Below are 144,179 nucleotides of genomic sequence, written 5' to 3'. Positions count from 1 at the left end.
CCCTTCATCTCGCCTGCGCCGTCGCCCACAAATCTGGCAATCACATCATCGGGATTTCAGTCCACACTGAAGTTAGGAATATGTACATATGAGTCACACTCTGATTTTTACACTTACTGGTATGAGCATGATGCAGTCATCTGCTCGGCACAGCTTGGTGACGCAGTGCAAAAACACAGTCGACATCTTCTGGTGTCTGTGTTTAACAAAACGGAAAACCTCGAAGGAAAAACGTCCCATCTGACTCTTCCCATTCTCGAAAACTGTCGTCTGTGGGTCTTTGTAGCAGCTGTCTCAAACACACAGATACACACATATGTACGTGCAGATTTGATGACTAGATGTAAGCTTAAAGACTCATTTATAAGAGGGAGGAGGGGGTAGTATTCATTTGGGATAAGCCGCTTGAAGAGCCTGAATAGATAATGACTCCCTTTTGTCGTTTATCAAGTCATCATCTTGAGGCAGTAAAAAAAAAGCTTGATTACCCAAAGAAAAGGTCATAGCGGAGTTCATCATTAGGATTCCCTGAGGGGGTTGTGTAACAGTAGTCCATCAAGATGTTCCACCTGCAGAGGGACAAAACTTTTAGAGGGGATGGTGGATAGGGATCTAACTGCACATGGGAAAGTGAGTCTTTATCTGCTGCAGTCTGGCGCCTTCACGTGCATAATAACATAATGGTGTAATGAATGCAGGCAAGTCATAGAAAAAAGGACTAAATCTGTAAAAAAAAAAATAATAATGGTGGGAAAGATGATGTGATTGTCACAAATGTCATGTCATGTAATGGCAAAATGTCTAGGCTAGGTGAGTAATATTTCTGCAACGATATATCACGTCTGAAAATCAATCTTCAGGAGTGAATAATTGGATGTTATCCGGTACCGTTTGTCTAAGTTTGTGGCTTTCACTGCGGCGAATACTCTGGTTTTCAGAGCCAGTCCAGCCATTGGAATAGAGAGAGGTTGGTTGTACGTTGAATCCTGTATAAGAAGTGGAGAGAAAAAGTTTTCCAATCAAAATATGAAGCTGGAAAACATAATGCTGGAGATATTCTATATTTTTGTTATTGTCAATAAATCCCTCGACAGGACCAACAGTGTGTCTAACCTTGCCAGCCTTTGTGGCTCAGTAGAATAGTGCATTTCTTTGTTGGGGACTATTTTCAGCGACAGATTAATACACATTTGGCGCTCTAGTGAGCGTTATTGTTGTGGTATTGAGTCCTTGTAATGAAATCGTCACCTTGCGATGGGGTTTGTTGACATTAAGAAAAAATATGAAATATCACAGGACATATGAGGATAAAATCTGGTGATGTTTCACTTAGCCTCTCCTCGCTGACTTTTAAAAACTTTTCATTACAAAATATCTGACACCTCACAGTTCAAAGGCTTAAGAGTTCATGCGTTGCAATAGAAATTATTGTATATATTAAATTGAACGCGGCTGTGTACTCACATTGTACAGGAACATACTCAACGTGCTCACAAATGTACCGTTGCTGTCCTTGACAGATACAGCCGCAGAGGAGCTGTGAAGGGATGCAACACATTTATTTCACTGCTATTTACTCATCTTTTGTGGGTGTCTACTTAATAAACACATTTTTCAAAGCTATGTTTTTATGTAGCACAATTAAGCTATAATGCATTGTTTATTTATGTGACAGTTTAGAGGAATGTATGCAGGCCAATTAGCCTCCAAGAAAATATGCATATTCTTAAATAAATGGTTCTCAGACTACCATAAGACACAAGCGCACTCAGGCTTTTAAATGAGGCACATAATTGTCGTCACAGAACAATAAACAAATCTTAATTAACTCTTAATTAAATGAATAAATCTTCTCAACAAACCCACGGAGAAACTCTTGAAAGGTCATGGTTTCTTTTCAACAGAGAGAGAATTTTTTTTTGGCAGCAACTTACGACGCCAGCTGTGAGTTATTGACCAGGTACTCCAGCGGATAGCTGCAGCTGAATTTATACAGCAAACCAGGCAGGTAGCTGATTATAGTCGGTGGGTCAGGGGTGTCGATATAGCCCGAGACATTCCCAATTTGTACCAGAGACATGTTCCCATAGGCATTGGCCCCGTAGGCTGTGCTGACCTGCAGAGAGAAACATCTCAGCCTTGTCACTTTGCTTTCCCCTCGAGTCAATAAACAACACGATGAAGTTGCTTATTGACGATATTAAAACCATGTTCCTGTGTTGGTGCATTCTTTACCACCAGGCTGTTACCGCAGGCCTCCAGAGTGCTGAGACTGATGCTGAACAGGACCGCGGTGGGGAAGGTGTTATTGTTGATGAAGCCCCTGCACTGAGCATCACTGTGGTGACCATTGAGGGCCAAATCTGCGTCGGTGTATCCGGAAAAGAGCACTGGGCAGAAGTTGATCTTTAAGGTGATGGTCTGAACACCACAGTACACACTGATGTCACGCTCGCCTGGTGAAACAGAGAGGAAGGGAAGGTTAAGAACAGCTTTTACACTTGGTGGGCTACAATCACAGGGCTTGTTTCACAAAAGCACAATTGTTTCTGTCACTCATTTCAAATATATATTCAGAAACCTAAATGGCTCATGCCTAGTCCACAAGTATATAGTGTTGGTTTTGATTGGTGAAACATGTCAAAATGAATGTGAAAAGAAATATATTAAATTTGAAATGTAACTGTAAAATGTTGCAAATCACAGATGAAATTCTGGTGAAACCGGCCCCTTGTCCTTGACACTCAGAGCACTGCATCCCACCAGTATTTATCTGACATCTCAGGTGTAAAATAGTCCCTATTATGCAATACTCTTGCATCATGAAGACCAGGATTTAAAAAAAACAAACAAACAAAAAAACTTAGATATTGTGGTTTCAAAAAAGTTAATTGTAAACGCTGCTGCAAAGGTGAGATATCAAAAAAGAGGTCTTTCACTTTCAAATGTGAATTTTCAAATCAATATCAGACGACTAACAGAGCTCAGAGCTGAAATCACACAAATTACAGAAGCGTCAATAAAACAGTTTTCAATCACATTTTATTTTATGGCTCACAGTACGTGACATAGTTACTTCAAAGTTTTCTCCATAATGAGTTCATGCTGTTTTACTGATTGCATATCAGACACATAAGCAGAATTTTAGGTACCAAAAATAAAGTGTCTAGGTATTTCAATTACTTTACTTTTTTCTTTTTTTTACATTTTATATTTAATGTTTTATTCTTTCCAATTTCTCATAAAATAATCAGTAAATTTCCAAACATGAAGTTTGTTTTAAATCTACTTTTCATGTTGCAACGAATGAGTTCACAGAAAATAGACTTAGAAGACTTGGACTGTTCTGGTAGTGTATACTATACTATATATTTATTTTGAAAGTACTTCAGGAAAACTTTCCATTTCCATTATCTTACTATACTGATAATTTTTTTTTTTTTTTTTTAGCAATTAACACATTATAATTATTAAAAAGCATTAAAGCATTAAAAGCAGATATAAAAACGTTTTTAACATTTATTAAATTACTACTCTCCCTTTAAAACTCCTCATATGAATCCATAACTGGTGTATAAACATGAATACTTGCAGTATAACATAGCAGTAATCATACATAATAAATGAAGTAGTTATACACCTGTTGGGTCATAGAGGAGATACAATTGTTGACATATTGAAAATGTCATTATATTGCGTTATAAAGCATGTATTAAAGTTGTGCCTGTACCTGTAGGCAGAATAACAGAAGCATGTGTGAGCTGTAAACATGTTAGGTGGAGTATTCTCACCAGGAAACCTGCTGTGGTAACTGGCGTCACAGTTGTACCCATTGAACTGCGTGGAGACTGAAACGGCGTTACTGATCAGCAGCAAGATGAAGCACATTCGTGTCATTTCAGCACTCGAGAAAGGTTTGCCCGCTGTCATCTTCAGAAGGTCAACATTGCATTAACCACATTCCTCAGGTACGTGTTAAAAAACAACACTTATCTCAAAATTAGATGTTCAAAAAACAATGCTCGTCTGCCTCGGGTTGTTTCCTCGACTGTTGCACGCTCTGACCTCTATCACAGTAGTACAACCTTCTCTCCCCAGGTCCCCTAATCCGTCTTATCCTGCTCCCTCTGCCCTCTTTTACTTCAGATGCTCATGTTGGCCCAAAACCTCTATTACCCAACCCCTTTTAAACTGAGGTCACCCCTCTTTCTAGCTCATTTCATCCCACTCCCTTCTGTCTACCCCCACTTCTCTTTTTTCTACACCTGTTTACCTGTTTTCTGTCTCTTTCAAAGTAATTGGTTGGGACCCCTCATCCCCTGGTTGGTGACAAGAGAAAACTGTGGCATATAGTTTTGGGTGGCATCAAGGACCTAAACTAAACACAGCTTTTACGTGTATCTGTTGTGTGTGCACAGATGAAAAAGATAGAGTGGCTCATTATCCGAACACTTCAACAAAAAACCTCGCTGCAATGCAGAACATGGGAAATTCCGTCTGATCTGAATGGCCTGGACAAATCTTTTCACAGCGCCCAGAAACCTGAGCGTCCTCGAAGGGTTCCCACTCGTCTCTCCTCAGTCTGATCTTCGTCTGTCAGCTCACACAAACGGTGGGCCTCAGCAGGGGAGGCTCATCCAGGGAATTAAGCTGTCATCGGCTGCTACTGCGGCCCACATTCACATGAACATAAAAGTCAACTCACGGTCTGATGCAGGGCTGTGTGTGGGTAATTGTGATGCACAAGGCATCACTTAGAGTAAAGGCATTCAGTGGTGTGTACAGCTCCAGCGCGGTGTGCTCGGAGTTGCAGAGTGAAAAGTGGAATCTGTTTTTACGCTTTGTTTCTCTGCCTCGAGATAACCCGCTCACCTTAGGTTTTACTGCAGACCATGTAACAAAACAATATTAACATGTCGACTGTGTAGAAGAAAGACTTTCTTCTGTTCTTTGACCTTTAAACTGATATATAAAAAGCTAAACAGGTAGAATTTCTCCTACTGTCAAATAATACCAAAACCAACCGGTCACAGTGCAAACCTAACATAAATCTTTAAAAACAACCCACAAATATTAAGTTTAATTTTTTAAAGGGCTCAAACTTTTCTTGAAACAGCTGGACACTGTAGTTTTTTTGCAAACAGGAGTAAATTATATAAGGAGTACGGTTTAGACCTCCTTGTCTCTACAGTATGTGCCCTGTGATAAGCTGGCAACTTGTCCAGGGTGTACCAAGCCTTTCGCCCAAAGTCAACTGGGATAGACTCCAACCCCACCGTGACCCTGATGAGGATAATGGGTGGATGGATGGTTTAGACCTCCTTTATATGGAAAGTGTCATGAGATAACTTCTGTTATGGTTTGGCACTTTGTGGTAGTTACTTAAAATAAACTACAGTGCTCATCTTAATGAAGGAACATTTCACCCAGTGCAATAAAAACTGAGCTCAATGGCGGTGGCAAGAGGTATAATCCATACCAGGAGAGTAAATTCATTGTAGGTTTTTCAAGAAATTTGAAAATGGTCATAAAAAGCACTTAGAATAAATCCAGCCTTAACCTTTAAAATACCACTTTTGATTAAAATGTTGTATGTTATAAAAGAATGAGAAGATTAAAAGCAAAGCACCAAGAAGACTGAAAATGAATCCAATCTTCTGACTCATCTGATTGGTGGTTTCAATCAATGAAAGTCTAGTTTGTGGCTGTTTGATTGACGATATAACCAACATTTTCTCGTTTCTTTCTTTCTTTCTTGTTATTTTTTTCTTTGCTTCAACAGAAAGACAGAATACTCATGAGCAAATAGTTTCACTGCTTGTTTGCATTGGGTGCACTCTTGCATGTACAATCTGTCTTCATGGTCACAAGGTTCATTTATTTAGCTTTTCTGGATCTTTCAATCATATCATGCAATCTTCCTCAGCAGATGGAGTTTGCCCAGTTGTTATGGAGTTGTAGACGTTCCAAGTTCCTTTTTTCTTCACACTTCTGTCTTCATGTATTTCTCTGAGAAATCTGCATCATGATGCATCAGACACATCTGCAAGACTGGATCAGCAACCAGGCAGAGTAGGCATCTTGTCCAGAGGGCTCAGGTTGACCTGGATCATTACTTTTAATTACAAATCTTTATATGTAAAACACAACAAAAACTGAAAAAGTAACCTCAGTTTACTTCAGTCTTGATGCCCTGTCTTATAGGGAGGCTCTCTGTCAAAATGTAGCACTGTTACCTTTAATATTTAAGTTTATATTATGGTTAGGGAAGCATTTCACCAGACAAGAACATCAATATTGGACAATTCTGCAAAACATACTCTGATTAGTTCAGAGTAAATACAACAAATGTTGAATGGATTGCCATTTGGTGCAATCAGTCATTGTGTTTGTGAACTTTCAACCAGTCAAAATGTGTTTAATACTAGTTATAATAATTACTGTTTTCCAGCATAACTAAAAAAACAAAACAAACCAAAAAAAACAGCAGAAGATCTGGGGCTGAGTAACTTTTAACTGAAGACACGTTGACATGTCACAGGATGAGGAAAGCAGGCTGACTCACTGTCACTAAGTGCGTTTCCATCCACCTGTTCCTGGGAAACAAATAAAAATGTGCATCACTGAAGTTTCCACTTAGGAGACAAAAATATCAGATCTGTGTGGAGCGATGAGGACACGGTAACCTTCCTCATAATAATGCACAAAACCAACAGATATGTCATATTTACTTCTGGTTTGCCACATTGTTTTTCATTGTTTGAGATCTGAGAAGAGGAAGTTCAACTTCTAATCCAGTCGTTCAAAATGTTTGTTCTTTCACTGATTTTCAGCATTTTTGTTTAAAGGTTGGGTTCAGTTTGGATGGAAACTTCTGTTATGACCAAGTGTTGGGTTCAGTTTGGATGGAAACTTCTGTTATGACCAAGTGGCAATCTCTGTGGCCGTGGAAGTGAAGTACCAAAAACTGCAGTTTCTCAAACGTCCACTTGAGGCTGGCTACAGAACGAGTCAGTCTCCATAAGCCCCCATGTTCAAATGTCCAACTTCACAGCAGATATAAACATGTTTACAGCCTGGTACAAAAAACAGTTTTGGTCTCTGTATCTCATTTCCCCATTTATGCCAACTGTACTGAGGGTGAATGTTTATACAACTCACCTGTTCAAGTTATATTATGGCTTAAAGTTATGTAGAATTAACAACATGGCCACTTTGATTGGCAGGTTGGTGCCATTACAGATGGGTTTTTTTTAGCACCCAAGTGTCATTCAGCCCACCTGAGGTCGACTGACGATCCATGTTGGTGATTACAGGAGAGGCGGCAGAGACAGGACTGCCAAGATGCCAAGAAACCTTTGGGTGACAGATATGACGTCCTTACTGTCCATGGTCAGGACTTACTTGGACACTTGAATAGAACCGAACAATCCTAAATAGTATTTCATACTGTCAAATTGTCTGTTGTGAAAAAGGTCTATTATTTCATTCGAGAAATATTGGTTGGTTTCTGCAGTTCTGAGCAAAACAGGTTGCTCCTTTTTATTAACTAATTTTTGCCCTGAGGCCCCCCAGTGGGTTGATCTGGCCTTGTGCTGTTCAGTCTCAATATTTCAAAGCTTAAAAGTCTTTCAAGTAACTTGCAATGCATGTTTTTTAAAAATCTGTGTATGTTCAATAAGTAAAAACAATTTGAGGAAATGTTTTCAGCTAAATTCACGTCATGTTTCAGGAGTAGATAGATGGATAGATAGATACTTTATTGATCCCAAAGGAAATTCAAGAGTATATGAGCACATGGGAACATTATACGTTTAGATGTTTGTTCCCTTCTCACACATAATACAGTTGCTTTGAGCTAACACCTGACCTGTGCGTCACTCATTCGTTTAGACTCATTCAGGCCTCACGTGTCAGACTCAGATCCGGATTTGAAGCCACACAGGCACTCACTACTCCAGCAGAGCCCATAGAAACACAGCTGGCTGTAGGTGTTTGCTATTCACTACTGCTCACCTGCCCCCTCTGATGAGGTAGGGCTGAAATCAAATATGAAACACTTACAAGGAGACAAGTGCCTTTTAGAGCAAACAGGATCAGATGGCTGCATATGCGTGAAATGAATACATATAGTGAACCATCCTGCTTATTTTACAAATCCCACCCAGCAAATGACCCATTTAGCCCCTGTATTCTACCTGTGCTTTAGTCACGCGACATTCTTTAAGATATAAAGTAAGATCTGTGAAAAAAACGTGTGCCCACACAGCCAAAACAATGCTCAGTGTCTTGTGTATCATATTAATGGATTTCAACATATCTTACCTGCAATAATAGCCATTAAAACCACAGTAATACCCATGAGAAGTTTACTTATTTCATCCTATGACTACATCTAAAAGCCATAATATTGTTTTTTATCGCACACCATAACACTTCAAGTCCCAGCTCTCCTGAGCTTTGCGAATGTTTCCTGCAGGTCGTGGTGCTCGGAGACTTTTAATGGCTCAGGACCAACCGCCACACTTAGATCTGACCTGATAGAGCCGTCTCTATCTGATCAACTTGAAACATCCAGACTCAACAAACAGACGTCTAAATCACACAATCTAGCCTGCATCACACAAAACCCGTGAGAGTGCGGCTGTAATCTGACGCTCCAGTTTTAACACAGACAGGAAAGTGAAGCTCTCATCAAAGGCTGTGCTGTGATTTGATCCCCAGTGAGTAATGTTTCCAAAAGCTAGAAACCTCCTTTTTCTTCCTCAACAGAAGGGTAATTGTGGAAAGTTCCTGGGTAAAAAAAGAGTGTAAATTTGTTGCCATAGATAATATTTGTAGCACTGACTAAAAATGATGCAAATACACATGAAAAAAGGTCAAAATATAATACGAATAATTTCATTTTAATGATGCAGAATATTAAAAAAAGAACAGTGTTTGCTTCTCGAGATGATTATGTGCTGAAACTGAAAATAAATATACTAGCTTCATTTCTACGTGAGAAGGTTTTTCTAGAGGCATCTGACTGTATCTTTTGTTTTGGCTGGAAACCTGCACAAAAAAATTCCCAGGTGAGAGGAGAAAACAACAGGCTTCACTTATTGTTTATGTACGAAATCCAACCCCTGTATTAAGAGACCAACATGTGAGGAGCACTGCTTTCTTTCTTTTAACATGACCTTGTCTAAGAGGATACTGTAGCTATGTTAGTCTCTCATGCAGTTCAAGTATCCACACACCCTGGCTGAGGAATTCAAGATTAGGTGCAGATTTCTTTGTTTATGGTGGAAGGAAAAATATAAACAAACACATCTGAGGCTCAAGAAACACGCTAAGATCTGATGTACTGTTCTCTAAAACCACAAATACACTGAATGAGTTATTGGAAAACTGAAATAAATCTTAAAGCATAAAAAATAAAGCCTAAAGTTGATTGCACAGTGAAAAATCAAAGGCAGAAATGGATGATTTAAGCTAAAAGGTAAGTCTAAGTGGTGATTTTGAACTTGAAGTGTCAGTCTTATTAAAACATGAAGTCAGTTTGGCTCCATAATCAGTGAGCAACATGGTGGGCTTGATGTTTGATGGCACTGTGCTGCCCCTCTGTGTTCACTGTGTTACACTGCACGAGCCTCTACTGAGTGACTCAGTATATTTACTCAAGTACTCTATTTAAGTACAATTTGAGGTACTTGTATTCGAGTAATTCCATTTTATGCTTCTGTACACTTCAATTCATGCTGCAGGTTTTCACTCCGCTGTATTTATCTGACAGCTTTAGTTAGTATGCACTTTGGAGATTAAAATTATGAATACAAAATATGATCCACTCATAAATTTTGGTGTATTATTATAGAATTAACTCCCCAGCAGTATATAAGGTAGACACACATTTACTTCAGGAACCTTACACATCATTGCATCCATAGTGATAATACAGTAATATCATATAGATGATTGTGATAGGTCATTCTGCGTATGAATACTTTGATGCTCATACTCTGATCTGTGTACTTCTTCCACCTTTGATTTCCTGTAAAATGACATTTCATGGAGGAAGTTTGAATCTGAATTTTAAATATTTAACATCATAACCTGCTGAAATCAGAAAGCTTTTTAGACATTCAGCCCTCATTACACTGAAGTCATAGCAATTCAGAAGTAACACATCTCCAGATCAGGTCAGGTATTATTATTAATCAGGTAACTGTGAATGATATTAATGTCTGATTTTTGATTTAGTTGTTTCCACACATTAGGTTTTGTGAAATCAGAGTCAGAATCAACTTTATTGGCCAAGTTTCAATGTTACACAGTTTAATATGACAGAAACAGACATATATTTATACGAATATTTAAAAAAACAACAATGATATATACATGGCAAATCAATTTCCTTTAATATTTGTATATATTGAATGATAGTTAGATATATACAGTAAATAGGTGGATAAACAGCATGCTTACATCTGTTCTTAATGATATGTACATGTTAAAGATCTTCTAGGATGTTTTATGACACTTTATGACTGATTGAACTGTTGCTACTTAGTAATACCACAAGTAAAAGTCCTGTATTACTGCTGCGTGGCTTAATCAATAAAAATATATCATAATTTATTGGTTGATTTTTGAATTAATAAACTGAATGTGCAAACTACACTTGTACCAGCAGATTCTGTTGCCATAAACATGCCAAATTTCTGTTTTAGATACATTTTTAATGTTTTGTCTTTATTTATAATTATAAAAAAATGTCATAATTTGTCATGACACAATACAATGTCCACATTCTGACTTTACTGCAGTATAACAACAGTGATTTTAAATGATATAAAGTACTGCGGTTCATTCCTCCACTCAGTCAGGCCTGTTGCAGCCTCTTCTTGTGTCCACTCCTCAATCAATACAGGCTTCATCCTCTCATCCAGGCCTCTCCTGTGATTGAGCATTTGTGCATTCCTCCACCACCTCCACCTCCAAACTCCAAACTCTCAGCTCAGAAAGCTCCAGCTGGACTGCGGTCAGCCGGTGTGCACCTGCACCACGGTGCCGATCGGTGTCAGATCTGATCCGGGGTCTGCAGGGCGGTGTGTTGAGCACAGAGCAAAAAAAAAAAAAAAAAAAAAAAAGCACGGCCCGCCATTTCCCCTCTCTCCCTCTCAGTGGTCTATCCAGCGGCAGCAGGAGGAGGAGGAGGAGGAGGAGGAGAGACGCAGGGATCCGGTGTGCCACATCGGGATGAGAGCGAGACAGAGACCCGGGTCGGATGAGTCAGCGAGTGGACCCCATAATCACGGCATCCCTGAGATCTGAATGAAACCGGACGGAGGCGACGAGAAATAAACATTTATTTTTTTTATTTTTATTTTTATTGTTGTTGAGATTGGAGCTCCTTTTGCCTCTTCTTCTTCTTCTTCTTCCTCCTCTTTTAGTCCGCCCTCCCCTTGGTCCTGCTCTGCCATACATAGCCTAGTTTTTTTTTTTTTTATTTTTAATTTTCTACATCCACCAAAAAAAAAAAAAAAAGGTGGAGAAATAAAACATTTTTTTAAAAAAAGGGGGGCGGGGGGGTCCGGTAAAGGTTTTTCGGAGGAGGTGGAGCGTTTTATTTTTTTATTTATTATATATATATTTTATATAAATCTCAAACCTGAAGACAGACGCTTTTTTTTTTTTATCTTTCTTCTTTTTTTATACACAAAACAAAATCTTTTTGTTGTTGTTGTTGTTGTTGTTGTTGCGTTGGGGGGCTGACTCGCAGTTGAAGATGTCGGGGCAGAGCATCACGGACCGGATCACCGCTGCCCAGCACAGTGTAACGGGATCCGCCGTGTCCAAAACAGTATGCAAGGCCACCACTCACGAAGTAATGGGTCCGAAAAAGAAACATTTGGATTGTGAGTATCTGTTTTATATATTTTTATTTTTAAAAATAAAGTTAAATCACCGCAGAGGATGGAGGAGCTACTGCTACTAGGCCGCAAAGCCTCGGGTTAGCGTTAATGCTAACGCCCGCTCATGTCAGCGATAAAGGGGGGGAGGGGGATTATATTGTTTTAGCCGTGTTTGAGAAGGTGTTAGACATCCAAACAAAGGTTTAGAAGCTGATAATTATAATTAACCATTAAAAAAACGTCTCTAATGTATTTAAACTAGCCTCAGCTAGCTGTCTGGTTTTGTTCACCCCCTCTTGTCATATTTCATCTTCAGCCTCCTATAATGAGCGTTTAGAGTCTGGCTGCCATCTAACAGCTAAACCTTTTATTATTTTTTAATAATAATGATTTAAATGTGAGCTATATAGGTTGGAAAGGGGAGGAAAGGGGGGCTTCCCTGCTCACACAGGCCGTGATTTAACATTCACAGGAATGCTTCATCTCCCATCTTGGTGCACCTGCAGCAGGGGACAAGTGTTTGTGAAGCTACATGGGTGGGGGGGGGTTTGAAGTAACGTGACACCTGCTCAGGCACAATGAGGTGACACAAATCACAGTTTGTGACTGTGAAAAGGATTAGTTTATCCTCCCTCCCTCCCCCTTTTTTTTTTTTTACTGACTCTTCCTGCATGCATGTATGAGCTTAAATTGCAGTCTGATGCACACAGACAGAGTCACTGCCCTCGTCTTGTACTTACGAGATGCAGTGGGAGATATTGTGCACATCGATCTGCGTTTGCAAAATGCATGACGGCACAGTAATGAAAGTGGTTTTTATGGAGGCTCTGCGTCATCAGTTCATGAGAAAGGTGTGTGTGCGTCTACAAGTCTCTCTGTCGTCGAGTCACATGTAGTAAATCCTAAATGGCTGTCCCCGGTTAGTTTGTGGTGAATATTTTTGGTTTTGACGTGTTAAAAGTTGCAGGTTCCACACCTGTTGTTGCCCGCTCAGGCTCAGGCGGGTCGACTCTCCCTCCCTCGAGGTGAGATGAGTGAAAGTTTGGCAGAGTGATGCTCTGTTGGCTCATCGTGACTGACGTGTCTCTCATGTACGTGGATAATAACACGGTGTCCTCTTGTCTCTCCCCCAGTGAAACATAAAGGAGTGATGACAGCCGGGATGACTTTAACACGGCAGCTTAAGTCAGCTTAGTGTTATTTATGGGTGTTTTTAACGAACTTCATTTCATGATTTACCTTTTTTTTTTTTTGAGATTAGAGAGAGGTGTTGGAAATACAGGAGCGCACAGCTATGGCTGAATGTGGCTGGAAATGTTTTGACATGTATGAGTTTCTGGTCTTTTTATATTGCCTTACTGCGTGAAATACAAACTTGAACACCTTTCACGCTTCTCAAATGTTAAATGTGGTCTACAAAATTATACAAGAAGTTCTAGCTGTAGCTAAAATGGTTAAAAACTTGATTTTAAATCAAGAAAAGCAATATAGACAGATCAGTAAGGCTCATAACCAGGCATGAAACTGAACATATGGTTGCCCTGTTCACTCTATGTTTGAGTGATAGATAGATAGATAGATAGATAGATAGATAGATAGATAGATATGCTACAGTCTGTACAAAGCCTCACATAAATACATAGCCATTAAACGTAAACATTCAGCACATTTCTCCACCCGTTTATAGTTAAAATGTGACCTAAAAGATTTAAAAACTTTATTAGTTTGTGTTTTATTTAATAGAGTTTCTGTCTGCACTGTTATTAGTTAACCACACTCAGTATTAAACACCAGAAGTGCAGCTGTTACGTAATGTTCTGCACAGATCCCTCAACAATTAATCAAACACGAATAAATGCACCATTGCATGTGCAACGTTCCGACTCCAACAGTAATATTTAAACATCTCTGATGCGACAAATACTTAAAAAAAGAAATCATTTATTTCGGGGAGCGTGTTTTGTTGTTTGCTGTTGATGGCAACCAAAGGCCAAAAATTGGTTGCCAGTTTCTCAAAATGGTTTCTCTTGGCAACCCGTTACTGTGGAGCCCTGCAGACACACACTGTGTTTATATATATATATATGTATGTATGTATGTACGCATCTCAAATGTCAGTATCGGTCGGGCTATACTTGACAGTTTTCACTACTCGCTTGACATATTTTGGTCGTCACCAACAGTGCTGAAGTGGAGAAGAGCTGAGGAGTAACTCAGCTGTTTGTTAAAGAAACAGCAAACACAGCTAACGTCATTGTTGAATAATCCACTACATACATTCTCGATCAATTAATAATCATTAATTTTAGATCTCAGAAAATGGTGAGAAAATGTCAGTTTACTGTCACATAAGACAAAGAAAAGCAACAAACCCTCAGATTTGAGAAGCTGGAATAAAGACGTCAACGTGTTTGTCAGAAAATGACTCAGATGATCAACAGATTATTTGTGCCAGAGTTTTGGCACTAGTATGAAACCAATATTTGTTTGTTACTTTGAGAAAGCTCTAAACACATTTTGTCCGTCTACAAGCAGTCCTCCAATAATTTGAAAAGAATCGAGTTGATTTTTTTATTTCAGCGTTGTTTGCATCGGTTGTCTTCTTCTTCACAGCCTTTGCTGGTTTATTGCCGCATATCTCAGCGTGTGATCGCCACCTGTCGATCAGTAGAGTAATGTCAAAAACTTCACAGGGAACCGTTCATAAAATAAGGATTATTTTTGATCATCCGTGCTGCAAATTATGAACATTTTTGGTTAGAAACAAAACAGTGTTGATGTGTGATACCCAGCCTTATGCATATCAGTATTATAGTATTTGCTATTATAAACTATCAACTTTTAGTACGGTTATGCCTGCAGCTAACCATTTTATCCATCACCAATTAATCTGTTGATCATTTTCTTGATTAAACAGTTAGTTTGTGTCCATGAAATGTCAGAAACTGGTGAAAAATGTTGATCAACTTCATCAACTTTCTTAAGTTTTATCTTTGGTCTTGTCCACAACTTAAATATATCCAGTTTACTGTCATAGAGGACTTAAAGAAACCGAGAAAACATTCACATCTGTGAAGCTGAAATCAGAGACATTTCTTCATAAAAAAACGACTGAAAACAATCAATTACCAAAATATTTGGTGACTAATCGACGCCGCTCTACCTACAGTATGACACTGTGATCAAACTACAGTGCGGCATTTCACAAATCAGTCATTTTAAGCAGATTTAAGACTAACAAACACAGTTCATTACTTTAGCTTCGCATAAAATACACCTAACGACGCCCTGAATTGATTAATTGTGATTTATATCATATTGATCTCATGCACTCCACCCTTAAACGTTTTGCAGCCTGCTGTTTAGCACCATCATGCACCGTCATGACTGTCACACGAACACATTTGTGTCCCATGAATTAATTAGACTAGAATGCATTAATGTCAGCCACAGTGAATATCTAGCAGGCTGATTGTAACATGACAGTGCTGTCAGCGCGTAGCCTCCTCCCCCATATTCCTCCACCTCCTCCTCCTCCTCCTCCTCCCTGCTCCTCTCCGTCATCTTCTTCTCTGGGCAGTTCAGCCAGCCATGCTAACTGCTGCTGCTTCTCTGGAAGGTTATCCTGTCCTACTTAAAGTCCCCTGCCTTTTAAAAAGTCAAATATAGGACAGAAAGGGAGGCCCAATTACCCCGTCAGTCTGATCACTGCTGTGAATGGCAGGGTCATTAGCTCTGCTTTGACTAACAGCATTCAACCAGCACACAGATGTGAACATATGTGGGACAGAACATGTATGGTTAACATCTTAATGCCCTGCGCTTTGTGTCGGTCTGAATGTTTTAGTCCCATTAACAACTATAAATGAACTCACCTCTGCTGCAGTGATTTGTGATTGTATCGACACTATAGGAGGATTTATGTTGAGCAGGCTTGTTTAACATTTTACTGGCAGTATTTTGAGTAGAAGTGTGGTCATATCTGCTGTAATAGTTTGAATTCGGCTGACTTTATAATCCAGACTAACATTTTACATTAGTAATAGTCAGCATTTCCTTTTTGTCAGTTCACAGACACGCTGGAAATGTCTCTGAATGATTTTAAAGAGGATTGAACGTGCAGATATATTATTTTTATATCATATGTTGTCTCTATAACAATATAATTGTTAAAAAACTTAAAGTACTGATGTGTAAAATGTGAGACAAACTCAGATAACTTCAACAAAAGTGTGAGCTGCTCCCGGGTCTTTACTGAATGTCATTTTTTGAAAACACGTTGTCAGCTTCTGTTTAAGTATTTGAAGCTTTTAATGACATCAGACTAAAAAATAGTGTGATAGGCCTATGTGGTGATTAACCAGTGTCACAAAGGCTCAGCCACACCGGGTGTTTCTGTCACGTATAGTCAGTGAAGTAGCGTTGAGTTAAAAGGTTGATCTTTCGGTGCATAAACCAACACGAGCAAAGCAGGAAAAGGAGCATTTAGAAATTTAACTCATCAACACATAATATTACCTGCATAAGAGATTTATGCATTTATAGATTTATTATTTACTAAAATAAATAAAATGTTCACATTATTTTGTACGTTTGTAGTGTTATAATTAATAAGTTATGCGTTGTTGTAGTCCTCGAACTAAATCCTCAATTTAAATTAAGTAATTTATCAAATTAAATTGATCTGTTTTCTTTAAGTAAAGGCCGAATGAGAAGGATTTGTTGCTGTTTAAACACAAGATTCAAAGTTGGAGTTGGAGAGCGATCTAGAGAGTGAATGAAGAGAGGGAGCAAAGAGAGATTCAGAACTGAAGTTACTTTTTGATTCGTTCACGATGAAAACCCGGTGAGGAGGAGCCACGTTACTGTATTTGATGCAGCCAAAGCTCGGTCCCATCTCTGTCAGCTCAGAGACGAGTGGAGAGAAATGAGGCAATATCCTGATGGCTACGATTTATGGAGTCCTGACGTCACACTCTGTGCTGAATAGTGAATACAGAAGCAAAAAAAAAAAAAGTGCTTTTCAGTACAACCTCACAGAATATCCCTCTCAGAAATACTGTGGGAACGGGGATGCTCTGTTCTGCACCTGTCATTTTATCAGATCTGCTAAATTTCAGGTGCAGAGCGAGCAGTGAAAATGATTTAAACTACGTGGATGATTTCAGCTCGATCTATATTCTAACATGATTTTCGCAGCCTTGGAAGCATCCTTAATAGTTTTTGTGTTGTTTATTTTGCAGCTTGTCGAGCACTCGCCAATCACCTTCCTCTTTTTTTGTTTTCAGATTTGATCCATTGCACCAACGAGATGAACGTGAACATTCCCCAACTGGCCGACTCGCTGTTCGAGAGGACCACCAACACCAGCTGGGTGGTTGTGTTCAAGTCACTTATCACCACACACCACCTCATGGTCTATGGGAACGAGGTGAGACACGTCAGCAAAAACTAGACTAAGCTTACAGCTGATTATTTGAGCGTTAATTTGTATTAACTAAAAGTGTGTTTAACCATTTCCTCCTCTCTCAGCGTTTTGTCCAGTATCTGGCTTCAAGGAATACACTATTCAACCTCAGTAATTTTTTGGACAAAAGTGGTTTACAAGGTAACGTCTTTGGAAAAACATCTTTTGGATTTCTGCAACGTTTAAAAAAAAAAAATGATTTATTGTTTTTAAATCTGCTGCTGCGGTTTCACCTTCCAGGTTACGACATGTCCACGTTTATCAGGAGGTATAGTCGATACCTGAACGAGAAAGCTGTTTCGTACAGACAGGTGGCCTTTGACTTCACGAAAGTTAAACGCGGGTAAGAACTCAGAGCAGCAGTATTAAACCTGTAAACATCTTGTGTGAAAAATCAGCGCTTACATTGAGGTCTAGAACAAAGAGTTCATTATTGATTCATATTTTTGTAACTCGTCCAAAATCTCATCCGAATCTATTGATGCCTTCAAATAAAATGGTAAATGTAACATACTTATATAACTCCTCTTTAGTCTTCCGACTACTCAAGTTGCTTTTACACTACATATCTTATTCACCCATTCACACATGCATTCATCAGGCCAACTGCTCATCAGTTTTTGGGAGCTAAGGACAAGCACAACCACCGATTAACTGATGAGTGACGATTAGACGATTGGTTATATTAATAGAAAACATAGAAAAGCAGTAAATGCTTTTAAACATTTTGAGAAGGCTTAGACAAAAATGTTTCTTATTTTTTTAAAATAAAAACTGCCTTGTTTGTACTTTTTTAAATAATATTCTCGGGCAAAAATAAGTCTGAATATTCAAACACAGACAAACCAAATCCTTATAATCAAGATTTAAATCCAAAAGAAAATCAGTCAGTCGATTTAGAGCCGCAATGATAAGTCATTTATCGATTAATCAATGTATTATATGTTTTATTTTTAGACAGAAAATTACTGTTTGTTACAGATTTGCAACAATTATGACACAATCAGCAAACATGTCTCTGGTTGTTTGGACTGTCGGTCGGACCTTGAGTTTTTTTTTTTTTTTTAACACCATACTATTATTCAAAACGATCAAACTGATCACTAATAAAAGAAATTGTTGCAGTCCTACAATCTGTGTCAGTAAAAAAAAAAGGAGTGAGTCTGTTATCAGCTTTCGGAGCTCCACTGCTTTGCTCATCCATCTCTCCCTCTCTCCCCTCACCTGCTCCGACCCTCCACGCGTCTGCACAGAGTGGACGGCGTAATGAGGACCATGAATACAGAGAAGTTGCTCAAGACGATCCCCATTATTCAGAACCAGATGGACGCCCTCCTCGATTTCAATGTGAGTCTGAGGTGAAGCCTCCTGCAGCTCTGGCACGCGCAGATTGCGCTGAGGCTGCTGCAGACGAAGTCGCGATGCGTTATCTCGGTTCACGGGCGTTGTTTTTCTGTGTCAACAAATCGCTGTGAAGTAGCCCGAAGATAAATGTGTTGGCTGATTGCTTCCCCTCAGGTCAATGCCAATGAGCTGACTAATGGAGTCATCAATGCAGCCTTCATGCTCCTCTTCAAAGACTCCATCAGGCTCTTTGCTGCTTATAACGAGGGAATCATCAACCTGCTTGGTAAGACAACTTCCACTTCGAACCTTCTCTTTGTCGTCAGTCCATGTCATGGTCGGGTCATTTCAATGTTTTCACCCAACAGAGAAATACTTTGACATGAAGAAGACCCAGTGTAAAGAAGGCTTGGACATTTACAAGAAGTTTCTCACCCGAATGACTCGGATATCAGAGTTCCTCAAAGTAGCAGAGGTACGCTCATTTCTTCACAGAGAAACGAGCTGTCGCGAAGCTGAAAACGCACGATTGTGACTTTGGTTTTTCTCTTTCTCGTTTACACAGCAGGTGGGCATTGATCGAGGAGACATTCCCGACCTTTCACAGGTAAGAAATCTGCAAGCACAGGTTTTTTTTTTCTTTGCTCTTAATAGGAAGTCTTTCTTTGCTTTCTCCCTCTATTTCCAGCTCTAACTGCTCTTTTTTTCATCAGCTTTGTCTTTGTCCGACTAGAGTACAGTCCACCCGACACAAATGTGTTTTTTAAAATAAGGCACTCTGCATGATTTCCTTCTCAAAAGCATGTTTGCAAGAGGAGGTGGTCTTCTTCTCCTGTTTCTTGTCCTTTTTCTTCCTCCTCCTCCCTCTTCTTCTTCTCCTCCTTCTTTCTACAGTAAATAAAGGTGATTTTTTTTTTGAAGTAAGAACTATAAACCACAGCCTACTCAGGAAACCTGCGCCGTGACAGTTAGATGTTTCCTAATTTAAAATACACTGCACATACTTGTTGTGCCGCGCTGTGGAGACCAATTTTACATAAATATTTTAGCCCCTGGAGAACTGCAGCTACAATGCATTCCCCTCTGACTGTCACCACCTTTATATTCTGTATTTTCCCCCCTTATCTTTCCACTTCAGTTCACAGTTTGTGTAAGTACTATCATTTCACTCTTCTTCTATGTCTGTGACTTGCCTCAGTGTTGTCCTTTTTGCATGCCTCTGCTCTGACTCTGTCTCCTACGTTCATCGTGGTGGAAAAAAAAAAAAAGAAGGAAAAAACGCTCGCTGTGGTAAATTCTGTTCACTTTGGTCACGTTATTTAAAAGGTGTGAACCAGTGTAGCTCATCTACTGTAACATGGCTGGCTCCCCCCTCCCTGTTGTGCTTAGACACGGCCAATTCAACAACGGCCAGGTTGTTGAAAGTGCCGTGGTGCAGTACGTCATCCCACACAGGTGTTATCTCATCCAAATAGCTTTTTGGCTGGAATGCAGTCATGGATCAGTGGTGGGTAACTAATAGCTCAAAGTGGATAAAATGTAACCTCCAAATCAGAGACATGAATTGGCTGTGTACGCCTGTTTATTGCTTTGTCTATCTTGGTTGTCCACCACTGTCCCTGTTTTGGTTTCGCTGTGCATACAGGCTACATTTTTCTGCCTCTCAGGAACTTGCTGACTGTGTGTTTTCTGTCACAACAGGCTCCTAGTAGCCTTCTCGAAGCTCTGGAGCAGCACTTGGCCTCTTTAGAGGGCAAGAAGGTCAAAGACTCCACTGCAGCCAGCAGGTACGTTAATCCTCTCATCACTGTTTCTGAATTCCTCTTCATCTTTTTCTTGAATCTCCGAGACTGCCTTTTTCCGTAACTCAATCCAAAGGGCTTTGCAGATGAGTGACAAGCTGACACTGAGGAAGTACAAATGCACACAAGAGATATAAAAATGATGAAAATGTAGTGATAAAACTAATAAAATAGATCAATCCAATGCCGATTTGTGTGTTTCTCGCAGGGCCAGCACCCTGTCAAACGCAGTCTCATCGTTGGCCAGCACGGGGATGTCGTTCACTAAAGTGGACGAGCGGGAGAAGCAGGCAGCTCTCGAGGAGGAACAGGCTCGACTCAAAGCTCTGAAGGTGGGTTTGCTGTTTTCTTTTATAAAAAAAAACATGTTTGTCTCTGTTGCCCGTTTGTTTGAATTAACTTGCCTCGCTCACTCAGGAACAGAGGCTCAAAGAGCTCTCCAAGAGGCCCTCCTTCGCCACAACTGATACGTCGCCGATCTCCACCACCGGGGGCACTATCAGCACAGCACCAGCCATCGACCTCTTCTCTACACCCAGCTGCTCTAATGGGTACTGCTTAGATCTATAGGATGTCCTCTCTTTAGTCTGGAAACATGTATAATTTGAAACCATTTGATATTTCCACTTCAGTGGCTTTAAACCTGCAATATCTTCGTTTGTTTTGGCCACTTGGTGACAGCAGAAGCAAGTTGTGAGCACAGCATAGACATCGCCACTTTAAGTCGATATGGTCAACGTTGGCAAACCAGAGCAGAGCAACATCACTGTTCATTTGAGGTCGTGTTTCTGACCGCCTGATGGATCCAAGTCTCAGTTTTTGATCTCCACCAAGTCCAAATATCTGGACCTGGTTGTTCACTCTGTCTTGCTAACAGTTGAAGCTGAGAAGAGCTACAGATTCAGGAGATAATTCCCCTTTTACATTGTTTATAGTAAAGATACTGATTATTTCTCAAAGCACTGATCTTGTTTCGTCTTCACAACCCAAAGATATTCAGTTTACTGTCATAAAGGACTGAAGAAAACAAAAAATATTCACATTTGAAAAGCTGAATTTAAAGAATTCGGACATTTCCCCCCCTAGAAAATGATTTAAGCTGATTTAATCAATTATCAAAATAGTTCCCAGATAATTTAATAATGTACTACTGATCGATTAATCGACTAATTGTTGCAGATCTAGTGTCACACACAGGTTCTGTATTGGCTCGGCTGATTGAAAACTAGCACCGTTAACCAACATTTATTTTCATTATCAGTTGATTTGTCAATTATTTATCTCTTCTTTACTTTGTGACTCCATCTGTGTCGACATTTTATAATTACCGAAACTGTGAAAACTTATTTTTATAAGAGAATTACAACTGCTAAAAATATATATCTGTAAAAATCTAAGTTCTCAGCATGTTTATGTTTGTAAATACAGTTTTTAGACCTGAATCAGGACTGTAATCATGTATTTTATATTTTATTTATGTTTGTTTGTAGGCTCATGAACAAAAAAGAGTTGCTTGTAACCCTGTAAAAACATCTTTTGTTGTCTTCTTTCCCGTCTGCAGTGCAGTGAAGATGGAGAGCGACCTCTTTGACCTGCAGTCAACTTTCCAGCCGGGTTCCACGGGGCTTCCAGTGGCGACAGCGTGGGCAGGTAAAGAGCCGCCGCCGCCGCCTTCTCCGACATCTCCAACCAAACATCTGTGTTTCTGGACTTTGCATGCTCTCCTTCTCTTGTTGTTGACTCTGATGCCCACCTCTTCCTCTCCACTTTTTTTTTTTTTTTTTTTCTTTCTGTCTTTTTCTTTGTCTCTGTCTCTCTTTCCTCTGCCTGCCCAGATCCTTTCACCTCTGCTGAAGCTGGAGATGATTCCATGCCAAACCTTAACCCTTTCCTCTCAAAAATCGTTGTCGATGCCACTCACTTACCTGTCGTGTCTTCAGACGGTGTTAGCTTTCCCTCTAGGACATCTGGTCATGAAATGTTTGGTGGTAACGACTCATTTTGTTTCTCCTTGTCGCTCTTGTTCATTTCTCTGTAGTCACTTACGAGCATGATCGGTTTTGCATGTTTACCGTGCCGCTGTAGTTTTCAATGTTGATTTGTGCAAATGTCTAAATTCTTTTCTCTGTTTCTCTGCAATGCAATTCATACCAAGCTCAAATTGTGTTATTTTTTTTATTTTTTTTAAAGAGAACGCCTCTTTATCTATCAACCAGGACCTTCCATGCCCCACTACAGAGTCCATACACCCATTTTTGCTTCCCAGTTACCTTCCATCATCTCTTTTACTGAACAGTTTGGTGTCTCATTGTCATACAAACATGCCGTACAGCTCTAAGTTAAAAACCTGTTCTTCTTTCACCAACACTATTTCTGATTCTCCAGATCGTTACAATCCCTTTATTGACACAAACTCATCTGTTTCAACCAATTACAAACGCACAGTGCGGATAGAACACTCCATCTCAGGTACTATGATGGCTCACCATCTCAGCCTATGTTTCCTGAGCCCTGGCAAACATAGGGTCCTAATGCAATTCCCTCCCTCCCCCCCTAAGGGCTCTTATTTTGATATTCATGTTAGAAATGTGGACATAAACTAATATTAAAGGAAATGTTTGACATTTTCGGAAATATATTTATTTGCTTTTACGCCTCGAGTTGGAGAGAAGATCGATAACGCTCCTATCTGCTATCTTAATCACATATCCTACGATTAAACAAACTATATATTTATATGTGTTAGGGCAAATGAATTTAAAATGATGTGCAGTTTGTTTGACTGAGGCTGAGACGCACCATTGGGCCACACAGCCACATAAATCGATCTATCTATCTAAAGCTGTCTCATCTGCGATGGCATTTTTACGAGCTTTCTGGCGAGGACCCCCGCTGGAGCTGATTGAGCTGTACAGTATAGCAGTCAAATGACGCTTGACGTCGCTCAGTTCATCCGCGGTTCATCTGCTGGCCTCGCTCGGGTGGCCGAGCCTGGCAGTCCCCAGATTTGTTGTAGTTGTAGAGCGAGGTAGCTGCTTTAGCTGCCCCGTAATGTGTTAATTAAGCAGTTTAAAGATGGAGCCAGGCCAGCTGTTCCCGTCTGTAGAGCTGAGCGTATTGACTTTCTCATCTAACAGGAAAAAAAACAATCAGCATATTTGCCAAAATGTCAAACTATTTCCTTCAATCCCTCCCTCTTAGTTGCTACAATACTGTTCTGCACTATTTTATCTTTCTACAACTTAAATTTGACCCCAAACTTTGACTACAACAATTCAACATGTTAGCTGTCTTCTTCTTCCTGCCTGTATTGCTGTCATTTCCCACCTGTCTCTTTGGCCTGGCCTTGAAATGCCTTTTTTTTCCTTTTGCTCTCTTTCCTCCTCTCTCTCTCTTTCTCTCTCTGTCTCTTTCTTCTTTGTCTTCCTGCTTCCTGTGGCGTGTCAGACTCCTTCTGTGGTCCAGTGTCCATTGCCCAGCACCTCCCACACCAGGCTCCTTACCCCACTGAGCCCTCTACTGTAGCAGGTCTATTCAGAGGTAGAGTACTGAAGGCTCTCTACGGCACATTCGGCTAGTTTTCTCTCCTGCGGAGAAAGCTGAGGCGTTGGAAGTAGGAAGTGATTGATATACGGACACTTAGACGGGCCAGTGGTCAGTTTTCAGAGTCATTTCTCTTCCTGTAACTCTTGTGATGACAGCCGGCTTCTTTCTCATCTCTCATGAAGGATACTCAACGCCACAGGCTCCTCCACAGCAGTCAGCAGGGGGACTCCAAGTGGACTTTGAGTCAGTTTTTGGAGCCAAAGCCACCGGCAGCAACAGCCTCAATTCTGATGGTGAGGAGCATTTGCATATAAGTGAGTGTGCTGTACTTGTGGAGTTTGGTTTCTGTTTGTTAGTGAGGTAGTCGTGCTTAATTTAAGTCTGCAGATGATGAATTAAAGGCCAGTCTGGCCTGAAAGAAAGAAGAAAAGGCATCGTACAGAATGAAGTCAGGCTGGTTAGAAACGACCCGTAAGGTGTTGTTTATATGGCCCACTGACTGTTTCTTTCAGTCTCTTATATTGTGTTTCTCAAAGAACACCACAACAGGTCAACCTGAGCTATAGTCAACTCTGGTTCTGACGTCAGATACTGCTGAAACACCTGCAACACTCGGCCCTGTTTTGCAACTCGCCAGTGAAAGTACAGACCGTTGTCTTCTCTGCACTATTTTTACCACCTCTCCGTTAGTGACTGCAAGCAGCTCGAAAACAGCAGAATGACACTATGAATGGGTAAACCTGAAACTTGGTATTAAACAAGCCCCAGACTTAAAATTATTAAACGCCGTAGTACCAATAAGCTTTGACGTGATCGCCTCTGCTGTCGACATTAGAGAAATCAAGATATTCGTCAATTATGTAAAGTCGATGTGGACGTGTAGAAACATGAGCGATATTTCCAAACATCTAGTGAAAGTACGTCACACACAGACGGAGAAATGCACCGTTTTCAACTGCCTAGCTCATCTTCCATTGCCCCATCCACCTCAGGAGTGTTATGCATGCTACTGTAGCAGCCCACACAGAGTTAATTATACAAACACGGGTTAATGATTAAAAGTTATACAGCTATAATTATGGGCGTGTACGTCAGTTAAATCTGAAATGCTCAGAGCATCATCTGGACACTCAGATGCAGAGGTCACATCAACATTTGTTGCTCAATAAGTGTATATTAAAGAGTGCCGACCATGTTTGGAAACACCCGGAGACCTTTGTTTCATTTCCTGTCGTCATTTCTTTACAATCAGCTGCTTAATAAAGGCATAAAATGAAACTTGCTCTGGTTTACTGACAATATTTGACTGTGTACACACAATAAAACATATCAGACAAACAGGTTTATTATATCCGTATCTGTCTTGTCAGATATTGCCGGGGGCATCCTGAAGCCAACTCTCGCCGGCTCCAGCCAGCTGCCCGGTCAGCAGCCGGAGAAGCTGGTGTCAGATGACCTTGACTCCTCCCTGGCCAACCTTGTCGGCAGTGAGTGTGTCGCTTTGCTTTTCAGCTGCACTAATTTAAAGCACAAGTTCATTAAAATGATTAGAGATAATATTCGCAGATGGATATCTAATACCTCCCCTCCGATTAATTTCCTCTTTTAGACCTTGGCATCGGGAACGGCACGGTGAAAAAGTAAGTGATGGATCAACAACAACAACAGCAACAACAACAGCAGCTTTGTGCTTTCAGGGCAGTTACGAGCTGGTGCTAACATCAAGTGTCTTAATCTGCAGTGACATCCACTGGAGTCAGCCGGGGGAGAAGAGGATGACCGGCGGCACCAACTGGCAGCCCAAAGCGGCGCCGACCACGACCTGGAACCCCGTCTCCATGGTGACACACACACACTGTAGATTTCACGTGCCACATGTAGCGTCTTATTTCACTGCCAAATAACTGCGCTGGCCGTTGTTATAGTGTTATACTGTTTTTGTTAAAGTCTTGACATGTGCTGTGTCTGTTTGTGTCTCCTCAGCCATCGTCAATCATGGCCTTCCCTGCCACCACGCCCACAGGCATGATGGGATATGGCATGGTCAGTATAATGGCAAATATACAGTATGTTTAGCTTCGGTTCAGTCCTTCTGAAGTGGACACGTACACGTACCACCTCAGAAAATATTAATGCAGTAGCGTAGGCCGATCCTGTTCAACTACAGACAATTAACGCAGTAGGCAGATTTATTTACTGTTGACTGTTGAAGCCTGAACAGAGCCAGAGTTTATTTTGTACTCCTACTAAACTGCATCTTCTTCCTAATATTTCCTGTTTTGGAACTGCAGTCATCTTTGAAACGTTAATTTTACCTCCACTCACTGTCTCAAGTCACATTTGAGTTCATAACTTATCACGGATGTATGCGCACACTACGTGAACGTGACAACACAGCAGGCTGATGTTTAAACAAAATATTTGAATCAGTAACATTCCAGTCGATATGTTAGTGTGATTTTATTCAAACTAACTTTAATTTAAAAGAAATATTTCCTCAAAGTTCCACTGTATGTCACGTACCGCTGGTGGTCCTCGTACCACAGTTTGAGAAACAGTGCGTTATAAAACTTTAACCTTCTTATTCGAGAGAATTGATAAAAAACACTTAAACTGGCTCAAGTGAACTGTTGTTTTGAAGGATGGAGTTTTTTTGAGGACACTGAGCTTATAAATATTTAAATGTACTGGCAGGCACCAGGTTGTTTTTTTTTATATTTTTTTTTTTTTATTTATTTTATAAAAATAAACTTCTCTGCACAAAACAGTGGAAGGTACACAGAATATCTAGCACAGATCTTGACATGCGTGACTCACAGTGTAACTTCTAACAGTCACATGAGTTAATGAAATCATGTTGAATGAAAGCCAGTGTGTGTGTAGAGCGGCGCCCCCTGGTGGTTTTATCAAAATGAACAGAAGCTGAAATATTTTATTTAAAAATGCCAAATTTTTTACTGCTTTCATCTTCTAAAATGTGGCTGTTGTTCTTAATATTCTCTGATAATAATACACTGAATATGAACTTAAATATGTTGTCTTTGATTTAAGACCAAATTAAAAAGCATTACATCGAAACCAAATCAGAAAATTTACCAATGATGACCGTATTCTTTCGTTGTTGACATCATTTCACAAATGACTGAAATTCACCGTTGCTGAAATACTTTCTGTCCTCTCTGTGCTGCAGCCTCCACAAATGGGCTCTATGGGGATGATGAATCCGCCCACCATGATGTACTCCCAGCCTGTGATGAGGCCACCCAACCCCTTCGGCTCTGTGTCTAGTGCTCAGGTGGGTGCAGTCCGGCAGTCCGACGGCAGCTCCGCCGAGCTCACGCGCGATGAAGTCAGTATCTGTTTGTGCAGTTATCAGGTTGAGTAAATAGGTGTATCCATCGTGCGGTGACGTGTAATCGTAGTTAGTCACTGTGTAAATCCTCAGTGTGAATACAGCTGGAGATGATGGCAGTTTTAATAACGGAGGCGCCGCTCTCTGAAAAAACTGTGAATCATCTCCCTTGTTTTGACTCCCTGTTTCTCCTCAACAACTCCTTTTTTTTTTTTCTTTTTTGTTTATTAACCCGTCTGTCATACATCACAGCTTCTCCTGAACTAATCTCATCCCTCCTTCAGTGTCTGTACTGACTCTCTGACTTCTCCTCTGGTCCTCCTGCTCCCTGTATTTCTTCCTGAAATAGCCCTCCGCAGCCTCTAGTCCTTCCAGCCAGAGTCCTCTCCGAGCCCCTGGACAGGACCCGTTTGCACACCTCTCTCTCAAGGATTTCTTGTAGAGCATCTCTTTAGGTACAGCATGCTCTTTGCTTGCGGGTGCCACCCGCATGCGTCACATGCCCAACCGTTTGTTTCTTGTTGTATCTTTGCATACTTGATGTGCTCTTCTGATTTAGATGCTACGTGTATTTTTCTCATTTATTCTGTTTTATCTTCACCTTTGTTGCTTGGTTTTCTTGCTTGTTTTGACACATTAGTGCCGCCTTTAGAGCCAGACTCACTCCGACCTCTTTGTGTTTCCACTGTCACATATTGCTCACACCTGTTTGCTCTGAACATTGGCTCCATTGTTGGATTTGACTGACTCTTTGCCAAGCTCTGTCCCCCCCTAAGTTACTGTTGCTACTCCTGTCAAGCTTTCCATACTCACGTGGCACATTACAAAGATAAAGAACGAGGTTTTACGTTTGAAATTCATAGTAACTTTTACAACAATAGGACTCAGATCTAGACAGAAGGCAGATTTTCACAGTAGTAGCTGAATATTTAATGTTTCCAACTGACTTAGACGAGACAAAAAGAGTCTTGAATATGCATTTGGCTGTATGATAGAGCTGCAGTGATTAGTTTGTTAATCATCTAGGCTAGGTCACAACTAATAAATTAATTGGCAACTATTTTCATAGTTAATTAATGGTTTGGAGTCATTTTTTCAGAAAAAATGTCAAATTTCTTTGATTTCAGCTTCTCAAATGTGAATATTTCCTTTTTTCTTGTATCCCCTGTGACAGTAAACAAAATATCTTTTGGGTTGTGGACAAAAAAAAAACTTTATAATAAATATACTTTATTACTTTTAAGCAAATTGATGAATCAAGAAAAGGATATACAGATTAATTGATGAAAATGATGAATGGAAATAATTGTTAGTTGCGCCCCAACTATGATATCAGGCTAAAGCGAACAGCTTTCTTCGGCTTTGTTGTTGAGTGTTGAGCTAATCTGCTCAGACTGTTCTGACCCTGTTTTGCTGCTTGACTTGCTCGTTAATATTTTAAAACAGTTACAAGAGAAAAGACTTTTATCTTAGGGAAGGATGGCTCAAGTTCCTGGACTGTTAAACATCCTTTAAATCCAATCTAGCATCCAGGAGCAGCTTACATACAGTTGATGGAATAAAATATTACTGTTTTCCTCCTGTATCCCGCTATATAATGTAATGTAGTCAGTTAATGACGTGCTTCTTGGCCTTGCGACATCCTCTTGTGTTTTAGGTTTTGAAAGACTAAGAATAACCCGGCCTGTCGAGCATCGTTCGAACACCACTTAAATTCAAAGCTTGACTGACCCGTGCTGGCTCGTTTTGGTTGCTATAATTGGACAATGCTGTTCTGGGGGAAGGGTTTAGCAAACAGTCACTTGACTTATTATTTATTCATATTCACATTTTAACTTTTCGCTCATATAATCTGTTGCCTCTCTTGCAGATGCAGTTCATGTAATTTGGAGAAAAAAAGTGTCTCTCGGAAGATGAAGCACTTAGCAGCAAAGCTTTGTCCTCGTTGCAGTCTAACTCTTCAGAGAAACATTCTCACACACACACACACACACCCAAATACAGACATGTCAAGAACACAATGGTGCAGCGACAGTCAGAAACCATGGTAACCGTGTCCAAAATGACGTTTGGCGATAGCTCACACCCATTATTCTGTAACTTGTCCGAGACGTCGAGTGATGCTGCTGTCTAAAACCCCCTTAAAGAGGATTCCTTATCCGTTTTACAGCGTAATCTGTAAAGATAGTTTATGGGTGCTGAGAAATTTTGATGTTATGTATTTGGATATACTGTGGTTTGGATGTTAAAGGCTTGATGTTCAGCAGGGAGGGGGCGGAAGAACAACAACAACAACAACAACAAAAAAATAAACAAGGAGAGCAGTCCTTCCCTTTCTTGATCCGACCATCAGTCATCCATACCCTACAGTTATTTAACTGTCACTAAGTAGTGATGCTAATGGCGTTTACACCTGTTTAGTTTTTGTCTTTTTTACCGTGTTTACAGTAGACATTCCTTGTGTGTTGTTTGTATTTATTTATGATTATTGGTTTAAGATCGGGGCAGAATTTAAAAAAATAAAATAATAATGTAAAATCTACAAGTACTTTGAACACCTGTGGGAGTGCTTCAGCATTAAACAAGGATCTCAGACTATCATTGAGAGGTAGAGTTAAAAATAGCTATTATATAAAAAAAAAAATTACACCTATTAAGCGGAATGATAGAGCACTAAATATTCTACGAGTTTTGTGTTAAGAAAACTTTTCTACTAGATGAAAGATTTCACAATCTCTGTTGTACTTAAGTGCAGGGGTTAGAGTACGAGTCAGTTAACAGTATATAGTCGATTCTGTGCCTAGGGTTTTTTGCAATGGATCAGTTTCCTGTCTAGTTGAAGAAAAAGAAGACGAAGAAGAAGAAGAAGAAGAAAAAAAAAACACTTCATCCACGAATCTGAAGCGTCGCACTGGGTGGTGGGCTCCATTTGCTTTAAGCTTGGCATGCCATTGACTCACTGACCGTATTCAAGGCTGCCTTTACTCTGAATGTGAAAGAGTTGTCTTCATGTTGCACACATCTTTCCACACTACAGTTCCTCAGCGGGAGTCGGGTGGGGGCTTGTTCTTTGAGGGGGTTGGGAGGACGGGAAGTGTGTCTGCTTGCTGGTTAGCCGTCGCTACGTTAACGTTGGGTTGGGGAGAAAAGGGGGGGTGTCACAGATTTGATGTAAATTAATTGTATAAAAAGGAAAAAAAAAAAATCAAAAAGGACCAGGGTGGAGCGGGAGGAGCGCTGTTGATCGGCGCTCTGTGTATATAAAAAACTGACTGTTCTTTGAGTTCAAAAGTGAAAGATGTATGAAATATGAAAGCAATTCAATCAAATTTGACTCTACCTAAGTTTGATTCAGGATACACTCTGCGTTTGTCTCCGCAGATATTTTCTTTATGTAATTAGAACGTGTAGCAGACAATGACTGAAGTCTTTTCTTTCTTTTACAAATAAAGAGCAGCTTCCACAAACTATTGTACAGCATATTTATTCTTTTTAATCAAGGTGAATGTCAAATCTATTAACTGTCATAACGGTGTGGCTCATGGACGATCTTTTAACTAGTAAAGGTTTAGACGTGTGTTGCCTGCCTGCTCACATAAGGCAGATGTTAAGATTTGTGTAAACTTATAAAACATTTAGTACTTTCACCCAATCAACTCTTGAGATACTGTAATAAACAACTACAAAATTAAAATAAATGCTGCCTTGCATAAGACACTTTTTGTCATCGTATGTATCCAGTGCAGTGGTTTACAAACTTAAAGGGTTGTGGCTGGATTAAACCTGCTTTCCCCACAGATTCCTCCCGCTTTGTTCGTTCTGTAAATGAAAAATATACATGGTGCCTGGATTGGTGTAGCAATTGATTATGGAATATGCACAAAAATATATAAACTTCACACACAAAACACTACATAAATTATAAAACAAACAGAACCCACCTCATATCTTATCCTGTCAGTTGCTATTTTTTACTTAAAAGTTCAGTGTGTAACTTTTAATATATATATAGGATATAGATCTAGATATAGATATCGATTAGACGAAACCTCAGTAGCCTCATCTTCATATGATGAAGGCCACCATAGCTTCTCCTGTGCACTTGGATTGTAATCTGCAATCTCACCACTGGAAGCCACAGAATTTTACACACTGGACCTTTAATTACTAATTACTATAATAACTTAATACCATACTAATAGTTAATTAGTTCCAATAAGATTACTTTTTTTTATTCTTACTATCCAATTTCAAAGTAATTTTAATTGAACAAATTATCGGAGCTTACATAAATTCATTTAACTCTGTTTTTTGGGGTCCATGCAGCGAAGCTGCGGGAACCCATTGTTATTATTATTCTACGTTTTTCTACGTTTTCTTCTTAATATTCTTTCTTCCCCCATGGGAGTCTATGGTAGCCCATAGAACCATATTGTAAAAAGTTGTGAAATTTGGCACATTGATTAAGGACAGCTATATCTTTAATGTCATCAAGTTACATGTTGTCAGTAAACACAGTATAACGCCACCAACGGGTCAAAGTTTAAGGTTCCTTTGTGTATGTAAGTTTTGAATCGTTAGCCCAATTTTCAAAAACAAGGTATCGTTGGATTCCTTGGATCATACCGAGTTCAATGCACCCTATGACGTCATAATGCCATGATAGATTTTCCGCCATCTTGGATTTTGTTGAAAGTGGAAAAAAAGTTTCAGCGGTTGCAAATTTAGATTGATTCTCATGAAAATTGGCACAGACCATCTTCAGACCAATCCGCACAAAATGTGGGACAGATTTTTCAATTTTGCCTTCGTTTGCCCACTACAGCCAATCGGTGGCGAAAGCGCCGATTTCTTTGTGAGCTCATATCTCAGATGCTTTGCTTTTTTCTCTTGACGTGTTTGGATGTGAAACTAAAATTTCATGTCTGCTAATAATGTGGAATGTCCCATTTATGGACATTACAAAACTTTTCATGTCATCATAACAATGCAGCGGCATATTGGATTTCAACGAACTATCGTAAGTTACATGATTGCCTGATTTGCATGGGCCCCTCATTGCTATATTTATCTGTGTGGTTATTCATGACAAATTGAGTTACCACAAACCAAACTGAAATTTTTTGGGGCAAGGCCCTTGCTTGCTTTGTTTGGCTTGATAATCCTTCTTTGCTGAAGGAGCCACAAATACATATATAAATATATATTAATCCATTGCACATAATTATGTGAAGTTTTTCTGATTATTTTACGTGATCACAAGCTGAAAAATTGGTAAGCACTGGTTTTGTATAACTCAGACGTATGCAACACTTAAAATGATCAGACAGCATAAATACATACATCTTATGTTCAGAAAACTGAGCCTTTAAATGAGCAGTCAGGATTTATGTACGGTTGTGACGTCTCAGCTGACTTGAACTCTCCATCTGAAGATATCTGGGAATGACACTTTGGACCTTTTTTTTTTTTTTTTTTTGGATCCAGTCTTTTTTTATGAGATAATACTGATCCAGTCCTGTTTAATCTTTGCATGATGCTTCGTTTGTCAAGTGACACAAAGAACTTTCGTTGACGTTTTAAAAAAAGTGCATTTCCAGAATTTCCAACTCCGAGGCAAAGCGGTTTTCCCCCCCATGACTCCATACTATACTCCAAACTATGACGAGACACCCACTGTAAATAAAGACTACAATCAGTCAGTTACCTGTGATTGGCCTGTAAAAGTCAGCCAATCAGAGGGGAGGTTCAGGAATATTAAGAGACAAAAGCAACAACAGTTTGTGTCAGAGCTGTAAAACTACACTGAGATGTTTTCTGGCACTTTAAACCCACAAATATATTTTGTCATGACTATCACAACTATGGGACCTTTAATATAATGACTTTTTATAACTTAGCAATGATTTTCCAGCTGTTTTCATTCATCCTCTCTGCAGCTGATCAACAACAGACCATGAGCACCATGGAGGCACCTCCACAGTCCTGGGATAACATCAGGGTCACATCAGGGTCACCTGTCTGCTCCAAACACCCTTTGTCTACCTTTAACCGTGTTATTTGTACTGTAAACATGTAGCTGCTGTTTGAAATGGCTCATGTTGCTCCTGTGGCCTGTGGGGATGTTCACACCCTTTTGTCAAACACACTGATAGAAACTGAGGACACCTGCTGGTCGATACATGCCACTGCAGCCCAGAGGACGTGGTGTCATAAATAAAATAAAATAATAAATAAACGCACACTTTGAATTTTGCATCATAAACATCCACAGCAGCCTTAAAATAAAAAGATAAAGTTGAAGAAGCAGCTCATCTGGCTGCTGTTTACTGTCATGCCTCCTCCCCATCCACACACACACACACTGAGTCCGCCCTCCTCCTCCTCCTCCTCCTCCTCCTCAGCTCCTGTCCGAGGAGTCCAGCGCATCCAGCAGCAGCAGCAGCAGACCTGAGGAGGAGGTGAAAACTTTTCAAACCTCGTTTTGCTTTGTTTTCTTTTGTTTTTTTGAGGATGGGAGTTACAGGAGCGGTTTGTGACGAGACTGCGGGTGTCCTGTAAGGTAAGCGACATGTCAAACATGTTGTCAGAGAGTTTAATGATGAGAGACAAGTTGTCTCAGCTGCACAGAATGATATGAAGGAAAGCTTTTATTAACGCATGCTCTCATTGTAATGTGAGCAGATCATAAAAGGTCAAAAACATGCTGTGGAAAAAATACTCAGATCTGCAGCTTAGGTAAAGAAAGTAATACCACAGTGTAGAAATACATAAAAGTATTTAAATAAACTTAAAAGTACCAATAGAAAGAATGGAGCATCCTTTTCAGAAGAACATACTGTATATTAATAATTACTGAGGTTTTCATGTGTGAGCATCACTTTAATGTTGTAGCTGTAAAGATGGAGCTATGATTGCTTTATGCAGTGCTGGGTAGCTTGTGAATTTGGGATCAGTGAAGTTTTATCTTAAAATGTGTTAACATATTTTGTATTATTAATCTGAATCTGTAAAGTAACTTAAGTTTAAATAAATGTAATGGAGTAAAAACTAAAACATTTACCTGGGGAATTGTAGTGGAATCAAAATATGAATAAGAATGAATGGAAATGATCAAATGAAGTACAAGTACTTCAAAATGAGTTTAGTACTTGAGTAAATATACTTTATGTCCACCACTGTGAAACACTTTCAGACAGAAATCCCCCCGAGCTGCAGGACAAGTCTGACTTCTTCTCCTTTTAATTAAAGGTAGAGATAACATACCATCTGATCATCTGGTAAATTGCATTACATGTCTTTTGCTGAGCACACAAAAACACGTTGTACCGTACACAGCCTGTATGTCACAGTCTGCAGCTGCGCAAAGACACGTATGACTGGTATCGACGTTGTATCACGTTACTGTGAAGTACTGTGTGACTAATTCAAAGTGTGCTCACACACTCATGTCTGTTGTGTCAGAAAACATTTACCTAAATAAACATGCAAACCCACAAAAAATAAATTTTAATCATTTATCATGGAGAACCAGTGATGGAAGAAGTACTCAGATACTTTATTTAAGTAAGAGTACTCAGTTACAAATTAAAGTTCCTAAAAAAATATACTTAAATCATCTAAAAAACTTGTTTTCCAGTTGTTTTCATCTGATTTTGTAATTCATGCATCCTGTTGCAGCTGTTAGAGGTGGAGCTAGTTTGAACCACTTGATTTACAGCTTGGTCATTTTGTCCTCTGCTTTCCAATCTGAGGGTGGAGCTCCTCTAAAGGGTCACGTGATATGCTTAAAGGATTTTCAGTTCAAACAGTTACTTAAATGAAAACATCTCTGTCGTTTAGAGGGGGAACCGCTCACTACAGCCTTACAAACATCAGATCTTTGACACCAGTACTGAGTTTAGATATTATATACTGCGGACAGTAGAGTGAATTTATGAACTGGAACAGAGAATAGACTTTGTGGTGTGTGCACTGATGTTCCTATGCAAATATATCACCAAAAGCATTTTTTTATGCATATCAAACAACACATATGCCAAAAACAATATATCTGTGATAAGCCAATATTGTGTATGTGTACATATTGTGTAAATGGTTTCACATTTTATTGTTTTATATTGTTACTTCCAGTTTTTTTTAATATTGCTTGCACTGTACAGCACCCTGTAGTTTACTCATTTACTTAATATGGACAACTGATGGACAACAGACAAGGAGACACAGCTAAACACTGATTTTATTATGTTTTATATAAGAGGTCATGAACCTAAACAGTTGGAAACCACCTTTTTAAACAACGATTGACTATTATTATTTTATGTAATCTGTAAAGTTTCCCTGAAATGTATTGAAGAATAAAACATCATGAAATGGATAATAATGTAATGTAATTTTACACCACTGTGCAGAACAGACACAGTGATTCACCTCACAATCATAATCATTTGTTGAATTGTTGGAAAGGCTTCAAGTGTGGCAGACGTTTCTGATTTAAATGGATCTAATCGGCGCTGCTGCATTCACTGGTCTGTCATCAGAAGTCTGTCGCGTGGAAGAAGTGGAAGAAACAACTTGCCCCTTGCTGAGGAGGAACCATGATCGACCTGAGCCACCTGACGGAGGAGGAGCAGGGGATGATAATGACGGTGCTGAGGAGGGACGCCGAGCTGAAGAAGGCTGAGGAGGAGAGAATCAGGTAGAAATATGCGTCTCCTCTAGAAGTTGGTAAATGTCTGGACATCATCCAACTCGGGTTGTTTTACATAAGCAGAAATGTTTTGGCATTTGGGCTAATCTCATGTTATTCAGCTAATGTCATTAAGTCCTTCCATCGCCTGTTTTGTGAGAAGAGGCCTTTGAGGGACTATAAACATGTCGGTTGGAATGATACTTGTCTGGCCATAATAGAATAACACGATAACAGCTTGGCCGGATACAGACGTTGCCTCCGTTACAGAGACGCCTCAATGTGAGACGTTCAATTAGATTACAGACAAGTCCACACGTGGGAGCAGAGCGTGCTGCTGCGACGGGCAGAAATAGAAACCTTTAAAGGCCTCGGTGATGAGACACATCTCACCTTTGATGACCACATAGTGTGAGTTAAAGAAAAAATGTTGAATATCACAGCTTTGACTTAAAATCAGCTGTTTCTAGTGTTGAAACTCTGGGAGGGGTCAAACATTCCTCACTGTGTATATTAAAGGCTTGTTAGGACAAACAAAAGGCCTGACTCTCCCAATCGAAATGCAGCCCTGCATGAAAACCAACAAAAAAAAAGAGATGAGATGTGTTTCATTTCATCTCATTTTCAAGAATGCTGCCGTGAAACAATGCTTTTCACTGTGAGTTTAATGGAATTGGCCGTCTGAGTTTTTCATCAGCGGGAGGCTGAATGCTCGCTGTGTCTCGGCCAGTCTAGTGTAAAAGGATTAAGCCAACAGCCTGTAATAATGTGCTACCCTTATTTCACATGATCGCCGCGCTTCTCTGTCCACAGGAAAGATGAGTCGGAGCCGTATTTTGCCTTTGATTCAATTTTGATGGAAATGTTTTGCGAATTCCTTCCTTTAGATGGATCATGTGCAACTGTAGTAGATTAAAAAAACAACAGGAGAGAGTTATACAAAGGTTTGAGTCCCGACAGGAAACCTAATCTTCTCATGTATGTTGTAGCAACGTTTCTATGCTCTGAAATCCCCGGGGAAATGCGTCTTGCACATTGCAACTTTCTGGGTTTTTTTTGTATTTTTAAACCCAAATCTACAACAAAACCAGTCGAGCAGACATTCGGTTTGTTTCCTCCTTGCCCTTGGCTTTATATTTCACCTCATATTTAGAGATTAGCGCCGCTCAAACTGAATTCAAACGGTGTCAAATTCTCCATTCAGTGCATCTTAAAGAAAAGCATCGCCTTGTATTTGTTCAGTCTTTTTGTGTCTCTGTAGCCACTGGGCTGGAAAAGTACAATATCCTGTGTGTATTTAATAACTTCAACATAGATTAACATCGGCGCATAAAAAGACAATAAATGTCAACAGAGAAAAACCTCTTCACGTAAACGTTTGTTCATGTCTGCGTTGTGTTTTTCCCTCCAGCAAACTGGAGAAAATACTCAACAGTGACTCACAGCCGGACGCAAAGCTCAAGTACCTGAGTGGAGAGTGGTTTTACGAGGCCAAGTCTCGCAGGCACATGGACAAGATCCACGGCTCGGAGATCATCCTGGCCTCCATGAAACAGAAGAAAGCTGGTTTAGGTGTGTTTGTTCTGTACTGTTGACTAAGGGCTTGTTTTAAAGCCCGTCATGACCTCTATACATTAATGCTTGGGTTTGTCAGAAACTGTATTTTCTTAGCAGCAGGTTACATCTTCAGAAGTATTTTAATGCTCCCTCAGATGTCTACTGTTTGCACAGGGTGAAGCCAAAGTTTCACTCAGATTGCATTGCTGATGCCTTAAGAGTGGATCTTCCACTATGTTACAGTGGAGAAACAGATCAGAGTAAAAAGTCTAAAGATGTTGCAACAAACATTTGTGGCAAACTTTTTATCCTTTGTGACTGGATGACAGGTGAAAATATAATGTTTCAGTCTCACCTCTAAGATTTGAATCACAGAGGTTCATCTGCATTTTAAAACTGCGTGTTTTGATGAACTCATGTTAACTCATCTCTCCTTTTTCCGCTGCAGACGGCTCTCTTCGAATTGAACGATCTAAAACGCCGAGCAGTCGAGGTTCGGACATCGTCCCTCCACCCAAACCTGCCAGATGTTTGGACGCTCTAGAGCCGAAGGAGATCAAGTACACAAACCTTTCTTTTCCATCAATGTACCCACACACTATGTTCATCTTTGTTCAGCCTCCTGCAAGCGTGGATTTTGTTCAGTGTGGTTCACTCGTTCATTTTCCCACGCATGTTTCCAATCCTAAATCTCATAAAGAAGGTCGAGTCTTAAAGATGCTTAAAGAAAACTCGATCAATTTGAAGTACTGTTTTAGCTCGTCTCTCTCACTCTATGGGTCTACTTGTGTGTGTGTGTGTGTGTGTGTGTGTGTGTGTGTGTGTGTGTGTGTGTGTGTGTGTGTGTGTGTGTGTGGTGTCTTGTGACTCAGCCTGTGTAAACATAGGTGGTGCTGACTGGGAACATGGCAGTTTTATGGCTCAGCAGCAGCTAGCTGCTCACAACATCACAGGATGTGGTCTGACGTATGAAGAGAAAACAGGCAGACTGTTCAGGGAAGTGTTTACCACAGACAGGATCAGGATTTCTTTTTTATTATAATAATTATTATTATACATGCTGAACACTTGTGTGCACAACATCTGCATTTAAGTAACTTTGTGCCAAAGCTGAGACACATTAACTTCTTTCGCAACCTGGGTCAATATTTGATTTGGCCTCTGTATCCTGTATCCGGTAAAATACCAGATCTTTTGGACTTCTTTTGATATTGTGGTTGGTTAGGTTGGGTAGACATCTTCCTCTTTGGTATCAGCGCTCTGCTTTACGGGTCAGTAAGTCTCAGTCATGCACACTACAACATACACGTGAGAAAAAAACACACCGATTTTGCTGCTCAGATGTTTTGCGGCAGGCAAAAGTTAAAACTTAATCTGAGTAACCTCATGTGATGCTTTGTAGCAGTGGTTAGAAAGGACACACACACCAAAGGAATAACATGTCAGGTGTGGTGTTTCTGTCCACTTATTTCGATTTAATTTGGCTTCATGCTGTCACATTCTGACCAAAACCCGTCCTGCGCTTTAATAAACCCAAAGTTAAAATAACTCTTGAGATACAGCCGGTTTCTTTTTTTGGTACTTTGAGGTTTCTCAAACATGTTGGGATGGGTATCAAGATTTTCCTGACTAGTTAGTCCCGAAATATCAATATCAAGTTCTAAGCTTGACTACCACTTAATTAAATTAGTCTCAAGCTACATCGTCTTCTGTGTTACATGAAACTATTAACGTCCGCTTCAACTGTAGGACAACTGAACACTGACAAAACAATGTGATGCATCATATCACTCCGCCACTATTAACATTATTGATATTAAAGGCAAGGTGTATCATAAAATATAGTACCTCTTCTAAATTAAGGACTAGAATACAAATAGTAATCATTAATTAAATCATACCAATTTATCCACCAAACCTGAGAAAAATAATGTCATCTATAAAATAAATATTCACAAAATAAATCTCATCTTAGATCATTTTAACAACCTTATAGCAGTCAAAGCCAAAGTGTGACCTGGTCTGGACCTTTAGGTTGTGAACCACTGCTTTATAGTGCTTGTATTTCTTTTATATTCATCTCCCATCTAAACATTTCAATTGTTTTTTTTGTCCTCAGCGATGCAGAAAAAGAGAATCTAAATTCAGCAGTCTGCTCTCCAAGACTGGTACGCGTATGTTACAAAACAAATCAGCCTGTCTCTGTACATGTTTTCAGTTTCTAGTTGCATTCACATTGCTGATATTGTCATTTTCCTTCAAGCCAAGGCACAACCCTTTCAACCGTGCTTCTCTTATTGTTGTTGAGCCACCTGAAAATAATAATGACGTGTCAACCGGCCGGGACAAGGAGTCTTCTGAGACAGGTTTGAATTTGTAAACATATATGCAAGATGTGAAATAGAAATTGCCCTCATGATGCACTAAAATAAATGTGCAGTATATAATACGGACTGAGTGTTTCCTTCATGTTTCCATCAGAGCTCATATCGCCACTGAAGAGCCACCCAGCAGCAGCAGCAGCCAGTCAGACTTCAGGGAGCTCCCTCACATCTGAGGCCTCGTCTGCAGGGTTCAGGCCAGTGCCAAAGAAGAGGACATTTCTCTCCAGACGTACTTCCAGTCAGACAGAAAGCAATGGCCTGGGTTCAGACACTCAGGTAGGGTCAGCGGGGGTTGTTCCTGCCCCGAGAAGGAGCCTCCAGCGAGGGTCCAGTGGAAGCTCTAACCAGTCCTACCCGAAGAGCCAAGATGAAGCGCCTCAGAAAAGTGTAGTTTCTGATCAAGTATCTCACTCTGCTCAGCCGTCAAGATCTGTAGAGGAAAACTCCCAGCAGCCACTCTGTGATGTATCTCAGGTTACATCTAATACCGCTGCGGAGAGAGAAAGAAACCCACCTTCACAAACAAGAGACAGATCAGTGGACGATTCGTCCAATGACTCTCACCCAAAAAAATTGAATAAACTCTCTCATCCTTCATCTGCAACTCACAACCTCCACAACGTTAGACCAGCCACCCACACCGGCAGCAATACATCCTCTGACAAAGAAATCCCACAGAGGAGCAACGAACGACACGATGAGACACAGAGAGAGCATGGAGAGGTGAAGGCTGTCATCCTGCACACTGGCAGCATTCAGGATTCAGACAGAGAGAATAACAGCAGTGTGGGAACAGCGATGAGGCAGGAAGACCTGAGTTTGCCACAAAGCACTGAGGGTGAGTTCAATAACAAGAAATAGCCTCACTGGCAGGTAAAAGTTTGAGTTTGTTGGCACATGAAACCTTAAAATGAATCTGGTTATACAAGTTGTGAATAGTTCTACCACAGGGTGATTTTTGTTTCTCAAACTGTTTCATTTTGTGGAATTTTAGAGGTCTGAAGAGGTGAAAGTGTTCGGTATTTCACAAGAAAAAGGATAAATAAATAAAGATCTTGTGAACCACTGAAATGAGGAGCAGTTTTATGAAAGAAACACAAACTATATTTCCAATCATCTGTTCTTGTGCACATTTTCAATTGAAAAAAGGCAGAAATATCTGAAAAACATAAATATGTTTGGCTAAGGTTGAAAAAATTGGCATATTAAAACAATTAAGAAGAAAACGACTGGTGGTGGCAACCCACGAAAGGTAAAGCAAACCTGTCGTATAGCTGTCCAATCCCAGAACCCATTGGCTATCAATGAGGATTTAGCCTCTGCAGACAACAAACAATGTTTCTCCTGGTCTCCCGGTGTAACCGGCAAATACTGATACATGGGAATGACCGGAAAGACACATTTCTGCTCATCTCTATGAACAGGTATCTCCACATGAATGCAGATAACTTTAACAAAAGCTAAATCTCATCTGATGCTAGTCAAGAAGTTCAGAGATTGGGTTTTGGACAATGCGTTCGACCTCTTTTGCTTCCAACAGACTTGATAAAATGTGACTAATTAATACCACAACTGGAAGTATTCACTTCTCTTTTCATATGTTTCTTTTCAGATCCAGATCCTCCAGTATTATACGATCTCATCTTCATTGATAAGTCTGATCCTCAGAAGAAATCAAATCAGACACAGGTGTTTAAATTGTCCACTCAGACCACCAGTCCCACGGGTGATGAGGACTCCATCACGAAGGTGCTGGACTGGTTCAGTCGCAGCACAGACAGTCTTGATTGGATAAATACAAAAGGCGGCCCAGAGTCCACAAAGAGCTCCGACAAACATGTTGACATCAACAAATCAAGAGGCGAAGATTCATTAAGAAAAGATGCCGGGGATATTGTAAGTGATAGGAAGAAGGAAACTCAGGAGATGAAGAGAAGTCACTTACAAAAACAGGCCAATGAGACCAAAGAGTTAAAAGCAACAGACAGAGTAGGCAACAAGGAAGTGAACGAAACACAAGAAGAGGTGAAGAAGGAAAGCAGAGAAAGAATGCGGTCACAGGATTCACAAGATAATACAGACGAGAGCCAACCAACCCAAATCTCACATCTGAAGTCATTCTGGGAGAAAAGCAACGTGGGCCCTAAAATACTTATCGGCAAATCAGTCACGCCCAGCGACAAAGGAAAACCTGCTCACCTCTCAGCAGAGAAAGACGAGGAGAAAATGAACAAACCCCACGGAGCGTCTGATATGCCCACTGTGCCTGGAATATACAATGGGAAGGGGAGTTATGGGGAAGAAAGAGAACAACAGCTGGTAGTCGGTCCACAGAAAGATACTGGAGACAATATTCATTTAAATGGTAACCAGGAAGTATACAGTCTAGTGATGAATACTTCATCTCCAAGAAACACAGATTTAAAATTAGCAGCCAATCTCCAAGTAGCAGACAGAAGAGGTCCAGAGTCTGAGAGCATCTCTTTTGTTAAACCCAATCCACAACCTGACAGTATTTCCCAATCTAAAGAAACTCTACTGCTAGACGAACTGTCCAAGACTATTCCTGCATCTCAGCTAGATACAGATCTCCAAACACGGGACAGTCCAGACGCTGATAAGCTGCATTTGTCCAGAAACAGCCCGTACATGGACTACAAGCAAGGTGGGAATGATATACAGATCACACCAAAAACACAAATGCGTAGAGGTTCAAGTGAAGAAGTAAAGAGGAGGGACAGCGAGGATAAAGGAATTCAGTCGAGCATGTCTCCGAAACGAAAGGAAGATAAAGTTAACAGTCCTCACTCAAACAGAAAAGGTTTACCACACCAAGAAAGTACTGCCGAGAGGATAAAGCAGCTCAAATCTTTCTGGGAGCAGGAGAGGAACAAGCCCATGTTTTACACCGGAAAACCTAAACCTCTCGGGGAAGGCAAAGTCGCTCGTGGTGCAAATCAGGCGAAAATGAATAAAAGATTCACAAAGTCAGAGTTTGACCTGAGCTCAATTGGAAATTATCCAGACAGCGATGAGGAAGACAGTGATAGAAATCATCAAAATTTTACTGTTCTCCCTTTGAATCAGAGGATAGAGAAGTCGTCCCCTAGCCTGGGCACGAACCGAATACAATTTAACACTCTGCGTGAGTTCTGGGACGAGGCCACATCAGATACGAAGGGATCTTTTTCATTTGACAAACCCAAAAGTCCAAAAAAGAAAGAGTCAATAAGTGCCCAGCTTCCTTCTCAGGAGATAAAGTGTGGTGACTCTGAGATTTACCGCGAGAAAACAAGACAAGCTGTCCTGAAATCATCATCATCATCATCCCCAACTCTTCCAAATCGATCAAAGTCGCCTCATGACAGACAGTGTGTGTCACGAGTAATTAATGACGGCAAAAACAGTCTGTCTAATTATACAACAGCTGAGCAGCAGAGAGAGTCCAAAAGGAGCTCAAAAGACTCAAATCGAGACGAGAAATCCACGAAACCACCAAGCAGCTCGGGAAAAGAGACTCGCTCTCCAAAGAACAGAAAAGACAGCTTCAGCAATTCGAGCAGTCGTGGAAATTCAATGCGTCGTGCTGCTAGCATGTTCGCTCTCAGTGTTCCTGATGAAAAAGATCAAAGTCAGCTTAAAATGGACGTAAGCCCCGTCCACCCCCAGAGCAGGAAGCAGAGGCAGAACTCCGAAAAAGCCGCCGGGCCGAGAAGATCATCAGAGGAAACTGAGACTCTGACTCCACGTGCACGGGCGTGTGTTCCCAGAGACTACCGCCATTACCTGGGCATGACAGATAACAACAGCGTCCACACCTCCCTCGCCCCAGATATTAAGGACGAGGGGTCAGAGGGCAAGTCCGGGTATGAATTCGACCTGGTTGTGCCCGTGAGGGCCAGCACTCCGGTGAGCTCAGAGGAGCGCTACAGTCGGAAGGGCAGCAAGGCGAGTCAACGCCCCCTGTGGGCAAACTACAGCAGCTCAGACACTGGTCAGGAGTCATCTATGAGCAGCACGTCAGACACCTGGTCCATCTCGAGGAACAGTTCAAACCGTGAGCACTAACTTCAGTTTCTTTTTTTTACAGTACAAGTACAAAAATGCATGTCAACATAATATTCCTGCTGTAATTATTAATGATTAATTACTATATTAAGTCTACATTTTTTAGCTATTTAATTTATCTCATTCTGTCTTTATATCTGAATATATCTACTTGTCCTCCTCTGCCGAGAACAGGTTAAAAAAGTGTTTGAGGTTTTTTAGCATCTTGACCATGAAAAGTAAGTTGGCGTTTAGTATTTTTGATAATAGTAACAACAATAAATCAATTTTATATAGTGTTTCTCATGTACTCAGAGATGTTTTTCAATGTAAATAGATAGAAATATAAAAAATACCAATAAAACTAAAAGAATGTCCCACAAAATTTCACACAAATGGCAAAAATTTAAATGTATTTTTAAAGGAAGAAAACCAACAAATAATATTTAAAAACTGAAAAATATTTTCCATCGAGATTAACTTGTTTAAAATCAGTAATTAGTCATTTATGTTGAATTAAGATGCGACGTGTTACATCCCAGGCAGCAGAGAATATTAAGTTTGAATAAAAATGTAACTAAAATAGAACAAAAATAACTTTTTACAGAGCAGTAAGTAAAGGCTGAGAACAAAAGAAATCAAATCAAGAATCAGTTTTGTGACATTTTATACAGTGTATAAATAATTCTTATAACATTGTAAATGAAGTTGTTTTTAACGTCTGTTTTGGTAGTTGACCTGTTTGCAGACTCATTATTACCACTGTTGGTTGTATCCAACGGTATCCTTGATATCATGTCCGTGTTGTGTTATCTGTGTTGGCAGAAGCAAATCTCTGTAAACAGTGTGTGTTCTTGCAGGTCAGCTGCCCATGTTTAATTTGTGGGCTGGGCGTGATGCATTCTTCTCTACTGACACCACACAGATAAAAACACCAGCCTACAACTTGAGCAGCTTCATGTCCACTTTCTTTAACAGTAGATTTAATACCTTTAAAGGAGGAGCTATAAACACAATATTATATACATAATATATAAACAATGTATAAAAGTTGATGCACATGCAGCATTGTATGTTAAAAAATCTTTTTATTTTACTAATAAATTTATATCATAGCAAGCAAATCAAACTCAAACATAAGCACAAAAACGTATATCTAATAATATACACTAAATACCTATATATTTACATTCTCATTTTTGTGTATTATGAGAAAGGCTGCAATGATTACTCAATTAATAGATTGGTAATCTATTACTCTTCAGCAAAAATTAGAAAAGATTTGCTGCATTATGAGTCTTGTATGCACAATCTGCTTCTTTCCGAAATTGTACAATAGGTAATCATTAAAACCAATTAATTTAAATTTTCAGTCAGTAATATATATTTTTTATAATAGTATAACAAATAACAAATATATAGCCAGCCGCGTTCAACAAACACCACACCCCTGACCACACCTATGAGGGGGAAAAGTATAGTAAATTAAATATCTTTTGGGTTATTGTGAGGAAGATAATCGATTATGAAAATAACTACTAGATGTGGCGATAATTAAAGTCAAGATACATAAGATAAAAATAAGTTCTGTAGTCCACAGACTCGCTTTAGTAAAATAATCTCACACTTTTATTTAAATCACATTTTACTGGCTCAGAATACAAACTCATTACTCTGAAGAACTGAAAACAAAGACTCTGTCCTCTGTTCAATATCGTTGTTTACTTGATGACTGTCAGTACTGTAAACCAGCACAGAAATCCATTTGTTGAGTTTTTCTCTCTCTGTAGGTGAGAACGACGATGAGTGCCAAAACCCTGTGAGGAAGGCGTTGAGGCGAGCAGAAGCACGGCCTAAAAATCTGGCTAAGAGCATGGAGGACATAACAGCGTCCTTATCACCACGTGAGCATGTTCTCATATCCCAGGTCGTCTTGTCCATAAGCACAGATCATTTTGGGATGATTTTCATTTTTTAAATTGTTTCTCACAGGACAAGAAAGAAGGCAAGACCCGACTGCCGACATGAGACGCATTAGTGACGGTAAAAACTGCCCGATCCTTTTCAATACGGCTCCATTTGTAAGCAGTCTTGTAAGATTATGTATGTTTTGTTTTCCAATCAATCAATCTTTAGTTTCGTCTATCCCGTCACCCTCCTCGTCTTTATTTTCGGATCCAGACCACCTGAAGAAGATGAGCAAATCAGTTCCTTCGTTCTTACAGAAGGAGGTAAAACCAATCCTGCATCTCTTAGTCCAGTACGTCAAAGCCCGCTCTGCATCCTCCACAGAGCCCTCTGTGCCTGCTGTCTGTGTTTCAGGATGTTGGCAGAGACACTGACTCCAACTGCGAGGACAGTTACGACCGGGGAAGACTAATGATGGGCAACTCTTTGACTAACCTCACCAGCTCCTCTGGCATGGCGTCTGTGTCCTCTGTATGTTGACACACAGCATCAGACATTGCTTACACATGCTTCATATACAGAGACAGCTTCCTAAAACTGCACCACTCGTTCTCAGGGAATGACATTAACCCATAATATGTTCTTTTGTTAGGAGTAGTATCACTGTTTCAAACAGCATGACATGTTTTGGGTTAGCACAATAGCTTTTCATCTCTATAAGCCTCATGGTCGGGACCAGATGGTCATTATAAGAGTGCTCCACCAATTTAGGATTGTTTGAGTCACATGGACAGATATTGTCTTTTTTATTCCACACATTCATGTGTCAAAATTTAGGAAGTACAAAGGCTCAGCAGCGACCCAGGGTTGGAATCTGACCTGCCCCCCTATGCTGCATGTCGTTCCCCATCTCTCTCCCCACATTCCTGTCACTCTTCAGCTGTCTCGATCAAATAAAGCTTAAAAAAGATAGATAGAATAGATTAGATGTTCAGAAAACACACAAAACACAAATTGTCCAATAAAAATAATGTAATGATTACAGTTCTGATTGATAATATAAAGATGTTTGGCTGCTTGTTTGCTCGTAGCTGAGTGGAAGCGTGATGACCATGTACAGCGGGGACTTTGGAAACGTGGAGGTTCAGGGAAACATCCAGTTCTCCATCAACTACATTCAGAAGCTCAGAGAGTTTCACATCTTTGTGGCTGAGTGTCGAGACTTGGCCGCTGTCGACCCAAAGAGAGGGCGCTCAGATCCGTGAGTCCTGCACCTGAAACATTTTAGGATCGTATTCTAATATTTCTACACTTTAAATGTAGAATTCAGTGTTGAAAACTAGAGCTACAAGTATAAGAAACAGGCACAAACATACAGAATTCAAGTGACCTTAGGTTTACCATGAAGAAGCATAATTGCAGCTGGACAGTTTTCAGGTTTTTGTGTTGCGCATGCAACATATACCACATGTACCAGCTATATTGCAAACAATACAGACTAAAAAAAGGCAAAACACATAGTCCATATTGTTGTGGAGAAGTCAAAGGTCAATGGTGAGGTCAGGAAGGAAGAAAGTGTTCAGGAGCCTCTGATGTCTTATGCCGTATTATTTATTGACGCTTGATCAAGGAGAATTAGGGACATTCTCAAAAGTTCATCAGAAGTGCCTGAGTCGGTCTCACATTCTGCCCAACTCATCCTGGTGGATAGACTTTAAACCCCAAGATAACACCACAAATACTACACACCTAGAATTAGTCAAAGAGAATGTCTTTACCCATGGAGGTGTTATTGTCAACATATTCTAGTCTGGAGACACAGATGTCTGTTTATGCAGATTGGAATGTCAACAACAAGCTATCTATTATGTCTAAGCAGGCAGCAATAGGTCTCTTTGACCCAGGCCACCACAGTGTTAAGATAGACTGGCACCTACTGTTCTCAACCAAAGCCAAATAACTAATACTGCCAAGGACCTCAAGGCCCACACATGACCTCGTGTAACCTAAGGATAGGAAATCTCAATGTATCACAAATGGGACTGCATAAGTTTACTAGGCATGTGGATCGGGTATTTTGATACCTCAGTACGGTATTATATACGCGTATCTTAACAGATAAAACCTTTTAGTCTCTGTTTTTTTTAAGGTATGTCAAAAGCTACCTGGCTCCTGACAAAGCGAATCTGGGAAAGAGGAAAACATCCGTAAAAAAGAAGACGCTAAATCCAACTTTCAACGAGATCCTCAGAGTAAGAATCCACAGATATAAAAATGCCATGTCATGTTAAACATACATAAACAGTCACTTTCCCACGCTGTAACACGTAATTCTTGGCATGCATGTGAATGAACAAACAAAAGAAGCTCGCTCTTCCCTGTCCTTACAGTATCGCGTTCGCATGGAGTATCTGAGGACCCAGACGCTTATTCTCTCCGTCTGGCATCATGACACCTTTGGCAGGAACAGTTTCCTGGGCGAGGTAGACATGGACCTGTCCAAGTGGGACTTTGACCACACCCAGATGAACTACTTAGCCTTGAAAGCAAGGGTACTAAGAAACACGCACACACACATACACACACACACACAAGGCTCCTTTATCCACAGCATTTGTTTTCTCATCAAACAACAGCGGGTTATTTAACAATGTGGCTATCCTGCTTGAGTCTATTTGAGCTGGCTGGATCACATGCACTGGAGTCATTGTATAACCTGGGTACAAAGAAATTGTGCAGCTTCATGGTGGATTATGGATCTACTGTTTATGTAAGGTATACTCTATCAAACGTTTCAGACTACACCCACTCTGGCGCCATCAAACGGCCGAGGAGAGATGAGAATAGCCATACGGTTCTTGCCACAGATCATCCACAGTGAAGGTCTGCTTCTGTTTTTTATTATTGTTTTTTTGCTGTAATCCCACCAATTCTACATACAAGGTTCTTTAAATATTTAGTGTATGTTGTCATTTGTTCTTCAAAGGATTAGCGAAGGAGGTTCGAAACGCTGGAGAGATTCACATTTGGGTGAAAGAATGCAAGAACCTGCCTCTAATCAGGGCCACCATTGACCCATATGTTAAGTGGTATGTGGAAACAATTAAAGAAAAGGTCATGCATTTTGGGAAATACTGTCTGCATTATAAATATGAAGCTACATCTAGGAGCCAGTTAGCTCAGTTTAACAAGGACTGGCTGGGCAAAGGGGAAACAGCAAGGTGTTTCCCCTTTATTTACAGTCTTTATGCTGAGCTAAGTTAACTCCTTACTGCCTATAATGTTAGATTTATATTGAACAAATGAGAAATGATTGTTGTATCAATCTCCCCATCTGATTCTTAGCAAGCAAATATGCATATTTCCCAAAATGTCAATCATCAGTCAGCATGTTTCCTTTTCCCCTTCGTCTCAAGTTTTGTGCTGCCAGACACGAGCAGGAAGAGTCGCCAGAAGACACGTGTGCTGCGGAGGACAGTAGACCCAGCGTTTAACCACACAATGGTGTACGACGGCATCAGAGAGGTTGATTTAGCAGAAGCCTGCGTGGAGCTCACCGTCTGGGACCGGGACAGGCTAGCCAGCAACCTGTTGGGGGGCCTCAGGCTTGGAGCTGGAACAGGTACTGGATATGCAGAGCACTTGTTGGCTTTTTTTGTACTTTGCGGCCCAGTCTATCCCAAACTATCTCAGCTGGGTTTAGGTCGTCTGAACCAGCGCTCCATCACTCTCCTTCTTGGTTAAATAGCCCTTACATAGACTAGATGTGTGGTTTGGGTGATCGTCCTGTTGAAAAACAAAGAATGGCAAACCAGATGGGATGGCATGTCGCTGCAGAATGCTAGGGTAGCCATGCTGGCCTTGAATTTTAAATAAATTCCCAACTGTGTCACCAGCAAAACACCTACACACCATGACACCTCTTCCGCCCTGCTTCAAATTGGGAACCACACATGCAGTTACCGCACATTCACCTTCTATTTGTCTGAGAAAGACACGAAAGCTGGAACAAAAAGTCTTGGTCTAATATTAACGCTTTATAGTCTGAAAATAAAACTATGCAAAATGTAATTTCAGAATGCAAAACAGTAAAAATGGAAAGAAGATCGGGTTTTAATGGTATAACATTATAGCATTAATTCACTCAAGTGTTCAAAAGTCAAGTATTTAATTGATATATCCAAGTCTTTTAATATAAAAGACACAATTACCAGCTAATGTTTTGCAATACTACTTCAAATGTATCCGTTTAGACTCAAAACTGACATCTTTTAATGTTTGTATTTGTCTGTATGTGTCCCTGTAGGTAGAAGTTATGGAGCAGCAGTCGACTGGATGGATTCAACCCCCTATGAGGTGGCCCTCTGGGACCGCATGAAGGCCACCCCGAATGAATGGGTGGAGGACGTACTCCCATTAAGAATGCTGAACTCTGCCAAAACAGCTTTCAAATAAGTAGAAGTATACCAAACTGCAATACTTCAAAGACTGTATATTTTTTGAGAGGCAGAACACGGTAAATGAACAGTTTTAAAGATCCGTTGAAGGGATTTAAATGTAGTCAGGAAAATCTTTCTGAGGGTTTAAAAGATCTGATGAAAAATAAGGACACCTGAGTGAAAGATTGGAATAGCAGCAACCTGTGGTGCTATGCAAACGAAGTCATTTCTTAAATAGTCATTTGAACACTTCTGTCAACATCTCCACAGGTACTCCAGGAACATAGGAATTAATATTAGAAAAACATCTCTGGGTGGCTCAACTATGAGCTTTCATCCAAGAAGGAAAGAGGGTCCCTGCTGGTAAATGTGTTGGCAGCACTGAGGCGTACAGGGAAATGTAATTATCAAACTAACAAAAAAGAAGCATTCAACATTTAAAAAACAGACTTACATGTGACAAAGGTAACAAAATACAAAAAACACAGCCATAGTTTGGCACAGTATCTGTTTATAGGCAAGTATAGCTTTAATTAATATCCACGCAAAGCATTTTTATATATGTATTCTTGTGGTTTTCATGTTTGAATGCCCCGAAGAAGACAAAAGACAAAACTAAAGTCCACAATTTTAGTTTAAAGTTATTTGCAAGTAATATCTCATGAGCCAAATTATCAAGAAATATTCTCAATATTCTTTTTGGAAGCAGTGTAAATGTTTATGTATTAAAATTTGAAGATATTAATAATGTCCACAACAAAACAATGAAGAGAAAAGAGAAAGAGAACAGTTCTGCACAAAATAAGAGATTTTACATTTCATCAAAGTATTTCTTTTTTTTCCTTTGTTAAGCAATACGTGAAGACGTTATTTTTCATTGCACTGGACTTTCACTAAGGATATAAACTGTATTTATCTTATGTCAACAACGTTTTCACTCAGACTAACTCTTATTTTGACAGTATTGTATAAGACTTAAAATAGCATATCTGACATGTGATGAACTGCACTTAATTATACAAGCAGGATTAAAGAAATCAAAATAACCTCTATGAGTCTATTTTTTTTATCATTTGTAAACTGATATGACATATCAGTGAGTAGAGCAAAGGTTAACCTACCAATTGTTCAAATAACATGCTGTTTTTGATTAGAGTCATCAAAAGTTGCTGCTTCTGGTCAAACCTTTCGTTGATTATGTGATATAAATTAAGCATCTAGTTTTGGATTTACATACCAGGTGCCCAGTGGATAAATCCTACAGACTTTGACGATCCTCTGACTTTTCCTTTAGTGCCACCATGAGGTTGACATTTGTGGTTTTGAGTAAAATGTTAGCATGCTTTATTTACAATCAAAAATTATTTTCCAGATTCTGTGCCCCCATCTCCACATTAAACATCTATGTAACCCAGTTATAGGTAAAGGGTTGGTTCACCCAGATTACGAGAGTATATATTTATATTTCTCCGTCCTATTCTATCCATTGATACACTGTCAACATATACAACATGTGCTATTTCTTCAGTACTGAGTAGTTACAGTGAAAACTACTCACAAAACGATGGATTCATTGTGAAATCTTAGAGAAATATCTCAAAATCTGGGCAAACAATACAAAACGACCACTGTCTACATGGCTACACTGGTTGTGTTTCTTGTTTCTTGTGTTCCTTGTTGTGTTTGTGAAATGGAAAAGCTGAACATACACTTTCCTCGTGACTTCGTGAGTCTGCATGAGGAACAACATATTACAACGTAGTGTAAACGATAAAGAGGGTTTCAGGGAGAGGTGAAGGGATATGATTGGTTTTCAGACAGAGAAACACATTGCTAAAATAACACTGAAGACAATTACAACCACTGCAGGGATGTTGTACCAGCTCCTTGATGATGGACCTGTGTGAGAAAGGAAAACAAGAAGCGTCACGGTATCATGTCGTCATGCTACATATGACTACAATGAAATATTGCATGTTTGAAATAGAACTGGCCCACAGCGTTCTGCTGAGTTATGACCATCACAGTGAGCTTGTGGATGTGAAAATTAAACCAAAACTAGGGATGTTGGTTTGTCAGTCGACCACTTTAGTTCACAAGGCTCAATCCTAGGCCCAGGTCTTTTCAGCCTTTATATGCTGTCTCTTGGTTGAGGAGAGACAGCATCAATTTCCACAGCATGCTGATGATACTCAACTCTATAATGCCATGTCTCCTGATGACACATGCCTTATTGATGCCCTCCATGAGTGTATTTTATACATTGCTTGAATGTCTCAAGACAGTTCAACTTCACCTCAATGATGTTAGCATTTAACTCAAAGCATCGCAGTGTCTGCATGCCTGATTCTTACTAACATTCATGTTGTGTCAGGACAAGGCTGTGATGATATTACAAGTATTAGACATTATATCTTATATATATATATATATATATATATATATATATCTTATATATATATATATATATATATATAAGATATATATATATATATATAGACCACCATTAAATAGAGGTTTAATTTATTAAAAAGTCAATAAAGCCTGTGAATTTACGTTACCAAATATCTTGTTAGTTGCCTGAATTAAACAGGATTTTTCTTAGTCAGATTAAAAAAAAAGATTTTGCACTACTTTTGCACACATATCCACAAAGACAGGCACACATCACATTTAGTGCAGATTCTTACCATCAAAAACTGAGTGCTCATCTGGATCTGTTAAAACATGAAACCAAAAACTCAGAATTTACATAATTTTTTGTTACAACTGACAAAATTTAGAGCTTGACTAAGAGTAGATGCCACAAGCAATGTTGATTATAGCAAAAAGAGATTAAATCAAGCAAAACATCGTAAGATAATACCATCTGCTTTCTAGTTTTTCTTACTTCTGTAGTTTTTAGTCTGATAGTGTAGAGGAGTTTCTTCAGTCTGATAGTATGAAGGGAGGGTATCTGTGGGAGTCAGGGTCGAACCAGCATCCAGTATTCTCACACGAATGGCAGGCGAAATGACTGTAGCCATGTCCGACACTTTCTGGGCCTCTCTCTTCCGGCGAGGTGAAGAGTCACAGTTCTGCTCAAAACAAGAAAAGACAAAAGATAACTCTGTACTATTTACTAAAAGTGTGCTCAGAACCAGCAAATTAACTGTCAACTCACAGGCATCAATCTGCTGCACGTGGACACCTCACACAGTCGGGTGGTGCAGTGCAGGTAGAAAGTGGAAACTGTCAGATTTTTGTGCTCTACAAATCTGAAAGCGGCAAAGGAGAAGTGTGCCACCTGAGAGACTCCGTTGATGTCCACCATAGTTTGTGGATCACGCACACACCTTGGATGAAAAAGAAGGATTTCAAAGAGTTAACTTAGAGCTGGACTGTCAGGCTAAGTGGAAGGTGTTATTATAATGTGGTCAGACATAGACTCACCCTACAAAAAGGTCATAATAGGTGAGGCTGAATGTGTCATATGGACTTGTTGTTGCGTAGCATCTGTCCAGCAGCACGTTGAACCTTCAAGGACAGACAGGTGGATTTAATTTCTTCCCAGTGTTATTATGGAGAACTGCTATTTAAAATAGTTTAATCTGTTAGAAAAATTACTGGACACAAACCAAAGGAAACTTCTTGATGTCATTATTTTGCTGCATAGATTGTGGGTCAGAGCTGGCTTCGTGAAAGAAACCAAGTGAGAACAACCAAAACACATCAGGGACAGTATCATAGTGAACTCAACCTGGATAGCACTTGGTTTTGAGGTTTTGATATTTCAGGTGATTGTCTGATTGTTCTATGGGACAACTAAGGATGACATCAAGTTGTGCTTCTACAAAGGTTAAATCGGGCTCAACTGCTCCACTGCAGGTCGCTGACATTTTGTTTTAGCAGATCCTGTGGCCAAAAAGCAGTACCCCCGTTTTGAATTGGACTGAGCTGGGGGTTTTTCTGTTTCCAATCTTTAAGCCAAACAAGCTGCTGACTGCAGCTTCATATGAAGTGAAAACACAAAAGATTGGTATAGATCTTCTCATCTTATTGTCTGCAATATAGCGAATGAGCATATTCCCCAAAATGACCAACCAATTCCTTTTTCATTACCTGTTTGTTAGATTAGTAGCTTTAACTGCAACATAAATCCTGGTCATCGGGTCGAGTCCTGTGTTTGGGATTATAAGCTCCTCTTGGTATTGCTCATCCTGTTCCACGAAAAAGTAAAAAAAATAATCAAGTTATATTGTAATGATATAAAATGTACTCTCTCTCCAGTTTTAAAAGCTGGAGCAGGTCTTACTTTGTAGAGGTGCATACTCAGTGTGCTGACGAAGCTACCATTGTTGTCTCTCATGGCAAGACTCACACCTGATCTATATCAAAAGAAAAAAAGTTTATATGTCGCTCAGTCCTCATTGTTTCACATGCAGTGTTGTCACATGATATACTCACACGCTCAGTTGGCTGTTGTCCAGGATATACTGCATTGGATACAGGCAGGAGAAAAAGTACAGGACCTGTGGTTTATAGGTGATCATACCTGAAGAGGGGTCTAGAGAGGTAACAGCCCCAGAAATGTTGACGTACTGGACATTTGAGAAGTCAGAAAACTCTCCGGACCCAATTTCATTGATTATCTATTGAAAAAAGAAACACATCTATCACTGAACTCAGTTTTCAGATGTATTCTTAGATGCAGGAATTCAACATACAGTCCTTGGTTTTCATATAATACTATTCAAATCCCATCAATATGTGCCAAAAGGAAACTTTACCACCTGGCACTATAGATTATGTACTATTCTAAATACCAATTATGTACTGGAAAATCCTCTTAATAGTAGGTAAAGGTATTATTGTGAATAATACCTTAAAGCTATTACTGCAGGATTCCATGGCACTTTCATTTAAGGGAAATCTGAATCTTAAGACTGGCGGTGTGACGTCCCAGTCAGCCGTCCCCATACACTCTTTTTGGTTTTGATTATTGAGGAACATCAGAGACTCATTGTAACGAGCGTGGTACATTGGGCAAAGGAGGATGTTCAGGTCCATAAACTCAGTGCCGCAGACCACTGTTATGTCAGAGTTTTCTGAAAGGGATAAAAGGGGAGGACATAAATCAACAGAAATGGAAGTGTGATAATAACAATAAGTAAAGAGCATATCAAAGAAATTGTCATTAACCTGGAGCTCTGTTTGTTTCACTAGTAATGCACTGCTCTGGTATCTGGGCCTCAGTCCTCAGAATGAGGCCAAGCTGGTACCCAATGACGGCTACTGTAAATAGACTGACGGTGCTCCTGTGAGAAAACAACAAAACAATGAGAATCAGAGCAATTATTGTCTTTTTTTTCACAAGGAAAGACTGTGAATGAAAAAAATGTCAGCATAACCAACATTGTTACTGAAGTAAAATATAACTTTACATGAAAACACTCATTACTGAATATCATTAAAATGAAATGAAAGAGATCAATCATAGCCAACTTAAATATGAAGCAAAGTAGACTGACAATGAATGCATTATTTATCATACAAATATGACACAACACGCTCGGTAAAAGTTGCAAACATCGGCTCCCAGAGAATAAATTAACAATATTATGTTTGTTACATGTAGAAAATCGGAAAAGAAACTTTTTCTACGGACTCACCTGTCAGTCTTCATTTTGTGTCTGGTTATGTGTTTCCATTTCTCTCTATTTATAGTGTAGTGTAGCGCTAGCCGCATAACAAAAACATGTAAGGTGAAACTTGTCAGACAAAAGAGTAACTTGAGCTTGGCCTTTCCATCAAAAGGTACTGAACTTTGTTCTTTGCTGGAAAAAGTACCACCCATTGATATTTTGTTGTTGTGTGAAGACCATAAATCAGAGTTGAATATTGGGTGTAACATCACCACCCACAGCGGTACATATTTTTTTACATAATTATATCCTCTTCTCTTCGATAGCTACAGCTTCTGGTAGAATTTACTACTCTTTTCCTTTCCTATTTTTTGTGTTTTATGATTAAATGAGGGCCTACAGATGTGAAATGATGACACCATATAAATACAGACTGCTGGAGTTTACAGTGTACTGAGGAAGGCATGGACCTGTATTCACAATGTCACTAATGTTGCTTGCAGTAGATCACTAAGTTTTATAACAAATCTGGTGGTTGTATTTGCCTGCTGATATTTCTCTGCAGATCATTTTGTCTAGTATTCACAAGGGCCAGTTTGTTATATTATACAGATCTGGAAAAATTCAAAAATACATGTGCATTACTAGTGAAACAAACAGAGCTCCAGGTTAATGACAATTTCTTTGATATGTTCTTTACTTATTGTTATTATCACACTTCCATTTCTGTTGATTTATGTCCTCCCTTTTTATCCCTTTCAGAAAACTCTGACATAACAGTGGTCTGCGGCACTGAGTTTATGGACCTGAACATCCTCCTTTGCCCAATGTACCACGCTCGTTACAATGAGTCTCTGATGTTCCTCAATAATCAAAACCAAAAAGAGTGTATGGGGACGGCTGACTGGGGCGTCACACCGCCAGTCTTAAGATTCAGATTTCCCTTAAATGAAAGTGCCATGGAATCCTGCAGTAATAGCTTTAAGGTATTGTTCACAATAATACCTTTACCTACTATTAAGAGGATTTTCCAGTACATAATGGTATTTAGAATAGTACATAATCTATAGTGCCAGGTGGTAAATTTTCCTTTTGGCACATATTGATGGGATTTGAATAGTATTATATGAAAACCAAGGACTGTATGTTGAATTCCTGCATCAAAGACTACATCTGAAAACTGAGTTCAGTGATAGATGTGTTTCTTTTTTCAATAGATAATCAATGAGATTGGGTCCGGAGAGTTTTCTGACTTCTCAAATGTCCAGTACGTCAACATTTCTGGGGCTGTTACCTCTCTAGACCCCTCTTCAGGTATGATCACCTATAAACCACAGGTCCTGTACTTTTTCTCCTGCCTGTATCCAATGCAGTATATCCTGGACAACAGCCAACTGAGCGTGTGAGTATATCATGTGACAACACTGCATGTGAAACAATGAGGACTGAGCGACATATAAACTTTTTTTCATTTGATATAGATCAGGTGTGAGCCTTGCCATGAGAGACAACAATGGTAGCTTCGTCAGCACACTGAGTATGCACCTCTACAAAGTAAGACCTGCTCCAGCTTTTAAAACTGGAGAGAGAGTAACATGTTGTTTTGTGTCCACCTTTCACAACAGCAATTGGCTGTGCCCACAAAGGTTGGTTGGTGTAGCGCGTCAAAGTTCAACAAATCTTTCAGTGCACACCCACTCCACTTGTTACATATGGAGCCCTCACAACACGGCAAATACAAAAGTAATGGAGTAGGCACACGCAAAACCTGCAAATTCAATGTAAAAAAAGATTTTGCAAGGCTGCTCTTGGGCACAATGGAGCTTTAAACTCACTGCCAATGTCAGCATGCTAACATGCAGGCCAAAAGTTCAGCTTGCTTACCATCTTAGTTTACCATTCACAGAACAAAGTACGCCTCCAGGCTCACTTGGAAAGAGCTTGAGAGAACATGAGAGTTGTGGATGAGCTACACTCCAATGAAAGAGGAAATGTTTAAGCTCCAGGATCATAGGAATGTCAGTAGTTTTGGACATATTGAATTGCATGATTGGGGGCATTTTAGGCCTTCATTAGATCACAGATATATAAAAGTAGAATCACCTGGTTGAGGATGGAAATCACCACCTCTCTTGTGTCTTCCTTTTCTTTTTCAGGGAAACTAATCAGCCTGAAATCCCATCTTCTTTTTTTACTCCATACACAGCTGTCTCAGTGAGATGTGCTTTTTCATTTTAGTTAGTTAACCCATTGGGTAGTATTACTATTATCTTTCATGGCATTTGTATCGGCTTCCATTCCTCTTTTGCTCTTCAAATGATTGGGGCCTGAATCACACACTAGACTTGCCTGTTTTAAAGTTAAAAGGTTAAAAGAGCAAGGAGCAATTTTAGAGGTAAAATTTAATAAAGCCAAACTGTAGTGGAATTTGTTGTGATTCCCAACATATTTGGGAGGTTTTGTCGGAGGTCAGAAGTCTAACTCTGAGTCAGATTGAAGGCCACATCGTTAATACTGTCTTTATTCCCTTTATTGTTATAAATAAACATGGCTAAAGATGTGCTCACATCAAGAAAGCCAATTAGGATCTTGATATCTACAGCAAAGGTGAAAAGCTAATAGAGTTTCAAAAGGGTCAAAAAAGATTTTTTTTAAATTCTCTGGGCATGAACAGAGTTTAGGCAATACAGTTTATTCTTTCACAAGAAATAAACCTAAGCTGGCCACACAAAGCGTCAGCCCAGCCTCCACTTATGTCCCGCTTTTAGAAATAATACTGCTTTATTCATTCTGATTCTTCCATAGATGCATATCTCTGTCCTGTTGGGATTTCCATACAGCCTGATGCTGTTATTTAATACTTGAGGCTCTTGCTGAGTCCTCATGAGAGCATCAACATATTTAATGTTTTTGAAATTTTCTGGAAGCAATGACGGACTGACATTTCTCTTTGCTTAGCTGAGCTGTGTTTGCCATAACAAGGATTACTACAATAGCCAACAGGGCTATTTACTGTATGCCAGTACTGCCTCTGAACGACACAACTGATGAGCCGAAACTATTAAAAATGCCAGAAAATCTACTAATTATCTTTAGACAAGGTACCACCTGTTAATTGAAAACCATTCCAGGTGACGACCTCATGAAGCTCACTGTCAAAGTGTGCAAAGCTCTCTGAAGAATCTCAAATATAAAAGATATTTAACTTTGTTTACATGTTTAAATGTATTATTTCACAGTTTAAGTGTTAATCTACAATTCAGAAAGTCATTAAGATGAAGGCAAAACACTGAATGAGAAGGTATGTCTAAAAGCAACAGACAAACTATGGCAGCCAAACACAGTCTGTGCAATGCAATATAAAGTTATTAGTTATTATTAACGTAATTCAAAGTAAAAAATCAAAATCATCAAGGATGTACAGCAAAAAGTGTTGCTCACTGTCCAACTTGACTTACACTATATCAGCCATCAGTCATTTAACAAACCTGTCCTCTGTTTCGGTGTGTGTTCAGCCATACAATGAGAAGCAGTCAGAACTTTAATGTTTAGTTTAATGGTGTGTTTTATCAAATTATAAAGCACGTGTACTTTTTATTCATCATTCTCACTGAAAACATTTCAAAAGTACACAATTTCTAACTGATCACAAATGACACATTAATTAAATACTTCAACATGACTCTGACAATATGATTTCAAAATATAATTTTTGTACATATTCTGTGTGATTTATAATGATTATGAAGATACAAACCTAGATTCCTGCTGATGTTTGTGGACTGAAACGGCTATAGTATTACAGTATAATATGTCTGACTATTGTTTCTTGTAAATTCTTTCTTTTACTATCTCTGCAGCATAATGGCCATTTATTGTATATGATGAAGTATTAAACTGACAGTTTTGGAGATGCGTGAATAATGATAGATCCCACTTTCAGTCAGGTGATGTTACTGAATGATTGGCTTTTTTCTTCTGATGTGCAGCGCGAAATAAACAGCCATGGCGACGAGGAGAATAGCTAGGACGACAATACAGACAATTACAGCCACCACAGGGCTGCTGTAGTTGCTCTCGGATGTCACATCTGCGTGAGCAAGGAAGAATAATCAGACAATATTATTTATATCAATATTGTATGGTGCATTAAATTTGCTGCTCCCTCAGACTTCATTGGACAAAGCCATAAGAGTGCATTCAGAACATCACTTATAATTCTTACCGTGAGAAGCCGAGAAAGTTTGAGGTTCATCTGAAAAATTGAATCAAAAATATGGTCAGTGATTGACAAGATTAACTTTTTGTGTTATTGTTGATTAAATTAACTGATCAACTCATAATTTGACATCGTAGGAAACCATAAGGAAAGTTTCTTTCAAATGACTGTGATCGTTTTATTATTATAAACATGGTGATGAATGTCCACTAACCTTCACAAAGTTTACATTTTAACCCAAATCATGATCTTTCCTGAACATAACTGAGATGTCTTTGTGCTTAAACTTAACAAAACCTTAAACGACAAGCCAACAGAGATTTGTAACAGTTTTGGAAGTCGCAAAGAAATGATGTTGTCCTTGTCAGGTCTGAAAATACTTCTATGGGTCGTCCTAAAGGGCATGGACAACTTAATTTGTCCTTTAATTTGAAAGAATGCTCATATTTTTCTCATAACATGAATCAAAAAAGACAAATCCTGTTTACTGATAAACCTATATATTCATTTATTTTATTAGATATTTATATAGATGTTGTATTTTTAAGGTTATATTGTTTTCCTTATCATTTGTATCCTTGCATAAATTGTCATTGTAATAGACTGTAGGGATATCCTGCCCTAAAGACACACCAGCGCTCTGTTTTCCCACAAAAATGGCAGGCGAGGAGACTGTAGCGTTGCCGGACACTTCTTGGACTTCTCTCCTTCTCCTCTTTCCATTACCACTTTCACAGTCCTGTTCAAAATTAATGAAAGACAATCAAGGCTGATGCATGAGTTAACCACAGTACATATTTGTGATATCTTAAAGTTATTTTAGGACTGTGAGTTTAACTGTGGTGTGTACTTACAGGCATTAAGCTGCTGCATGAGGACACTTCACACAGTCGGGTGGTGCAGTGCAGGTAGAAAGTGGAAATTGTCTGATTTTTGTGCTCTACAAATCTGAAGGCCTCAAAGGAGAAGTGTGCCACCTGAGACGCCCCGTTGATGTCCACCTTAGTTTGCGGGTCACGTACACACCTTGGGTGAAAAAGAGATGGATAGTGTGATTGTACATGGGGAAGTACAAAGACCTAGTGTGGAGTTGAGTGTCAGAATAAGTGGAAGGTATTATATATTGTGGTTATGTATATTTGCGTCTTACCCTACAAAAAGGTCATAAGCTTGGTCATTGTTAATCGTAGGATATGGACTTGTCGTCGCAAAGCATCTGTCCAGCAGCACGTTGAATCTTTGAGGACAGACAGGTGGATTTTAAGTGTCTTTTCTTATTTATGTAAATTAGGGTTTATTGTAAACTGTCAGATTTTAAATACCTCTCTGTTAGGTTGGTAGCCTTAACTGCAACATAAATTTTGGTCTTCAGTTTGAGTCCTGTTTGTGGGATAAAAAGAATGTCTTCGTAGTCTTCATCCTGTTCCACAAAAAAAGAACAAAATAAAGTTATATGTTGTTATAAGATGATGTAAAAAAAAAAAAAAAACTCACTGTCCAGTTTTAAAAGCTAGAGCAGGTCTGACCTGGTAGAGCTGCATACTCAGTGTGCTGATGAAGCTACCATTGTTGTCATTTATGACGAGATTCACACCTGATCTGTAGTAAATGAAAAGAAGTTCATAGAATGCATCAAAATGTTGCTCAGTCCTGGTTATTTCACGTTATTTTGCAGTGTTGGTGTTATTCCAGGTCTCACATGATATACTCACACGCCCAGTTGGCTGTTGTTCAGGATATACTGCATCGGGTACAGACAGGAAAACTTGTACAGGACCTGTGGTTTATAGGTGATCATACCTGAGGTGGGGTCTAGAGAGGTAACAGCCCCAGAAATGTTGACGTACTGGACATTTGAGAAGTCAGAAAACTGTCCGGACCCAACCTCATTGATTATCTATTGAAAAAAGAAACACATCTATCACTGAACTCAGTTTATCACTATAGATTCTGTACTATTCTAAATACCATTATGTACTGGAAAATCCTCTTAATAGTAGGTAAAGGTATTATTGTGAACAATACCTTAAAGCTATTACTGCAGGATTCCATGGCACTTTCATTTAAGGGAAATCTGAATCTTAAGACTGGCGGTGTGACGCCCCAGTCAGCCGTCCCCAGACAGCCTTTTTGGTTTTGATTATTGAGGAACATCAGAGACTCATTGTAACGAGCGTGGTACATTGGGCAAAGGAGGATGTTCAGGTCCATAAACTCAGTGCCGCAGACCACTGTTATGTCAGAGTTTTCTGAAAGGGATCAAAAGGGGAGGACATAAATCAACAGAAATGGAAGTGTGATAATAACAATGAGTAAAGAACATATCAAAGAAATGGTCATTAACCTGGAGCTCTGTTTGTTTCACTAGTAATGCACTGCTCTGGTATCTGGGCCTCAGTCCTCAGAATGAGGCCAAGCTGGCACACAAGGATGACCAGCCACATTGTTCTGAGTCGGGCCCTGTGAGAAAACAACAAAACAATGGAAACCAAAGTATCCATAATCTTCTTTCAAGAGGAAAGTGCTTTGAAAGAAAGTCTTTCAAAAATGGCCAATTTTTTTGACGTCAAAGGCGACAAAAACCTTCCTGTCCAGGAGGGAAAAGCCAACAAAGATAATAGAGTTACTTAAGCCTATTATGAAACATACAACGGTCACCTCGATGAAAAAGGAAATATGTGTTTCAACCTGGATCCTTGAATTAAGGTGAATTTTTAAAAGACATTTTTCAAGACACTAATGATGACAATAGTGGTTATGCTTCATCATAAACATATCCTGGGAGAAACTTAGAAATACGTCGGCGTCAGACCGTCAAATTATATCTCATATGACAAGTTTGATTTAAAATCCAGAAACAAGTTTACAGTATTTCTAAATTGCATTTTCCCCCCCATTGTTGATGTAGTAAGAAAAGTAAAAAGAAAATAATTATTGCTTTAATTTCAAATATTAAGAAATATATGAATAGAAATAATAAAGTGTCGACTTTTGATACAAACTTTTGATACAAACTTTTTATACTAAATAAATATAACTAAAAGTAGTAATCTACTCTGAAAAATAAGTAATAATGTAGGTACTCACCTGTAAGTCTTCATTTTGTGCCTTGCTATGGGCCACCAGAGCCCTCCATTTATACTGTCGCCCCCACGGGGGCGTGTTGGGGAATGTCTCAGACAATAGTGCAACATGACCTGGGCCTTATCGTCTTCATTTTTTTGAATATTTTACATTCATTCTGAATTTGAATAACAATTCATCTTGGTACAGTTCAAGGTGTCAACTCCAGTTCACCGTCTGTTGCTTGTTATTTTAAACTTTCTTGAATGACGAGGATTTCCTAATCTACATTAATTTACATTTATACAAAATACACTTCAGGTTGTATGGGGGGGGATTTTTTATATTTATTTTTTTTCGATTTTGTCTCAAAACTTAATGAGGTCAGGCAGACAGGCAACTCTATTACAGAAGCTGCCACCTGGTCAGCATGTTATTTAACGCCAGACATTGAAACTGGGTGCTTTTTTCTCAAAAGATGAATGAGTTCCCCATTAAACTATAGCATTTCAAACTAATAATTTGTTCTTGAAGGTAATTAAACGGAAGTGGACAGTGTGGTGTGTTACCTTGTGGGATTAAAGACAAAGCTGTGTAATCCATTGTTTGTGTATTTTACTGGAATAGGAGTGCTTACCAGCAGGGCGTCCAATTGTCTATGACTCCACTTATTGCCATGTTTACGGTAGTCGGCTTTAAACTTCCAGTAATGCATTTGGTCTGGCATAAGATATAACTTTATATGTAATGTAATTGAAGTTTAATGGCTGGTAATGACGTTGTGCAATGGAAAAACACTTCACCGGTGTCTTGAGTATGGGCAGGAAGAGCGTCACATAGGAAACCGTAATGTATACACACAAATAATGTTTTATTTTTCATAGACGTATGAAAGAGCAGGGTCATGGATCTGATCACAAGTGTTCTATTTTTGAGATCTTTTGATGTGATAAGCGTCTCATTATTGTTCTTCAGAGTGCGACTCTTGTAATAGATCAGTTTTTGTTATGGCCTCAGGCCGTAAACTGTAAATAGAAAATTTCAGTGTTGTTTTGTACAGTCAGCGAATAAAAGACACACCTATCTGAGAGAAATCCAAAGTCTTTTGTGAAGCATCATGACACGAAAGAGACTACTGAGTAACTCAGGTCCCTAAAGAACAGCGCCACAATACACCATGAGGATACAGCCTGAAAAAGGTGCCTGTTGTATTACTTTAGGTGTATCCAGTGTCAAATGCCAGTTTTAATCTCTCTTTTGTCGTCTACATAAGCATTTGTCTGCAAGCCAAGTCACCAGTTACTGGGGGCACTTTTTTCAAAACTTGGACCAAAATTCAGTAAATATGGTCACCCTTGGGAAAAAATAATATTAACCAGCTGCAGACCAGTGGCGGATTTAGGTCAGGGTTGATCAAACACACAAATGTTCTGTATTAAAAGGGAGTGGACACTGTTAGTGTTGCAACAAGTCTTACATGTTACAGCATCAACAGGATAGCATTGAACAAACTACCATTTTGGGTTCGGGAGGCAGACACGGTCAACATTTTACGGGGGGTGTTGTTTAGCTCAGTGGGTGGAGCAGCCACCCCATGTGCAGGGGCTTAGTCCTTGCCGCCGCGGCCCAGGGTTCGAGTCCGACCTGTGGCTCTTTCCCGCATGTCATTCAGCATCTCTTTCTCCCCACATTTCCTGTCACTCTTCAGCTGTCTCTATACAATAAAGCTCAAAAAAATTTTAAGAGTACACTTAAGACTTTTTTTAAGACTTTTTAATAGAGGTTATTAGTTAGGCCTGGCTCAGGTCATCCCTTAGTTATGCTGCTATAGGACTAAACTGCCGTACTGCTACCATATCTCCATTACATAGTTTATAGTTAGTTTCTGATTTGCTGCCGCTGTGCATCTGTGTCTCTCTATCTCTATCACAGGTTCCACTGCTACTGTAATCATTTTATTATTCATTGTAATTGTACAATATGTTTATATTGATTTGTTCTGTACGCGTGACATCTATTGCACGTCTATCCGTCCTGGGAGAAGGATCCCTCCTCTGTGGCTCTTCCTGAGGTTTCTTCCACCTTTTTTCCCTGTTAAAAGGTTTTTTTGTGGGAAAGTTTCTCCTCACTCGGACTGAGGGTCTAAGGACAGAGGGTGTAAAGCCCTCCGAGGCAAATGTACTTTGTGACTAAAATTTAATTTGATTTGATTTTAAATGATTTTTTTAGTCAAACAAAAAGACTGTGAGCAAAGCTTGAACTCTTGTACTGTATGGGTTTGTTGTTGTGTTGTGGGGAAGCTTCATTTGGGGAACCCCTTAGGATCCTACTTAGTGTAGGAAAGAGGCGAAGAAATAGGAGAAAGAAATGTGGTGGGACGCCGGATACAAGAGCAAAAGAAGAGGAGAGGGTTAGGAGGCTATTTACAGGAATTTTGGAAGTGGCACAGTTGATGATTTATGATGCTGCTTATTAATCGCTGCTGATAGCTTCAATTAAAGAATCCAAATTATGATGACTCATGGCTTGAGCATGAAAATGTCACATGAGGATGAACTGTACAGACTGACACAGACAGTATTTTAATTAGAGAAGAAAAGTTAGGATGACACTGTATCCGTGACATTGTGTTGCCTGGGATTTAAAACTTTGCCAAGTAAACCAAGAGCACTTATTGTGAACTTTGCTGCTCTGTATTCCAGAGCCAAGTTCATATCAGTATCAGCGTATACAATATGTCGGACAAAGTTATGTCTGAGGTGATTTAGAAACAGTTTCACCGTGCCATACTTTGCCCTTCAGAGAAATGTCGCCACTCAGTACACTACATACCTTGACCACATTTAATCAAATAGTCAACATTTTTGAGGACACACATATTCACTTTGTGGCAGAGAGTTAGACCACAAGATGTCTGTATGGTGAATATAAAGCTAGATCCAGCATCCAGTTAGCTTCGCCAAGCATTAAGACTGGAAACAGGGGGGAAACAGCTGGCTTGGCTATGTTCACCCAGCATCACTATCACACAGATTCACTGTTTTACAGATTATACAGTATGTGACTATTTCTTGGCTCTGAGCAACCAGTTGATGAATCACAACCACAGCATCATATTTACACTTGAAGTACTGATTAAATCAGATACAAGTGGAGCTACAATTATTGTTTTTATAACAACATTGTGTGAAATGACAAAGTGAAAACAATGTGACAGTGTGAACAGGGAATTATCACCTGAATCTACAGCTCTCTATGGTTTCACAGAGCTTTAGTTTCAGCTCATTGTTGACCTGTCCAGCACTCAAATTTACTGTTTTGGTTCACTTTCAATGCTTTTGTTGTGTTTTTTTTTCAGTGGCAGCAGACAAAAACCTCTAAAAAACCCTGCTGCTCCAATAGAAAGAGAAAAAACAGATACTTCCTTGAGGAAATTGGTGAAGACCAAAAATAGAAGTAATGCTGTTTTCGCTGCCCCATGTAGCCAAAGAAATCAGGCAAACTACTAATTCATATTCAACATTTCAGTCAGGAGGACTAACTAGTCTATTGCATGCTCAGGCCTGAAGTGTGTTTCTTTTTCCATTCACTCCTCTCACACATGCTCATTTACTGCTGCTGTAATGTCACAGCGACACACCTCTGTTGTTCATCTTGCTGCTGTCTCTCTCACACATTCAGCCATCGCCACCAACTGTGGGGGATTTATCTTGCTGCTGCTCGGGGCAGATGCTCATTGATTACAAAAAAAATAAAAAAATCTCCTTGTAGAGTCAAAGCACCAAAGACTTTCGGTCTTCACATATCATCGTTATGATAAACAAATATATTTGCTTCATTCACTTGGTGCTCTCTCAGTATCTGTGGGCTTTTAATGGATTCCACAATAACTAGCTGAGAAGCCCCAAAGGCTGCAACTGCATTACTTGAACTCAAAAAGGTTATTTGTACTTGTACTTGTAAAAAATTAAAGAAGCATTAATCAATACTTATTTATTAACAATGAATCACATACTTGTATGTGAAAGATTGGCCTGGTTCACCTGCAAAAGGCCTTTCCCCCCACCTCCCACATTCTCTCTCCCATCCAGCAGACTTTGTCTCTGCTTTTTTAAATGTACTTAATAAACCTTAAATTTGGTTTCTCCCTCACTGTTTTCTTGCTTCATGTTGCTCCCCTTGAGCCAGAGTTACTTAATGAACATGCATCCTTTACACTTAACAACAATGGCAGGCCACCGCTCATAACAGGCTCATGTGTCCTACAGAAATGTGAGGAATAATACACTTTATATACTCTGAATGGAAAGAAAAGGCATCTTTGGGTGTTTACATTGAAACAAGAATAGTTGTCACGTAAGTCTCACGAGACCAAAGAAGTATCTTGTCTCTATAGACTCCTGATGGTAAATGCAGTGTTCGTTAAATGGCCTCTTGGGAACTTTACAGTGAAATTACATAACACAGGGGCGCACACCCAGTGTTTTCTTAAGAACATGTTTTAAATGTCACTCTAAACAATGAGGCGTTGGCAGAAATTTCTTCCCTTATAGCATGTGCAGGCATGAAACAGCTGGAGAGCACAAAACAGTTTGTGTGTCAAAGATATTATCTTATTATTTTTTAGGATATTTCCGTTCTTTTTTTTATTGCAGGATCAAATTAACTGAAAGTTTTTATTAGTGGTAATTGTTTAGTCTGAGTTTACAATAGATTTCCTCTCAACAACAGCTATTGACGGTAATTAGATCGTGTTGTACACCCATGAAGAACATGCAACACCTGAGCAGTATCATAACGTGTTATGACGGTAACATAGGAGGGGCCCTTTTTTTTTTTAAAACAAAAAAGTCACATCAGGACACACCTGCATGCACTGTATTGTAAATGGTAAATCAATCCCAGGGTTTGTAATAAAACTTGAAGATATGTGACCCATTTAGTTTTAATTTGGGAATACAGCTCAATATCAGTATCTATTCTCACATGAAGATTTGGTGTGGTGCCACAGACTTTATATTTTCTTTTAGAGGTTTTGGTGTCCTTAATACTCTAAGAATGACTCACCAGGCTTTAACCTGGCACAGAGGTGTGGCTAAAATTTTCCTTTTCTCAGAAGAGTCTGCTTGTTCTTCAGTGGTGCAAGAAGTGACTCAACAAAAATTATCAGTACCACAGTGTAAACAGGCGACTCAGTGATAAGTCACGCATTTAAAATCTTAAGTACTTAATTTTAGAAGTACCTACAGCAGAATAACTCCTCTCATTGGTCAAGGTAAAGCTACTTTTCACCATTTATATACTGTAAATACATTATATTTTATTAACTCGTATTTGTAATAGGTATAGTTGACTATAAATAGTGGATTAAAAAGTATATTTCCATCCTTTAGTCCAACTACTGTCAGACTCTTTAACACCACCATAAACTACTCAGTTATACAGTATATAAATACATTTTCCTGTGTTAATTATATTTACTTTTATATAGAGATATATATGTGCATCATACAAAAACTTGAGTATACTGTATTGAGTATATATAATAGATTTTTTCTTATTAATGAATATTTTCTTATCCATCTTTTGTATTTGAACGGCTTTAACAAAGTGAATTTCCTCAGTGTGGATTGTGGAATCATTAAAGTCTATCTAATCTTAAAAAGTAGTAAAGAAAAAGTCAAATAGCAGAAAACAGAAATAAATCAAGTGAAGTACATCAAAATCTTACTCTATTAATATTAAACTAAATTACACTGTTGCCCTTAAAGTTGGAATTAATTTTTTTTTACCTCTCCTCATGAAATTCTAATTTTTTTTCAAACTTGACGTGTATAAATAGGGAATAAAAAGAGGAACGTGTCTGAAAACAAAATTATTCCAACCTTACGGGCAGCAGTGCATATGTATCATACGGGGCGGCAGTAGCTCAGTCCATTGGGACTTGGCTTGGGAACCGGAGGGTGGCTGGTTCCAGCCATATTTGGTCCATGCACCACTGCCGAGGTGCCCTTGAGCAAGGCACCGATCCCCCCATCACCTCACCATCTCTCTCCAAAAATTGCATGTCTATGCCGTGTACTGCATGTGTGTGTATCTGGGTTAAAATGCATGTAAAATAAATAGAGTGTAAAAAGAATTTCCCCGTTCGTGGGGAGTATATCTTCTTTTTCTACAGTGATGCTGAAGAAGAAGAAGAGCTGCAAAAAATAAGAATTATTAGGATATTTGTAATAATCTGTCATAGGGTATGACATACTTGTAATAATCTGTCAATTATTAATATTTTCTGGGTAAAAATATTCATTTACTCTAAAAGAAAAAATATAAGAAAATCAAAAGCATTGGTTATGTTATGTTTTGTTTTAAATCTATCTCAGGTCAATTTTAACGTACGGTTACTGTGTTGTAGGTTTTGTATGTATCTAATGTATGTTTAATGTATGTTTGCATGCTGCTACTGGATCAATAAATAAACAAATCTATCTATCTATCTATCTATCTATCTATCTATCTATCTATCTATCTGCGATGTACATTCACATTTTAATGCAGGTTATTTGGTTGTATTTGAGTATTTTGTAGCATAATTACCAAGTACTTAAATACTTAGTCCGCCACAGTAATCAACCACTTATATGGTAATTTATGCCAAAATCTTGGTAGCAACTGTTGAGGCAATAAGCAAGATGTAATTTTAATTGGCCCATTTATTGTTTGGCGGCAGCTGATTGGTCAGCGCCGCTCCTCCTGCATTCTAGAGCCTTCTCGCTGGGAATGAGGTGCGGCTGCAGCCTCCCTCCACACTCCTGACAGCGGGGATCAACGGGGACCCGTCGGGCCGAGAGAGTCACTCAGGGTGAAGCCAGGCAGCAGTGTTGAAACCAAAAAAAAACAAAAAAAAAAAACGAGCCACTTTAACGATAAGTTAAACGACTTACTCTGAATATAACGCAGGTGAGTATAGCGAGGTGGATGATTTCTTTGTCGTAACTTTTTCCTGTTGGAGAACTTGCTGTTCGTGCATTTGTGCATGTAAGGGTTTAAACTGCGTCACATTTGTTTTAATATTAAAGTTAGATAAAGAACAACAGGTTGGAGATGATGCAGCTACAAGCACGCACGCTGCTTTCTTTTGCACAAGCAGCTTGCACTTTTTTTTCTTTTTTTTTTTTGGAGGATTTTGGTCATTATAAGTGATGCTTATCTGCAGGGCGGGGTATGACATACTTGTAAATAGTGTGCAAGTTTTATCAGGAAGTGGAAGGAACAGTCCAGAAAGTTCTCAGCCTCTCCTCCTCCTCCAGGAAAGCATGATGTGACACGCCCTCCTGCTGCACTGGGGCTGCTGCTGCTGACAGCTACAGCTCACAATGGAGCACAGTATGCTCTATACTGATGGGAAGTCCGTTTTTTTTTAGGGAGTCAGATCATTTGACTCTTATTTACCACTCATGCCTTTCATAATTTAGCCAAATTTAGTTGATTTGACTTTTGATTTGTATGCATATATTATGTATATATTCAATACAGCCTTTGTACTGAAGCATTCAAAAGTAAAAAATTACATTTTTCTAATATCAATAAATTGCTGTAGCCAATTTTCATTGTGCTTACAGTCCCTTGTAACTTTCTGAAACCTCCCTAATGAATGCGACAATACCAATACAACTAAATTTTGGCTCTTTGAACCGACTCGTCCGCAACTGACACATCACTATATATAACCATAATCACCTCATTTTACCCTCTAAACTACATCACTTTTGATGATTATTAACACTGTCAGGGTTTACTGCTGTAGTAACAACAGTTTGGATTGTATTAACCCTGTCTAGGACATGAATTTGAATGTTTCTCACTAGTTTTATCACATTTTGACTTTATTTTTTGCTTGAGAATAGTTAAAAATTAGCTTATAACAGGGTGTCAGAGCCCAAATTGATGCTTCCTTCTTCTCCTTTACATCTTTTTTATTTTTATTTTTTTAAATAACAGTTCAGACTAACATTCATTTATTTTTTTCAAAATAGTTGCTGGTTAAGTTGGTTAAACTCTAATTTGCTTTTTGCTTTATGCTCTCTGTCTCTCCGCCTGCCCCCCTCGTATGAGAGCCGCTGGTTAGATATAATGACCACCCCTGTGTCTTAACATTAGGCTACCATTACAGTATATTGATGGTCTGCTACTGTAGCAACAGCAAACATGGGGTCTATTTCAAGAAGTTACTGCTCACTGAGTCATCCATAAGTTCATTGCTGAACAAATCTTCATTTTATCATCTTATTTTACAGCTAAAATACTGTTTCATTCAATAAAAACTGTATTCAATATAAATGATATTTAATCAAAGCCCAGGTTTGCATAATCTAGTTTCTTGTTTGGTCTTAATCTTTAATATTTTAAGTTTTTAGACAAAAAAAGTTTGGTCTTAATCTTTAATATTTTAAGTTTTTAGACAAAAAAACTGTGTGAATCAGACAAAGCTGACATATTTTTCTTGGAAAATGATGAAACAGCCTAAAAAATCTTTTTGTTGAGCAGCTTTTAAACAGTTAAACGGCTCAGCGTTTCAGATTTATGATAATAAAATGAATTACGCTTCCTGTTTCTTAGAAAAAGCCTCTCTCCTCCCTGTTGTCTGTTGTTGCCATAATAAAGGTCACCGTTGCCAAGCTGTCAAACGTGGGAGTCTTGAAAACAGGTGCTGTGGACTTCGCTGAGTTTGTTTCCACTTGTGTTTGAGTGCTCAGTCTCTGATAATAGCCTCATTACCCCGTACTATAAATGTACATCACGGTCACCACCTGCAGGGCTTAGAGAAGGCTTAAATTACTCATCCGTCATACACCTTTCATCTGTCAGTTTAGTGCCAATATATGATGAACAACTGATCGTTCTCTTATTCTCAGGAACCATGTCTAAGGGACCAGCTGTCGGCATTGATCTGGGCACTACCTATTCCTGTGTAGGAGTGTTTCAGCACGGCAAAGTTGAAATCATTGCCAATGATCAGGGAAACAGGACCACACCCAGTTATGTTGCCTTCACCGACACCGAGAGGCTGATTGGGGATGCAGCCAAGAATCAGGTGGCCTTGAACCCCAACAACACAGTATTCGGTATGAAACATTTTTCTAGACAAGCGTGATCAGTTAACTTTGGTGTTTCTGGTTATTTATTGTAACTTTTATTGTCTTTCAGATGCAAAGCGTCTCATCGGACGTCGGTTTGATGACAGTGTTGTCCAGTCGGACATGAAGCACTGGCCATTTACAGTCATTAATGATGCCTCACGCCCAAAAGTAAAAGTGGAGTACAAGGGCGAGACCAAGACCTTCTACCCTGAAGAGATCTCCTCCATGGTCTTGATTAAAATGAAGGAGATTGCAGAGGCGTACCTCGGGAAGGTGCTTTTACATATACACATCACAAAAGTGTATTTTTGAAGTGTTTCTACAGTATTTTGGAGTTTTAAACACTTTAGACTCAGGATTTGTGAGCTCCAGTTTAACTAAATGTGATTAAAAAAACTATAAATTCATCGTTGAAAATGTCATTAACTGCTTTGCCTTGTCACCATATTTTTCTTGCAGACTGTAACAAATGCTGTAGTGACCGTGCCTGCCTACTTCAATGACTCTCAGCGCCAGGCTACCAAAGATGCAGGGACCATTTCTGGGCTGAATGTGCTGCGTATCATCAATGAACCAACTGCTGCTGCTATTGCTTATGGCCTTGACAAAAAGGTAGAATACTTCATTAGGCTACAAGATGTAGTTTTTAGCTTTAAGGTTTTGTAGTCTCAGGAAGTTTTCCATTTGTCCTGCTGTATGTGAATTAAATCACTTTCAAATACAGGTCGGATCTGAAAGAAACGTCCTCATCTTTGACCTGGGTGGCGGCACCTTTGACGTCTCCATCTTGACTATTGAAGATGGCATCTTTGAGGTCAAGTCCACAGCAGGCGACACACACTTGGGTGGAGAAGACTTTGATAACCGCATGGTCAACCACTTCATCTCAGAGTTCAAACGCAAGTTCAAGAAAGACATCAGCGACAACAAGAGGGCGGTGCGTCGCCTGCGCACGGCATGCGAGAGGGCCAAGCGCACCTTGTCGTCCAGCACTCAGGCCAGCATTGAAATCGATTCTCTGTACGAAGGAGTTGATTTCTACACCTCAATCACCAGGGCCCGCTTCGAGGAGCTGAACGCAGACCTGTTCCGTGGAACCCTGGAGCCTGTGGAAAAGTCCCTCCGCGACGCCAAGATGGACAAGGCCCAAATCCATGACATTGTCCTGGTGGGAGGTTCAACTCGAATTCCCAAGATCCAGAAGCTGCTGCAGGACTTTTTCAATGGAAAGGACCTCAATAAGAGCATAAACCCAGACGAAGCAGTGGCCTACGGTGCAGGTATAACCACTTCATGTGCATAGATAGAAAAATCCTGACAACTCTAGATACAAAATGTAAAATCTCAATTACCAACTATTTGTTCTACAGCTGTGCAGGCAGCCATCCTGTCAGGCGACAAATCAGAGAATGTGCAGGACCTCCTCCTGCTGGATGTGACCCCCTTGTCTCTGGGTATCGAGACTGCTGGAGGAGTCATGACTGTTCTCATCAAGAGGAACACCACTATCCCCACCAAGCAAACCCAGACTTTCACCACCTACTCAGACAACCAGCCCGGTGTGCTCATTCAGGTATGACAACCATTGTTGAAAACAACACTTTATTATTTTAGCACAGTTTAAAATAAATCTTCACTAATGGGCTGATCTGATGTTATATTCACAGGTGTTTGAGGGTGAAAGAGCTATGACCAAAGACAACAACCTTTTGGGGAAGTTTGAGCTGGTTGGGATCCCTCCTGCTCCACGCGGCGTTCCTCAGATTGAGGTGACCTTTGATATCGACGCCAACGGCATCATGAATGTTTCTGCAGTCGACAAGAGCACCGGGAAAGAGAACAAGATCACGATTACCAACGACAAAGGTAACCTTGAAGGAGAACTTTTAACACTGTATCTTAATTTTGAAGTGAAAGACGTACTTAGGCTTGTGTTCATTTGACCCATCAGGTCGCTTGAGCAAGGAGGACATTGAGCGTATGGTCCAGGAAGCAGAGAGGTATAAGGCTGAGGATGACGTGCAGAGAGACAAGGTGACTGCCAAGAATGCTCTTGAGTCTTACGCCTTCAATATGAAGTCCACTGTGGAGGACGAGAAGCTGAAGGACAAGATCAGCGACGAGGACAAAAAGAAGATTGTGGACAAGTGTAACGAGATCATCAGCTGGCTGGATAGAAATCAGGTATGAAGGAGAAGGATAGTTACTTTTCAGGATGTTAATGTTGTCAGACAGACATCAGATTCACACTTGTCATTCTCTCTTTTCTCAGTCTGCAGAAAAAGACGAGTTTGAGCACCAGCAGAAGGAGTTGGAGAAGATTTGTAACCCCATCATGACCAAGCTGTACCAAAGTGCTGGTGGAGCTCCTGGAGGGATGCCAGGCGGCTTCCCCGGAGCTGGTGGTGCTCCCGGAGGAGGAGCGTCTTCCGGCCCCACCATCGAGGAGGTCGACTAAATTAGACCAGACCTGCATGAACTTGTTCTCTTTTCTCTTTTGAGGTTGGCGTGAGGGGTGATCACAATCATAATATCACAGACCATAACCATTAACCATTAGTCATGACTGTTTTGGGATTGTTTTCATCATTTTTATACACCAGGCTTGAGGCGACACGTCACTGTGGCTTTTCTTGTTGGCGGTCTTTTGTGTTTCATTCACTTGTATTACCATGACGTGTTCTTCTTTCTGGGGCTGTAATGGTTCATATTGCTCAGCACTTTGCCAAATGACACCAAATAAAAGTTTTTTTGAGGTTGAACTCATCGTTCCATTACTTTGATTATCACAGATCCTGTCCAAATATTAAGCACTTTTTAGTGTATTGTATGATATTGAGTTCAGGTTTGTGCTGTTAGTAGTTCACCAAGAAATCAAACAGTTAGGGGCTTTATTTAGAGAATATGACAGACAGTATTGTTTTCATTACTGTATAATCATCTGAAAATATGAATCTTTTTCTTCTTCTTCAACAGAATCACAGACCTCTTCTGTACTGTAAGTCTTATTAATATAGACAATAGAGACAACAACCTTTTTTTTCTCATTTATTTTGCTCAATTTCGAATATTTAGGAAGTAATTGGAAAGTTCACAGGAGTGTTGATTGGCTCCTCTTGGCCATTCTTCATGAACCGGTGCTGATGTGTCTGTTTACGTCTTTGGCAGGTCAGCGTGAGTTAGAGTTTCTTGGGCATTCGTGCATCCGGTAGGCACACATGTAGAAGATACCTTGAAGAGAATAATAAGATTATGAACATGAGAATGAGGCAAGTCTGCGTGTTGGCTTTTGTTGATATGTCAGGATGCATACCTGAGAAGAACATGAGCACCACTGCCACCCAGCCCATTATATATGACCAGGAGAAACGCCAGCTGCCATAGCGTTTACCATAATAGTTCACTGTCACTCCGGTGTACACAGCCATGGCCAGCAGCACAAAGAAGCCTGCACAGGAGAGGAAGTCATTACTTTTAATCGATGAATCCACATCAGAGAGATTTGTGTGTATGTACGGCTGAGGAGCTCACAGGAGATGAAGAAGAGGATGCCGGCTGCAAATGTCTTATCAAACCCATCAAAGGAGGAGTAGCGGATGAAGGCCATGACACCGATCACAATGCCAAAGAAACAAGCCAGCAGGGAAAGAATCATGAAGGCCCGGGTGGCATCCCAGTAAGCTGTGGGTGAGAGGAGGCAAGTCTGGGACCTGAGAGATCAGACTTTACTAAATGAAGTCTTTTTCTATGTTATGCACCCATCTCATGTCATTTATAGTGTCTGTATGTTACATTTCCACAGTTATTGTTGCTTTTCTTCAGCTCTGGACTGCCGTCTAGTGTCTGGCAAGGGATTTACACCTGATTTTGTCAATTAAAGTCAGTAGAGGTGACTAAAAAAAGAAACATTTTGCCCTCAAGTATGACTATGTGACTAGTATATATAACCAGTGTACTTCTGTGCAGACATCTCCTAATACAGCACCTCTTTTTGAAAGGTAACAATAACAATAATTTCCATCTTCTTCACACTCCAGTCCATATTTTACCCTGACAAAGCTCCAGAGGGAAGTAACCCCAGTGCTGATCAGGGTTAGTGGCGAGTTCACGGACTGATTGTCAGCAGACTGATAAATATAAATGAGGATCCGCCTGTGCACACGCAGTGGAAGACACCCAGCAAGTCTTACCGATGCTGTCTGTGTGTGTCATGCATTTCCCCGGCACACAGTACCGCCACAGGCCCTGGTGCATGTAATTGCTGGAGTGACGGTACTGCATCCAGTAGTCAGTTGCCGTGGAGACAATGAGGAGTATGTTCCCGATTCCGGCACAGAACAACCCACCTCCCATGAAGCTGTACATCCTGCCAAAAAACACTGACTGACACACACACACACAGAAAACAGAGCAGGTCAGGGTCTCCCTTGTCACACCTGGCCCCACTACCAATTATAGCAGGTACTTCCTGTTACAGAGCACAGGGAGAGACTGGATATGAATAAAACAATATCTGAATGCATTCAGCAGGATGCCACTAATGTTATACTGGAGCTAAACAGATCTGACTATAGAAACGTCACCTGTTAGACAGTGACACTACAAGCTGGGCAGCACAGCCTGACAAGTCATTAACCTCTTAACACTGCCAGACTGAGAGGTGGGTCCATCTTTAAAAACACATGTTGTGCTGACAAGCATTGTTCAAACCCGAATAAATTGATTTGAAATTTCTATTAAGACTACGAGGTTTCCAAAGACACCAAACATGCACTGTTGAACCATGAGAAAAGTGTATAAAATGATGCAAATTGATTCACAGACATGAAAAGTGTGTCTTATGCCCATTTTCAGGCTACTTAAATAGATTTTTTATGTTGAGAAATTCAATTTGAGCAATAAACAAAGAGCTTTTCATCTGTTTTAAATACAATATATTACACAGGTACACATTAACTATTCCAAACATTGTTTTTTTTCATATGAATGACCTACCTTTATCTTTTATCCTGCAGAAAAAGTCAGAGATTTCCAATATTTCAGCTTGTCAAAGCACAGAGGAGCCCAATATTGCCCAGTGTGGCAGGAAAGTTTTGTTTGTGCGTAGGAAACCGAGCGAACAAACGGCCTGATGGAACAATGGAGCGTGCTGAGCCACAACCAATCACAGAGGATGAGTTTTGTGTTTTAGGGAATCTGCTGAAAATACAAAACTGTTAAAGCGCTGCGCACATCTCGGTAATACTGATGACACGGGGCTTTTTATTCAAAATGCAACACACGGTAAACTCATGGCCTGCAATACCCAGAGCCACTGCTGGAAAAGTTAGCAAAGATTATTATAAGTTGTGAAAATTTTGGTGTGTTTTGGGTCAGTCTTTCAAAAAATGCAACATTATTTTCAGTCCAGATCAGGTGATGTCTGCCTTTAAACATAATTTTCTGTGCTGCCTTTTATACAGATTATTTTAATTAAAGTTGTGCAAAATGTTCATTTACATAAAATCTAATGTTTTTCTCAGGAAGGAGGTGCACGCACTACAGTACAGTCTTTCAGTCGCTCATAATATTGAAGGTGAATTCATTTATCTTATGTTTAGTCTCATATTTTCAAGTTCACAAAGCTCATTTAAATCACACAGCCCAGCTGAAGGAATTTATTTACACGTATAAAATAAAAACACATTTAACTTGTATACAGCATAAATTCACAGGACAAAGAACTTGGTGGAACTTGGAGTATGATAAGCTGGCACGTGGGCGGCTAATAGAGTTGTGCGTTTGTACAGTTTGGATGAGGAAGCTGCAATAAAAGTGATTTATCGCCGCTGCAGCATCTTGAAGGGTGAGTAGGAGTTAAAAGAGAGAACTATGGGTGAGAAATTTAAATAAATCAGAGGAAGTTGACCCGTTTTACTTCAAAAAGTAATTATCATCAGCTTATAAATGCCTGCCCATGACTCAGTTGCATCAATTAGAATCAATCTAATAATATTTTAATGTAAAGCACACTGAGTTTTAATTAAATATGCTCCATTGACCCTAATCCTCAGTGAACTATATATGAATATAAATAAACTTAAACACAGTGCAGATATGTCTGCACATCTAATCAAAGATATTAAATTAAATGTATTGTTGGAATAATTCATTAAATTACATATATTTATATGTGTATACAGTCTGTTAGTAAGACTTGCACATGGCAAATAAATGATATTATGTACATGTAAAGTCGCAGGCTTGAACAAATAATCACACAATTTCATTTCCTTGGAAGCTTTTAGGGCACTTTTCAGAAAAGATTTATATCTGCTAATGGCAAATTGAATTAATATTGATGTTGTTATCGAGACACTTGGACTGTGCGCCTTTCTCACAGAAGATGTTTCGTCATGTAACAGCAGGAAAAGCACAAGCCTAAATAATAAAGGTATAATAAAATGACAATAATAATGGATTACGGCTGAGTCTCAGGGTGCTGTTTTTTTTTTTTCATGCTGGCTCGCCGTCACACTGTCGTGACTTACTGGGACAATTGAATAGAATAGATTAGTGCTGTTAGTAACACCTGAGCTTTTCCTGCTATGAGATGTCAAAGTGTCTGCTGTGAAGAAATCATCAGCCTTTATGCAGCTGAATTATCTACTGTTTCCTGACGCCTCTCTCTGCCTGCACCTGCTGATGATTTGAAAGTCAAACCAAACACTTACAACATAAAATATGACTGTCTTTGGTTCTAGATATCCTTAAATCTTTTGTTGATGTATATTTATTTATGTAATGTATAAATGTATACTGATTTATTTCACACAATGTGCAGCACCTGTAATATGTACTGCTGACCAAAACAATCCAGCGTATGGAGTCACTTTGCACGTCTCAGTTATGACCACAAGATGGGGCCTTTTATTTATTTCGTTTTGCAGCAGAGCGAATCAGTCTGATCTTTTTCTCTCTCATGATTTGAAGAACAGCAATCTTAATTCGTATTTAAATGGTGATTATACACGTTTGTTTACCTTCTCAGCCAGAAGATTATGAGAATTATCTGTGTCTTCTTATTTGAAATCAGTTTTCAGCCATACCTTATTGATGTGGAATGCTTAATTTGCTTCGCTCTCTAATCTTTTATACTGAGGCTCCAAATTGCCTCTGGCTTTCACTAAATTATATTTAATTATTCTCTTATTTATTCAGTTTGATTCATTTTTTCTCTATAATTATTATTTTGAACCCATATTATCTTATTATTTGTTTTATGCCTTTTTATGTCTCACATAAGTCACTTTTAATTGTGTCATTGTCAAAGGAGATTTACAACTAACATGCCTCACCTCACTCACTTTGGACATAATGATAATGACACCAGCAGCTCCTGATGGCTTCATACATTCGGGGTCAGGTACAGATGAACGCCCGCAGAGCCAGCAGGGACACAACATCTTGTTTGAGGACACTTTAGCAGAGTACTGCTGCCTCTGGGGCTCCAGCTAATCATTTGTTGTGATCCTTTGGTCAGGTTTGTGTTCGTACTACTAATCTTTTATCCAACAATCTTTGTTCCTGTACCTTTCTGCTCATATTAGTGTAATTTATTCATTTATTTACTTGTAAGTGTGACTACCATGTGTTGTGCTGGCCTGCCTCTGTTTTTCTTTCAGGTCTTGCTGCTGGTTTGTCCCGTCCCGCCTCATCGGTTGATCGATGTCACCTGCTTCCAGCCTTTATAGGCTGTGTCATCTCAAGATGACTCACTGTTGCTCTTGGTTTTTTGCCTTTAGGCTTTTGGGCTGGTTTTGTTCTTTGTCCTTTTTTCAGGCATCTTTTTTGGTCTAATATGCAAGATCACGTGACAAGAAGTAAATGAGAATATTTGCATATTCATTATTTCTGGATTTTCCAACAAAGAGGAAGTAGTAAATGTAATTTTAGTATTTTTTTTTAACTTGGTAACAATCTTTTTCTGGTAGGAAAACCATATCAGAGTGAGTTCATGTCATAAAACATGTCTGAGGGAATCTTTGCACTAATGTCAATGACTGAAATAAGAAAAACAAATCTTCCTGTTGACAGTTCAGTACATTCGTGGACACGTGTGAACAGACTGTGGCTGGGTGAGCTGTCTGTGAGGGAGGGGGAGTGTAAACCACAGAGACCCTAATCCATGCCACCGGCCTAAAAGCATAAAATTGTAGAACCCTTCTAAATTGCATAACCCCTTCAAATTGCATCGGATTACCATTATCCTCCGAGCCTAGTGGGACCCAGTGTGTATTTGCAAAAGGCAGCAGAGTCCAACCCACTTTCTGCATCACCCAACAGCTTTCCTAACAAAACACTGTGTACTTCAACCAAAAAGATACAAACACAAGAGGCAGATGAAGAAATGGAGAACGTCTTTTGAAAGCCCTTCGCTGACACATTTCAGGAGTCATGCAGTGAGATGAAGGTTCTCTCATTAAGCCACATTCACAAACACGCCTTCTCACAATACTGCAATCTGAAGGCATCATATCTTCTTAAAATCTTGAGTCTTATCTATCGAGCTAAGAGTCAAAGTCATTTTACTGGGAGGAATGTGATGTAACAAAGTTCATTCAGACCTCAGGGACATTTGGCTGTTTGATTTGAGGTTTTTTTTTTCTCTCTGTCGTAGAAAGGCATCTGAATTATCCAACACACATATCAAGTTTCATAAAGAAAGATCCTTGCTCAAATGGTACTGAAATTATTTCAAGGTATTTCATAGAACAAATGAAACGCAACTCAAAAACACATCTATTAACTACATAAGAGTCTTTCTAATGTGCATGTATGCAGATGATGTAGTAATGTTCTGTCCATCTAGAGCTGGCCTACAAAAGTTTTAGAGTTTGACATCACATATAATGCAATATAATATTATACACTTTATGCTTCATTAAATATCTCGACCGTTAAATCATAAATAATCTATCAGATGATAAAGACATTCACGTACAGTGCCGTAAACTGTATGCTCAAGCTAAAATGGTTGCAGGTAAGTTTGGCATGTGTGCAGAGACTGTGAAGGTGACATTGTTTAGAGCTTTCTGTATCCCGTTATATACTGCTGCCCACCTGTGGTGTTTCTACAGTAAAAATAACAGAGCAGAGCCTCAATGTGGCCGATAATGGTGTGAAAATGCTACTTAAACCTCCAGGATGGTGTAGTGCCATTCAGATCTTTTTTTGTGTTGTCAGTGTGCCGACCTCTGCATCAATATGAAATTTTATGTACGGATGCGTGTGCAGGTTTTCCATTTTACAAAACAGAATGACACTGACCAATCCTGAGCTGAGCTCAGTCAGGTTTACATCCAGACTGTGAAGCCACTGGTGCTCAAGTTTGTAAGTGGATATAGATAGTTGATTTCTGTTTCCACTGTCTTTTAAAGTTGCATTTGGGTTGCTATGTGTTTACTTATCTTTATCTAGTGCACTATGGACCTTTTACTTTGACCTTGTGAGGGTCCATTTAAACTGGGCTTTAAGCAGAGCTGTGCTTTGTACTAAATAAACACTAACATCAGCATGCTAACGCCCTCACAGTGACATGTTTACCATGTAACATCAGGAATGCTTTGCAGGTATTTAAACCTGGGAATGGTAAAAAAAAAAATCATATTATGTGTTTGCAAATTACTAATTATTTGTGCTTTTGACTTAATCAGTTTGGTCTTGCATGAAGCCTTCACACTCTCATTATGTGTCACTTGATAAATTAGATTTTATTTAATATTTTTGACCTTGGATGGACTGTTTTCGCTGTAATTAAATCATTTGATTAACTGATTATACTGCAGGTGTCATTCAGTTTAACAAACTTAGTCTCAGGGTGCTGGAGGCAACATATATAATATATAAAATATGTAATACAATATTAAAGGTTCATTTAGGGGTCTTTATTTACATAATATGGAAGAAATTAAATATATATGCCTGTATATATGCATCATTTTCTTTTCTCCTCTCATTTCTTGGCCAATATTTTTGACCTGATGATTGCAGTAGATGAAAAATCACCAGGAGGCTCAAATGCGCCACATTTCATGGTAGTCCATCCACTAGTTTTTGAGATATTTCAGCCTGGATCAAATCCCCAGCATGTTTGAAAACACTTTCCTTCTTCTTTATTCAGGGAAATTCATGCAGAAGCATTTTTTTGTAATAAATGTTTTATTGGTCAGTTTAAAAATCTTACTAACACACTGGTGATCTACAGGGATACCACAGCACACAGTCACACTGAGATGAGATAAAGACAGTAAGACACACAAACACTACACACATGCACTGACACACACACACACACACACACACACACACACAAACACACACACACACACACATGCTCACTCACACACACCCACATATGATGGTTTATTATTAACACATTTTCTGCTTCATGTCGTCTCCAGTCTTTCGTCAAACACGCATCATCGTGGTTTCATGGTTTCACGGTCATGAGGAAACAGAAGATACATTCATTAATCTGCTGTACAATAATGTCATAGTTACATTTACTTCCTAAAAATACAGTATTTTTTTTTTTTAAACCTCAGATCCATTTTTTTTTTTAGTAATATATCTGATCACATCTTTAGAAAAATTGCAAATATGTCTATATACACGGAGGAAAGGTGAAGCAAAAATCACAAAAAATAAAAGATTAAAATCATTAAGATCAAATAAAAATTGTTTGTGAAAAGGCAGATGGCTAGCCTTGACGCTTTCCCTTTAGTCTTCAGCTTTTCATCGGGTACCATGGCAACAGATTGATGGCTCGCAAAGACAGGAACTCATGGAGGAAAAAAGAGGATGTCGTGTCATGTAAGCGGCGTCTGTCTACATGAGGTTCTGAAAGGAAACAGACCACAGAGAGCGACGTGACGGTGAGCGGATCATATAAATACAGGTTACATACAGAAACATGTAAAAAGTGTACAGCCTGAATATATTTAGATCACAATATCGACATTTTACATTTAAATTCACAAAGAGCAGTTTAACAAATGTCTATCTGGTTCTTTTTAGGTTTGACTGACACTGTTTTAATTATATCATCACGCTGCGTCCTCTTCTTCTGCAGTGGTTTAATTGCTCCCAACTGGGGAATTATGGACACCAACTGTTTATCTCTCTGCACCAAACTCCAATATTTGCATAACAGGAGTGGATGGAAATTTAGTTGTGATACATTTGGATAGAGACTTGACCTAAATAATGGTCCACTTACATACACAGCGCAGAATGTGGAAACTGATACACATAACTGTTGGTCAGGCTCTAATATATAGTAGACAAGTAAGTCTGCTTTGTTGTGCAGCTGCGATAATGATTCTATTTTCTAAATGTGAGAATATTCTAAATTAAATGATCCCACAACAGCTCGTATACACAAGGTGGATGATAAATTACTCGTAAATAAGAAATATATAGAGGAAAGCTGAATTAGCTATATTATACACACATAATATATGGGGTAAAGTTTCCTATATTAACTCAAGCCAAACTATGATTTCAAAACAAGCTTTACAAGTGATACTGAACATGTTGAGCATCCATCCATCCATTATCTGTACCCTTTTGTCCTCACCAGGGTCACAGTGGGGCTGGAGCATATCCCTGCTGACATTGAGGCGAGCACCACCGTGCTGCCCAACATATTGAGCATATGTCCAAAAATAACTTATCCAGGAGGATGAAAGAACTCTTTTTTTAAAATCAGAAACTAGCTCATACAATAAACCTTAAACACTGTAATGAGACACATTTAGCACCAGAAATAAAAACACCATTTTCTTTAAAAATGTTTCTAATGATGTGCTTCGACTCTTCTTTTTATGCCTCAGTTGGTAAACTGTCAATTGCAATGCTGTGCATAATCCAGACTAATGGCCGTCGGACACTGACGTGTGCATCGGTCTGAGGTTCAGAGAGATCACAGAGCTTGTCAGCTACCCTTGAATCAAAACTCTGAATGTTATCGATCCAAAGCTATCCTCCTTCTATCTTTCCTACACGCATGACGTGAGAAAACATCTTTTTATTGGACATTAATATTCTAGCTGCTGAGCGCAGATGTGTTTCCAATGAGATGATGTTAGAGTTTGTTTTCAAAGAACACATTTTGAGCTTCAGTTTAATGATTTAGTTCATCTGTATTTATTAAACCACACACACATTTCTAAAGCACATTTACACACAGGACAACACTGGGGGCAGTTTTTAAATAGCGCCTTAAAATGATCAACTCTCCATTTTGTATCAGGAGATTCAGCTTAGAGACAAATGGAAACTTTTGTTGAGTTTTTGTCTGCAGGAAACTTCTGCCATCCTCTGTCTCCAGGACAAGCAGCTCTTGTTTTTACTTCTGAACTGACTGTGACCTGCACTATGCAGACACAAAGTCCGTTCAGCAGTTCCTTACTGTAAGTCTAGACATACCTCATCTCTCCTCCGGCCGCTGGTGGAGGATTGTGATAAGACTCCTCCACCCAGGGACCCGTAGCCTGACATCTGGACCTTGGGCAGGAAGCTGGACTGTCCATATGGGATTACATTCTCATCTGCAGATGACAAACAAATCACTCAAAGTTACAGCTGTATTTATATAGGTTAAATCCTGAGCGATGGAGCTGAAAATAGACCCCCTGCTACTAAAAGCAAAGCTACTAGCGGGAGATAATAAGTGAGCATACACTGAAAGCTTAAAGGGATTTGTATGAATCATCACAATAATATTAATACAAATCTATCTGGGATCCAGCTGTTGCTGCAAGAAAATGGCAGCTGGAACGGATTGCACATATGGCACATACCCTGTGATGACCACTTTGTAGGTCCTCTCCTGTGGGGTGAGAAATGTTCTCCCCTCCTCTGAAGAGTAGGCGAGTCGCTCCCCTCTTCTCTTTCGCCGTGTGCTCGGCGGCGACTCAGACCGTCAGCCAAGAGCTGGAGGGAGTCATCTGTAGGGGGAGGGGCTGGTGGAGGGGGAAGTTCTGCATATGATCAATCAACGGTGATTAATAAACTTTCATGTCTTTCAAAGTGAAAGCGAGTGGTCACTGCTCTGTCCAAAAGTTACAAAATCCACCTACCAACACCTTTAACATGTCATATCTTTGTTTTTTAAAAATCCATACACAGGAGTTATTGTGACAAAATCCGTATTACTGATACAAAATTACAAAATACTAATTACCAGACAACTAGTGGAAAGCAAATAAGTGCAGTTCCCAAGATATCAAACTTACCAGAAAGTCAACACCATGACTTGGATGATAATATAAATATATAAGTATAAAAGGACTAGAGGTAATGCAGGCTAAATTCTTAAATATTTAAGAAGTCTACACGATGCTGGCAGCTCTGTGAAGCTGCATTGTTAAAATTAGATGTGAGTCATACCTGCTTGGTTGTGTAGCTCTCGTCTGAGCTGTCCATCCTTGGGTGTCCTCTTCTTACTCCTGGATCTGTGCGCCTGAGCTGGTGGGCTCGACTCGCCGACAGGGGAGATAGTCGGAGATTGTCCTGACAAGACAGCACACTGATGTCATCCTCATGAAACTTAGAGGAAACTACAGAACACTCAGCCGCTCTTTGGGTAGATGCGACATGATTTCCATTTCTGTTAGGTAACAACATAAACTAAATTATACATGACTTCACTTCTAAGGATGTGAGACGTTAAACTGAATTCAAACTGACCTTTGCCGAGGCTTTCCTCCTTGAAATCTTCTGCCCATTGGCGGGTGTGGTACGCCTCACCAGCATCCCGGATCTTGGTGTTGATAAACAGATCCGGGTTGGACTGGGAGACCTGGGAGCTCGACTGGTGACGGGCCAAGAGGTCAAAGTGCTGCAGCCGCGGACTCTCGCTGGGCTTGTGCGTCTCTCGCTGGGGGGAGGACTTCAGACTTGCTGTGTAGGACAGCTCATCAGATTTGGAGGGCGGGCTGGAGAGCTCCTCCCTGGAAGCATCCATCAGGTAAGTTCTGGCCGGTAGCGGAGGACACCAGTCTTCATCGTCTTCCTCAGAGCTAGAAGATGGAGTATCGGCAGCATGAGTGTGTGCCTCAACACGTGAAACCTACTTATATATATACCACATCTTACACTTGGCTCTAAACTCAAAGGGACTGCTGAATTATGAGGAAATTACTTTTTAATGGGTCACCAAAGTTACTGCAAATCATTCTTACGGGTGCATGAATGTCTGCACAAAATCTTCCGTCCAATAGTTGTTGAGACGTTTCACAAAACCCCCCACAAATGTCAACCTAGAGGAAAAGTCAAGGGCTCACACAAGTCAATTTAATTGCAATCCATCTGATATTTCAGTCTGGACTGAAGAAGACAGACAAACCAACATCTATAGTCGCAGACGGCTAACGCGGCTAAAGATATTAAATATAGGAACAAATATTTCGAGGTAAAGAAAGAATTCTTAAAAATAATCTAGTTCGTATGAAAAATCAAGATGGATTTAGAAGGACCATGAACCACCTCCCTGATTTCTGCTGTCACTTCAGCGCTGTCGGGGCTAATTTAATGATGGACTTGTCATTGAAAATGGAAAGCACTAATCCAGACTGTCAGATGGCGGCTAATGTCATTACAAAAGACACGGCACAGTCAGAACAGCCCTCCGACCCCACCCCGTTATGTCCGCAATCTAATCTGTCAGAACTAGTTAGAGAAGACGCCCCCCCCTCCGTAACCCAGAAGCGCAATCTACTCGCCGCCTGCAGACAAAACTGTCACTAATTCAAAAACTCCCCAGACTTCAAACTTCAGTCAAGTTTTGTTTGACAGCCTTGGCAGAGTTACGAGGCAGGTTTGATTTTCATCTGCCTTAACACTCTCTGTCACGTAGGTGAAGACAGAGGCTGACTGGGTGAATATTAAGACAGCACGATTTTGTTCTTAATGGACGAAACAAGAATATATTTCATGTTTTAGACGTCTCACCTGTGTTGCCCCTCTTGTTTGTCTGTCCTTGCGTGACCTCTGTCTTTGTTGGCAGGAAGAGGCAGCGACAAAACATCCACCCAGGTGAGAGGAGCTGACTTGGACGAGGACCCGTTGGTCCTCTGCTTCATCAGTTTGTCTATGGAGACAAAGCACCAAATGTCAAACAGGGTACACGGTGTAATGAGTGTGTTTTAATGTTCGGCTGAATACAGGCTCATACTAAAGGAGAACACTCCTTTCTCCTCTCTCTGCCTATGAGTATCTAAAGGACGTTTCTTTTTGTTGAACAGTTTTTTTCATCTTCAAGAGCACCGAAAGGTTCCTGAGAATTATTGCATGTGAGTCTGAAAGAGTACTTGGCATTCATTTATATATATATATATATATATACACACACACACACACACACACACACACACGCACGCACACACACACACACACACACACACACGTGAGTGTGTGTGAATAATAGCAACATTCAATAAAAAGGCACTTTTGTACATGAGAAAAACATGGAACAATGGAAAGATGAGCATCTCACGAAGCATCCACAGTAATCTGAGTGAAGATAAACGTTCATAACTGTCAGAAAACTGTTCAAAAACAACGCTATAGCTACGGTATTTTCACCGCTTCACTCTGTGAATTGAGGATTTATATCGACCAAACCAAAGCTGGTGATTGTTGGAACAGTGATAAGACGAACCAAAGATGGTTTGTTGAGGCAGACTGAGAGGTTTTTTGTTTTTTGGATTATGCAATGATTTTAAATCACGTAAAACTATAATAAACATCTAAGAATAACCACGCAAAAAAAGTAACATTTACAAATGAAAATATTTCATTTAATCTGGATTCAAACTAATTCTTAATAGTTTTTAAATGCTCATTATTTTGTACATAAGACTCTATATCACTGTAAAATTAAATAAAAATTCAACTCAATACAATGCAAATATTTCATAATCATACTAATCATTTAATCTAATATACAGTATTTCCAAATATACACAACACCATACAGTGTGTCATGCTAAATCTATGTGCTTTATTTATTTATTCATGTTTCGGTCATTAATATGTCATCATTTCCACCTGCATTATTCAGATATTAGATGTTGCTTTCTGGCATTTCCACACATTTTGCGATTCAGGTGTCTGGTGTGAAGTGTATATTATATTATTTAAATCTAAAATAATACATTTGCTTGTTTATTCTTTGTGTAGTGGCATTTGATCTCACACCACGTCCATAATAATGTGTGTGTGTGTGTGTGTGTGTGTGTGTGTGTGTAGGTGCATCAAACATGGTTTCAGTCAACAGAAAAAAAAAAAAACGACATTCTTGTACAAGGTATATTAAACTGCAGGTAACCATGGCAACAGCACTCATGCTTCATGCTATGTTACATAGTCGCAGATGAAGTGATACAAAGTTGAAATAAAAAAAATAAGAAGATAAAAAAGTAAACACAGTTTCTTTTTTTCCTTTGTGAAGTTGCTGTGATATAATTACACACTCACATTGTATCAGGTGAGAAGTCTTTTTTTTCCTGTTTTATGAAATTCAAACAGATTATAAAGGTAGAAAACTCACCGCTACTTTTCCTGGTATACTGGAGCTTTGCGTATTCAGACCCAGACTGACCAGACTGGATGGTCCACTGGTCCAGGTCCTGCTCCAGTCCCACAAGGCCACTGTTTGACAGTACTGGGTTGCTGCTGTACGGGTCTGGACCCTGGTTGTAGGATGTACTGGAGTAGGTGTCGTAGTATGCCAGCAGGTCATCCTCAGCAGCTGTGTTGATGGTGCTGTAGATGGGACTGTCATTGGACGCCGTGCTGCGTTTCTCCGTCTGGTTCGGGTAGTTGATGATGCCAACTGCTGAACAGCAAACGACTTTGTTACAATACCAAGGGCAGTTGTCTTTTTCAGCATTTTTAAAATGAGTAATTTCACCTTAACATTCAAAACGAGAGAGCTCTTACTGTTATAATATCTGTCTGAGTCCAGTTTGCCAGAGCAGAAGTTGACAGAGTCTTTGCTGTTATGAGTGAGGTTTGGAGTGGGCCAAGAGTCGGCAAGCCAGGGGTAGTTACCCATGTTTGACCCTAACAAGCTAGGCCTGTAAAGAGGAGGTGAGATTATATTAATACTACATTGTTTTTCACATAAAATAAACAGCTGAATCTGAATCAAATATTCAGTTTACCCTCCATTGATGATTCCAGACCCTTCACTGTGAGCGAAGCCAACTGAAAGAAGAGTTATAAATCTTATTTTACAGCAGAAAAATATTAAATTGTTTCAAAACATTCACTGGAAAAATAAATATATATATTTTGAGCTAATTCATGCCTCATTGCAAACATGGGGGCACACAGCAGATGTGGATGTAATTTGATGAATTGATGAACCGGTCTCTTCTACTGAGTCTACAGCATCCAAATGAACAAGTCGATAACAGAATCAATACTAAAATGTGAAGAAAATATAATCTAGTAGTAATATTAAATATTTATAGAGACACAAAATGTGTTTTTCTTAAAGCTTTGGGCTCCATTGAGTATTTATATTAACCTAGATAAATATCCCTCAAAGTCAGAAAACAACTGATGCGTTCATGTGCTCATGCGCCGAAGGGTATATTCTAAAATAAACCGCCTGTAGTGGTCGACTGTTTACATATGCTTCAGCGTGCGTTCGGCGCTTTGCTTTATTACTGCCATGAAAGGTGCCCAGTGGGGATAAATACATTTTAATTAGCTGCATACGCAGTGAAAGTACATGCATCGCTTTGCAAAATAAAAACCAAAATTGAAAACATTCATCACTGCCCAGATATCCTCAGCGCTCTATTAAAAACTTTGTCACTGTCACTTACTGAAAACAAAATCGGATGCTTTGCTGTAAAACAACTCGAGCTCATTTTCAGAAACATGATATTCAGTATATAATGAATAAAATGTGACTTTGTACATCTGAAGGTGCCTGAAAATCACGTTATTCGAACTTCTGCTTCTTTCAGTTCAGTTCTTTTAAGGAGCAATCTTCTTGACATCAAAAGATCTTGATGAAAGCTGCTGAAAATGTGAGAAATTCAGCTCTACAATGTGATATCTGCGATATTTTCCATATACTTTGAATACCTGTCATGATGCTAAAGACTAGATATAATAGACAAGTCAGAGCTTCTCCCACTTACCCGCCGGTGTGTAAGCGAAGGATGTGGTATAGTGTCCCAGCTGCTTCCTCCTGCGGTGTCGACAGTACAGCCAGCCGCTGAAGCCCATCAGCACCAACCACGCAGCCACGCCTAGTCCCGCGATGAAAGCCGGCTGCCGGACGACGCTTGTGATCTGCTCTGATATGCTGAGGTTGCCGCCTTTCTTCACAGGGGTCGAGGTCTTGTCCATCGCGGCTGAAAGAGAAGCAGGAAAGTTTTAGACCTCCTCGTCTTGGAGCATTTAGATTACGCAATGACAACCTAGCAACAGTTTTAAGAAAACAGTTTGACATTTTGGAAAATGCGCTTGTTCGCTTTCTTGCTGGGAGTCAGATGAGAAGATTGAAACCACTCTCATACCTCTTCAATACGGAGCTGGAGCCAGCGGAGCAAAGATAACAAAGGCCCCCTAAATATCTCTATAAAGGTTGTTTGTTGTGGGTAAAAAATGACATAACATGGTTTTACTGGGCCCTCTTTAAATCATCAAAATACCAAATGCACTATTTGGTTTTGTACAAATGAAACAAACAAGATATATCGTGTTGTAGGATGATTTTTGTTACATCTGGACTGAGCCAGGCTGGCTGTTTCCAACAGTGTGGAGGCTGTATGCTAAGCTCAGCTTCATATTCACCACAAAAACACCAGAGTGGTATCAATCTCCACATCTAACACTCGACAAGAATGTGAAGTGGAAGTGCATTTCCCAAAATGTCAAAGTAATTCCTCTGAAAAATTGCAGCAGAGGGTAAAGTGGAGAAGAAAACACCCAATGCAACACACCTCCTTTGAGTACTGCTTATCCGGATAACCGGCTATGAGGCTTATGTGGCATTTTGTTTTGAAAGTTCATACTAAATACAATATATACTAAATAAATGGTAATTTCTGCACGGAAAATACAGAATAAAAGGACCAGTGAGTAACAGGTTGTAAGCAGCTGAATACCCCTCGCCTCACCCACCCCTTCGAAGCATGTAGGAACTACATATGTAGGATATCAGCTCATTTTAAGGTAATCACACATTGATTCTTATTTTCAGGTGGTTATACACTATAAAAAAACGTACTTATGTATATTAAATTTACATTTCTGCCATATGCCGCCCTTAGATCTCCCTAAATCTACACAGTCGACCTTCAGTAAGCTTCTCTGGTCCACTGTTCCACAAGTTTTGACGGTGCCTGTGTTGTAAATACAACACAATTAACATTTCACCTGTGGTGAACCCGCTGAGAGTGCATCTTGCCACATTTCTCTATCTGTAGTAGCTTTAACAGTTTGAATGACTCACTGAGAATCAGGCTGACAGGCGGACTTTGAGCGCCCACACCCAGGCTGGTGACAGCAGCCACCATGACGGTGTAGCGGACGTCAGGCAGCAAGCCTGTCAGCAGGATGGACAATACTGCTCCATCCACCGTTCGGTTTATCTGGTTCTCCTGCTCCATGCCGCTTCCCAGACACCAGACCTGATTGACACCAGACATGGAGGGTTAAAGTCTGAATCTTAAAAGATATAAACACATAAAGACATTAATATATCCTGCACACCCTCGGGCAAGATAAAATGTTATTATTATGTAACAAACTCATTTTTTTTGCCATTGAAGCTTTATCTGGTAGCACACGGTGTGAAGAATGACGGCAAAGATACAGCAGAGATCAAAGAGAGAGAGGGAGACGTCAATGCAATGACAGTTAAAAGCCAGATTTAAAATCCTGATATAAACGTTAATAAAAAATATATGTGAATGCATATCTGCAGTGGAAGACAGATTAAGATTTTTTAATTGAAAGTAGCAACGCCACGATAAGTTTAAGTCTTTAAGTCCTGCTTTCTAACAGTTAACCATTATTTATAGGATGTTAAAATGTAAGAAGTTACAATGAACTCAAATATCTTGTGTTTTTAATGCTGAAAATAATCAGTATTCTTCGTTTTCTTTACTAGATGAGTAATTTAAAACATGAAATTATATCTGAAGTCATTTACTGATGAATCGATGGTTGATCAATCTATTAATCTGCACTGTAAGAGCTGCACTAGTAAAGAGCAGTGGGTATCTATGGAATGTCACTGTAGTCTATATTAAATAAATAAAAACATACATACATAAATAGACACACTCTAATATAGAGTTATATTAAATGTTAAAAATAAAATAAATAATTTCATAGTAATAATAATAATTAATTCATAATTTCACATTTATTTATATAATTAGGGGACTCTTATAACATAATATGATCTTATTTCTGCGTGTTATATTCAAATGGGGGGGCGTGGTTATCTGAGACTGAGCACAGCCTCTTAAATCGACAGAGCCAGTTTGCAGTTTGACGACTTTCTATTTCTGAATTTATTTCATCGTCATATTTATTTATTTATTTATTTAATATTGACAGGAATGACACTGCAGTTGTATCATCTGTCAACTGACTGACATTAGTTGGCTGTCAAAAGTTTGCTGACATTAGCTACCATAAGCTACCGGTCACACCGGACACTCCTGAGTGTATTAAATTAAACAATGGTGCGATACACTGCTTAAGAGTTCAACTTTTCACTGTGTGTGAGACGAGGAGTGTGTCATTTCTTCAGTAAGAGCTGCATAGTGTTACAGCAAAACACACTTAAAGCTTCAAAATAAAAGCATGCAGCATTTTTATGTGAAAGCTGATTGAGGTTAAGTTCAGCTCTATATACTGATGGCTAATTAATCATATTTTATAAAATGAGCGTAGGGAATTAGTAACTATTGTTGTAAATAATATAGCGGGGTAAAAAAATTCATAATATTTAATACACTTTAGTGAATGACCATAGTTACCGTCTGCCTCTGGTGTAATCTGTGTGTACAATGAATCAACCTTTTATTAATAAAGTGTTGCTGAACGTGTGCCGGAATACCAATTCAACATTTAAATTTTAACATTTAAGCCACGGGAGGCTTGTACAAAACACCATGTGCAGTTTTCAGTAAATTGAATGTTTAAGGGGATTAAGTGTGATCCCTGCCTTCGGCTGACGAGCCTCCACATATAAAAGGATCTGGTATTTCATGATCAGAACGGTTTTCTAATAACCGTCTGCATGCAGACGCAGATGGGAAGAATAAATCAAAACAATAGAACTGTGTGTTCCATTTTAATGTTATTTTTTTCTCTGGAATAGCAGCCTGACGATTAGTAATCAGTGTTGTGTTCATGCACAGAGACAGATAATCAGAACTCTGTGTTTTTTCACAGAACAAACAGATGACGGGGACAGTCAGCGTTCACAATCTGATGACAAAATCAAGTTTTTTTTCCAGCATGTCCTGGCAGCAGACATGAGGCAATGAGTAATTACTAATTGTTGATTAAAATCTGTGTTTTTCCAAGTATCTAAACACCAAATTTAAACAACACTGAGTGATGACTGCATAAAAATACAGACATCACAGATCACAAGTACAATTTGTTCCACTACGACTGCGTCACTGATTGTTGCTTAAAAGCAGAAATCAGCAAATGAGACAGACAGCCAGGTGTCGTCTCACGCGCCGGGTGTTGTCTTACGCTGATAGCCGAATTCTCACCTTGTACTCCCGAATGATGCCAGTCTGAGTATTGTGAGGCGGAGGCTCCCAGGACACGCTGATACTGGAGCTGTTGGTGAGCTGAACCACTGATATAGCCTGTGGAGCTGCACTTAAAACTGCAGACAGAGATAAGAAGGGAAATTATATTTCTAGGATTATTATGAGCTGATGTCAGTGCTCTATTTTACAGGTATTTAACTTTTCTAATAACGTACAAAAGGTTTCCTTGAAACAAGTTTGTAATTTGATAGTGTCTTTGGGGAGAATAGGAATGTCCTTGATTATCCAATTAAATACTCTTCATTTATTTATTATAGAAGTATACACGTTTTCACGTTCAACTGACTAAAAAGGTACAATTACACTAAGATATGATTTTACAGACAAAATAGTGAAATTTATCTCATCTAAATTAAATATTTGAAATATTTCCAAAAACACTGATATATCATAATATCATTATTTCTATACTATTGTCAAATTATAAACATTTCTTACCCTCCTCCGGCGTACGCAGCAGAACCATGAGGCTGTCATGTCCCTGTAACTCGTTGAAGTAAGGGCGTATCTTGACCTCATATTCAGTGCTACTATGCAGATCTTCTAAGATGACACTGTGGTCAGACGTGGCCTCCACATCCTGGACCAACCAGGAGCTGCCGATAGTCCGGTAAAATATACGATAACCTTGAACGTAGCGAGACTGAAGTGCGACCTGAAAAAACATTGGCAAGAAGAACAAGAAAAACAACTTCAGTGACGAAATGCAGAAGTAGTTGTGTTTGAACTTCGAGTTAATCTGTTTGAAACGTTTTTTGAAGTTAATGTTCAGAGATTAGCGTGTCCTCCGCACACTTCAAGCTGACTTTGAAAAAAAAAAGGAGAGTTTTTCATCAGCCAAGTTTTCAACTCACAGTCCAAGAAATCCTGGCACTGGTTGGAGACAAAACCGCAGGCTTTTGCAGGTAGACAGACACCTCGCCTAACTCTCTCTGCACCTGTCTGTGGTCCACACCCTGTTCTGTAGGACTCCCATCTGTAACAACAAAGAATCCATTCTGTCCAGGCCAAAAAAACAGCTGAATAGGAATTATTCAGCTAAAAATGAAAAAGCTGTTTGATGAAATCCAACATAGCTCAGGGCTGAGGAGCATCACACTGAGAAAGCAATTAGTTTGAAGACCGCACATGAAACGCAGCTTCTTCTAAACCATGTGGCACATTATCTTGGTTCCCAGCCTTACATTCAAAATCTCTAATTTCTTGCTTTAAAAAATATAAAATCAAGAATATACAGTCAGGCTTTTAAAGCTTTTTTTTGCTGATGTAACTCACCCTGCGTCCTGACAGGCTCAGAGATTGGGCTGGGATCGCTCAGGCCATAAGAGTTGACTGCTCGGACAATAAAGAGGTAAACGGTGTTGGGGAAGAGTCCGACAACCGTGTGCCGCTCGTGCTTCACGTGGTCCGCCACCGTTTGCCAGGTGCTGCCGACCGATTGGCTGAGGCAGGAAAAAGAGGGAAAGAGCAGTGTTAACAGACAAAGCGCGTTGCTCTCCGTGTGAACATTTATCATTAAATCCTGTTATCTTGACGGCTCGCGGCTTCATTATCACATTATCTTGGGTCGAGGAGGTAATGGCCGTGATCGCGAGTCGCCTGATGAAAGTGGAACAGGCAATGTCAGAAAGAGAGATGCAAATCTGATATAATGGGTAAATTACATGTGATATGGCAATTATTGTTACTTTTATTAGAATATTTATGAAAACATTCAGCACCATGTTGTGAATGCAAGAAAATAAAATGTGATGTCTGAAGATCATGACATGAATCAGTTGGATTAGTAATTAGTTGGATTAGGGCTGCAACTAAAGATTATTTTCAGTATTAGTTAACTCATTTTTTTAAATTAATTGATTCAACTTGAAAGAAAATGATCTGAGAGCACAAAGTCAAACAATATTTCTAAAAGAAATTAAATTTCCATGTCAGTCTAAATGATAAAACAAAGAAAAATATCCAATCCTCCCATTTGAGAAGCTTAAAACAGCAACTTTTTGTCAATTGACGACTCATTTATGTGACTTAATGTTTCCACATAGTGACATTTTTGGGAGATACAGTTATAGTTCTTGCTTTCTTGCTGGGAATTAAATAAATATGAGGAGAGCTAAATATGAAGCTGAGGGTCAGCAGCCTGTTTAGCATAAAGACAGGAAATGGGGGGAAAACAGCTGTCAATCTTCTCATCTAAATCTCACAAGAAAAACAAAACGTGTCAAACGTTTCCTTTAAATAAAGCAGTGATTGACAATAAATGAATAAATCAGCTGCTTCTCGGATCTGTGAGATTCTGTGCATCTAAAAAAAATCTCTGCTCTCAGCTCGCGGACACGAACACGAACACGTTTTATTCACTGGTTTTATTGCTGCAGGTTATAACGAAGGCTTCTGAATGGGTCCAGTGAGGACACAACAGCCGGATGCTGTGCAGGGACAGGACACCATCAACCAGCGTGAACACAATTTAACATTTTCCTCCAACTCCGTGGAGGATAAAATGGCAAGGTAATTACAACAAGCAGGCCAGAGCATTTTCCTATCATCAATGGTTTCTCGTCTGCCACCTTTCTCGCCAAATGTGCTCCAGAAAAACAGATTTGCCATTTAAAATGACTCATCTGGCGTTTCTAAAAAAGCTGCATCTGTAAATGGGTTTGCAGTGGAAAATATGGCGGCTGCTTTTACATAAAATCGACCAAGATTTCTTCTCTTTTTAATCAGAAATGCATCGCCATGTACCGTACACGACAGAGGACACTATAACAGAAAAATATCGGTTTCTACTTATTTATTTGTTGCCACTGATGCCTCTAAACAAACATTTCCAAAGGATTTATTGGTGATGGAGCGTGCAGCAGCAAGTGAATCTTCATCATCAGCTCTACACTGAGCTCTTCTTTCCACACAGAGCAAACTGTGTGTTGTATCTACACCCTCTCTCCTGATTCTGTAATGAGTGAACTCTGCAACCGGGCTGGCATCCCCTCCTTCCATTGCCCCAGGAAAGGACAGAGCTGCCGAGCTGACCACTGCAGTAATTGTCTCCTCTTTCACTCACTGTCTGTCTCACTAAAGCCTCCGGTTGGTTGTTAAGAGCTGCTGTGGCTCTCCTCGGGATGCCACGGCTAAGTACTGACGCAGTGAGTGTCACGGTTTCACTTCAGGACGTCACTTAACAGGACTGTCTTCTCCCTCAGGCGGAGATGAGTCATTTCCAAATTCTAATGACTCTAAATGAAGAAGACTTCATTATCTGGGAAGTCTGAATACCAACAGAATAAAACACAGAGAGAGAGAGAGTGTGGATACAGCTAAAATAGCTGGCAGGTAGTGAGACTTGGCTCAAGGGTGGAAAGTGCACCAAAATATTTTTACTCAGCTGAAATTCAGACATAAGTAAAATGATGTTAAAGGGCATTCCACCAATTTCACTGATCTGTATGTTCTTTTATGTCAAGAGACAAACGCAGGTAGTCATTAAAACAAATGTTTAATGGTCGATTTTATGCATATTTAGGATTAAAAGTCACTGCACTCTTGTGTTTCCGTCTGTCCTTTATGTCTCTGTTTGTTGATGGGTGTGGCCTCTGGTTTCCCTCTCACCTGCTACATCACCTCTCCACCTGTTCCTCATTCATAAATCAATCACTGCAGTTTAAAAAAAACCCAGCTCCACCTCCCAGACTCTGCCAGATTTGTTCAATCTTCCTAAGCAAAACTGAATCTTCGACTGCAGCCTTATTCTTGTTGTTTGCTTGTGGAAAACTCTGCTCTCCTTGTGGTCCAAGAAAAAAAAAACCTCTCTGCCGCTCACCTGCCGCGTCCAGCTGTCTTACGTCTTCACACACCTGCACCTTGGAAATCTGCCACCACCCCTGACAACCCATCACTGGATCTCCCACTCACCTTCTTTGTTAAATCAATAAACTGTGTTTAACTGCAGTCTCTCAACTCGTGTTTGCACACTCATTCACCTTAACAGGTGAATAATCTGTCTTTATCGAAGTGGAAGTCATTAAATTTCGGTCTCAGCCAGTCTAGCCGACAGTACATCATTTACAGCAGGTACAAACTGTAGCTGCACAGATTGTAACCAGATGCAGGAAGTGTGAACTTTTCACGAGTTACTTTTTTAAAATTCATGCTCCTGCTGAAACTCAGTGAACTTTTGACCCCATATGAACCTGTTCATAACCCCGTTCATGGATTGTATCCTTGTTAGGAAAGGTACTACTACCTAGTTCATCTCAACTTACACTTTCCAATCTTTATTTTGTTTATTTATTGGCATCTAGCAGTGTAGTTGCTGATTGCAATCCCCTCATATCACCCTTTCCTTCAGTACTGGGAATAGAACTTTACGCCGCGTACCTGAAGGCCTCGATAATGTATGACGTGACGGCTGCACCTCCTTCATGAGGGTTGGACTGCCATGTGAGGGTGACGGTGTTTTTGGTCACCTCCGTCACTACGGGCTTCTGCGGAGGACCTGGAAGCTGGATGAACTCAGAAACTCTGGATATTGAAGAGACTCCGTCTTCTGTTGACACAAACAGAAAAGACGACGGCGCATTGATCCTGATCAATGTTTGACAGCAGATTTTAGTCGTGTTACGGCTACAGACTGTGCTCTTATGAAGAAGAACATTGGCAGTGAGTGTGTAGTTTGTTCAGCATGGAGGTGTAGCGTGAGAGCGATAGAGTGTGAAGTGTAACAGAGAGACAAAGTGTGTGTGCGTGAGTGGTGTGAATACCTCTGACAGTCAGCACCCCGCTCCAGCTCGACTCCCCCGTGGCGCTGGATACGACGCACGTGTACATCCCCGAGTCTGTGTCCTGTTAAACGGCAGTCAACATTTGAGACAGACACAAGCAGTTTTAAATTTTGCAGGATGGTTTGGATATGTAGTACTGCATGCTACTCTGTACTACATACTGCCCGTTTTACACCACTACATCTGAGAGCTGACAGCCAGTACTAGCTGATGTAAAACACGTGATCATTCTATTCATTAAGGCATTAAATGACCAGCGTGTACTCAGGTACAGATTTTGAGCATGTCATTTTGTATATTTATGGAGAAAATAGGACTGTGCTCCATTTAAACCCATGTAATTATCCATCCATCCATCCATCCATCCATCCATCCATCCATCCATCCATAATCCGTCTCCTCATCAGGGATACACAGAGACACACAACAGTGACATTAAGTAATTAAACTGGCATTTAAAGGGTTAAAATCCTTTAAATGATTGAATGTTTGGCAGTTTTGAGCAGGGCTGAAGTTGTTCAAGAGATTTATGCAGAAGAAAATATTAATTTGTAAAGCTTTTCTAGCACTTTTTTTGTCCTTGACTTTGACCTTGACTGATGCATTGATAGATTTTTATACATGCTTGATTCATACTTCAGACTCGTAGTCATTGAGCTGCGTTGCATTCTGACCATGAAAACTAAGATTTATCTGTCTTTTAAGGGGCAGCAGTAGCTCAGTCCATAGGGACTTGGCTTGGGAACCAGAGGGTGGCTAGGGACTTGGCTTGGGAACCAGAGGGTGGCCGGTTCAAGTCCCACATTACACAAAATATGGAAGGTGGACTGGTGGAGGTGCCAGTTCACCTCCTGGGCACTGCCGAGGTGCCCTTGAGCAAGGCACCAATCCCCCACAACTGCTCGCTGGGTGCTTCTCAGGGGGGCTGCCCATCTCTCCACATTTGCATGTCTATGAGCCCTTGTACTGCATGTGTGTGTCTGGGTTAAAATGCATGTCAAACTAAAATAGAGTGAAAAAACAATTTCCCCATTGAGGGATTAATAAAGTATATCTTCTTCTTCTTTCTCTGAACTTTCATCGAAGTGGAAGTCATTATATTTCGGTCTCAGCCAGCCTAGTTGACAGTACATCTTTTACAGCAGGTACAGGTAGCTGCACAGATTGTAACCAGATCCCAGAAGTGTGAATGATTTTAAAATGTATGCTCTTGCTGAACATTAGTGAACTTTTGGCCCCGTATGAACCTGTTCATAACCCGAGGTCCTCAGTGGCATGGGTTTGTTTTTAATGTCACTGTTTTCACATGCACAGCACCTTGTAATCTTGTTATAAAAGGTGCTACATAGATAGAGATGATTGTTATTATTATTGTTCATTCCAACTGTCAATAACACGATAAAAACTTTCTTTTCTATATCATTTCCTATATGATGCTCTGACCTGCTGTGCACTGACTAAAAGACTCTATGTAAGACTGGTGTAGCACGTGAACGTCTGCTTTTTGTTTTATAATTAGTGCTAAATTACACACATAGTTCTTCCCATGAGCTTTTTAGGAAATTATTTTCAAATTAAGGTCCTGTAAATCTGCAAACCTGATTATTTGGGAGCAGCAGAGACAAGATGTAAACACTGCTGACCTCATAAAGTTGATATGCTGAACATGTTAGCGAGTCTTGACCTGCTCTAGATGGAAAGTGTCATGAGATAACTTCTCTCTATAAATATCTCTCTCTATAAAACAGAATTTAAAAAAAAATTGCTGCATTTACGGAGCTACATGGTGAGTGAGTCATTTAATTTGTTTCACCTGATAAATGTAGCTCTGTTTCTCCAGAGGGAAATATCTGGCTATATTTAGCTGCTAAATGCTTCACCAGCTAGTCGATAACCAAATAATAATCTGCAAAAAAAAAAGGTTGATATTTCTTATTCTTATCCACAACACACTCCACTCTATCAGCTCCTCCTGTTTACATTATGAACTGTATATATATGCCTGCATGCTTCATTGGCACTCCAGCCCCATCCTGGCTCAGAGCCAGCTCGCTGGAACTATCATCAGACCATATGAGATCATCCACCGCAGTGTTGACCTCTGGCTGACAGACAGCACAGTGTGTGGTGCAGGTGAACTTCTTTAGATGACTCAAACTACCGTTCAAATATTGATGGAGGGTAGGGCCATCAGCGGGGTAAATATTTTTAGTCCTGCACTCGTCATCTCCATTTCCCCTCTTTCTTTTCTCCCTTGTCATCCCCCTTGATGCCACACTAATGCATCTCTTCTGTTCCATTGAGCACATTGGCATGGCAGATTTCCCCCTCCGCCTCAGTGGTGCAGTGGACCAAAACTTAATTCTTCGAGTTTGCTGAGCACCACAGCCGGAGAAACAGGATGAGAGAGGATGTGAATAGGCATAGTCCGGGCAGGAGGTTTAATTAAAAGACGGTTAGATGATTAATCATCTATCGCCAGTCAATTAACAGAAATGATGCTGCTTTTGCTTCGTCCTGCGCGCACTCGCTGACCTCCAGGTGGGGTTATAGCATAAAAGGGCGACTGACTGCTCTTCCATCAAAGCAGAACGCATTAGCATTTACAAACAAGCCCCTTCATTAACATTACAATTACACACCGCATGAGCACATAATTGCGCTGGAGAGATATGCACTGCCTTAGAGAGATTTCTCTTGGAAACTCAGCCTCACCTTCATGTTACAAACGAAAAAGGAATTTCTAATGGCGAGGGGAGAAGGAATATGTTGGCATGTGGACCTCAGAGAAAGAGAAAGGCGGTCAGAGATCGGACACGAGTGTTCATGAGTATTGTGTGCAGTTCTCTGAATTCTGTTGTTCTCTCAGTTTAGGAGCAAAAAACATATTTTTCATGTCCTTTTCCGACAAATGCCACCCACACTCAACTACACACACACACCTTCAAGTCTGTGATTTGCAAAGTGCCATTATCCATGAAGGTCATTCGTGGTTTATTTCCCTGAAGTCTCTCTCCGTCCTTCTCCCAGGAAATCTTGACCGAGGGTCCTCCGATCACACGGCAGTGCAGCTGCGCCGCCGCCCCACGTGATACAGTCTGATTGGCCGGTCCTTGGCGAATAATTGGCGGGACGCGACCCGAAGGACCTGGCAGTTTGAGGGAAGACGAGGAGCAACATTGTGATACGGGGGTGTCATCTTTCTTCTCAACAAAAGGCTTATAGACGATTATAAAGTTGCCAGCCGCTAGAGTGCAAAGGGCGGGTATAATTTGGATGCTTAGTAGACAGAAAATAAAAGGCTGCATAAAGAGCAGAAAAATAGCTTAAATCGGGTGCTTACAAGCTGCCCGAGGAAGAACATTAAGCTTCAAATTCATCGCTCATCCAGCATGGGGTCACTATGCTTTTTCTTGGTCTTTATAAGCCTTATTGTTATGCACCTACTTAGTAATTAATATGTTTTCTCCTCATAAGCTGATGAGGCAGAATAAAGAATGAACCTCCCACGAGGTCAAAACGTGACTGAAACCTCACCTCCCTCCACCTCCAGCAGCGCCTTGGTTAACACACTCCCTGCTACACTGATGGCCTGGCAGATGTAGAAGCCAGAGTCCTCCGGGTGGACGTCGGTGATAGTCAGCTCTCCGCTCATGGAGACAGAATAACGGCCAGACTGTGATGGCGGCTGGCCGGGGAACAACAACAGCTAAACAGACAGCAAAATAGAAAAGACACATAAGGCTTCAATATTTGTGTTCTTTAATTAATCAATTAATCTCTAAAATGTGGAGAAAATTGGCCGAAGGCAGCATCTCCCAAATATATTCACTTTGCATGTGCGTGTTGGATGATTTCCCAGAAATAATTGTGCTGCACACACCACACGGTGTGCAGAATTATGCTGAGATGCACATGTACACTGTATCTTTAACAACAGGAAGCGTTGCCACAATAAGATGGTCGAGATTGTACTAAAACAGTCGTTTTCATATCTGTGTTTTCCTGTAAGTGAGATGGATGTGAACAAGGGCGAAGGGATTCACATCAATCCATTCTGCCGTCCATTTCATTCCTCTAAGAGGCTTAGACTTCAATGGAGGGACCAAGGTTATAAGGCTATAGATAATCCCCAAAATACACCCAAAAAAAACAGGCAAGCCTCAACCATCCCACAGACTGAAGCTGATTCACAAAATCTGTAGCTGAACTTCCTGTTTGCTCGCCAATAAGCTTCTAAAAACATCCGAAGCTGCTCCTCCAAGTCAGTGATCCCAGGTGCTGTTGAGCAACAGGGTATTTATAGTTGGGTACAATGTGGAAGGAGGACAGTGTTTGTCTTCAGGTTTGCCCCGAAGAAGCTGTTTCCACACCTGGTGTACACCCTGCCTCCTTCTTTTCCCCCACCACCAACCTACCCTCGCACCCCCACTCTTCTTCCCCCCCATCACTACTCTCTTACTGTACAATGCGGTCGCAAGAAGGAGAAACATTTCCCCGCCAACGCAATACCGCAATGCCTTCCAACGCTTTGTCTCTACTCATATCTCTGAGCCAAATGCAAATGTGCTGCACTCTCTTGTTCGCCTCTCGCCCATTTCACTTGGAAAAATGTGTCTTGAAGAGTGTGGGCAACCCAACAAACAAAAATAAAAAAAAGTGTCAGAAAAAAGTATGATCAATTCAGACGAAACCTGTTCATGTAGTGGTGAGTCTTTCTCGCCTTTATAACAAAGAATGTGTGAAACTCATTGCTTGTTCATATATGATGAACAATACAGCATGAGTAAGATATAACCAGCACACATAAGTATCAACCTGAGGCTTACTGGAGAGCACATTTATTTATACTCATCCGGCAATTTGTAAACAGGAATTTACTGTACTGGAAGTCTGTGTTGCTGCAATATTCAGCATTGAAGAAGTGCTCTGCTCTCTCCGCTCCAGCCTCTTACCTGGCTGCCCTCTTTCTGCCAGAAGATGGCAGGTGGAGGGTTTCCTGTGGTGCCGCATTGGAAGGTGATGCTCCTCCCCTGGGTGGCAATCTGGTCTCGGGGCTTTGTGGCAATCTGAGGTGGTACTGAAAGAGGAAAGGGAGCGCGACCGCACATTAGACCACATGTATGCATGCAAATGTGTGAAGCACACTTGAATTCTGTATTTCCACTGTGCAATTAAGGCCTGATCTTTTAATCAGAGGTGGGAGAATTTATTTTAGTAGCACAACGGTGAAGAAGAACTCCATTACAAGTACAAGTCCTGCATTCAAAATACTGCTGAAGTATTACTTCTGCAGTAAAATGTCGCCTGTTATTGTTTATTGAGATCTGCTTTAGCTGTTTTATTTTAACAGGGTTATAGTTATAGATATGGATAAATATATAGCAAGTGGTTCCCTGACTAGCAAAGTACGGGAGTATGGGATGGGCCCCTTATAGGGGTCACAAGATAAATCTGAGCTGTGAGATGATTAATGCGAAGAAGGAGAAAGGAGGAAAAAAAAAGGTACAGCTACAAAAAAAATGTAATTGTATATTTGACCTTTTCAGGCCGTGAACAGTTATTTAAATGAAACTATCAGAAAAGTTTAGAGAGGAAAATCACTTTTTGATGGCACTGCTGACGACTCAAGGAGCCCCAGCTACGCAGTCTATTTGCAAGATGTCACCTACAAACTCATCTGAAAAGTAACTCTTCTTTATTCTTTATTCGAACCCACATTAGCTCCCACAAAAGCGATCTCCAGTCTTTCTTCGGTCCGCACAAAAACTATGACAATAATAAAACACCAATTTAAAACCACAAAGTATCGACAAAAAGAAGAAACTGCAATTTGAGATCAATATAAATAACACAAGTAAGTGAAATGACTCCCACATGAATTTACAAAAGCCTATAACGGAGACAGAAACAAAGGGTCACCAACCAAATAAAAAAATGAGAAATATGCAAAATAGTGATAACAAAATAACATCTATTTGAGATTAATACGTTTTTACTTTAGTGACTTTGTGAAAGATTTATGTAATGTTGGTGGAGAGCATTATCCAGGCAGGGGAGCTCTATAAAACACAGTTTGTGGACTTGGTACTATCAGGTTATTAGTTCTAGTTTTTCATAGGAAGGAAGTGTGGTGTCAGATAAATGTAGTGGAGATAAATAAGCACACATTCATTGCACCACGTCTGCCTATGACCCCGCTCTGTATCAATACAACACTCATCAGCTCTCAACGAGCGAGATTTGCATGATGTCTCTTTAACCTTCTAATCCATCCATCACTACACACTCATCGCCCTCCCATCCTTAATGAGAGAAATCACCTCCATGTCATCTAAAAAAATAATTTAAAAAAAATCACGGCACAGCACATGGCAGCGCTGGTCTGATGACATTTACTTGGTTATTTCGGGATAAGGACTGTGACAATGTGTCAATTTCCAGATCGGCTCAGATGTCTGCGTTAGCCACCTCATGGCATTCTCTGTAGATACACACTGACCGCCGCCTTCTACCTCCCGTCTCAATAATTGGCTCTCGTTTCACGTTGGATGAAAAGCATCTCCAGCCTGGATTCGTCCTCTCTACAAATCTGTGTGCGGCACATATGCACACAAACACAGATTTGGCTCAGTGCACAAGACATCTGAGTCATCTGCGTCGAGTTCGTAATGTTCTCTCTCTTCAAAAGCCGGTTCCCACAAACACAGAAAGACGTCTTGCACGTTAGCGTGACATCAGAGTGTTTTCATGATGCTTTTGCCTGTTTGATGTTGCCCTTAAATAAAGCATATCTTATCTGTTTAATGCTGTTGGTCTAGTTGGCAGTTAGAAGTCTAGCAGCTGGTCTAAAATAGCTTCGTACGAACAAGATAGATACTGTATAGACTGTGAGGGAGACAAGATATTTGTAATGGTTTGTGGGGCCTTGGCCTTCTTTCCCAATTGGACAGATATTGACCTAAATAGTGCCTATAGTGGGAAGCATATTCACTCTACACACACTTTGTATCTGATTTATTGCTTTTGCTGTTTTGGGAGTTTGTCTGATCAGAAAGTTTAACAGCAGCGGACTGATCTCTTTCTGCTACTGGTGTTATATTTATCTTGGATATAGATGTTTATTTTTCTCCTTTGTCTATTGGTCTCGTGAAAATATTAGTCCATTGATGAGAGTGTTTCTGTGTAGTTGCATGTTACTTGTGTAACAGATGGCGTTTATGGGAAGCACTGTTGTCAAGTACTGCACTGAGCAATGTCTCCGTTTTTCGTCTAACAAATCCTGCTACATAGAAAGATGCAAATTGTGTACACTGTAAATATTTTCTGTAATATGCTACCTGGAGAATGACACATTGTGAATTCTCCTTTACATTTACAGTCTTTTTTTTTAAATATGTGTAAAATAAAATAAAACTAATGAACATACTAGAGGATATTAATATTAGACTGGCTTAGTTGTCTGTATTTTCCTTCCCTTCCTTTCATATTTCTTTTGATAGGTCAGTTTAGCTCCTACACCACAAATTAAATAATTTCTAGTTAAACAAGGTCAGATTTTGACGAGGCACATTTCAAATTAAGACTTTTAATCTCCAGGTTTTCTTGTTTTAATGATTAAATAAAAGAAACTAGTACTAGTACTACTACTACAACTTAAAGGGGCGCTCATTTTGTCTTCACCAGCTTTGTCAAGTTTGAGGAGGCAACCCTGGTGAGGTCATAGTGATGTCATAAGGGTTTATAACAGAAGTTATTTACATTAATATTGTCAACAGAAGAAAGATGTGACTGTTCATCAGTGACAGGATAGTCAGAACATCTGAACAACAATTCTGACCTTTATTTTTAAAGTTCTCTTCAATTCTAAACGTCTGTGCCTCTTTAATAACAACGCTGCAGCACATCCTTATTCACAAGTGAAAACCCCAGACTACCGCTGAGTTGTAATTAAAAGCTGCATTTTTTTTTTTAAGTACTGTAGCTGCAAATGAATGAAGGATTTAGACAGACGGTGTCACAGTATCCTGTCACTCCCTGCCACATGGCAGATGTGGATCCTTAATCTGCTATACATTAAGTCACTCTGACTGAGGCGTACTTAACGCCTCACTGTGGCAACAGGCATGTTGTCAACAACCCTGCGCCTAATGGAGGAACTTATTTACGCCATTGGGCATTGATTGTTGATTTAAAAACCATTAAGAAAAGCGTACAGCAAAGAGCATGAAATAAATTAGCATGACACAAATGTCTTTTTTTTTTTCTAAGAGAAGAATGAGATGGAAAGTGAACTTACTGAACGGGCCAACTGGAATGATGATAGGGTTTGAAACATGATGGAGAGAGATGGAAAATTAATGAGATAGATGAAATGCTGAGCTACAAAACAAAACCGGTGATAGCAATGGAAAAGAGGCGAAACAAAGAAGGACAAAAGAAGCTGGGTAAATGGAAAAAAACAGCTCGGTTCGGATCTCATTTACACTGATAAAAGCATTATTGGATGAAGTGGTTTTGAGACTATTTAAATGGAGACACACAGAGGAAAATAAAAAGGGCACGTAGAGCGCGAGGAGGCGAGAGGAGGGAGATAAAGAGACAGGAAGAGAGAGAGAGAGAGGGAAAGAGTCATGTCTTATTAATACTGGGACTCTTCTCTGGCAGTGAGTTAAAGCACACATCTACCAAACATCTGTCAAATGGCGTAATCCATTCGGTTTAGCATAAGCTCTTGGCAGCACCACTGGACGGGGACTCAGATGCACTGATATAAAAACAGAGAGCGTTGGACAGGAAATGGGAATTTGAATGATGCTGTTGTCATGTGACTGCATGTTAGTGTATGCATGAACACAGGCTCTTGGTACGTGAGATTTTTTATGCATGCAAAAGTGTGTGTGTGTGTGTGTTCAAATACAATATGCATGATGTGTTTCTTACCGTGGACCTGCAACATGGCTGAGGCCTCTGTCTTGCCCACACTGTTCTCAGATGTGCAGGTATACGTCCCTTCATCCTGCTCTTTCACGCGGAACAAACGGAGGCTGTTGCCGTTGCGGATTTCAAACCTGGGAATGAGGAAAGGGGGGGGGTAATGAAAGATCTAACGGAGACGCATAGCAAAAGAAAAATGAGCATATTAATCTACACAAGGCAAAGAAAACCTGCCAGTGGTCGGAGATAACGCCAATTCTTCCCTTGTCAATCAACCAGCTGCAGTTTTTTCTTTTTTAAATCAGTTGATATTCTTGAAACGAGTGGAACAATGTGTCTCAGGTGTTGTTACTCGATCCAGGAAAATTCTTCAAACATTAAAAAATCTATTTCTTTCTTTATATATATATATAAGCAGCATTTTTATCAGTAGATCAAATTTGAAATTAAGATGTACTCTGCAGAGAAGAATTATTCAAATGACCAAACACAACCGCAGTGCAGGAAGAAGAGGTGCACTGAATCTAATCAGTGTATTCTTTCTATTTAGAGAGTCATAAACCATGAAAGCAAAAGATAAAATTAATAAAATGAGGAAAAGATGACAGACATCAGAAAAAAACAAAACATGAACCACTGCATGATTCTTTCATCACTATTACCTGTTCTCAAAGTGGACAAATAAACTCATCCGCAACCGCAGCCACCATGACTCTGTCCAGTATATTATAAACGTTCTCCACCTCGTCTATTTACATTTAAGGATTCCTATCACTGCCTGACGTGTGCACAGTTACGCTCAGAAGACCGTAACTTACACGTTAAAATCTGGATAAAAAGATAAATGATAGTATCTGTTTGACTATACTTCTCTACAAACTCCACAGATGAAGATGATAGCGAGTCCTAAATATGAAAGTGTGTTCCCACGATAATATAACGTGTAACGTCGAATTTACTGGACAGACTTGTGAGCGGTATCGATCTTCTCCTCTAACTCTTGGCACAAAAGCAAATAAGTGCACTTACTAAATTGTTGAGCTGTCGCTTTACGAGAATCTCCACTGAATTTCCTTTATTTATTTATTTTTTAATCTTATTTTTGTTTAGATCTCGATAAATTGTTATTAAATCTGATGTCAGCGCCACAATATACTCAGCAGCTGTTGTAGAGAACCACTGCAGGGAGAAAATACTACAAAACCATCTGCATTAATTAATTACATTTCATCTATAATGTATAAATTTAGCCTAACGTACAGCAACCTACATACATAATAAGTATAATTTCTGTTTAAAGTGGGTAAGTCGTTAGTAGATGTATATCGAATAAAGTTTTAGCATAATATAATGTTGGAAAGTGAAGAAATCTAATTATTAAATGAGCTCAGCTGAATATAAAGCACATTATATTGAGTTTAGATGGAAAAACAGATGAAGGTAGTCACAGGAGGATACTGCTGACTAATGACTCGTCTTTGGTCTCTACCCTTTTATGAATTCATATGAGCAAAATGATAGACAGCCATAAATTAATGAACAATTACTCCACATATGTTTTCTGGGTCACACGAGTTAATAATCCAATACATGACTTGTCTCTGGTGAAAGCTGTATTTCTTATTCAGCCTCAGAAGATGCAACAACAGTCTGATGATGGTCGGCACTCACGGCCTGTCAATCTCACCTCCCACGGGGAAGCTCCCCTTCCTCCCGCCGCCATCGGACAGTCGGGGCGGGATCTCCGTGGACTTCACACAGAAAATCCACAGTCTCTTCCTCCATGACCACCTGGTTGACCGGCCTCCGTACCAGCACAGGGCGTTCTGCGGGGAAGAAAACGCAGGTTTCACACAAGTCCAAATGTTTCTTTAAAAGGACCTGCATAAATTATGAGAAACTCACCGTACACCACCAGCTCCGCAGGATCGCTGTCCCTCTCGCCCACCATATTTGTTCCCACACAAACGTACATCCCTGCATCGTTCTTCCTGGTGTTAGAGATCATCAGTTTGCCTCCACGCATCTGAAAAACAGCAGTGACAACTCAAGAGATTAGTCTTCAGGGTGCCTTAAGATAAGTATGATTTAATGTTATCAACACAGCCTTTAATAGAAAAATAATCCACATTTAAATTTAGATATTCTGCACTGAGTATTTAGACTTTTGTTTGAGATTTTCAGCTTGTGAATTTAAAAAAGATATTAGCCTTTCCAAAAAAACACCTAAGATTGTGACCAGCTGTTGATTTTACACATGAGAGGAGAGAACAAAAGTGACAGCAGGATGTGAGGCATTTTCTGGTCCATAGAAAACCAAGGTGTCCGTATTGAATTATAGTCTATTGAAACTATTGTCATTGTAATTGGGTATCGCTGCCATTTTCCTGGATTGTCGAAAATGGGTGAGAAATGGAGGGTTCAAGCCAAAACTCTGAAGGAGAACAAAAAAAAACGTACAAAATCTGAGTTTTTTGTTGTAATAAGGCCAAATGTTTTAATTTGAACTATTCTTTGGCCACATACCCACAAAAATGAGTGAAACAGGCTCTCAGCCACAAGCCCATGTGTTCCTATTGAAGATATGTAAATCCTACATGCGACAGACTTTCATTTTAAAAACACCTGGTCACTTCACAAGAGAAAATAGGCCTTTTGTTGTGGTCTATTTTCTTTCTTTTTTTTAATTTTTCAGTTTTATTGGATAGTAGCAGCTGAAGAGTGACAGGAAAGTGGGGAGAGCGAGACTGGGAATGACATGCAAAGGGCGCACAGGTCAGATTCAAACACTGGGTCGCTGCTGAGGACTGAGTCCATGCACACGGGGTGCACACTCTACCTACCGAGCTAATCTGCGCCCCTGTTGTGCATTTGTGCACATTTAATTAGAATCTTTCCTGGAAATTCATCTAAAATCTGCAGTGAATTTGGATGGAAACTTGGCTGCAAGTACAGCAGAGTTCAAGCAGTTACATGGCTGTGTTTCTATCATAGATAGTAGAAATTTGGACGTCACATTCATGACGTCAGTCACAGGTTTCTGAAGAGCCATATGTGAAGCTCAGAGTGTGGTGGCTCTGGCCACCTCCAAATTGGCAGTCCTGCCTCTGCCACATCCCGGCTAATCTAAAAATCTGTAGACCGTCTGTGGACCTGAGGCGAGCTGGATGACAGGCCACCTACAACAGCACCCACCTGTCAATCAAAGCAGCCATGCTGTTAATTCTACATACCTTTAAGCCTTAATTTAATTTGAACAGGTGAGTTATATAACATCAGTACAGTTGTCATGAACGGGGAAATTAACTATAGAGACCAAAACTGTTTATTTCTGCTGTCAGTCCTGTGTTGATGTTGAACTCACCGTGATGCGTTCATCCTTGGTGCTGACTCGGACGTTGTTGCGTTTCCAGGACACGGTGGGCTCGGGGTGACCACGTGGAGGCACGCACTCTAACACAGCGGGCTCACCGGCGGCCACCACCACATCACTCGGAGCCTGCCGGAAATCATCTCTCAGGACTGTGGAGAAGACACAAAGAAATCTAATTACCTCGAGAAGCCCTGTCTGACTGTCTGGTGTGTTTTAAACAAAGGCTGGAAATCAGACCCACAGATCGGTGAGCAGCAGCACAGACACATATAATCAAAAGAAAAACCAATTTTGTCTTGATTATCATTTAGGCTTGTTTTCTTGAGTGAACCATCTTCTTGCTGAGGGATGACTGAAAACAAGCTTATTGAGAAAAACTCGATTATTGTGTTTGCATGTGCATGACTGCTCAAATCCCTGGCAACGTCCTTGTTAGACTCTCTGTCTTAATGTTTTCCCAGGACTGTATCCTACTCTGCTGTCTCTCCTGTCACAGCAGATGAATAATGCACAGCGCTCAGTCCAACATGAAGAAAACAAATAACAGAGCATTCATAATTCAGCCCATGTGTGTGTGCGTGTGTTCGAGAAAAAATGGCCTCTGCATTAAAGAAAGGATCGTGTCCCTGATTCCACGTGCTGTCTCGAAAATCTGCGACACTCTGAATCCAATGAAACCGGCAGTGAGTGAGAAAAGCTTATCCTCGTGTCACCCCTGAAGTTTGCACTCCCGCCACCACAGGATGAGATGACTTTGACACGGCGACCTTTGATATCTTCTAATCTTCTGCTGTGATTGACAGATGAAAGACTCAGTGTGAACTGTGAACCAGAGCCTTCTCATGAGACCTCCTGTACAATGGAAACTCATACTCCAGGATGCTGACAGGGTCACATTTTCTAACACACACACAAAAACCAGAGCTTCACTTGTCACGTTGGACCACATCCTGTAGCTACAGCCTACAGCCCTTCTTCTTTTCTTTTTTTTCCTCCTCCGCCATTATTCCAGCATAATCAATCAATACAATCTCCTTTTACACTTTCATGAATATTTTAGAGATCTTTCACAGATATGAAAGATGAAAGATCATCTGCTTTTTCTGCCAATCTGCAATCCACGGCAATAAAGTCAACATCAACACGTCTCTATCATCAATTGAGCGATCATGACAAATCAAATCAGATTTTATTTGTATAGCCCAAAGTCACAAAGTACATTTTGCCTCGGAGGGCTTTACAATCTGTACAGGGAGTGACACCCTTGTTTCGAGTGAGGAAAAACTTGTCCACAAAAAACCTTTTAACAGGGAAAAAAGGTGGAAGAAACCTCAGGAAGAGCCACAGAGGAGGGATCCCTCTCCCAGGACGGACAGACGTGCAATAGATGTCACGTGTACAGAACAAATCAACACACGTCAAAAATCATTAGCTTAGCAGCAATAATTAGGCACGCCTGACGAATAAACAAACATCCAACAGAATATACGACATGAAGAGTTTCTTGAGATAAAATTCAAAGACACAGTTTATCTTTATGGATTATATTGATGTTGACTGTCGACACGTGACGTCTTTTATCTCGTGTTTTTTTGAGTGATGTTTTTACGGGCACGATTGCTGTCATATTTTCCCCATTTCCCCACAGTGTGCCTGTTTTAAACTACTTATAGAAATATGTTAATCTCAGCACTTGTGCCTCGTATCTAATCAAAAAGGTTTGTATGATGTTCATTAATGCATGTACTGCATGTGCTGAATATATGTATGAATAACGTGAACACACTGATTACTGGTGTAATTTATCATTTAGCCAAGTGAAGAAACTGACGTGTTCAGGTATCGTCATGTAGGTATATTCGAAGAAATGTGAGGAGGAAGATGAGAAATGTTGTGTGGGAGTGAATAGATTGATTAAATATGTGTCAAGGTCAGATAAAGTGAAGGACTTAAAGTAAGACAAGTTTTATCCATCGCCATAGTTATCTTTAATTACTTTACTTTTACATAAAAAAACGATAAAAAGGAGCACATTTTTTTGAGGCAGGAAACACAGAACAAAGGGCAAATCCCACCAACACCTGGTTATAAATTCTTTCCTCTTGTAAACGCTTAAAAATACTACGTGTGCAACATGTATGAAGACTGAATCGTTACCACAGTTTGATTTGATTGCAGCCTAAAGGCACTTCACTGTGTGGCATTCCTTCTCACTCATTATTGAAAAATTTACGGACTACACAAAGCACAGACCCCACATGGTGAGCATACCAATCACCAAAGTGCTTGTTAAAATGAATCACATTTTCTATTTCGACATGAACCATCACCTGCTGAGGATGCAGAGAGCGCTTTGGAAACGCAGCTTTAGTCTCAATCTTAGCACCATGTCCGCAACCACTTTAAGACTGTGTTTTAGGGTTCTTGTGGGGCGCTACACCAGCTGGCTACAGTTGTGAAAAACTGATGTTGTTGGTCATAAATTTCTGTCAGATACTTGTTGATTCAAAGAAAAATGAATTTCGAGTGTTAAATTTGCATTATCACCGTTGAGTGAATAATCTCAGTTACTCCCTACTCATTAAGATTTAGTGACATTGTAATCCAACTCAATTTAACTAAGCTTTTAGTTCCTTCTAAGCCAATTACTAAATCTATGCCGCATTAATTATCCACCAGTACGTCTGACAGGTCTGTGTCAACATGGCAGCTCTGGCCTTTAACGCAGCATCAATATTCAGACCCACTGGGCTTGAATGAAATCTCATCTGAAATGACTTCATCGCAGCTATTTAAGGATGGAAAATCATTGCTCACTCTAGTTTGAGCCATAATTGTCTTGGGTAAACGGTTATGAATATTCCAAAAGTTGAAAGCAGCAGACCGTTCTTTTCCCCCTCAGGTGTGAAGTGGACATCCGTCAATCCGAACATTGTACGCCCTTCTTCAGTCGTTTGAGTGAATAAATCATACCTGCCTTCTTAAAGTGAACTTTATTGAAATGAAGTGGAAGTTTACTCTTTTCACGGGGTCGGATAATGGGATTTCTCCCTCTTCTTTTCTTAATGCCATGACATTTAGGCGCACGAAAAGTGAGAAGTCTCCACAGAATGAAGACTCATTCAGAACTTCTAACCTCTTTGACATTATTAAATTTCTCATTACTCTGCAGTAATATTTTAATCATTATTCATAGTCAAACACTGTAATACATCCGCAGACCCGCTGATTGTATGAAAACAGAGGAGTGTTTGAGGAGGTTGTAGACAGTGTTGATGAAGAAGTAAAACATCCTGCAGGCGCTTACGAAACAGAACAGTGATTAGAGCCTTTGCAGGAGCTACAGCAGAGACATGGGTGGACTATAACCAGCAGTCACACTCCTCCCAATGGTCTGTTCGCCAAATATCCACGACCCTGTTCACTGCGTGCTTCAAATGCTTCGCAGAGCTGAAGGGCTAATTGAAAAGCACTGCATTATTTTTAGACCTCCATCTGTAAGGCCTGGTTAGATGGGTGCGCAGAGACCTTTGTTTCACTGCCATGATGACTGAAGTGAAAAAGTTACGGGCAAATAGCTAATCCCTCAACTGCACACACACACACACACACACACACACACACACACACACACACCTATAGCATCTGAAACCCAGAGTCCCCGGGCGCAGACTCACAGAAAGTGGGACATTTGAGGGTTGCAACACATGCCAGAGAGCAGAATATATTCCTGACATGGACATCCAAACACTGCGCAACACGAGCTCTAAATTTCCTTTGAAGCTGTGTTCGATTTAATGTGATCCTCCCTTTAAAGCTTGCTGTGCCAAACAAAGTTTCCTGCAGATGTTTGTATGTGATGATGACCTGACCGTAGAATCCACCAGATCTCCAGAGAAACACAGACACCACCCATCCTCGTCTCCCGAGGGGCCGCTGTCCCCAACTTAACTCCTCAGACATAATACGTCTGCCAAATAATCTCCTAAACCGGGCCCTGCGCTATCGCTTCCGCCTGTCCGTATTGGGGTGGAGCGTGGTTACTGCAGGGCATCTGAGGTTTGACCCCGTCTGTGCACAGACAAATCCTCATATCGCCCCAAAGGCACCTCCTGTGAGCTTAAATAATGGCAACGCAGGGGCTAAATGACTTCCAGTGGTTTCATCATTATTTCTGTGGCCGCTATTCCGAGAGCGGCCATTCATTTTCATAACTTTAATATTTCAGGGATATACAGATTAGGAGATTTAATCTCCCGGAGAATATTCATCACTTGATTTTTAAGTGACATTTATCTCTATGATATTAGCCGAGAGGAGCCCTAGCACTGCAGAAAGGCCATCTGTTAGTGTTTTTGTGAAATGAACAGAGGGAGGAAAGGAGATTAATCACAAGGAAATGCTATATACGTATGGCTCTCAGACTCCGTATTGCACGTACAGCTGATTAGTATACATTGTTGACAGTGCTTCTTTTTGCTAATTGATGTGTGACTGCAAGCAGCCACGGGGCAAATAACTTAACAGTCCGCCGACGATTTACATATTCATTAAGTTGAAGGAAACATGATGGTTGAGTTTGACTGACAGGAGACGAGGGAGGGGGGAGGAAAGAAAAAAAAAGCTTTTATACTAAAAACAAGGTGAGTGTAGGAAGCAGACAGCGTGGGCTTGACAGATGTGTTAGTTGTTAGCCGGCTCGGCGTTTTCGCAGTTGACAGGTAGGATGGTGGACGGACAGGTTAAAGGACAGTGGAAGTGTGCAACCTTTTGAGAGCCCGGCGACGACACGCTGCCTGCTTCCTATTGTTCTTTTAGTTCGGACTGCAGTTAACCCCATTTAGGTAGGTGGTCTAATCCCGTTGCCATGATACAGCCCTGTCAAAGCTAATGGAGGCTTTGCCTACAGAGATTGCTTTAATCCAACCATTGTCTGATTTTGTTGATGAAGGATGAGAGGAGGCTCTCTCTTTATAAATCCATTCAGTTTCCAAAATAAAATGTAATGATGTATCAATTACAAGCAGACATCAACGAGGCTTGACTGTGCTCACGTACAAACCAGAGCTGCGGTGATTTGCATATTCTTTTAAACTTGCAGATCAATTCTCGACTACACAAAAACCATCAGGGATGATGCATATCAGAGAGAACGCGGAGAAGCCGAGAAACAAGCTGCAACCAGAAGTTTGATTCCTTCATAATCCCCCATCAGGAGTAAGAGTAACATCTGGCTGTAAAGCCTTTTAAACAACTTTTTTTTATTTTTTTATTTGTCCTACTTTATTCTAATCCTGCCGCACCATGTGACTGCCTCCTCGCTGAGACAGCCAGATATTCACATTCATGACTTTGAAATAGACTCTACTACTATTACCCCCCCTCTCTCTCTATTTGCTTAAAAGAAAACACAGTTTGAAAGAACGGAGGAATGGATTTCAGCCCACTCCCACCGTCTCATTATTCTGCTTTTTCAACAGGAAGGCAAGTCAGCCGGTCACTGGCAGCTTTACAGTGAAAAAAGGGTGAAAAGGGAAAGGGGGGGAAAAAAACAGAGTAATGACTTCTGCTGGCATTTTCCAGCAAAGCGAGCTCCTACTACGAGCTACTCTAGAAGGAGGCAACAGCAGCTGTACTAAAAAAAAAAACAGAACTTGTAGACCTCGGGGTCCACAAAATGCATTTGAGCACAAAAAAACATCCAACTGTGCAGCAAATAAGGACTGACTGTACAGAACAAACCTAACCTCCTCGAATCAGAGACGATGTCCAAACTATATGTTCTTCTGTCCGATGAAATATCCGATACCTTACATGAATCATGGACGTGAGACTTCCCTGCATCTGCAGGAGGGCGCGCCACAGGTGTCTTCCCCTTTTCTTACAGCGTTTGGGGAAATAAATGATGTGTGAATACGAGCTGTCACTTCTTAAATGGATTAATGTGATCTAATTCTTCCCCTCCGACAACTGAAGGATGAGGGGGAAACCTGAACAAGTGGACAATTAGGTTAGCATTGGCTAAAACGTTACGGATTTCGGGGACAGATTAGACTAACATTTACATTCAGTCATTTAGCAGACGCTTTTATCCAAAGTGAAGGGAAACACGGACATGTTAGTGCAGCTAATCACGTAGAATCAAGTGACAGTTGTAGACGGGGATAGATTTATCATGTCCAGTTGTTGGTAGTGTTGGAGAGAAGGTACTTTCTGAAGAGCTCGGTCATCATGAGTGTCTTAAAAGGCAGAAAGGGACGCCCCTGATATAAAAAGAACTGGTAACTTGTTCGATCAACGGGGAACAACAGACAAGAAAAGTTTGGATTGACATTGGAGGAGGTAGCACATGTCTGTATAAGGGTATTCAAGTAAGTGGGTGCAGAACCGGAGTTTGTAGGCAAGCATTAGAGAGTTTGTGGTTTTCCGCAGGTTTGTAACAGTGCTGTAGCTGTGCTACATTTATAATCGCAACATAAATAACCAGGGATGGTTTATTTGATCAAGAAATGTGAGGATTTGCAGCTGTTCTTTGTCACAGACAGCTGAATATATCTGGATTTTTGGACTCTTAGTCAGAATGAAACAAAACATTTGAATTCACACATGCATAATAAACCAAATTTGTGGCTTAAACACCAGTGTGTCCTGTCAGCAATGACACACTTTCCATTGGCTACCCAAAGGAAGAAAAATTTAAAAAGAAGTGACTCGGTTCTGTGTCTCTTTTTTAGATAAAGTTTGTGTCTGACCTCCTTAAACAAGACACGCCTCGGAGAATTTTTCATTGTTCATTGCTTCACCGTCGTCCACAGAGCCGGTATGATCACATTAATCCAATTAAGGTGTGACAGTATGTGCTGCCACATCATTAATTCCTCGGAAAAAGCTCTAAGAAGATGGAAAACACCTGTAGCATGACGCTATAACGCTGACATCCTTCTTCTAGACTTGCATGGGAAATAACAAGAGGTGTCACGTTTGGCGAAACACAATGTACAAAAGGAACTAAGAACTACAACCGGTGAACATGAAAGAATTTGAATTTATCAGCTTTAACGAACGGGACAATGACAAGATCTGCATCATTATAAAATGCAAATCTTGCAGGCCCACTGCAGAGAAAGAGCCTTAGTCATGCAGCACTACAGATACATTATGTATCGTTCACCGGCAAATTAATGTGTGATTAATGCGGTTAAATCCAGGTTAGTGTCAGCACTCCTGCTCCCTACGCAGACACGTACTAACGCTCCAACAGATGCATTCGGTATTAATTACCGCTCAGTGGGAGTTTTAAAGCTCTTCCTCCTCCCACCTGTTGTCTCTCAGACTCCTGCTTCGCACACACAGTCGCCACCAAGACCACCAGCTTAAAAGTGGACTCTCATTAACACTGCATACCCCCACCCTACACACACACACACACACACACATACACAGCCACCCTTACACTCCCTGCCAGAGCTAATTGGGTCACTACTTACCCCACAGTCAGCACAACCTCTCACAGAGTGGAGGGGGGACTCTAAGACCACCATCACGCTGCCTTAGCATATGCCCTTGCTCGCCGGAGGCAGTGAGATTAGAACAAAACAGGCCCTTATTAATATTGTTAGTCACTCTGTGCCTGCAGGTGATTCATCCCTTTACCAATATGTCTGTAGTGTAATCTTCAGCTGCACACGATGCTAAATTTCATTACAAACAAATTTAGAGGCAGTATGACAGTATATACATCTCTCCAAGCTTGGATATTTGCATTAGCTGCAGCTGCTTATGGTTTCCAATATACAGCGATATATTATTACATGAGCTACAGATGAGTTCATCCATGCATGGAAACTTACACACACTGCCAGTAAGGAAGCCTCAATATGGTGCGTGATAAGACTGTGCTCAAATTGCTGTTTTGTGTTTTTTAACGAGGACAGTTCGACCTTGCTAATCTGTTATGCTCCTTCCCCTAATCAACCCGCTGACTAATCCATTTCCTCCACGCCAAAAGAGAGCCGCAGTTCAACCCAAGGCCGAGCCATGCTGGCACAATTAGGAAGGGAAAGGAAGACAAAGGCACGTGTCCTGGACCGAGGAGGGAAAATAATAGACACGGCTCCTAGTGGGAGCTTTTTACTTCAGTGCACTTTCACAAAGATAGGAGGGATGCTCACAATCCCCTGCTGCTCTTCAGCGGGCAGACAATGCGTCTGTACAAAAGAAAACACACTTATACATGCATGCTCACACGCATGATTGTGTTGGTATGTACAGCGAGGACTCTCAGGTGATGTGATGATAATCTGGCTGTCACAGAAAAGGTCTTCACAGATCAGCAACACGGTTTCTCAGACGCGATGATTTGCTGCGGTTATCTATTCGCTTGTAAATTTACTGAATGTCTCTCAGTTTTTGGACTGGTGATCAGACAAAATAAGACACCTGAACACACCATCTTAGACTATTTTATAAACAAAACACTGAAGATATGAATCGATCATAAAATGTGGAGTATAACCGTGATTTGGATATGAACACTAGGGAAGTCATTTAAGGAGAAATTCCTACATTCGTCACCTTGGGTGTTATTCTCACATTTCTGTCCATTAGTCATGATAACACGTTATTTTACCACCTCCATGATAAAGATTCGGGAAGCTCAAACTCTGTCAAGATAAACACCCATCAGGGCAAGAAGCAGAAACCTCCTACAGCTTTCCAAAACATTTCAGTTTAACAGAAATCATCTCACACTTGTTACTGAGTCTGATCGACAGTAAACACAGAAAATAGTCCCCTGGCAGCTGCTGGAGTGAGATGCATGGAATAACAGATAAACTACGACGTGAAGACGAGCGATTGAGGTCATGTTTTTTCTGCTAAACTGAAGTGTTTTGAATGTCGATGGAGGCTCACACATCCTTTACTGACATTAATAAATACAGACACTCATGTAACCTTATATAAGGTAACATGAGGTCTGGGATGCTGTGGAGTCTGGGGTCCACAGTGACTGATTGTTATTGATGGGAGAAATGCTTAATTTCATTATGACACTGACAAATAAAACTTTTCAGTCACGTCACTCAATCTGCTTTTGGCACACACACACCTATCATATAAATAAATAATAAACATGCTTTTAATGTTAAAAGAAAATGTGTATAATGACATCAGAATAAACAACCTCTGAGCTCTAGTCAGTTTGTTGCGTACAATGGACAGCGGTCAGTGCGTTCCGAGTTTGGAGAAGCTGAAAGAAGTCTGGTCAGATGATCTGTAGCGTAATACGCCGTGGTTGGGTTTAGTCATATGAATACATAATTTCCACGGATGAGACAATGTCGCACCAGTGACAGTATAAATAATGGACAGAGCTTCAGTGACGTCACCCATAAGAGTTGTTTTGAAGCCAAAAACATGCAGCCATGTTGGATGTACTTCATCTTCCACCTCCCAGTTCATCTAAATGTCGGCAAAGACGTGGATCATCAGTGGACCTGAAGCGGGTCTGATGACGCCTGGGTGCTCTAATAAGCCATCTGTAACGACACCTACCTGTCAATCAAAGCAGCCATGCTGGTCAATGTCCTAAAAAAGCTGTAAACGTTATAAGTAAACTGAAATTGGGCATTTCAGAGCCTTGAGAGTCTCAAGCGGCCACTCGAGGAATTACAGTTTGCAGCACCTCAGCTTTGGCTTAACTTCCCAGCACCGGAGGTTGCCGTGCTTGTGTATCTCCAAGGGAAAGAGCTGACTGATGGCGAGGTAAAGTGGTGAGAATATGCTCACTACAGCGTACCCGTGAACGGATATTGATGTTTATTAAACAGCTAAAATAAGTTTTTTTCTGAGAGCTTTGCTGTGAGTGCACTGACCACCATCTGCTGTACATAACACAGCGAGCATGCATAGGTACCTCACAGACTTCCAAAAATCTGAACTATTCCTTAAAAGCTACACACATCAGTTATTTTATCAATGTTACTTTCTGCGTATAATCATGCACTTCTTCAGCGAAGAGTTAACTAGCTAAAATGCTCTAAAAATGCTTAAACTCACTGGGGTGTCTCCTCTCTAAAGACAAAATGCCTGTTGTCACAGCAGCCTAAAATTAGGCACAACTCCACAGGCTATTACTTATTACTGAATTTATATCCACCATCTTTTCAGGGTTTGCTTCCTACAGGCTGCTTCATATCATTATTTTTAAGCACAGCCAACTCTCCAGTGGACCTCCACAAAGCTGCCAAGCGGCTGCAAAAAGATCTGGGACACAACTGCGAAGCATCAGCATACTGTACACTCGCAAACACTTTTAGGACTATGATCAATAACGTAGAGCCTTACTGGCAACATCAAGTGAAGCATTACGACTAATGGCCTCTCCCAGGTAGTTGCGGGCCACACAGGTGTAGACTCCTTCATCTGGTTTGCTCCGACGTCCGTGTACGATGCGGAGGAAGAAGAGGGAGCCGCTGGGCAGGAGCATGCGGTGAGAACGGGGGTCATCTTTATCCGTCTCCACGCGCTCGCCGTCCTTATACCACTCGATGCTGGGAGTGGGTCGGCCCTCTGCCTTGCAGTTTAGGGTGGCAGGCTCCCCCTTGGAGACAATCAGATCTGAGGGGTCCTCCACAATCCGAGGTGCGCTATCTTCAAACCGTGCCCGGGACCCTGTGAAGTAGAGAGAGAGAGAGAGAACTAATGTTATTGATCCATCTGACATGAAAACATATCATCTTTTTGCAACCAAAGGCAAGAAGGAGATGCTTTTTGTGTGTTGGATGAATTTGTGTGCAGCGAAGCAGCAAAACTCTCTTTGAAGGTTGACTTCAAGGTAAGACATCATGTACTAACCTGCACCTTTTAGATCTCTGCGCTTTGTATGTATTTGTTCTTGCTATATCTTGTAAATTGCAAAAAGCAGAACTCCTATATTTCCTAGTAGAGAGAAGACATATACATATACATATATATATATATATTTATATATATATATATATATTATATATATATATATATTCACAGAAGACACCCCCTCGACAGAGAACGCAATCACCCATGTGATATGGTAATGGACATTCTCTGTGTCACTCAGGATTGTTGCAGAGGTCGAGATGATAGTCGGTGGAAAACAGAGAATAAGACCACAGGCAGACCTACATATTTAAGAGGAGGAAGACACAAGTTGAGAGAATGAGCGAGGCAAAGTGATATAGATAACTCCCATATCTGTCTCTCTGGGGATCCATTACTATCTTTCTTGGCTGTGAGGGAAAGAGCGGTCGCGTCATGTCATAAGGTAAGCTTTTAGAGCAAGACCAAATGTCTTAGGCGGCGTGTTACAGTTAGAAAAATGAATAATTCACGCCGCTGCTTTTAGTTTGGTTCGTTCTGAGAGGACCAGATGGTCTCTCCCTCACTTTCAAGAAGAAGAAAAAAAAAAAAGAAAAGAAAAGAAAATGGTCACTGTGCCACTGATTGTTGTGCTGCTCTGTCTGGGGCATTATTTTCAGCACATAAGCTAGACTGCATAAAAAAATCCATCCATTATCATTGAAGAGGAGCAGTCAGGACACGCATGTTGTTGCACACATGTGTGTTACATTACACTTAAATCCGAGGCATCAGGATAAACCCTCACTTTTTCAGCTGTAAGCTGATTTATGCCTTTTTATGAACTGATTTGATCCGCAGCGGGGCCACGCGTCGCCATCACGGCATAAACCTGAAGCAAACATCTAAAGAGCGATCTGAGCGCTCTCAGCTAACACCCCGGGGTCACAAAGCAGGACAGCTCAAAACGTTAATGCAGGATGTGGATGAATACTAATCGTGGCATTAAAATGCGCCATAGCACCTCCAGTCAGGCCTGACAAAGACGCACAAAATGTTTACAATGGCAGAACAAGTGTAAACCATTTCATGCTAGGCCTGTGAGCTAATCCTTTGAGATATTATAATGGGCGTTCCTTTAGATTATGTTCTCCATCACATCTGGATGGTATCAGTGAGAATTACATATTGACACATCTGCCTATGTTTGTCCACAGAAAATGTGTTTTTTGATTTTAAAAAGGAGCCTCTCTGCAGCCCGGTGATGTCCTGGACGTGAACCGTGTTTTTAAAGCACACAAAGGGACTCACTGCTAGGCCCGACCCATGTCATAAAGTTATATCTCTCCCTCCTCCATCATAACTGGATTTTGCTACAAAAACAAACACTGCGAGAGAGTTGACCTTTTAAAAGATTACTCCAGCAGGACGTTGTTTACTTGAAAGAAGAATGGTGGAAATCCATGCAGCAGTGCAAGTGCAAAAACATCCTCTGTCATTTTGAAACTGTTGAACAAAATAGAAAAAACACTGGATCCTTCACTTCCCATGATGCAATCCTGCAGTCTTTTCTCTCACGGCCAGCAGGGGACAGATCCTCTGGCTGCAGTAAAACATTTTGATTGCATTGATCCTTATGCAAAAATGACTTCACTTGTCACTCGATTTAGTGTCTCAGTAAACAGTTTCCTCTTGAGTTTATGGTCTCAATCTCTACATAAAAATATTTTTACAGCGTGGCTACCTTCTGAAGTCATTTTCAGTGAGTCTGCAACACATACCAAGCTCACAGTGACTCAAATATGAGTCAGGATTATGTTACTGCTTTGCTGCATCTCATTTCAAATGTTTTGAGAAAACAGCTGTAATATGAGCATGTTTAGGGCTAGGCAGGCTGCCATTTATTCCTGCTTTAAAACTCGCTGTACGTCTCACATCAGCTCCACGATCCTGTCAAATATGGTCAATTCCGGCTCCACAAAACCGAGATGTCCCCATCCTTAATGCCACACTAGAGGTAGTTTTCCACAAACCGATGTGTGACTACATGGTAGGTATTACACTTGCTGTTGAGTTCCCTTGTCCTTCAAATGTAACCCTCACTGTGTCACTATGATATCAGGGTTATTTCCTCGGACATGACAAAACTACTGAAAAGGTGAAACTACTGCTCAATAAGACAGGACCTCAGCTCCAGATCTGATTCTCCGTGTTCACTTTATAAAGCCGGTACATCTCCCAAATCAAACTAAATGTTTGGCTTTATGGACTGACTTTCAGTCGTGACTCGGTGCCACAATGATCATGTTACAAAGAAGATTAACTTTGGTATCACTGCCTCGAATTGCTTCAGACTTTGCTGCACATCTTATTGAACTATGCCGAGGCTGTTTATCAAAAGTCACATAAAACAAGTCTTCCTTCTGAAGCTGTAAAATTTGATTTATTTTTTTGGGGCTGTTTGGGGGAAAGTGAAGCAAATTATAAACACAGTACAGCCATGTCATCAGCTTAAAATGTCAATTTACACACCCAGCAGTCCCGCTTGTGTCCACCTGATGAAGGTAAGTCCAACATATACAACATTTCTGATCTCCACGAACTCCTGAGGGAAAATATCTGTCCACCAACTGCTGTCTGACTGCATCTGTCTGCAGTTTGGTACTCAGCAGGCAGTGTACATTGAGTTTTTTTTAGAGTTGTTGTTTAGCTGCCTCCTGCGACAGGAAACAACATTGATCAGAGCGGTGAAACTGAGCCAAACCAGTCGAGTTGTGAGCCGTAAAAAAAAAAAATCAAAACAATGGGCTGAAAGGACCCGCAGAGTCCTGAGGTGATCCTCTGTCACATGACACATCATTTCCTGACACGAAGAAATGATCAGTGCAACTTTGTTGTTATCTTTAATAAACTCATTCTTCTGAGGGACTTTTAAACTTTTACTAGCGCATACTTTATATAATACATGTGATTGTGTTTAATTAGTGTGGCTGTGCGTGTGTGATGATTGTTTTCTGTGAATAAATTGTCCGGTTGTGATCTTGTGCACAAATAATTTGTATTTTTAACTTCCCGAATAGATCAAATTGAACTAATGCAGTGTAAAAACATTTGTAGATTTGTACTAGGATGATTTTTCTCTTGTAACACTGGAAGCACATCTTTGTCTCGTATAGTTAGCTCATTTTTTTCTGGGGCACAAACTCCTCGAAGAACTTTATGTTAAGGGCTTTTTGTTTATGCTGACGAATGTTAGTTTAATGACAGGAATATAAGCTAAATAGTTACCTCATCCACCCAATAAAACCATGAATCTGCCATTAAAACTCCATTAATCATTAACGATGGGTGCTTTTATTGTAAACATTTATAGCCGCTATGCTTGAGGCTCTTTGTTTGTGCTGTTTTCTCTAGCGTTTATGAGATCCACCTGTCCCCGTACTCGGTGCGTCAGCACATATTACGAAGTCCTGACTGCTTTCACTCGGTTTAAGTGGTGTGAATGTCACCGTGGCAAATTCTTGTGTATTCGTTTTTATTGGTGAGCCAGTATTCGAGTCAGCCGGAGAATGTATCCAAAAGAATGACGCGATAATTAAAAATCTATCACGGCCACAGGTGTGTGTGATTATTAATGAGGGTTAATGGGTATTTACAGCTACGAATATGCAACAGAATCAATGCGGTGCCATCCTGATGTATCACAGAGAAAAATAGTCACATCAAAACAGCAAAACAGCTTCAGGTGGCCAAAGTGACAAGCAGCGGTGAAGTGTGCAATCAGTGAAAAGTCTACGCCACCTTGAGCACATATTTTCTTTGTGGGGCCGAATATTTTCACAGTAATGCCGGCTTCGTGACAGGAAGATTGTGGTGCAGTGGTTGAAAGCACCTTTCAGCAAAAAAGAAAAACTCTGTCAGTCCCCCGCCTGTGACACGGAAAAATAAACATCACGGGCGATAATGGGAGACTTCTGTGAAGGTATGTTTTTAGTCAGATCATGAACACGGCCCATTAGAGCCCACAGGTCCTCAGAGAGATCTGAGTACATAGGGGAATTTAAGAGTGTGACTTGATTTGTGTGAAAAATATTAATCTGGGGCAGTGTGGTGTGAAATCACTTTCAAATTTACAAGGGATGAACAAGTAGGAAAGGACATCGGCTACTCGTGTAGCAGAGTTTCAGAACAAATTATATAAACACACAAAAAGGATGTTCATAAGGCGCCGTTTCATTTCATTTCAGCTGTTCACAAACTTCACAGCTTTGTGGAGAATATTTTCATTTCAAGTATTATTTTGATGACTCCTGGATGTTTCAAGTGTTTTTTTCAGCAGCAAATAAAACACAAAAGCAGCCGGATGACTTTAAAAGAAAAACACAACATGAGACATCAGCTCAACAATCTGCTCAACAGATCTCTTTTAACCAAACAGGGTTTGAAATGTTCGCACTCAGCGTGCGTATCGATCCAAAATTCTTGTATTGAATGTTACAACACATTGTTAAAACACGCGTCATCTCTGTGTAAAAGCCTCGGCTGTGTCAGAGGCTTGAACGAATCAATGCAACCCTTTTTTAAACACATCTTAACTTCCACCAACATCGCAGACCTTCGGCATGAGAGCCGAGACAATCCATAAGAGTGAATGGCAGTCAACCTTGAGCTGTCATGCAGCGCAGAGAGGGTTTTGTGAATGAGGGGGTGCCGGCATCATGCAAGGTTATTACTCTCTAGTACACTCTCAAGGATACTCGGTGTACAAATGAATGTGTCAGGGCGAGAGGCAGAGGTGCTTTTAATGGAGAAGCACAGTAAATTTTAAAAAAATCTCTGCTCGTTTAAGACAAATTAAAGTTGATATTTACTCTTTTAATCTGCTAAATAACATCAAATTGATCTCCCATTAGGAGGCTTACAGCATATTTAACATAGAACCTTCATGTGAATGTGCTGTTTGTCTACCTGATGAAAGTCTGAGGTCTGAAACATCGTAAATAAAGAGGGGGGACAAACAATGGACAGCTTCTCAGTGGCTACAAACTTAACCCATTATGATCTGATTGTGTGTGTGTGTGTAAGTGTGTGTGTGTGTGTGTGAGCAGGATCAGATGTAGCAACTGCCACGATTGCATCTGATCCGTGAGGATTTCTTCCTTTATTCACAAAGCGAATGAATAAAATCCAGAGAAAGCAAGCAACCGCAAAATGTCAAATGAAAGCCCATTAGTGCCGCACACAGCTCTGATGGACAATCACATCGACCCTAATTGTAAACTCAGACACACACACACACATGTTCGCTGATGGCATCTCCTGAATTTCTACCTCATCAAATGCACAGCTATCAGGCTAAGAGATGAGAGGGGGGGCGATCAAGATCACGTCTTCAAAAGCCTGTTGATTCAGGCTATATTTGGCTTTTCTATTGAGTTGAATAATGAGGGGCGTTTTCATTAATTAGTATTTCTAAATATTAGCCTCGCATCCTCCCCGGGGGCAGAAGTGTACTGCTGTCACGCTAATGTGTGAAAACAACAAAGCCTCGGAGGGCATGTCTCTGGTTTTTTTTGTTGGTTTTTTTTGGTGACAGCGTGGCTCTGAGCAGAACACACACGAGAACCTTGACCTGTCTGAGCTCACAGCTTGATATCTCCTGAAAAACACAACCGTCTACCTGTTGGGCAGACTGCTCAGAGACGAACTCTACATTGCGAGTTGAAGTGAGACAGAAAGCAGAAGGCTGGCAGCGTGTCTATGGGGCTCGTGGCTGTCTGCTGAGATTTACTTGTGTCTTTTTCAATTTCAATTCATTTACATACTTTAAAAAGGGCAAAAACTTCCAAGGAGTTCTTGTGACTTTGCCAAGTAATCTCTGCGGGAGCGAGATAACATGCCACTGCTAACTAAATTTCAAAGCACAGACGCCAGGTTTGAATTTCTTCTGGCAACAGCCTGGGCTTTTTGAGCCTTTGTTTGCCAACTGTCCTCCTCGCCTGTAATCTCATCTCGAAATGATGTCATCGCAGGCCGTATACCAGAAGTGGGACATCATCAACATCCGGCAACATGACTCAAGCCTGTGGCATATAGTGTTTTCATCAGCCCTGGTCGTCTCATCAAGAGAGGCTTTAGCGAGCCTTCAGCCATATTTGTCACTAAGTAATGAGCGGGAGGACAGAGTGGACACAAATCGCCAGCTAAGGGATGTTTAACATCGATTAGTTCCACAGCGAGCACGCCAACAGCTGAGTCTGAATGCGGCTGAAAGATAACTGAGATTTCATTGAGCGGTATTAGGGTCTACACTAAAGGCGTCTTAATTGAGATTTGGTTTGTGTCCATGTGTGTGAGTGTGTAAGAGAGAGAGAAAAAGCTGCTGTGTGAAATCGAACGTGATTTGTAAAGGACGCTGTTGTTTTTGCTTTCAACCACACACAGAGGAAACACACCAAACCCCCCACCGTGCATTTTAAGACCAACAGAGAAGACGCTATTGGCTGGACACACCAACACAAACAAAACATATCTCACTATAATTTACGCACGTCTTATTTCCTTTATATTACAAACAACAAAGTTAATTATACATGCAAGGCATTTGTCTCAACACAAGCTCCCCGCAGAGCTCGTGCAGTCCTCTTCTCTCAAGTATTTTTTTCTGAAAATACACATGACTGCACGGGAACGTGCGGCATAGTAGAGGTGGGAATGAGCGAAAAATATCCCACTCCGCATTAATGGAAGTGGGCAGATGGCGTGGGTGTTGAAAGTGCCTTTAATTTGGAGAGGTGGCACCAGTTTATAATAATGAAGCAGAGCGTGTGGCAAGAGGCGTCAAAGAGGCCACAGAGCTCTGAGATTACATCAGGGAAGATGATGTATAACAGACTTAGACTGATAAAATGGCCGGGTTGATATATCGTCTATGTTGTTTCAGATATATTGTTATTAACGTATATTTCAGCCAATAAGTGACAGTTAGGACACTAAAACGATATGAAATCATAAAACAAGTTTATTCTTCAGCTGTCATAGCTCTAATCAATATATTGAAGGACCAGTGTGTGGTGCATTTGCTGACATAGAAAGGTCTCATTCTACTGTAAGTTAACAGAAAACAACAATTCTTATTTCCAGGTGTTTGAAACCTCAATTGAATCTTTAACAATGGATCACTTGCCTACTTGGATCATGGCTGCGGCTTGACGGTAGAGCGGGTCGTCCACTAATCAGATGATCGGTGGTTCGATTCCCTCCAGTCTGCATGTCGAAGTGTCCTTGGGCAAGATACTGAACCCCAAATTGCTCCCAAAGGCCACGCCATCGGTGTGCGAATGTGTCTGAATGGTTAGCTCCTCAAACTGATGAACAGCACCTTGCATGGCAGCCAATGCCATCGGTGTATGAATGTGTGTGAATGGGTGAATGAGACATGTATAAGTACAGTCCATTTACCATTTACTTATATGAAACAATCTCACAGCAAATGCAGTTTCCTACATAAACATTTTAGCATCTTTCAGCATAATGTTTTGGTTTTTTTGCCTTCATCAGTGTCAGCAGCTGTAGGCACATTTGTTCATAGACAAAGCTCCAAAAACTCACTGCCTGCACATCACTGAACAGCAGACAGAACACCGAGAGGACAGAGACATGAATCCAAATGAATGCTCGTGTATCTGCTGGATGTAGCATCAGAAGCGTTGTGTGTTTTGCCTGCCCGACTTTGTTAGCTTTTAGTTTTTTCCTTGGTTTATGTGCCTCTAACATGGGTAAGTAGGCTGTGTGTGAAAGTTGACCAGATTCTCTATGCCGTTTCTGTCTCTGACTTCTGTCCAGCTCGATCCTCGATCTGCTCTGTGACGCTTGACATGGCTGGTCATAGCATCCATAAAGCAGAGAGCAGAGAGCTGCTTCTAAAAAAACGCTTCTGACATGACATCACAAACATTTTCGAGTACGAGTGTGATGAGCCTGGTCGGATCGAGCCGTTAGACACATCATCTTGAAAAAAGATTTTGTGCCACCAAGTAGTCAAAAACAAAGCAAAGATGTGGATTATAGGGGTGGAGCTGAGCCAATGAAATCTGGTTACTCAAACACGCCACCTGTTGTAACAACACCTACCTGTCAATCAAAGCGGCCACACAATTAATTCTGCATAACTTTAAGCCTTGATATAATTTGAACAGGTGAGTGGGAAATTATCTATAGAGACCAAAACTGTTTTTTGTCCCAGGCTGTAAACATGTTTATTTCTGCTGTGAAGTTGGACATTTGAACATGGGGACTTATGGAGACTGACTCGTTCTGTAGCCAGCCTCAAGTGGACGTTTGAAGAACTGCAGGTTTTGGCCCTTCAGCATTAAAAACATTGCTCAATGGTACTACTAGTGGTCAAAAACAGGAGACCTCTAAGGGATCCTTAAAATGTTCTGTATGTTTGTGTAAATAAATTAATATCAGTCAGAATATAATGTTTAGATTTTGTTTTAAACATTAATAAAAAAAACATAATCAGACAGGCTTTAATGTGAAATATGACTTCAATTGTAGCATCAGTGATGATTTATTGATTTCTATTTTTATTTTGCTCTGCACTCTCATTTTACTGATCCCTGCTTTTATGTAGAGTTTGGATTAAGGCTCAGAAATTTAAACTGTTATAGGAGCAATAACATAATCACCTTGTCAAAATGAGCTTGTTATAGGAGCAATAACATAATCACCTTGTCAAAATGAGCTTCTTTTTTTTTTTTAATCATATGTGCTCGTCCTCAAAACCACTCCTTGAGGGAGGTGGAGGCTTGTCAGACTATGACCCTGCCCCTGAGGGTTTGAGTGCTGAACTAAAAGTGAGAGTTAAATGGTTTCACTTCAGTGACCTCTGTCTGCTGCCTCATGTGCGACCACCTCAAGAGGAAGACTGGAGGAAGAAAAAAAAAAAAACGTGATGATGCGTGATATTTAAACATTGCAAATGAATGCGTGTGTGACATTTGCCTTCATGATTCATTTTGTTGTGATGGACGGCGCTCAGTTCCCACAAGCAGCCTGTGAAACGTGTTTCAATGCAGCTAAACACAAGATTTACATCCATCTGGAGGGACAGAAAACACGATAAGACGAGTCAAATACACGAGGTAGTCACGCCATATGGGGCTATGACTGTGTGTGTGTGAGAGAGAGAGAAAGAGAGAAAGAGGAGGGAGAGAGGGAGATGCTTAAATATATTTTACCTGATGTGATGGTGATGAATGAGGCAGTCACAAGTAGGAAATTTCCAAAGTTCATCTCCACACTCTCCCGGTGTCAAATCCTCTGGAGTCTGCAGCCTCTTTTGACAGTCCACTCAAATGATCAATTAAAATCAAGCCTCCACTCATCAAACCAGATGAACACTTCTTCAAGATTTCAAAAAACTTTAGAGTCACTCCCAGAAAGCCATGACAGGAGCAGGGTGATGACCAGGAGCAGCAGCAGCAGCAGCAGCAGCAGCAGCAGCACCGCCCCGGAGAAAACCTAATAACAAAACTCAGCAGCAGCACTTCTTCATCCTATGCATGGTCACAAACACACACATGCACGGAGACTTCTTCTTTCTAAGATGCTGCTAAAAAAACAAACACACACAAAAAACAATAAAAAAAAGGAGGTTTAACTATATTTAGCCATAAATAAGAAAATGTGTGTGTGTGTGTGTGTGTGTGCTCTGGTCCGGGCAGTTGCAGGTTGCGGCGTCAGTTTGAGCGAAAAACTGACGCCGCTGCACATGCCGAGCTGAGCTGCGCACTCCTCCTCCTCCTCCTCCTCCACCTCCCCTCCACACACACACACACACACACACACACACACACACCTCTCTATCCGCACTAAATCCTCCTCCAACCTCCAAGAGTCAGTGTTTTAAAGGGACAGACACGACATCTGCCTCCTGTGTGTAATCTCCACATATATACAGTGCTTAGAAAAAAAAAAAAAGTCCTCACAACACAGAGGGGTGAGATATAAAACTTGTTGTTTTCAGTTATTTCCAGTGTTGGGTTTTGGGGTTAAAGGGTTAATTTTTTAAAATTGAAATTGTTTTTTTAAGGTTTTAGGTTGGGAAATTGCATTTGAGTCTAAAGTCTTTAGTTTGAGCCAAACTTGTTGTAAAGAACAAACCAAAGAGTCCTTTAAAATCAGGGTAGATGTTAAAATGAGCCTGGGTTTTGAGTACAGATAGCTGGATTAGTTTTGGGTCCCAGAATACATCTGAAAGATCACCAGATGATAAAAAATAAAATAAAAAAACGTGATTTTTGCCAGTTTTACCTTTTACTTAACTAAAACTGTGAATGTTTTTCAGCCATTTAGACTTAAAGATTCAGTGGCAGTGATTCAGTGTGTAGGATTCAGTGGCACCTGGTGGTGAAGTTGCAGATTACAACCAAATGAATACTCTCCCACGTCTCACCGCCTCCCTCAAAGCATGTAAGAAAAACTCTGGCTGCCAAATTCACATAAAATACAGAAGATCATATTTAGATCAGTCATTTTTCATATTCAGGTGATTATGCAGTAATGAAAACGTACAAAACAAAAACAAACATAAATATTTTTATTCCATTCTTTACATTGCAATGCTCCCAAATCTTACACACTGGATCTTTAAACTAACAAGCTAAACTTCGATGACGGTTCACAAGTGTGTGTTTTATATTTTAAGGGCAAATTAAGAGTGTTGGTGACAAAAAATTATGGTTAAAGTTAAAATTGAAGATAGATTTAATTTTCAGTCCAGCAAAGTCAATAAGGGATAGCCTAATGTGTAATCCTTAAAAAGACAGGAAATTATTCAAGATAATCAAATGAGGGGATTCTAGATGTACAGTAAGTTAGATAATAGTTAATGGAGTGCACTCGTACAGGGTGTTTTATCTGAAGCACTCACACTAATGGCAGCTAGCCTCTATGCAAAGTGCAGGATGCATCCACGTGATATTGTGGGATGGTGTATAAATATGTGGTCGTGTATATACATATGGTTATATGATAAATATGGTCAAAACACAAACACCTTTCAGCCCTGTGATGAACTGGCTCTTGTCGAATGTCAGCTGGGATCAAATTCAGCCGCCTACAGCCGTGATGAGGATAAGAATTTATGGAAAATGGATGCATCGAGATTACAGAAAGGCTTTGTCGTGTTTTCTTAAATGTTTTTGCATTTGAACCCTCAGGGCCACCGTAGTAAGCCTTCTATTTAAACCTTAAATCCATTCTTTCTAAGCGTTTCCACGTCGTACCTCTCTTTAGCCACAAGTACTGTTGTTCACATTGTCCTATTCCCTTGTGGGTCGCCTACTTTGTTGCTGCTTCACCAACGTTTTCTTCCTCGTGTTGTGTATTTGCTAATATCAGGCTGCCTAAATACAGCAATACAACAGATTTCGGAGGCTATATTTCATAACCTAGTAACACTTTCAGCACTGCACATACATCATCCCCAAATGTTCCCTTTTCCCAACACTTGTTAGAAATAAGCAATAAATTACAGCACTAAAGGGATGATTATTCCATATGCATGCCCGTGAGATCAGCTTTTTTTTTCTCCTGTAAAAGTTTCTCTCTCTCTCTGAATTAAGTATCTAAGAACAGGAGATGTTGTTTATTGATTGTACAAGATGCAAATATGTGATGACTTAACACTCTGAAATGCTGACGACTGCCGATTATTTATTAATCAACAGCCTCGACACAACCATCATCACTTCTACAGTTTCAGCGTCATCGTCACTGCTGCTGCTGCTGCTGCTGATGGAGTGTGTTGGCTGTGCATGCTAACAGTCATCCTCAGCCGCTCCAGATCGTTGCAGTCGTGCTCTTTAGCATCCACCCTCTGATTTATTAAGCAGCTGTTGTTTCACACCCAGTCCTCCGCAATCTGGCCCCTCTGGAGCCTCTGGTGCCCGGCTGGGGGCTGTGGAGACACACAGATCCCCTGGGGGGGCATGAGCTCCGTTTCACTCACTCACTCCCCCCTCCTCCTCTTCCAGCACACACAAGACCGGTTCCTCGGTGCCGTTGCTTCTTCTCCCTCCACCTCATTGTCTCCGTGTCAGGTTGCGAGAGGACAACATGATGGAGAGTGACTTTCGGACGGTCAGACGCCTGCTCTCCTTTGTCCCCGTTGAATAGGACTGGAAATTGGGCAACAGAAGAGAAGTCCAGATGTCTGTTGTAAGGCGTGACACAAAGAGGGGCCCACAATGGATTCGATCTCAGCTTCAGTGGAAGTGTGTAGCTTATTAAGGGCCACAAAGGCTAAACGGGCATAAAATAGAGGCATCTCAACAGGAGAGTGGCTGGAGACTTGGAGGTGTCAGATGGGAATGATGGTCTTATTTTCAACTCAGAGAAGCCATCAGTAGATACTCCGATCACTTCATGTGGTTCTGCTTTGATATAGAAAGAGTCAGGCTTGGGATACACCCCCCCATTGTTTTTTTTTAGTGTTTTTTATTAGTTCTTTATTTCTTTCAAAAAAGCAATTGAACTCTTTTGTTTCCACTTCAGTGATTGCGCCAATAAAACCTTGACAGTCAAGAGAGTTTGCAACATTTGGACAGGAAACATCTTCTGCTTGGAAACCCAGCAGGGTTTGCAACAAAGTATTCCAACAAGCAACCAAACAACAACCAAATTAAACAACAAAATACCTCGTTGGTTCGTGCCCTCTTTGGAAGAACGTGTAGGAACATTTTCTGATATGAACCCCCCATCAGCAGGGTGACATTATTTGTCAGTGTCTTCCAAAACTGTCACAAACTATCACCTTGAATTCGCTTCGACTTGGTTTAGGCACAAATTTACTTGATTGGGTCATGATTTGTGTTGAAATAAGTTATTTGTTGGGGTTATGGGACCTTCTTCTTCATGGATATAATAACTATAAGATCCAAAATGTGCTGTTTACTTGTTTAGATTGCACACATACTTCAGATCACTATCATTTCCGGTACTTGGGAGTAAGTACCGGAGTGGTTTCACCTCAATTACTTGTTCACTTGGTTGGCGGGATTCAGACAAAGAGGGTGAGCAGGGTTCAGATATTTCCTGTTGACCATCACGTGACGTCAAGTTATGTTTTGTTTGTTTTTCTTAAACAGTATAAAACGCATCTTCACTGTGGATTTCGAGTCACAGGAAAGAGCCTACGTAGGCTCTTATAACTAATCATTGATAGTAGTTGCTAGAATAATAAACACAAGGTTGTGGCCTAACCCTAACCAAATTCACCTACCAGCACCTTTAAAGCTCACTAACATATTATGTTTTATTTGTTCACTGTACAACAACCGAAGAGTAAGAACACATTGTGGTTTCACAGGGGTGATTTATGTGCAGGGTTATTTCTACTATATTACTACATAACAGCTGTGAGCAGTTATTTCCTGAGGTCTGAGGGTGAATCAATCTTCTCATCTGATTCTCAGCAGGACACAAACAAGCGTATTCATTCAGATGCGTGCGGATGTAAATACATAATCTAGACATGATTGTATAAAATGTTCCTCAAAATACATCAGGGGGAAATCATCTCTGATGTGATATTCACGGGGAAATAATCTCAAAAATCATCAGAATTACTCGTTTGACAAAGTTCCTGAAGATATCGCGTTCACTGTTTCAGTGACTTAAACAGTTTATCAGTGGTTTTGTATCATTGCATTGAATATAAATGTGCATAAAATATCTTGTGAGTGGTGAGTTTATAGACGGGGGGGTCTCTGAAGGGAAAAAGTTGGGACGACTGCCTTAAAACTGGGTTTGTCTTTTTCACCCTTTTACTGTGTGTCTGAGTTTCAGGATTTAAGGTGACACTTTTTTCCCTGCTTGCTGTAGGTAGGTTAGTCTGTGTGTGTGGTGTGTGTGTGTGTGTGTGTGTGTGTGTGTGTGTGTGTGTGGTGACAGAGCAGGGAGGTACAGATGGTGGGATGTGGCAGTCTGTCTGACTGCGGTGAAGAATGTGAGGTTCAGCTGTCGGCCTCTGGCCCCCCGGCTCTGACCTTATGTGTCTCTGATCACCGTCTGGCTCCATCTCATTATGACAAACTCCATATTGCTTCACTCTCACAGTGCAGCGGCAAAGATTACTAAACCCCAAAAAAAACTCCCAAACTTCTCCAAAAAGAAACTCAGAGCGGTGATAAAAAGCTGACATCCCTCTCAAGACGTTGCATTTGTCACTAACTGGGCTCCTGTTGTCTCTCTTTACACAGCCGAGGGTCTCGGCTGTTGACCTGCGAAGATACTTTGTCAGCAGATTTCATTAGTCACACCGTAACGCGGGGCTTTTGTTTCCCTGTGGTGTTTGTGTGTAAGCAAGTGCAAAGGACCTTCAGATAGCCAGGAGGGCTCCAGAGTTTATTTATAGGCTGTGTGCCACAGCAGCGCAGGGCCAACAGCAGCAACTCATTTACATCCAATGCACCAGAATGCGAAGGTAAGCAGCTACTATCGCTGCAACATTTGGCTTAAAGGCTGAGCTTTTTTTTTTTTTTTTTTAAATGCTCAGCTTTTTTTTTTTTCCTTCAGGTTTTCAGGACCCTTGCCAACAGAGGGAGTGATATGAGGCAACATGGCTCTTCTTTTGTCACGCTCTTAAATGGCAGTGTCACATTGTCTATGAGTTGATCATGCACAGAGCCGGGAGAGCCCTCGAGGAGCCCTGACTCCTGCTGCATCTGATAACCCGATATAATGAGCCTGTAAGACTGTGCTTACAGTACAGTACACTGTGTGATAAAATGTTACAGCTCCGCTCAAATCATCTGGCTTGTAGGTTTGTGCTCTCAAGACAGTTTCCACTGTGGAAGGAAAGTAGTTCCGGGAGTGCCTGCTTTCATCTTCAAGTGTTTTCTTTTACAATATTCAGATCTGCTTCTTCCTCACAACTCTGGAAATCAAGTATGTCAAGTATGGAAGACAGAAAAAGTTGGTTAAAAGTTAGATGTCAAGTATGGAAGACAGAAAAAGTTGGTTAAAAGTTAGAAAATTTTAGTTACTAACTCATAATTTGGACTTTTTATCACATCAAGTTTGACTTAGTAAATCAAGATGTGCAGTTTTCATCTCATAATGTCAAATTTTTTCTTATAATATTGACTTATTATGTCAACAGTTTATTCCATAACTCATAACTTTATTGTGGTGGTAAAGTGAAGCCAATGCTGAAGAGCCAAAACTTGCAGTTCCTCAAATGTCCACTTGAGTCCATAAGTCCCCATGTTAAATTGTCCAACTTCACAGCAGAAATAAACATGTTTACAGCCTGGTACAAAAAACAGTTTTGGTCTCTATACCTCTACCACCTGTTCAAAGGATATTAATATATATATAACAGAGGTGGGTGCCGTTACAGGTGGCTTTAGCATTATTCAGCCCGCCAATAATCCACGTCTTTGCAGATTTTTAGATTAGTTAGGAAATGGCCAAGATGGCAGCAGCGAGAGGTCCCACACTTTGAGCTTTCTTATGGGTGACATCACTGATACAACGTCAATGTTTTATACTTTGTATGGTTTTCCTGAGTCCATGGCAGCATGATTTACATCTTATAACGAATAATAAAATTATGTCATGTTAAATCCAAATTATAGGATAGTTATTTCTGCAATGAAATGAGCATTTTTCTTCTATAGTTACGTTTACTAATGTCGCATCATTTTTAAATTCTTGCTGTTTTATGATGCAGTAAGCAGAAGTTTTCAAACACAATAAATCACAATTTACTCATGTGTGCATGCATACTCACAACTTTAAATGACTTAATTCATCATTAAACTTTAATTCCTTGTCAGGTCAGGGTGATCCGTCAACATCCCGCTATGATGCTTGGCTTAGTAATTTATATAATGATAATGTATGTCGTGTCAGGCAGCTGTGTTTGCTGTAGATACCGTTGTCCAGCTGGGTTTGGATGGTTCTGTGTGTTTTGAGGAAGAAAATGGGATTTTATGGGGAAATAATTAAAATGTAACTTGTTTTGTGGGATTGTGAAACACTGAGATTGGATGAGATGAGCTCCACTTAACAGCATCATCTAATGATTCTGATTTTGCAGAAACGGAGGAAAAAATAAAAAAGTAGCAACTTCTCGGTTTCCACGTCTTCAGCCACTGATTACTCGGTACAAATAGATCTCTCATGTAATAGCCACTTATACTCGAGAGCCCATTTATCTATTCTGCAACATTACATCACAGGCCTCAAGAGTTGCCTCTCCTTTGTGTTTCCGTGATGAGTTTATCTGCTGACCTTAAAAGACCTTCTGTATTTGTATAGAAGATATTCATATGTATTATATGTTTTTAGCTGTGCAGCACATAGCGTACTGAACATAACAGCATGTGGGCATTTTCCATGACCTCATCCAAAGAAAGGAGTATTGAAAAGAGTGAATGACAGAGAGGGGGGGAAAAAAGATCATTTCACATGGAGCAGTGTTCAGAGAGGCGGCTGATGCCAGTCGAGGCTCATGGGAGTCCTCTTCTGGTCTGATGTCAGAACTGCACATATTTCCTGGGAGATATCAGGGCTGCACAAGTCAGCACAAGTGACAGCACCGATACAGGTTTTAAATTGGATTTTAGCTCATAGGTTGGCCACCAGATGTAAAAAAAAATAAATAAATAAATAAATGCACCTAACAGTTGGAAATATGCAGGGTGTCTGTTCAGGAGGAACCACAACAGAATGAAACACTGGAGACAAAATACACATTTAAGACCTGCTAGTATAAAGTCACGTTTCCATGCAGCCAAACTTTACTCAAAAATTTAAATTCTAGTGGTGAAAGATGTACCAATGCAAATTGAGGAAATGTGAATAAAATGATAGTATAGTATAGTACATCTGGAATATTTCTATTCATTGGAATCAATCAGAAAACAAAGAAATTTTGCCTCAGAATGTTTGCACTCATTCACTTGTGATTTCAAAAATTAGACATTGGTTTGTGTGGGGAAAGGTAGTAACATAAAACCAGCTGTATTCATTATAAACAAAGTTATTTCTTTTATCTGGATTATGTGGATTAATTATAACATCATAAAAAGAGGAAAACAAGGGGTGAGCAGATGCTGTTCAAACCAACAAAATAAAAAAATAAAGTCTGTGCTGTCTGAACGAAAACAAAATAGAAAGAAAAACCCCATTATCTAACAATCATCTGATGACCAGAAACAGAAACAACACCCTGAACTCCACTGCTTCAACAACTAATCTACATGCATGCAATCAGTGAAATCTGGCCCAGCAAAGCAAACAAAACACCGTACACACATTCACAATCATTTCTTGAGTATAACACAAAGGCAAAAAAAACAAACATTTTTTGTCTTTTAAATAAATAAATAAAGCTTAAATAAGATTTAAATTTAAATATCGAATGTTGTTTACATTTTGTCTGTGCCGATATGATTCCTGAGTTTCAACGTCAGTTCCGAAGCAGCAGAGCTGCAATGATTATCACTTAATTCAGCAACAATTTTCATAACTAATTAACACATCTGAGTCATTTTTCTGGTTTTAGCTTCTCAGTTGTGAACATGTTACTGTATGTTTGGCAGCATTAAATCTCGATCTTCATATTACTGATGACAAACTGTACCAGCCAGTTGTAAACTAGTGAGTCTGTCTTTTGTATCATATTGTAATCTTGATGTTTTATCACAAGTCTTTTAATTCACCACAACTGACATCTGACCTTTTAATGTAATCCAATAAACAATGACCTTAAATAAAATTTAGATTTGCTGCTTTCTGTTGTTTCCTACAGTGGCAGACTGACTTATCTTCATGTTTTGGACTGTTGTTCTGATGTCTGAAGATGAAAACAACTAAAAACTGCAGCTCAGCTGAGTGTCTCCTCCTCTTTATGAGTCTGCTGTCCTGTTTCTGGAGCAACATCTCTGTTGCATCATATTATCAAGGATGGTATCAACATAAGCAGTCAACATCTTTTTGTATGTATGTATCAGATAGTCTTTCATTATCTCTCTCAGCTTGTTGCCACCTTCTTTTGAATGAAATGCATCATGAGAAGGGCGAGTCAGCGCGTCGTCTTCAGGCCACTGTTATTAAAAAACAAGAAAGATTCTTGTCTGTGATGCACGACAACAGCCGGTGAGGCTCAGCCGTGATTTCGTATATTTTGAGCATCTTTTCATGCTTGTTTTGTTGTCTGCATCCAGTAATCCAGTTCAAGACTGTCTGCAAAAGAAAACAGAGACCTGGCATTCAGACATTCAGACAATAAAAATCCTCACAGAGCTTTTGATTTTGTTTCAGACTCTCTGTCTGTCGTGCCGTGTACAGTATCACGGAGAGAGCATAAAACAGATGCAATGCTAGCGTGAGGCAAATTGGCAATTAAGATCAACTCAGAATCACTACTGTTTTCAGCCTTTGGAGAGATGCAGAAATGAGAATGGTGCAGATTTACAGCTCATGATCTCCGCGAGTCACATTACAACAACAACAACAACAGCCTGCAAGGATTGATGTTTACTTCTGAGCTAAGAACAATGTAAGATTCAAACTCATAGGGGGTAGTTAGAGACAGGAGCGTGTTATTGTGCTGCACAAGCAGAACTGCATTATCTCTCCCTGAAAAAAAAATAAAAACTTTGATACATATCTCAGGCTCAGACAAGGTCATCTTCATATTCCTTATGCTCGTCCAAATCTAATCTCCTCTGTAACGACGGTGAAGAGTGATAAATGGCAGAGCCTATTACGCAGAGGGCTCATATCACCAAACATGTGGCAGACATCCAGCCTCACACACAAACAGCCTCTGAGATTATTCACTGGCCTGACACTGTCACTGCCGCATGTCCCCACTGCACAATATGAGTGTGTCAGTGTGACTCCTGAATTTTTAATGGAAACGTAGGAAGGAAGCAGTCAATGTCCACAGCAAACTAATAGCTTCGATTTCACAGTGGAGATTCTTCAAACTCTGGGCCAGCTATAAACATTCATATTTTCAGCATTTATTTGTGAAGAGAGAGAGAGAGAGAGAAATGTATTTAAAATAACTCGATAACAGGGTTAAATTTGGATTTAAAGCCAGTTTACTTCACAGGGGATAGAAAATATATGTGCTTTTTCAAATTTGGTTGGCATTTACAAAATATCACAATTTAAGTCTTCGGATTGGCTCATAACTTCATCCTCAGGTTTTCATTCTGCATTCACTACAAGACTTTGCTGAAGAGGTCACTAATGAGTAATGATAATCGCTGAGATTCGGTGTAGATGGATTTTAATGTCATTCAACCAAATGTCAACCTTTGCAATCTTTATTATTATTATTATCTGAAATGGCAGTGTGTGTGGTGAAGGGTCTGAAAATCACTTATCAATAACAAAAAAAAACAGCTTCTCTGTCAGCAAAATTAAACTAGGCCAAAGCCGTTTCACAGAAATGTATATAAAAAAAAAAAAAAAACATAAGTCACATAAATCTTATGAGCTGTGCAAAGAATATGACACAGCATAACATGATAAGTCAACAACATTACATCTGTTATCTGTGACACTAAATGTTGGCTGTGAATTTGATTTTGCACGGGGTTCGGAGAGCACTTGTGATGCCGTCTTGGTTTGGAGGTCTTGCGTTAATGAGGAGCATAAAACGTTCATTAATTAGACTCTTGAACTCCTGATTTTCCCCTTGAGTTTTATATTAAGTATCTCAAAAGACACATTTCCCGCTCCCGTATAATGAGCGTTGCATAAATCTGCTTATCAGCTGCTGGCTGAATGGTCACAGACTACAAAGTGAAACATTCAAAATCAAGACATGTTGCTAATACTGTAGCTACACAGCTATTGTTTCCCCAAAATTCAGTTTGATGTATTTGGTATTTTTTAGCCATGCCAGAAGCGTGATCCAAACATTCATGTCCCCTTCAGGATGAATTGTTATCACCACATAAATGTAAATAAACACAACATGCAAATGATGATTATTGCATCAATATATAAGAATAAGGATAGTATAATATATAATAATGATAACAAGTTCTTCTTGGCTGCATGGTTTTAAGTGCAGGACTTGTACTTGTAACAGTAAATTGTGCTTTTGCATACCCACCTCTGACTGTTAGCCTCGTTAGAAATGGGACAACTTCACCTACTTCCAAGGTGGAGATGGAGAAATCTGAGGAGGTCAAAACTGCAGCAGAACCAGCAAAGAACAATGTATGCTATAGTGTATAACAAAGTAATTTCTTTATACTATTAAGTGTTGCGGCTGTTTTGACCTCTGGTATTTTTAGAAAGACTGGAATCAGCGTTATAATTCAACACTGATTGGCTGTTTGTGAAGACGGAGCCACCAGAGACTCCCGCAAAGTGTAAAAGGTTAACATGCAGCAGAAATAGACCCAATAATGTCACCATAGCAGGACGATAAGGGATCCAATCACCTCAGTGTGTAATACAAAATTTAACTTTCACACAAGGACCATGCTGTTTAAATTAACAGCAGCAATCCCAACCACACAGCAGTACATTAAAATCCTTTTTTCTGAAAACGACTGTGAATACTTTGTGGGAAAATGGTGGATTACGTCTTTGGTAGGAACATATGGGCTCGGGCCTGGGTGTCACAGGGACAACTATACATTGTTGGTTTGGCATTTTGGTTGACAATGGTGAAAATGTAGAATAAAAGCAGCATTATTCTTTAACAAACAGCATATATGAAGTTATCAATGCCTAATAGAACGATATATCCATGGAAATAAAAGGATGCAACCACCTCAGTTATGTAATAACAACTCAAGATTAAACTGTTGTTGTGAAAAATGTACAGACTTTTTGTATGTACAGACTTGTCTTCTTATTTTAAACCCTCTGGACACATGATGCCTCAGCAGTAAAAACCTGTCAATTATAAAGACACAGCTTGAATCCCCGCCGTGGCCTTAATATAAGGGCATTGCATGTTGTCACCGTGCTCTGGATTGGACGTGGATTACCTCTGGGTGTCCAAACACATGCAGGTCAGAAGTGAAGCTGCCAACAGGGACACAAGCATGAGTGTGAATGATTGTCTGTCAATCTGTATTAGCCCTGTGATGGACTGCTGGCCGTGTCCACACGGCTACACCCCCCACCAACCCCTAAAAATAAACAAAATCAGGTACAGGTGATGAACAAAGATGGAGAGACCGCACGGGTGCTGCAGGTGTAGACCACTAGATGGCACAAAAGAATCAATAAATCTGAACTCTTTGCACTTTGTAAGAAAATCAGTAATCCATTTGTTGTTGTCAGACAAAATTACAGTGGAACAAAGCGCAATAAAGGAGGAAATCGTCGCTACAAAGAAGCCCAGTCATGATATCTAGGAGTAGAACGTCAAGGCTAAGCTCATCTTCCGCCATCTGGCAGCAAGATAGCAGCATCTCTGCCAACTTTAACAAAGGCTGCATTCAGGAAGACTGTGCATAGATAGACGCTGAAAGTGACACAAAGAACGGATATACTGTAGAAACCTACCGCAGACACATTACTCCAACAAAATACCAGCCAGTGAAGATAAGATTCTGTCATCTCTGTGTATTTTGTGCGGTCGTAAATCATGTGCGCTCTCCGTGAAAGCACAAGTGTTGGAGTAGTCTGTAACATTTTTTGCTGAATTCATTTCTGAAATGTACCTGACCTACTGAAAATGTAGCTCACTGAAGGGGAGCAGGGTTGGAAAAGGCCTGAACATGCAAGCTGTGCAGTTTCATATTAATGCTTCTTTCACCCTTAAGCAATCAATTATTCACACATAGCTGTGGCATCAAATTTCTAATGTACAAGTGTCCAAGATTCACACTTTT

At 40.2% G+C, this 144,179-nt stretch overlaps 7 protein-coding genes across 27 annotated transcripts in view; 3 read left to right on the top strand and 4 right to left on the bottom strand.

The window, feature by feature from the left end:
• Positions 1-3,961, bottom strand: part of zpld1b (zona pellucida-like domain containing 1b) — a 5,419-nt gene extending 1,458 nt beyond the window's left edge. The window contains exons 1-8 of the mRNA XM_010743368.3: positions 3,792-3,961; positions 2,236-2,456; positions 1,935-2,116; positions 1,465-1,537; positions 889-986; positions 489-569; positions 118-289; positions 1-33 (exon numbers count right to left, since the gene is read on the bottom strand). The exon at positions 1-33 is cut by the window's left edge and continues 76 nt beyond it. Coding sequence (XP_010741670.3) covers positions 1-33; positions 118-289; positions 489-569; positions 889-986; positions 1,465-1,537; positions 1,935-2,116; positions 2,236-2,456; positions 3,792-3,930 — 999 coding nt within the window. The 5' untranslated portion in view covers positions 3,931-3,961. The remainder of the gene's footprint in view (positions 34-117; positions 290-488; positions 570-888; positions 987-1,464; positions 1,538-1,934; positions 2,117-2,235; positions 2,457-3,791) is intronic.
• Positions 3,962-11,676: 7,715 nt separating this feature from the next.
• Positions 11,677-31,126, top strand: picalmb (phosphatidylinositol binding clathrin assembly protein b). Of its 16 annotated transcripts, none has more exons than XM_010743335.3 (24): positions 11,677-11,903; positions 17,189-17,331; positions 17,433-17,508; positions 17,608-17,710; positions 18,621-18,714; positions 18,886-18,997; positions 19,080-19,186; positions 19,277-19,318; positions 19,850-19,861; positions 20,413-20,498; positions 20,722-20,845; positions 20,937-21,064; positions 22,075-22,163; positions 22,349-22,501; positions 22,899-22,982; positions 23,961-24,053; positions 24,242-24,373; positions 25,430-25,546; positions 25,669-25,699; positions 25,801-25,900; positions 26,043-26,102; positions 27,250-27,354; positions 27,761-27,866; positions 29,282-31,126. In XM_010743335.3, the coding sequence occupies exons 1-23, from the start codon at positions 11,774-11,776 to the stop codon at positions 27,851-27,853; spliced, it is 2,214 nt and encodes a 737-aa protein (XP_010741637.1). In that variant the 5' UTR covers positions 11,677-11,773; the 3' UTR covers positions 27,854-27,866; positions 29,282-31,126. The 16 variants fall into 16 exon arrangements, with proteins under 16 accessions (XP_010741637.1, XP_019114917.1, XP_010741636.1 ...); XM_019259372.2 differs by having other exon boundaries at positions 20,931-21,064; positions 22,959-22,982; XM_010743334.3 differs by having other exon boundaries at positions 20,931-21,064.
• Positions 31,127-33,844: 2,718 nt separating this feature from the next.
• sytl2b (synaptotagmin-like 2b) lies at positions 33,845-52,184 on the top strand. 2 transcript variants are annotated; one of them, XM_027279941.1, is made up of 20 exons: positions 33,851-33,973; positions 34,607-34,662; positions 35,952-36,109; positions 37,512-37,672; positions 38,106-38,217; positions 39,777-39,825; positions 39,921-40,023; positions 40,139-40,879; positions 41,654-44,098; positions 45,879-45,992; positions 46,081-46,131; positions 46,225-46,319; positions 46,411-46,527; positions 47,088-47,257; positions 48,146-48,248; positions 48,387-48,548; positions 48,795-48,879; positions 48,983-49,085; positions 49,413-49,618; positions 50,303-52,184. In XM_027279941.1, exons 3-20 carry the CDS (start codon positions 36,009-36,011, stop codon positions 50,449-50,451), a joined length of 5,067 nt encoding a protein of 1,688 aa, XP_027135742.1. In that variant the 5' UTR covers positions 33,851-33,973; positions 34,607-34,662; positions 35,952-36,008; the 3' UTR covers positions 50,452-52,184. The 2 variants fall into 2 exon arrangements, with proteins under 2 accessions (XP_019114887.2, XP_027135742.1); XM_019259342.2 differs by lacking the exon at positions 34,607-34,662 and having other exon boundaries at positions 33,845-33,973.
• A 7,445-nt stretch (positions 52,185-59,629) lies between these two features.
• LOC104928959 (zona pellucida-like domain-containing protein 1) lies at positions 59,630-62,739 on the bottom strand. The gene is made up of 10 exons (XM_019259368.2): positions 62,623-62,739; positions 62,304-62,527; positions 61,991-62,175; positions 61,805-61,877; positions 61,601-61,698; positions 61,429-61,515; positions 61,133-61,304; positions 60,912-61,017; positions 60,285-60,314; positions 59,630-60,149 (listed from the first exon to the last, which is right to left on the bottom strand). The coding sequence occupies exons 1-10, from the start codon at positions 62,720-62,722 to the stop codon at positions 60,013-60,015; spliced, it is 1,212 nt and encodes a 403-aa protein (XP_019114913.2). The 5' UTR covers positions 62,723-62,739; the 3' UTR covers positions 59,630-60,012.
• A 7,355-nt stretch (positions 62,740-70,094) lies between these two features.
• Positions 70,095-75,240, top strand: hspa8b (heat shock protein family A (Hsp70) member 8b). Its single transcript, XM_027280589.1, has 9 exons — positions 70,095-70,298; positions 72,254-72,463; positions 72,546-72,751; positions 72,938-73,090; positions 73,203-73,758; positions 73,849-74,051; positions 74,146-74,344; positions 74,430-74,662; positions 74,751-75,240. The coding sequence occupies exons 2-9, from the start codon at positions 72,259-72,261 to the stop codon at positions 74,934-74,936; spliced, it is 1,941 nt and encodes a 646-aa protein (XP_027136390.1). The 5' UTR covers positions 70,095-70,298; positions 72,254-72,258; the 3' UTR covers positions 74,937-75,240.
• A 258-nt stretch (positions 75,241-75,498) lies between these two features.
• Positions 75,499-77,554, bottom strand: lim2.3 (lens intrinsic membrane protein 2.3). Of its 3 annotated transcripts, XM_010743330.3 has the most exons (5): positions 77,474-77,554; positions 76,669-76,861; positions 76,010-76,159; positions 75,792-75,926; positions 75,499-75,709 (listed from the first exon to the last, which is right to left on the bottom strand). In XM_010743330.3, exons 2-5 carry the CDS (start codon positions 76,841-76,843, stop codon positions 75,648-75,650), a joined length of 522 nt encoding a protein of 173 aa, XP_010741632.1. In that variant the 5' UTR covers positions 76,844-76,861; positions 77,474-77,554; the 3' UTR covers positions 75,499-75,647. The 3 variants fall into 3 exon arrangements, with proteins under 3 accessions (XP_010741632.1, XP_027136536.1, XP_027136537.1); XM_027280735.1 differs by having other exon boundaries at positions 75,499-75,926; XM_027280736.1 differs by lacking the exon at positions 77,474-77,554 and having other exon boundaries at positions 75,499-75,926; positions 76,669-76,949.
• A 5,268-nt stretch (positions 77,555-82,822) lies between these two features.
• LOC104928939 (roundabout homolog 2) lies at positions 82,823-131,956 on the bottom strand. 3 transcript variants are annotated; one of them, XM_027280929.1, is made up of 26 exons: positions 131,529-131,956; positions 121,795-122,121; positions 111,439-111,596; positions 109,980-110,100; positions 109,762-109,900; positions 108,081-108,208; positions 104,093-104,217; positions 102,675-102,846; positions 102,080-102,285; positions 99,117-99,198; positions 98,734-98,902; positions 95,632-95,798; positions 95,211-95,332; positions 94,795-95,011; positions 94,294-94,412; positions 92,004-92,181; positions 90,685-90,900; positions 89,692-89,734; positions 89,468-89,604; positions 89,076-89,363; positions 87,476-87,614; positions 86,213-86,544; positions 85,913-86,035; positions 85,324-85,503; positions 84,950-85,071; positions 82,823-83,359 (listed from the first exon to the last, which is right to left on the bottom strand). In XM_027280929.1, exons 1-26 carry the CDS (start codon positions 131,581-131,583, stop codon positions 83,348-83,350), a joined length of 4,077 nt encoding a protein of 1,358 aa, XP_027136730.1. In that variant the 5' UTR covers positions 131,584-131,956; the 3' UTR covers positions 82,823-83,347. The 3 variants fall into 3 exon arrangements, with proteins under 3 accessions (XP_027136730.1, XP_027136732.1, XP_027136731.1); XM_027280931.1 differs by having other exon boundaries at positions 85,324-85,485; XM_027280930.1 differs by having other exon boundaries at positions 89,076-89,360.
• Between the last annotated feature and the right edge of the window lie 12,223 nt (positions 131,957-144,179).

This window comes from Larimichthys crocea, chromosome VII (assembly GCF_000972845.2).
Source record: "Larimichthys crocea isolate SSNF chromosome VII, L_crocea_2.0, whole genome shotgun sequence".
NCBI lineage: Eukaryota > Metazoa > Chordata > Actinopteri > Sciaenidae > Larimichthys > Larimichthys crocea.
This window is presented reverse-complemented; position numbering and strand designations above follow the sequence as displayed.

Bases quoted from the DNA above. Each gene is read 5' to 3' on its own strand.
- picalmb (XM_010743334.3), top strand. From the start codon at position 11,774: ATGTCGGGGCAGAGCATCACGGACCGGATCACCGCTGCCCAGCACAGT. The intron at 17,509-17,607 runs GTAACGTCTTTG...TTCACCTTCCAG, and splicing joins GGACAAAAGTGGTTTACAAG to GTTACGACATGTCCACGTTT. The intron at 19,187-19,276 runs GTACGCTCATTT...TCGTTTACACAG, and splicing joins AGTTCCTCAAAGTAGCAGAG to CAGGTGGGCATTGATCGAGG.
- sytl2b (XM_019259342.2), top strand. From the start codon at position 36,009: ATGATCGACCTGAGCCACCTGACGGAGGAGGAGCAGGGGATGATAATG. The intron at 47,258-48,145 runs GTGAGTCCTGCA...GTTTTTTTTAAG, and splicing joins AAGAGAGGGCGCTCAGATCC to GTATGTCAAAAGCTACCTGG. The intron at 48,249-48,386 runs GTAAGAATCCAC...CTGTCCTTACAG, and splicing joins CTTTCAACGAGATCCTCAGA to TATCGCGTTCGCATGGAGTA.
- LOC104928959 (XM_019259368.2), bottom strand. From the start codon at position 62,722: ATGTGGCTGGTCATCCTTGTGTGCCAGCTTGGCCTCATTCTGAGGACT. The intron at 62,528-62,622 runs GTTAATGACCAT...GATCCCTTTCAG, and splicing joins TGAAACAAACAGAGCTCCAG to AAAACTCTGACATAACAGTG. The intron at 60,150-60,284 runs GTAAGAATTATA...TTGCTCACGCAG, and splicing joins AACTTTCTCGGCTTCTCACG to ATGTGACATCCGAGAGCAAC.
- hspa8b (XM_027280589.1), top strand. From the start codon at position 72,259: ATGTCTAAGGGACCAGCTGTCGGCATTGATCTGGGCACTACCTATTCC. The intron at 72,752-72,937 runs GTGCTTTTACAT...TTTTTCTTGCAG, and splicing joins CAGAGGCGTACCTCGGGAAG to ACTGTAACAAATGCTGTAGT. The intron at 74,663-74,750 runs GTATGAAGGAGA...CTCTTTTCTCAG, and splicing joins GCTGGCTGGATAGAAATCAG to TCTGCAGAAAAAGACGAGTT.
- lim2.3 (XM_027280735.1), bottom strand. From the start codon at position 76,843: ATGTACAGCTTCATGGGAGGTGGGTTGTTCTGTGCCGGAATCGGGAAC. The intron at 76,160-76,668 runs GTAAGACTTGCT...TCTCACCCACAG, and splicing joins GACACACACAGACAGCATCG to CTTACTGGGATGCCACCCGG. The intron at 75,927-76,009 runs GTGAGCTCCTCA...TCTCCTGTGCAG, and splicing joins CATCCTCTTCTTCATCTCCT to GCTTCTTTGTGCTGCTGGCC.
- LOC104928939 (XM_027280929.1), bottom strand. From the start codon at position 131,583: ATGAACTTTGGAAATTTCCTACTTGTGACTGCCTCATTCATCACCATC. The intron at 98,903-99,116 runs GTATTCACACCA...TTGTGTCAACAG, and splicing joins CGGGGTGCTGACTGTCAGAG to AAGACGGAGTCTCTTCAATA. The intron at 89,364-89,467 runs GTAAGAGCTCTC...TTTGCTGTTCAG, and splicing joins CTCAGACAGATATTATAACA to CAGTTGGCATCATCAACTAC.